General features: G+C 30.5%; 12 protein-coding genes and 1 pseudogene across 28 annotated transcripts; 6 read left to right on the top strand and 7 right to left on the bottom strand.

The window, feature by feature from the left end:
• Positions 1-17,767: 17,767 nt before the first annotated feature.
• Positions 17,768-21,779, bottom strand: LOC114182634 (coiled-coil domain-containing protein 115-like). Of its 15 annotated transcripts, none has more exons than XR_003604151.1 (8): positions 21,520-21,778; positions 19,907-20,251; positions 19,478-19,595; positions 19,177-19,290; positions 18,991-19,010; positions 18,716-18,832; positions 18,494-18,588; positions 17,768-18,207 (listed from the first exon to the last, which is right to left on the bottom strand). XR_003604151.1 is itself a non-coding variant. In XM_028069534.1 (8 exons), the coding sequence occupies exons 2-7, from the start codon at positions 20,093-20,095 to the stop codon at positions 18,497-18,499; spliced, it is 633 nt and encodes a 210-aa protein (XP_027925335.1). In that variant the 5' UTR covers positions 20,096-20,251; positions 21,520-21,778; the 3' UTR covers positions 17,768-18,207; positions 18,473-18,496. The 15 variants fall into 15 exon arrangements, 13 of the variants coding, with proteins under 13 accessions (XP_027925335.1, XP_027925337.1, XP_027925343.1 ...); XM_028069534.1 differs by having other exon boundaries at positions 18,473-18,588; positions 18,716-18,815; XM_028069536.1 differs by having other exon boundaries at positions 18,716-18,815.
• Positions 21,780-42,481: 20,702 nt separating this feature from the next.
• On the top strand, positions 42,482-44,996 carry LOC114180998 (beta-carotene hydroxylase 2, chloroplastic-like). The gene is made up of 7 exons (XM_028067305.1): positions 42,482-42,977; positions 43,208-43,267; positions 43,400-43,471; positions 43,793-43,927; positions 44,118-44,243; positions 44,520-44,576; positions 44,753-44,996. Exons 1-7 carry the CDS (start codon positions 42,591-42,593, stop codon positions 44,834-44,836), a joined length of 921 nt encoding a protein of 306 aa, XP_027923106.1. The 5' UTR covers positions 42,482-42,590; the 3' UTR covers positions 44,837-44,996.
• A 3,114-nt stretch (positions 44,997-48,110) lies between these two features.
• LOC114181138 (probable polygalacturonase) lies at positions 48,111-51,592 on the top strand. The gene is made up of 6 exons (XM_028067495.1): positions 48,111-48,300; positions 49,014-49,346; positions 50,000-50,120; positions 50,198-50,372; positions 50,458-50,528; positions 50,635-51,592. Exons 1-6 carry the CDS (start codon positions 48,199-48,201, stop codon positions 51,333-51,335), a joined length of 1,503 nt encoding a protein of 500 aa, XP_027923296.1. The 5' UTR covers positions 48,111-48,198; the 3' UTR covers positions 51,336-51,592.
• Positions 51,584-52,315, bottom strand: LOC114181139 (probable serine/threonine-protein kinase At1g01540). Of its 2 annotated transcripts, none has more exons than XM_028067497.1 (3): positions 52,202-52,315; positions 51,901-52,107; positions 51,584-51,669 (listed from the first exon to the last, which is right to left on the bottom strand). In XM_028067497.1, exons 1-3 carry the CDS (start codon positions 52,247-52,249, stop codon positions 51,607-51,609), a joined length of 318 nt encoding a protein of 105 aa, XP_027923298.1. In that variant the 5' UTR covers positions 52,250-52,315; the 3' UTR covers positions 51,584-51,606. The 2 variants fall into 2 exon arrangements, with proteins under 2 accessions (XP_027923298.1, XP_027923297.1); XM_028067496.1 differs by having other exon boundaries at positions 51,598-51,693.
• A 737-nt stretch (positions 52,316-53,052) lies between these two features.
• Positions 53,053-54,435, bottom strand: LOC114180854 (probable receptor-like protein kinase At5g18500). The gene is made up of 3 exons (XM_028067146.1): positions 53,897-54,435; positions 53,190-53,294; positions 53,053-53,098 (listed from the first exon to the last, which is right to left on the bottom strand). Exons 1-3 carry the CDS (start codon positions 54,433-54,435, stop codon positions 53,053-53,055), a joined length of 690 nt encoding a protein of 229 aa, XP_027922947.1.
• A 1,742-nt stretch (positions 54,436-56,177) lies between these two features.
• LOC114181657 (glutaminyl-peptide cyclotransferase-like) lies at positions 56,178-64,067 on the bottom strand. Its single transcript, XM_028068168.1, has 11 exons — positions 63,881-64,067; positions 62,290-62,346; positions 60,125-60,160; positions 59,969-60,033; positions 59,800-59,863; positions 59,168-59,285; positions 58,962-59,059; positions 57,777-57,847; positions 57,599-57,629; positions 57,375-57,429; positions 56,178-56,437 (listed from the first exon to the last, which is right to left on the bottom strand). Exons 1-11 carry the CDS (start codon positions 64,058-64,060, stop codon positions 56,304-56,306), a joined length of 909 nt encoding a protein of 302 aa, XP_027923969.1. The 5' UTR covers positions 64,061-64,067; the 3' UTR covers positions 56,178-56,303.
• A 7,549-nt stretch (positions 64,068-71,616) lies between these two features.
• LOC114182599 (VAMP-like protein YKT61) lies at positions 71,617-76,034 on the bottom strand. The gene is made up of 6 exons (XM_028069493.1): positions 75,677-76,034; positions 75,275-75,372; positions 74,982-75,086; positions 74,758-74,823; positions 74,156-74,242; positions 71,617-71,931 (listed from the first exon to the last, which is right to left on the bottom strand). Exons 1-6 carry the CDS (start codon positions 75,867-75,869, stop codon positions 71,881-71,883), a joined length of 600 nt encoding a protein of 199 aa, XP_027925294.1. The 5' UTR covers positions 75,870-76,034; the 3' UTR covers positions 71,617-71,880.
• Positions 76,035-77,920: 1,886 nt separating this feature from the next.
• On the bottom strand, positions 77,921-78,578 carry LOC114182664. Its single transcript, XM_028069574.1, has 2 exons — positions 78,396-78,578; positions 77,921-78,274 (listed from the first exon to the last, which is right to left on the bottom strand). Exons 1-2 carry the CDS (start codon positions 78,476-78,478, stop codon positions 78,187-78,189), a joined length of 171 nt encoding a protein of 56 aa, XP_027925375.1. The 5' UTR covers positions 78,479-78,578; the 3' UTR covers positions 77,921-78,186.
• A 6,435-nt stretch (positions 78,579-85,013) lies between these two features.
• LOC114181299 (two pore calcium channel protein 1B) lies at positions 85,014-114,084 on the top strand. 2 transcript variants are annotated; one of them, XM_028067718.1, is made up of 24 exons: positions 85,014-85,486; positions 86,855-86,998; positions 87,114-87,221; positions 87,891-87,986; positions 94,166-94,296; positions 94,953-95,013; positions 95,206-95,372; positions 95,483-95,588; positions 95,785-95,862; positions 96,523-96,584; positions 97,440-97,512; positions 97,600-97,665; positions 97,750-97,890; positions 101,005-101,062; positions 102,470-102,577; positions 104,833-104,899; positions 106,743-106,911; positions 107,056-107,120; positions 107,395-107,485; positions 109,839-109,925; positions 110,712-110,789; positions 112,024-112,061; positions 112,845-112,953; positions 113,633-114,084. In XM_028067718.1, the coding sequence occupies exons 1-23, from the start codon at positions 85,361-85,363 to the stop codon at positions 112,936-112,938; spliced, it is 2,214 nt and encodes a 737-aa protein (XP_027923519.1). In that variant the 5' UTR covers positions 85,014-85,360; the 3' UTR covers positions 112,939-112,953; positions 113,633-114,084. The 2 variants fall into 2 exon arrangements, with proteins under 2 accessions (XP_027923519.1, XP_027923518.1); XM_028067717.1 differs by having other exon boundaries at positions 85,016-85,486; positions 113,630-114,084.
• Positions 114,085-115,341: 1,257 nt separating this feature from the next.
• LOC114182360 lies at positions 115,342-116,291 on the top strand. The gene has a single exon (XM_028069228.1). The coding sequence runs from the start codon at positions 115,560-115,562 to the stop codon at positions 116,175-116,177; it is 618 nt and encodes a 205-aa protein (XP_027925029.1). The 5' UTR covers positions 115,342-115,559; the 3' UTR covers positions 116,178-116,291.
• Positions 116,292-117,154: 863 nt separating this feature from the next.
• Positions 117,155-117,996, top strand: LOC114182412 (annotated as a pseudogene).
• A 4,115-nt stretch (positions 117,997-122,111) lies between these two features.
• On the top strand, positions 122,112-123,068 carry LOC114182096. The gene has a single exon (XM_028068852.1). It carries the CDS (start codon positions 122,186-122,188, stop codon positions 122,858-122,860), a length of 675 nt encoding a protein of 224 aa, XP_027924653.1. The 5' UTR covers positions 122,112-122,185; the 3' UTR covers positions 122,861-123,068.
• LOC114182095 (mannan endo-1,4-beta-mannosidase 2-like) lies at positions 123,057-127,514 on the bottom strand. The gene is made up of 5 exons (XM_028068851.1): positions 126,555-127,514; positions 125,518-125,715; positions 124,461-124,583; positions 123,933-124,144; positions 123,057-123,722 (listed from the first exon to the last, which is right to left on the bottom strand). Exons 1-5 carry the CDS (start codon positions 126,912-126,914, stop codon positions 123,329-123,331), a joined length of 1,287 nt encoding a protein of 428 aa, XP_027924652.1. The 5' UTR covers positions 126,915-127,514; the 3' UTR covers positions 123,057-123,328.
• Positions 127,515-144,179: the final 16,665 nt, after the last annotated feature.

Here is a 144,179-nt window from a genome sequence, read left to right as displayed (position 1 = left end):
CTATTACATACTAAGAAAAGAAGATACTACTAAAGTTACTACAATACCCATTTTCTTTTATTGACACGTGTCATAAAAATTAGTTTTTTCGTAATTTTAAAACTCTGGTACAAAATGACCCGAGTTCAAATCCTACAAAAGTCAATTTGTTTTTATTTTTTCATTTATTTATAATTTTAACTATAATATTGATTATAAATAATAATATTATTTGTAGTATTTTTATAAGTATTAGTATTTCTAATTATTATTAATATTATTATTATAAATATTATTTATAGTGATAGTAGTTAAATTATAACAAATATTAGTATTATTATAATAATAATAATTGTTATTATTATTATATGTTACTATTATATATTATTATTATTAGTATTATTAACATTATTAGTAGTAAAGTTATTACTCTTATTTGTAATATATAATATTATTACTATTATATATTTTTGTTAGTAATTACATCTCAATTTTTATTAGATTATGATAAATTATTTGTTTGTCTTAAACTTAAAAAAATAGGTATATTGATAAATATATGATTAGTTTAAAATATCACTCCAATATTTCATTGTTGATGTTCATACCCATTCAAATTTGAAGGATTTGTTGACCATTATTGAATTATGTCAATCTTTGACAAAAACAAACAAATTAGAGATATTTCACTTGATTGATTGATTGTCTAATTCATTTTATTTAACTCTTAATGTTTCATTTTCTACAACGAAGATTATCAAAACAAAATTCGAAATAAGATGAAAGATGAATTTCTTGAACACAATATGGTTATTTACATTTAAAAATGAATAACTGGAGATTTTTATTCCGAATAAATTATTGATGAGTTCAAATTTTTTTACTATAAATTATTTTGGCTCCTTCAAAATTATTGGTGAAGAAAAGTCACGGGTTATTATTATCAACTACAGTTAATAATCATTATTACTATCAACTATAAATATTATTATCATTATTATTAATTATAATTATTTCTATTATTATATTACTTATTATATTATTAATATTATTATATTACTATTATTATTATTAAGAACTATAATTATTATAATAGTTATTATTATTATTAATTTTTATTATTATTATTGTTAGATACATATTTTTAGGGATGTCAACGGGGCGGGTAGGGTATGGGTAGTAGTTCCCTCATACCCTATGTGCTATGCGGGTACCCGCCTATTTTTTTCATATTCACGGGCGGGTATCGACGGGTACCTGTATATATTTATAAAATTATTTAAAAAATAAATATTTAATCATAAATTCAAATATAATAAAATAAAATACATCACTGTCATAAATTTTAGGGTTAAATATGTTTTTGGTCCCTTAACTTTCAGTGAATTTTGAAATTAGTCCATTTCAAAACTTTGGACCAATTTAGTCCTTTATCTTTCAAAATATGTGAACTTAGTCATTTTAATCAAATTTTGTTAGGTTTATTTGATGTTTTGTATGCATTTCATAATTATATTTGAGTTGTTTATACTGTTTGGCACATTTTTGCTTTAATGCTAAGTCAAATACTATTATGAAACGCACTTGAAATGTCAAATAAACTTAACAAAATTTGATTAAAAGAACTAAATTCACGTATTTTGAAAGATAAATGACTAAATTGGTCTAAAGTTTCGAAATGGACTAATTCCAAAATTTACTGAAAGTTAAGGGACAAAAAATATACTTAATCCTAAATTTTAAATAAAGTTCAAATAAACTTAAGTTCATACAAGTCCAAATAATAATAAAAATAAATATAAAATGACGTTCAACACAATGAAAATTTTTTAATTAGTGTTTCGATCAATAAGCTCACTTTCTCCGATTGATTCCTGCAAAATAAACAAAATAAACAAATAATAAAAATCAACTACCACGTGCCAAGTATCTTATTTTGATTCCATCATTTGACAACAAACATACCATAAACGTCACTATCTACATAGGGTTTGATGTATATGCCCAATTTCAAAGAAAGGAAAGAGAAGAATGTCAATGGGTGTACCTGGAAGAAGACAATGTACCAACACTTGAAGTTGGAAGAATGAAGACAGAACACAAGATGTACAACTTAAAAAAAATTAGGTCAGAATGTTTTTACTAATATATATATATATAAGGGTATTTTTGTGAATTAAAGTTTACTCGGTACGGGTATCCACGGGTACGGATACTATGATACTCGTACCTGCGGGTATCTATTTTTAATATTTGTTTCCTATCCATTGTGAGTTTTATCCGCGGATACCTATAAGTATGAATTTTTTTGACATTCCTACACATTTTACTTTTACTTACTATGTAGGAATCATGTCTCAATTACTTGTCATTTTTATTTGTTTTGTTGTTCATTTATCTTTCCATTTGAACAATTATTTCAATTTTAAAAAATAGTTACTAAAATTAGTAAAATAATAAAACTGAAAAATAATTGTGTTATTATAAATAATTATTTAAATTTAAAATATAATAATTAAGAGGATAAAATTGATAAAATAAAAAGGACACCAAAGATGTTTATCTCTTTATATATAAGTAGTTGTATTAATATTAATATTATTAGTAGTAGTATTAGTATTACTTTTTTTATCATTACGCGATATTATTATAGTGGTGTTATTATTATTATTATTATAGTTAGACGCATGTTTTACTTTTATTTTTGTTATTCATTTTATCTCTATATCATGGTATTTTCTGAATTGAAAAAAAAAGAGTAGTTACTAAAATTAGTAGAATGATAAAATTGACAAATAATTTTTTATTATGAATAATTATTTAAATTTAATAAATAAAAATTAAAAGGATAAAATTGTAAAAATAAAAAAAAAAGAACATAAAAAATGTGTATCTCTTTATATATTTAGTTAGTGTATTATTATTATTATTATTACTATTATTATTATTATCACTATAGGATATTATTATAATGGTATTATTATTATTATTATTATCACTACGGGATATTATTATTATTATGGTATTATTATTATTATTATCATAGTTAGACACACATTTTAATTTTATTTACTACGAGATCATATTTCAATTAGTTGTCCTTCTTAATTGTTTTGGTGCTGATGTATATATCTTTATATATAATTATAGATTATTAGTATAACATTAGTCTTGGTATTTGCATCGAAATTAATATTTATAACATAAACATTATTATTATTATTATTATCATTTTTTTGTTATTATTAGTATTATTATTATTTTGTTATTATTTTTACTATTCATAGTGATGTTATTAGTATAAGTGTTTTTTTTAATTATAAAAAACGTTATTATACTAAATACTTTTGCTAAATAGATTTTTAATCTTTTAAAAATTTTATAATTTATAATTTATATTAATATTATTATTATTATTTTTAATGATTAAATAAATATAATAAAAATTATATTATTATTCTAAACATATTTGAAATAAATAAAAAAACATGCGTAGCAAAAGTCATATACTATTATAATTATTTTTTAAAATCAATTAACTACACCATATTGTGATATTAATTTTATTTATTATATTTAAAACTGAATTTACAACTTCGTTTCATTGATAATAACATTTACAACAATATAACCTAATTTTCATGATATTTATTATTTAATTTTTATATTATTGTTATTATTATCAATTATAATTCTAATTATTGTTATTATTATTATTATTATTATTATAGTTAAACACACATTTTACATTTATTCACTACGAGATCATATCTTAATTACTTATACTTTTTATTTGTTTTTTTGTTCATTTTATTTTTATTTTGTGTAATTATTTGAATTAAAAAAATAGTTACTGAAATTATTAAAATGATAAAATGGACAAATAATTTTTATTATGAATAATTATTTTAATTTAACAAATAATGATTAAGAGGATAAAATTGTATAAACAAAAGAGGACACAACAAATATATATATATATATATATATATATATATATATATATATATATATATATATATATATATATATATATATCTTTATATATATGTAATTATTGTATTGTTATTATTTTTATCACTAAGAGATATTATTATTATTATTATTATTATTATTATTATTATTATTATTATTGTTGTTGTTGTTGTTGTTGTTGTTGTTGTTGTTATAGTTAGACACACATCTTTAATTATTTTACTACGGGATCGTATTTCAATTACTTATTATTTTTATTTGTTTTGTTTAGGGATGGCAACGGGTCGGGTCGGGCACGGATAGTATGATACCCGTACCCGACCCGCTAAAAAAAAATCCGCCCGTTACCCGCCCGTTTACCCGCCGGGTATCCGCTTAAAAAATACCCGCGGATATTTTTAAAACCCGCGGGTACCCGTGGATACCCGATACCCGCAAATATTTAAAAAAATATGAATTTTATAAATTTTTTAATATAAAATTATAAAAATAAAATATAAATTAAATTAAATTATAATTATAATTATAATTATAATTAAATTTGACATAATAAAATATACTGTTACTTCTAATTTTAATTAAATTTAACTTAATAAAATATAAATTAAATATTAATTTTAATTTTTTGCGGGTAACGGGTACCCGCGGGTACGGATAGTATGATACCCGTACCCGACCCGTTTATAACCGGGTATTAAAATACTCGCTACCCGCGGGTAGTAACTATCCGTCGCGGATTTTATCCGCGGATATCTGCAGGCACGAGTATTTTTGCCATCCCTAGTTTTGTTGTTAATGTATATCTTTATATATAATTATAAATTATTGTAGTTGACATTAGCTTTAGTGTTAGCATTAATATTAATATTTATAACATAAATATTATTATTGCTATTGGTATCATTATTATTTTTATTATTATTATTACTATTCATAATGTTGTTATTATTATAAGTGTGCTTTTTTTAATTATAGAAAATGTTCTTATACTAAATACTTTTGCTAAATAGAGTTTTAATCTTTTAGGTTTTCATAATTTATAATTTATATTAATATTATTATTAGTATTTTTAATGGTTAAATAAATATAATAACAATTATATTATTATTCTAAAAAAATTTAAAATAAAAAAAAACAAAAAGATATTCGCACATATCATAAGCTTTTATAATCATTTCATAAATTCAATTAACTGTATTATATTATGATATCAATTATATTTATTATATATAAAAGTTAAATTATTATTGTATCACTTAGATTTACTATTTCATTACTTTAATAACAACATTTATAACAATATAACTTAATTTTCATAATATTTCATTACATAATATTTTTACAATTTTATTATTTTAATATACAAAATAAAACAAATACGTTCCGTGCGTGCGCACGGGTTAGTATACTAGTTATTATAAAAAAATATATACAAAATTCAAGATTTAACGTTATATAATTCTAAACTTAAATTTTATTTTAATAATGAAATATAATTATAATACATAATAAAATTATATAAATTAATTATTTTTCTAAATATAATATTTGTTTATTTATTTCTTAATACATAATTAAAAATAATCCGTGCATATACGGATTAACGAAGCATAGTTATTCTATGATTGTTATTGTAAAAATACATAAAATTCAAAAATTTTGCTTTTTATATTATATAATTGTAAACTTAAATATTATATTTATAATCAATATAATTATAATATTTTATAAATAAATTATTTTTCAAAAATAATTATTATTTATTATTTTTCTTAAGGCAAAATTAAAAGAAAAAACAAAAAGACCCGTACATATGCACATATCAAAACCTAGTTTATATAAAAATCAGGTTTAGTATCTTTTAGACGAAGAACAAGATGGTTGTTCAAAGTAAATAAACTGAATTGAAAAAAAGAATACATGTAGGGACGATTGAATATAAAAAATACATGTGACATTATCCTATCATATATACCATTGCCTTGACAAACAAATATTTTAAAAATAAAATAAAATTAAAAAATTAAAAAACATGAACTTGCCATATGAACTATGTAAGGCCCATTTAAAATATGTTAACTTTTCTGCCCTAAAGTTAGTGGGCCTAAGGCCGGCCCAACGTATAAGGTCCTAAGGTCTGCCCTAATCCCACTCTCACTTTCACTCTCACAGAAACGCAGCAGCCGTCAATCCTTCCCCTTGCTCTCACGAAAAGCTCTGCTAGGGTTTGCCCTAAAGTCCCCTTCCTTCAAGCTCGAACTCAGTCCTTGTTCACGTAAGTCACTCCTCAGCTCATGCTCCTTCCTTTCATGGTTTGTGTTCTCTGTATCGTTAGGGTTTGGTAATAACCCGCTCCTTTCTTCTGTTCTGCCATTCAGTTCCGCTGCTAACCGCCCTAGGAGCAGTTCTACCTTCGCTGTGCGGGTCGGAGCATTTGCTAGCTTGAATCCCAGGTACGGGAAGTTAGGGTTTCAATATTTTAGGTGTTGTCTTGGCTGTTCTTGAGTGAGTTAATGATTTCATGAATGAATCCTTCGTTTTGGTGTGATTAAATGCTTGTTATGCTTGGTTGATTTGATATGCATGGCTGTTACAGTGAAGAACAGTGACGAGACCTGTAAATCTCGCCCAAGCGAGTCAATCTCGCCTATGCGAGATGAAACAGGGAGCTCGCCCAGGGCTGTTGCACGAAAGGTCGCCCAGGCGACCTGCTTGAACTCTTGAGCGAGGGAACATCTCGCCCAGGCGAGAGGGGTCTCGCTTAAGCGAGATCCCGTGATGTTCCCTGAGCACTCCATCGAACCCTCGCCTAGGCGAAGGGGAGGCTCGCCTGTCTCGCCTGAGCGAGCCTGTCTCGCCTGAGCGAGACCCTTCAGCCTGAGCGAGGGGTTTGGGCGAGACAGCATGGTGTTGGTTGCGTATTTGTTCCCTTGTGCTTGGACTTGTTTGGGTATGGCTGCTATGATAAGATGCATGTACTGATGTATGAATGTATGCCTAATGAGTTGCTATATATGCGTGACATGATTCCTGAATAATGACTGAGGAGTGTGGTGGGGACTTAGCATGTGAAATGAGTATGCGGTTTGAGACTAAAGGAACATGGTATAAATATGAGACTAGGCCCCAAACTCATTGGGGTGGTGGTGGTCAGAGGTATGGATTCGAGGTGTGATTGATATGAGGATTAAACTTCAAGGGTTGATACGGAATTGAAAAATATAATTCAACATTCTCTTATTGCTGATTTGTGAACGTTAGTCCGTGTCAACGTGTAATTCCTTGGGGTCTCTAGGTGAGACCTCCGGGGTTGCGCTTCATTGGTCGGGACGTAATTCCATGGCCCCTGCTAGTGAGTGTTCATGGTGGTGCCCCACCTGTATAACTAGGTAAGGATTCAAGGTAAGGTTGCATCCTGACGCTCCGAGGAGCCAGTTAGTCTCACTTAGAGCGGACCAACTCTTGTGGTGGGAGTAGCAGGAGGCCTAAAACTCTTTAAGGGCTAACCTTGTGGTGGGAGAGATTTTGATTCATCGTAACACTGGTAACACATAACTCAGGATCGAGCAGCTCAGGGTCGAGCAGGGGTATCCACCACAAGTATTCTTAGTTAAATTCTTGCCTTTATCGAGCCTAACCAAGTGATTTTCTGTGTGCCAGTGGATTATGGCACCTCCTCGCCGAGCTTCCCAGTCATCCCAGGGGGACGCACCAGATATCGCCAGAGCCATAGAGGCAATGGTAGCAGCTATGGCGCAGCAGAGTGCTGCGATGATGCAGCAGCATGAGGCATCCATGCAGCGACAGGCGGCGTCGCTTGAGCAGCAGCAGGCAGTGATGCAGCAGATGGAGGCTGCGAGGATAGCTGCCGAGGATGCTCAGCGGCAGTTGGAGGAGAACAGGGCGGCTGCCCCTGTGTTTGGTCCTGAACCACGACCTGCTGCTAGGGAGTGGAGTCTAGAGGATTTCCTGAAGCACCACCCGGCGAAGTTTGACGGGAAGACTAGTCCTGACGCCGCAGACCAATGGCTGAAGGACCTGGAGCGCATCTACGACGCCAAGATGTGCCCGACGGAGAACAGGTTGGCGTTCTCAGTTTATATGCTCACGGGAGAGGCGGAGCATTGGTGGAGCAGCACCAGATCCATCCTGGAGGAGAGGGATGAGCCGGTGACGTGGGAGGCTTTCAGGGAGAGATTCCTCTCCGAGTACTTTCCTGACAGTATCCGGTACGCCAAGGAGGTGGAATTCCTCCAGTTGACCCAGGGAGGGAAGACAGTAGCTGAGTACGCTGAGAGGTTCAAGCATCTCAGCCGCTTCTATACACTGCCACTGGATGAGGAGTGGCGATGCAGGAAGTTCGAGAACGGCCTCAGGGGAGATATTCGCTTGATGGTGGCACCCTTGTCCATCAAGGACTTTGCTGCTCTGGTAGAGAAGGCCAGAGTGATGGAGAAGATGAAGCGCGAGGTGGAAGGCCAGCGCCCACCGCAGTCACAGCCGCCTCAGAGGATCGGTGGACCATCTGGGTCCAGGCCCAGACATGAGGAGAGGAGGAGACCGTATGATAGGCCACACCATCAGCCTCAGGAGTCTAGGAGCTTTTCTCCTCAGCCGAGTCGAGTTCGGTGTTACTCATGCGGAGGACCCCACCCGAGGCATGCGTGTCCACGTAGGGAGGGTTACCGCAGGTGCAACAACTGTGGCAAGGAAGGCCACTTTGGGAGAGATTGCCCCAACCTTTCTAGGGCAGCGACACGCCCTCCAGTTCAGGCACCCCAGCAGCATCAGGGGAGGGACAAAGGCAACAGGCCTCAGGCGACGGGCAGAGTGTACGCCATGTCAGGGGCTGAGGCATCAGGCTCAGGTAACTTGGTTATGGGTAGTTGCATGATAGCTGGTTCTCCTTGTTGTGTGTTGTATGATTCTGGAGCGACACACTCTTTTGTGTCTCTTGCTTGTGTGGAACGGTTGGGTTTGCCGGTGCGCGAGCTACAGTGTGAGCTTGCGGTGTCTACTCCGGCGTCGGGTTTGGTCAGGACGTCGTCCTTGTGTGCTAGGCTTCCAGTGGAGGTAGAGGGGCGCAGGTACAGGGTGAACTTAATCTGCCTACCTCTACAGGAGTTGGAGGTGATCTTAGGGATGGATTGGCTCTCTGCTAATCGCATTCTGATAGATTGTCGGGAGAAGAAGCTGTTGTTTCCCGACTCAGAGGAGCATGAGTTGGTGTCCTCCCAGGGTGTTATGAGGGAGCTACAGGACGGTGCGCAGTGCTACATGATCTTCACACATATGGAGGTGGAGAGAGGAGAAACAACGTCTGTGATACCAGTTGTACAGGATTTTGGGGATGTGTTTCCGAAAGAGGTACCAGGGTTGCCTCCCAGTAGAGAGGTGGAGTTCTCTATCGATCTAGTCCCAGGAACAGGCCCGGTCTCGATGGCCCCATATCGCATGGCTCCGGCAAAGTTAGTAGAGCTAAAGAAACAGATAGAGGATCTGATGGAGAAACAGTTCATCCGACCCAGCACTTCACCTTGGGGAGCACCAGTGTTGTTGGTGAAGAAGAAGGATGGGAGTTCGCGCCTGTGTGTAGATTACAGGCAACTGAACAAGATGACCATCAAGAACAAGTATCCGCTCCCGAGTATTGACGACTTGATGGATCAGTTACATGGGTCATCAGTGTTCTCGAAGATAGATTTGCGATCAGGGTACCACCAGATTTTGGTAAAGGCTGATGATGTACAGAAGACAGCCTTTAGGTCGAGGTATGGCGACTATGAGTATGTGGTTATGCCGTTCGGTGTGACCAACGCTCCGGCAGTGTTCATGGACTACATGAACAGGATCTTTCGACCCTTCCTAGATAAGTTTGTAGTGGTCTTCATAGACGACATCCTTATCTACTCCCGGACTCAGGAGGAGCATGCAGAACATCTGAGGTTGGTGCTTGGTGTTTTGAGAGAGAAGCAGCTGTATGCCAAGTTGTCCAAGTGCGAGTTCTGGATGGAGGAAGTTCAGTTTTTGGGGCATGTGATATCCGCCCAAGGGATTGCAGTGGACCCGGCGAAGGTCGAGGCAGTGGTAAAGTGGGAAAGTCCTAAATCAGCCACAGAGATCAGGAGCTTTGTGGGGTTAGCGGGCTACTATAGGAGATTCATAGAGGGATTCTCCAAGATAGTGGCGCCTCTGACTTTGCTTACCCGGAAAGACCAACCCTTCACTTGGACGGACAAGTGTGAGGAGAGCTTTCAAGAGTTAAAGAGGAGATTGACGAGTGCTCCTATATTGGTAATTCCGGATGTGGCGAAACAGTTTGAAGTCTACTGCGATGCGTTTCATCTTGGACTGAGTTGTGTTTTGATGCAAGAAAAGAGGGCAGTGGCGTATGCTTCGAGGCAGCTTAAGATACATGAGCGTAACTATCCCACTCATGACTTGGAATTGGCGGCTATAGTTTTTGCCTTGAAGATTTGGAGGCACTATCTGTATGGTGCTCAGTTTCGGGTGTTCAGCGACCACAAGAGCTTAAAGTACTTGTTTGATCCGAAGGAGTTGAATATGAGGCAGAGGAGGTGGATGGAATTCCTGAAGGACTATGACTTCGAGCTCCTATACCATCCGGGGAAGGCAAATGTAGTGGCAGATGCTCTGAGCAGGAAGACGGTACATACGGCACACCTCATGATAAAAGAGGTAGAACTACTAGAGAAGTTCATAGACATGAGGATACATGTGGAGCTGGGGTCCGAGTCCATTAGGTGTAGTACCCTTGCTATATCTAGTGACTTCTTGGGCTCAATCAGAGAGAGGCAGTTATTGGATGCCAGTCTGAACAGAGTTAGAGAACAGATTGGGTCAGATGAGGCTAGGGATTTTGTTGTGGGCGATGATGGCATACTGAGGTTTCGAGGCAGAGTATGTATTCCTGATGATGCTGAGGTGAGGAAGTTGATCCTTGAGGAAGGACACAAGAGTCGTCTTAGCTTGCATCCTGGCATGACTAAGATGTACCAGGACCTCAAGGAAACTTTCTAGTGGCAGGGGATGAAGAAGGATGTGGCTCAGTTTGTATCCGCCTGTCTGACGTGTCAGAAGGCGAAGGTGGAGCATCAGAGACCCGGTGGCGTTCTACAGTCGTTGGAGGTACCGGTGTGGAAATGGGACAGCATCTCCATGGACTTCGTGACTCATCTTCCACGAACTTTTAGAGGACATGACACTATCTGGGTGATAGTGGATCGGTTGACCAAGAGTGCTCACTTTTTGGCGATGAACTTGAGGATGTCCATGGCCAAGTTGGCCCAGTTATACATTAGAGAAATAGTGAGACTTCATGGGGTGCCCTCGAGCATAGTTTCCGACAGAGACCCACGGTTCACGTCCCGGTTTTGGCAGACACTGCAGAGTGCTATGGGTAGCAAGCTCACCATGAGTTCAGCTTATCACCCTCAGACCGATGGTCAGTCTGAGAGAACGATCCAGTCGTTAGAGGATTTGTTGAGAACTTGCATATTGGATCATCTGGGGGCTTGGGATGAGGTGTTGCCCTTGATAGAGTTCACCTACAACAACAGCTTTCATGCGAGCATTGGCATGGCACCATACGAGGCTCTTTATGGCAGGAGGTGTAGGACTCCTCTTTGTTGGTATCAGGATGGGGAGGCAGTATTAGTTGGACCGGAGTTGTTAGAGCAGACCACCGAGAAGGTGAGGATGGTGAGAGATAGGATGCTGGCTTCTCAGAGTAGGCAGAAGGCCTATACTGATCGTAGGAGGAGACCTTTGGAGTTTGCGGCGGGAGACCATGTATTCTTGAGGGTGACCCGAACCACGGGCGTGGGAAGGGCTCTCCGCTCAAGGAAGCTTTCGCCTAAATTCCTTGGCCCGTATCAGATCACGAGGAGGATTGGACCAGTGGCTTATGAGATAGCCTTACCCCCGCAGTTGGCGAACCTTCATCCAGTGTTTCATGTGTCACAGCTGAGGAAGTATGTTTTTGACCCGGCTCATGTGTTGGAAGCTGAGGATATACAGATCAGGGAAGATCTCACAATGGAAGTACCACCCATAGCTCTTGAGGATAGCAAGGTTGAAGAACGTCGTGGAAAGACCGTCAGTCTTGTCAAAGTCATCTGGGATCGGAGGACGGGTGACTCGACTTGGGAGTTAGAGGAGGACATGAGAAAATCACATCCACATCTGTTTACCTGGTGAGTCTTTCATTTTCGAGGACGAAAATTTTTGTTGTTGGAGGGAATGTAAGGCCCATTTAAAATATGTTAACTTTTCTGCCCTAAAGTTAGTGGGCCTAAGGCCGGCCCAACGTATAAGGTCCTAAGGTCTGCCCTAATCCCACTCTCACTTTCACTCTCACAGAAACGCAGCAGCCGTCAATCCTTCCCCTTGCTCTCACGAAAAGCTCTGCTAGGGTTTGCCCTAAGGTCCCCTTCCTTCAAGCTCGAACTCAGTCCTTGTTCACGTAAGTCACTCCTCAGCTCATGCTCCTTCCTTTCATGGTTTGTGTTCTTTGTATCGTTAGGGTTTGGTAATAACCCGCTCCTTTCTTATGTTCTGCCATTCAGTTCCGCTGCTAACCGCCCTAGGAGCAGTTCTACCTTCGCTGTGCGGGTCGAAGCATTTGCTAGCTTGAATCCCAGGTACGGGAAGTTAGGGTTTCAGTATTTTAGGTGTTGTCTTGGCTGTTCTTGAGTGAGTTAATGATTTCATGAATGAATCCTTCGTTTTGGTGTGATTAAATGCTTGTTATGCTTGGTTGATTTGATATGCATGGCTGTTACAGTGAAGAACAGTGACGAGACCTGTAAATCTCGCCCAAGCGAGTCAATCTCGCCTAGGCGAGATGAAACAGGGAGCTCGCCCAGGGCTGTTGCACGAAAGGTCGCCCAGGCGACCTGCTTGAACTCTTGAGCGAGGGAACATCTCACCCAGGCGAGAGGGGTCTCGCTTAAGCGAGATCCTGTGATGTTCCCTGAGCACTCCATCGAACCCTCGCCTAGGCGAAGGGGAGGCTCGCCTGAGAGAGCCTGTCTCGCCTGAGCGAGACCCTTCAGCCTGAGCGAGGGGTTTGGGCGAGACAGCATGGTGTTGGTTGCGTATTTGTTCCCTTGTGCTTGGACTTGTTTGGGTATGGCTGCTATGATAAGATGCATGTTCTGATGTATGAATGTATGCCTAATGAGTTGCTATATATGCGTGACATGATTCCTGAATGATGACTGAGGAGTGTGGTGGGGACTTAGCATGTGAAATGAGTATGCGGTTTGAGACTAAAGGAACATGGTATAAATATGAGACTAGGCCCCAGACTCATTGGGGTGGTGGTGGTCAGAGGTATGGATTCGAGGTGTGATTGATATGAGGATTAAACTTCAAGGGTTGATACGGAATTGAAAAATATAATTCAACATTCTCTTATTGCTGATTTGTGAACGTTAGTCCGTGTCAACGTGTAATTCCTTGGGGTCTCTAGGTGAGACCTCCGGGGTCGCGCTTTAGTGGTCGGGACGTAATTCCATGGCCCCTGCTAGTGGGTGTTCATGGTGGTGCCCCACCTGTATAACTAGGTAAGGATTCAAGGTAAGGTTGCATCCTGACGCTCCGAGGAGCCAGTTAGTCTCACTTAGAGCGGACCAACTCTTGTGGTGGGAGTAGCAGGAGGCCTAAAACTCTTTAAGGGCTAACCTTGTGGTGGGAGAGATTTTGATTCATCGTAACACTGGTAACACATAACTCAGGATCGAGCAGCTCAGGGTCGAGCAGGGGTATCCACCACAAGTGCAAGCATCCGCTGAATCCAACCGAGTTATACGTATCCGGATGAGTCGAGTCGAGTCGTAGTGTATTGAATGAAGAGTCATAACATGTTTGGTTGCTATGTGGATGAGATGATGAATATATATATATATATATATATATATATATATATATATATATATATATATATATATATATATATATATATATATATGATTGCATGTTGAATATGTTGATTGGCTCTAGCTTACCCGTTTCGTTACATGTTTGTGTTGTATGTGGCCGTTTTCCTTGCGATGATCATCAACTTGGTTGATGGGAGCAGATGGGCGAGGTTCTCATGGTCAACAAGCGAATGGTGATTCCGCCGCTTAGCCGTCCGGCTGGAGTTTTCCTTGTGTTTTATTTAGGGCTAAGGCCCATGTATCTCTTTTTGTATTTCTACGCTGCACTCTATGTTGTATTCGTATTCAGCCTACTTTTGTTGGCATCGTGGTGTGCCTAGTTTTGTAGGGGTGATGTTGGGAACCCCAGGACTGCGCTATTATGCTATCTTATGTGTGGCGTTTCCTTTAATTACGTTTATAAATTAAATGGAACGTTACAAACTATACACTGTTGAAGGTGTAATATGTGACCTTGTTGAATCCTGCAAAAGAACTATGTTTCCCTCATGTTAGTTATAAGATACAAACCTACAAAATAAATTATATCCATTGGGATTTTTAATACAAATTTCTTCTCACACTAATAATATTTAAAAATATATAAATCATGAGCTAAATTACAAATTTATAAATTAAGATTTACAAATTTATAAATTAAGATTAAATTAATAAATGATTATATAATATTTTGTACGCAATCTTGTACAAAATTATAAAATTACAAAAGTATAACAGAATAATACTATTCAAACACTGTAGAAATATTATTAAATAATACATATCTCTTATACGACACATACAATACAATGTTAAACCTAATAAACACATATTATAATAAACACATATTACATCATTATTACAATAATGATTACAATTTTGTAATTATTACAGTATTGTCATAGTTTTTACACAATAAACACATGTTACATCATTATTATAGTATTATGATTATTACATTATTGGATTCTTATAAATCATGACATAGAGTAAAGAGTTTATAAATTAAGATTAAACGGATAAAATTGTAATAATATAATATTTTGTACAAAAATTATAATTTTGTATGGACTCTTCGAAGATGGTAGAAGATTGAAAATCAGTCTTAACTTTATTTTTTTCATGACTCTATATGAAAAACAAATGTAATATATATATATATATATATATATATATATATATATATATATATATGAATGCACTTAATTTAGATGGGTAAAGGAGGTTTTAATGACAAAGGGATAATATTTAGAATACCAATTTATAATTCAAGATTAAATTAATAAAATTTTGATTATATAATATTTTATATAAAATTATATTTTTGTACAAAATATTTGAATAAAACTATAATTTATAACTAAGTCTTGTAACACCTTAATTATTCATGTGTCTAAGTTATAATTACACGAATAACCTATTTCAATCTAAACTTAATATAGAAAGAAAACAATCACCGACACAAATTTTTTATCATTCAACATGACATGTCAATCTTTAAATATGATTTTTAATTTAAAATTAATTTGTGTACGGGCTCACAGGAATTGATGTCACCCATGGGCATTGTGTGACTGAAAAGTTCCAACCTGTTGTTCAAATTGCCACATTTTCGAACCTATTATACTCCCGCATCTCAATCCCATTACTCTTCAATGAAAACTCCATCTTGCAACTCCAATATTTTTGAAGGTCAAAGTTCTGAAACAAAACTCCATTTTGCATTGGTAATTTTGACCTCTCAACTCCATCTTCAAAAACAATCTCTCGGTCTTGAATTTCCAATTTTGGAACCTCATTAACGAACGATTGTCTAGTCCAGTCAAAGTCTTGCGACTCAGGTTAACGAACAAGTCTCATTCTGCAACCAGAACCTTTGTATCCCTCTTCCCGCTGAACCCGTTGAACCCAAGATGAAGAAGCAAAATCAATAGCATCGTCCTCCATTTCCTTTCAGATTCGTTGTTGACGTGGATGAATTCGGAAATCAGGTTTGGCATTTTCAAACCCTTGCCTTCTCCATTTTACCTAAGGCTCTGTTCCTTTCAACGGATAATAGCAATGCACTGATTTACGAGATGTATAAAATTTTGTATGTTCTCATTAAATGATGCAAGGGAACAAGCATAATGGATTTGCAGATAAATTTAAACCTACTCTACTTTTATACCTTTTTATATCATATATAATTATTAATCATAATATATTATTATTAATTATTATTACTATTATTTATTTTTTTACTATTATATTATTTATTATTATATATAATAATAAATAATATATATAATAATAATAATAATTAATAATATATTTATTTATATATAATAATTAATAATATATGTAGTAACTAATAATATATTTGTATATAATAATATGTATAATAATTTTTATAATTAATTAATAATAATAAAAATATATATAAATATGTATAACAATTAATGATAATTATTATATTGTTAAATTTTAATATTTTTAATTCATCTAATTATCATTTTATTTTATTTTTATCATCAAGGATATTTAGTAATTTTAAAATTTTTATCTATTAAAATTTGTTTTTAATCTATTACATTAGTCAAATCACTCATTAACTTTAATTCATTTCCAAATCCACTCTTTTTACTCTCTAAATCCATTAAAAAAACACATATATTCATTCACTCAAATCAACACAAATGCATTTTCAGACTCTCTTTTAAATCTATCTTACCAAGCGAACACATATTTTATGAGTGCACAAATGATTTTGTTGATTTGAGAGTGATTCTAATTTCACCCTTCAAATTTGTAACACATAGTTCTCAACCAACCAAAAGAGATCATCTTTCCAACCAAATTCATTAGAATCCTAATTTTTTTTCTTTATTGTATGGAATATACACATCAATATTCATGGATCATACCTTTTATTCCATTCCCAGTTCCGTTAATAGGAGCAGGACTTCTACTTTTTCCCACTGCAAAGAAAAATATTCGTCGTATTTGGGTTTTTCCTAGTATCTTATTGTTAACTATAGTTATGATTTTTTCGCTTGCGACATTAAATATATGTTCGTAATTTTTTATTTTTCTTTTATTTATTTTCTTTTATTTTTTGTTTTTCTTTCATTTATTTTATTTTTTATTTTTTTAAATTGTTATGTGTTAAGTCAGTGTTGTGTCATGATTAAGTATCATTGATTTATATTCAATTTCGTTCATATATTTATTATTTTGATTTAATTTAGTTCTAATTTTTTTAAAATGGAACAATTTCTTCCTTATTCTGATTGAATTTAATTTTTATACAAATGTTATACTATTATTTTTTATTAAAATTTATATTTTTATTAAATATTTGTAAAATTATTTTAATAAAAGTATTTTTAACAAGATTAAGTTTATTTAAGTTTATTTTTTACATTAAACTTTATTTAAATTTTATTTAAAAAATTTAAATTTATTTATATTGATAGATTAATATTTTATTATATTACACTTTAATATTACTTTTTTATTTGAATTTATATTTCAAATAATTGTATATAAATTATAAAAGAATTACCAGTATAAAATTTAATCATTTCTAAACAAATGTTAAAGTTGATTTAAAAATAATTCAAAAATATTTAATAAAGACGTAAATTTTAATAAAAATATTAGTATAACTTTTATACAAAAATTGAATTTTATCTCAGTTTGGCAATTAAGAAAATTGTTTCATTTTAAAAGAAAAATAAGATTAAATTGAATATATATAACAAATATATAGACTAAATTGAATATAAGATAATAACACGATATAGACTAAATTGAATATAAGATAATAACAAGTGAGAGAGACTTCTACTACCACCATCACTCTCATATCACAATACCATCACCATGTTACATAATATTGACCTGATACTTGAATATTATAAAGAGTTTAATTCCATTATATAATATCTCAAAGGCAATAGTAAACAACATTTGTAGAAACACGAAGTTTTCAACATAGGTTTCATTAGTGCTTATAATGGAATGCCTGCATTTGTTTGTAAATGACGTATTGAGAATATATGAAATTGTGGACAAGGAAAAAAGTTAAAGTAACAACATGGCCATGGTTGGGACAGTGGACACTCAATTCAATTCCTCTCACTGTGTCTCTGGGATTCCACTCCATCGATGTGGGCTTTCAACTTTCTCCACACAATATATGCCATCACAATCAGGGAAGTCTTCACCATCTTCTGACACATCAATGAATTCAACAAAACCAGTCAGTGCTGCATTTCCAATACTGAAATAATATTTCCACCTGCGATGCATTCCAGCAGCATCCTGTGTAAGAAAGTAATCACAAACTTATATCAAAATGTTGGTGTTATATAACTGCCACATCCGGTTCTAATAGAAAACACTAATTTTGTAATTATCAAAAAATTATCCCTCATATTTGTTTTCATCTTCATAATGATTTATATTACTAAAATAATACAAACAAAAACACTACAGTCTTGATATGCAATTGTAAGAAAAAAAATTCCTCAATTCCAAAAGGAGTAAAAGAGAAAAACAGAGAGCAAACAAGGTTATATAAATGTACTAGAAGGAGCTGGTATGGTACTTTTCACTCTTTGGTATGTTCCACCTTCTGAAGTTGGTGAAAAGAATATAACAAAGACGATTGCATGTTAGCTATTTCTACGAGCGTCTCCAGTGCTGCAAAGAAATTCAATTTACAGAATGTGATATATCCTGGATGGCAAGAAAAACATATATAGAGATGACTAAAATCACGTTTGCAGAGAAAGTGAGGGGAATTCAGATCTTTAGTCCTGTTATTCACCTTTCTCAAATGACAACTGGGAGGCTCGAAGCTTTGGGGAAATTAAAACTCCAAAAACTGATAAGGACTTGGATCGCTCCTTTTGATTCCATAAAAAACACTAACAAGATTTGTACACTGGCTCAATTGACAGTTCAGGAAATTTTGGTAAGAAAATTCTATAATTTACTCACCATATTTCATGATAGTAACCACATCAGAGATCAAATTCATCTCTACTTGTAATGCTTAATATATGTTAATGAGAGGAGGTTTAACATTTGTGAAATACTTACATCAGCATTATCTGCAAGTCCTGATAAATTCTTAGCCATGATCACCTCAACAGTTCGTACAACCAAACATATAACAAAATGAGAAACGCTAACAATAACAACTACTAAAGCATTTAAGCAGCAGAATCAAATAACAGATTGACTAAAAGAACCATTATTTGATGCATAGGGAGAGGGAAAACGTACTGCAAGAGTTCACACTACTACTATCTTGTGGCTGGACATTCTCATCCTGTAACTCATGAGCACTCTTTTCTTCAGAGGATACCCATTTATGCAACATGAAGCATGGTTGTGTACCTGTTGAGACATGCGGGTTCTTATATTACAACAAAGGTTCCATCTAAATTGATAAAAAGAACATGTTACAGAAAAGCTTCATAAAAATGAAAGTGAAAGCATGCTAGCACACTAAGGTGAGAAAATAACACAAGTAGAATCAAGCAGTAGCCACTAGAAACCATTTCCTTCAGCTTAAAATTTTTACCATCATAGTTGGTTATCTTCAATGTTGTAGCAGCTGAATGGAATTTCAGGTCCAATAGAGAACTATTAATGCGAGCAGCACCCATGGAATGTCGAGCACTTGATAAGTCAAACCATCCCTGTTAATATATTAAAAATGGTTACCAAAAAGACAGAACACTTACTACATCTAGGAAAACTTTTAGTTGACAAATTACAGATTCAACTATAGTTACTAGCTGAATCAAAACTTCACAACCTCTCCATTTTATCATAAAATAGTTTAACAAAGTAATCCAACTAGCATTATATACCTGACCTTCTATTAGTAAAATTTTCTCTATCAGAATGACAAGTCAGAAAATTAAATTCAAAGCTATTGGTAAACCAGAAAATCATACATATCAAAAGATGCTACCAATTTCTTGTATTGAATGGGTTTCTCTTTTACCTGTCGAAGTTTGGAGGATAATGTATCAAAGAGAGATAGGTAGTTATGCACTGAATCCATAAATTGCAATACTAGTTTCTCTTCAGCTCCAGGTAGTTGGTATTCATGTTGCAATTGTTGATCTTCTCCATCCGATTTCTGGGTCTGTAGTTCTTCACTACTTTCAGAATATTGATGCTCTTCTTCCATGGAACTTAATCAGGATTCAGAATTTGGTGATTTGGCTTTCTACTTCACAACAAAATTCTTGTGCTAACCCTTCATAAATATCCCTTCCGATCCAATGAATTTGCAATTTTATGTTCTTCTATTATTTGTCCTGTAGAGTTTCTTCTAATCCTTTTTCTGCATCAGCAAACTAAACGGGATTTACATCTGATCAACTAAATTAATAAGAGCTATTCTAAAACAAAGATTTTACAACAAGTAATCTTGAATGTACTACCAAGGTCATACACAAGATCACCCCTAAATCCATGCCATTTGTGGATGAGACTGATGAATAATTGTATATGAGGAGATATTAGTGTGACACAGTGAGAAAAATATTATCAAAAATTAGTTAAGGTGATCTAGACTTGGTGAAAAAAAGGCCACTCTAAACGCTAGTTGAGATAGTTAATTGCATAGTTTCTAATTGAGTAAAAAAGGACAAAAGGACTAGACCAGTGTTATTGATATCGGATAATACCGGAAACCCCAAAAAATCCTTTATGAAGTGGAAAAGAAGAATAAAAAATTAGGAACTCAACTGGTACTCAACAAAAAGAATTTGAAAAAAGATAAACATTTGTAGTGGCAGCAGTAGTAACGGGATGTAGGGGTGGCAGTGGAAGCATCAGGCAGCTATTGGAAGTGGCAAATGGCGATGTAGAGTGACTCGGTAGTGGGACTGAAGAAGGAGAGATGTGGGTAGGATATTAGAATATTAGGTGATATCCTTGATAATTTGGTCATTGAACTCAACTCAATAGAGTTGTATGATCTATGTAACCAAACAAGGCTAGGTTATGAACATTATTCACTCTAGATACTATTAGCCAATTCATTATCAATTCACCATCCCCCAACACCACAACCACCTAACAACCTAAACCAAAAATGAAATAACAAATACTTAACCAAAACATACATAACCTAGCTTGTCCTTTAATGAATGACAAAAATGCAAGAATAAGATTGAATTGTTGGCATAAAAAAAGCACTCATCAAACATGACGCTAACTACCTACCTTTACTGTGATTGATCTGTTGATTTTCAATATACAATAGCACAAAACGCCATTTTTATTTCTCCCACAATCCAATTTGCAACCAACCCAAAACTAACAAATCCAATACCCTATAGAAGACCAGTTCCGCTCAATTGACAAGCAACGCATAAATGAACTCAGTTCAAGTAAAATCTACAAACACCCCATCGACAAAAACCACAAGATCTACCCAAAACACCAAATTCAAACACTCCAATGAAGAATTAAGACACAGATCCAAAATCCCATAAAATTCTCCACACCCATAATTCAACCAAAAGAAAAAAGAAAACCCCACAACCAAAATCACAGGAACAGCAATAAACACACAGCTTTGAATCAGGAAACAGCGAATCATACCTGTAGGAATGGCATAGAGAGCAGAAGAAGGGTTTCACCAACGGTAGACACACTTGAAGAGTGTGATAAAGCCGAATAGACCAAAGTGAAAATATATTAAAATTATACTTTTAACTTTAATAAATTTCCTATTTAAAAAACTTATATTGTTGACCGGTTAAATAACACTTTATAAAGTAACTATTATTTTCATTTCGAGTATCACATTTTCTTTATAATTTTATAGTTAACATTATCATTTTATATTACCTGTATGTTTTATCATCCTAAAAATATCATCAGACACGAACCAATGCTTTGTTTCGTTGCATGATTGAGATATACCAATGTCCTCTTTCATGCGTGTTTTCCATTTAAATCAAACAAGATATAGTCTATGATCTATCAATTTACCTTTTGAGTTTTCACTTATACTTAAATGGTTGTCACAAAACAACACATTTTTCTGCTTTATGGAATTGTTCACTTGATACAGGCACTTGTGGAAGTAGGAGAATTTTGTATGAGAAGATGATACGTTAACGTCTTTATGCTTTTTATCCTGTTATTTTATTTATTTATGTTTATACAATATCTCTTTGGGGATTTTGTTTTGTTCGACTTTGTAAGGAGATGTGTCCATGAGAAAGTTGGTTTATGGGTTTTCTTTGTCTCTCTTTTTCTTTCTCTTGCTCTTTTTTTTTCTTTTTCTCTTCTTTTATTTTTTTATATGGGTTGGGACAATCCTATTGTCTCTCTTTAATTTATTTGTTATTGTTGTTCAAAAAAAATAAAATAATGGTCCTATGAGAAACACTTATGAGTTTCCTTTCTTCAATTCAGGATGTATTTCTTCGTACACTGAGGTAGTCTAAGATGTACCAGGTAAAGATGTCTCCAACATTTGGGTGGGGGTGGTACCTTTAAAGAAACTACAATGCCTAGGTCAGATGTGTGTGTAAGATAATAATAAATGCTAAAATAAATACATAATAATTACCTTATGAGTCATGCTTAATCCTCATCTATGCATTTAGTCACGGTTGAGGTGAGTTATTGTTATGACCAGGATGTTTGGATATAACTTTGTCTTTGATAATCTAGTCATTATGGTCAAAATGTCTTGCCAACATGATGTTGTTCTAGGTTGACAAGATCATCTCAGTCATACATGACACATGAGCCCCCTAAACTCGACATGTTTCGAATATGAGAGTCTTGTTTTGCAAAGAAAAATTGTATTATTTGACTATCTTGGCCCTTACAAGTATAGTAGCCCCAACCTCGAGAAAGGCAACGACGAATATACTTGATTGATAGATCTGATAGATGTCAGAAAGAGTCGTTACTCGAGAATGGCAACAGTCTGGGGTTGCGACCATTGGATGAGGTAAGATCTAATGATTGACGATGAAGTGGAGTCAAGTGAAGGGGTGCCCCTAATGGCTATAAATATGGCCTCATTTCAATATTTGTGGCTATTTGCACTACTAAGAGGTGAAATATTATGGTGGAAAGCTTTGCATTGTTTCGTTTATTCAACTACGTCTTCGTCCAGTACCTCTAGTATGTCATCAAGTAACACCGAGAAGGCACATAGGCATGAGGAAAGGGTGAGGTCTTCGACGAATGTATTAAGTAATAGTGATGATGTTGGTGGGAAGATTTGAGATGATTCCACCATAGAATGGATCGAGAATGATCTCAAAGAGTGGCTTGTGAATGATTTGTCCCTAATAGGGGAGTACAATTTGGTAGATCCTCATGTAAGAGAATATTTTTTCAAGTATCGATAGTACTTTTCTATCCGGACCTTTTGTGTTAGTATATATATGATAAATGAGCATGCTCAGGACGAGATCATCTTGGTCCAATGGTGGAGCCCCTTTGCACGAAGGTGAAGAAGAGAACTCCATGGTGAGTGATGGTTGGCGGAAGCTAGGTGAAAGATGAGGGATGCTCTCGACAATGTGAGTGAAAGATGAGAAATGGATTCTATCTTAGAGAAGATAGAGGAAGGTGGCTAGAGGAAGGTGGCTAGAGGAAGGCTAGAGGAGATGTTTCAATCCTCTAGCTCAATTGACTCTAAAAAGGTAATAGGAGTAGAGTTTTCTCAACACTAGGCATTGATTGCTTAAAAGTTCAAGAGTGATTACAATAGCCTAAAATTTAGGTTTTTATGTCACATCATTCAAACGGTTTGTACCATTAAATATATTTTTACTATTTTAACAATTTCCATTTTCTTTTTATATTTTTGTATAGATTTTATTTAAAATTTTCAATTTTGAGAGATGTATTTTAAGTGAAAACTATAATACTTTTGTTTTTTAATTAAAAAAATACACAAATTCCTTTTTATAAGTATGGTGTAAGAACGATTTGAGACACATTCAAACAATATAGCAGAAAGTGACTGATATTACAATTATTGAAAATAATATAATAATATTAATAATAAGGTTAAATATGTTTTTAGTCTTTAAATTTGGATTTGGAATTAAAATTCTTTCATATCTAAAACTTGGATAAAATTTTATGTTCAAATTTTAAAAATAAATAGATACTTTCATTTTAACCTAACTATTTTAATTTTTTTTTAACATTTCAATTTGCATTTTAGACTAACGTTTAAACTATTTACACAGTATGGTACATTTTATCTCAAATGTTAGTTTGAAATGTAGTTTAACATGTAAACAAAATATTGTTGTTGGATTAAAAGAAATATATTCATTCATTTTTAAAGTTTAAGGACTCAAATATATTAAAATTTTGGAGTAGATAAATTCTAATTTCGCTTTAAAGTTAAAAATTAAAAATATATTTAACTTATCACAATAATAATAATAAATAGTCGCTTTTGTAATTATTTAACATAATATAAACGAGTCTTTGTGGTAGAATTTTCTAACCTTTTCTTAAAGGTTAAAATACCTTTTTTGTCACAATTTTCGTCAAATTTTGTCAAATTAGTCATAATTTTGTTTTTGTGTTCAAATAGGTCCATATTTTCGTTAATTTTGTTCAATTTGATCATTTTTTGCTAACATTGTTTAATTGATTGATGGTAAGGTAATAAACAATAATTGTCACGTGTTATTTCGTGATTTTATTAATTTTTATTTTTTTAAATTTATTTTCAATGTTCACGTGTTAACACAACAGCGTGCCACGTGTCAGAGTCAATGTTTTATATTCGATAGAGTCCCTATATTTGTTATTTTTATTGAATTTAGTCCCAATTTTTGTTTAAAATTGAGTAATTTTGTCCCTATCGAAATTGAGACCAAATTTAATTTTTATATAATAGTTATAATGATGTTTTTTTGTTAAAATTCACAATTTTATTAAATATTTTTGGGTTTAGGTTATAATTAGTTTAAAATTAGAACTAAAATCTTAAGTATGTGAACTAACATCATTGATATAAATCTTAAAATTAGTCTTTATCCTTTAAATTTTCGTTATAATTTTAAACTAATTGTAACCCTAAACAAAAATATTTAATAAAAAATATGAATTTTATTATAAAAATTAAATTTGGTCTCATTTTGGAAAGGGAAAAAATTGCTTCATTTAAAAAAAAATGGGACTAAATTGAACTAAAATAACGAATATAAAATCCAAATTGAATATAAAACATTAACTCTGACACGTGGCACGTTATTGAGTTGACACATGCACATTTAAAAAGGATTAAAAAAATATTTTAAAAAAAAATTACGAAGTGATACGTGACGATAATTGTTCATTACTCTTAATGATTTAAACTGTATTAGCAAAAAAAGATCAAATTGAACAAAATTGAGAAAAGTTGAGACTTATTTAAACACAAATAAAATTAGGACTCACTTAACAAAGGTTAAAATACCTTTTTGGTCCTAATTTTGGTCAAGTTTTTTCAAATAAGTCCTAATTTTGGTTTTGTGTTCAAATAGGTCCAAATTTTCGTCAATTTTGTTCAATTGTGTCTTTTTTGCTAACACCGTTTAAATCATTAACGGCCATGAACAGTGACTGCCACATGTCACTTCGTGGTTTTTTTGAATTTTTTAATATTTTTATTTTAATTTTTTTCATTTTTTTCATTTTTTTGAAATGTACACGTGTCAACCCAGTAGCGTGTGCCACGTGTCACTTCGTGTTTTTTTTGAATTTTTTTGAATTTTTTGATTTTTATTATAATTTTTTCTAAACTTTTTTTAAATGTCCACATGTCAACCCAGTAGCGTGCCATGTGTCAAAGTCAATCTATATTCAATTTGGTCTCTATATTTGTTATTTTTGTTTAATTTAGTCTCAAATTTTGTTAACATTAACCAATTTGGTCCCTCTTCAAATTGAAATCAAATTTAATTTTTATATTAAAATTCACATTTTTTATTAAATATTTTTATATAATATATTAAAATTCACATCATTATAACTTTGATAGGGACTAAATTGGTTAATGTTACCAAAAATTGGGACTAAATTGAACAAAAATAACAAATATAGGGACCAAATTGAATATAGAACATTGACTTTGACACGTGGCACGCTACTGGGTTGACACGTGGACATTTAAAAAAAATAAAAAAATTCAAAAAATTCAAAAAATCACGAAGTGACACGTGACACGCTACTGGGTTGACACGTGTACATTTAAAAATTTTAAAAAATTTTAAAAAAATCTAAAAGAATTTTAAAAAAAATCAAAAATATTCAAAAAAACCACGAATGATTTAAACACTGTTCATGACCGTTAATGATTTAAACAATGTTAACAAAAAAGGACTCAATTGAACAAAATTGACGAAAATTAGGACATATTTGAATACAAAATCAAAATTAGGACTTATTTGAAAAAACTCGACAAAAATCGGTACCAAAAAGGTATTTTAACCTTTAACAAAAGCTTGACAAAAATTAGGATAACAAATATTTAATCCTTTCTTAAATAAATATGTAGGAGTGAAGCTAAGAAACACAGAAGTTTGGAATAGCAAGGCCTTTATTTTGGGCACAAGGCCGAATATTGGGTCCAGAAAGCCCATTGACACCCGAGTCCTAGACATACGTTTAATACAGGTCTCCACATATTTCACAAAAGCCAACAGAAATTATATTTGCACGCTACTTCACAGATTAACATCTAACTAAGAATTTGAATTATCTATTAATTTTATATTATCCTTTTATTTTTATCTTCATAATACACTAATGTTAATATTTTAAAATATATTAAAAACCATTTAAATATATCAAAATTAGTACATTTTTAAAAATACACTAAAAAGATAACATAAAAAATCCAGAAAAGATTCTAGGCTAAAAGAATTCTCACCTGCAGTTAACATGATTATATATAGCAAGGAAAACAAATATTTTCTTCTAAAATAATTATAAAAATCAAATTTGTTTTAATAAACATAAAACTGAATTAAGTAGATTGATTCACAGCAAATTATTCAAAAGTAAACCAAATTCACCCAGTTCTCTTATTTGACACAATAGAGCAAATAATATTATGGATGAAAATAGAAAAAGTAAAGAAAAAAATGGATGAATATTTTAATTGAGAGAAATATGATTGAAATTGAGAAAAAGAAATATTGAAATTTACTTGTACTTTGTTTGGTTTAGAATGAAAAGAAAAGTGAGGAGTGAGATTACACATAATAATTAATAATAATAATTGATGGTCTAACAATAAATTATAGAATAATGTATTGTAAATTAAAAATAATCAATTATAGTTGAAACAAAACTTATGATGTTCACAACTATTAAGCGATAGTTTTGTAGTAAAACTATCATGGAAATATTTCCTTTGACTCTCACAATTTTCTCCTATATGGAAATATTTAATTTTTTTTCAGTGTTCCTCGTCAAACAAATACAAATTAAAATTTTCCTCTCCCTCGTCTCAATTTCACTATTATTTTCACTGTGCGTGTTAGTGTGTTTTTCATATTATTTTAGAGAAAAATATATAAAATACTAACAAAAATTCTACTTTATTTAAAAATGTTATTTTATAAGTTTTTATTTTTTAAATATTTTAGTTAAAATATATCAGAACACAGTCAAAATATGTCAATTAGTATATATTTCTCTTTATAGTGCATATGGTAGTCTTGTTTTCTATTTCTATAAATTTATTGATGAAAACCTAACACATATTCAATGGATTATTTTCAACATTCATTCTTCAATATCAATTACTAATAATTTAAAGAAAATTTACTATAATAAATTAATAATCTTAAGATAATAATGAAAAAAATCACAATAATTAATTTCAGAAATTTTTTCTCACTCATCAACAAATAAGTAAAAAATTTCTCTCACTCATATATAACTCCTTATATATGAACTAATTAACACTAAGCTGATATAACTAATTAGATTCATTACCTGATTAGTCAAACAATAAATAATGTTGTAAGAAAATTTCTAATTACATAATAAAAGAACACAAAAAAATTATACCCTTTCTAATTTGAGTAACCCTAAACATTCTTGTTGATAATTTATTTTACTCTATCCACTCATAATCAATCAATTAATAATTATTCAAAAGGAAAGGGGAATATGAATACGTGTTTCCTTTTTTATTATTATAACACAACTTAATCCTTATTATTGATTCACATCTATGCATAGATAGCAATAATTTGTTTAGCTTTTTCAACTTTTTGACTTTTTCATTCATATATCAACACGTGTTATGTATATATAGGTATAGAAAGTTCAGTGCCAATATCATTTAAAAAAAAATTGCTCAAACAATATGAAGAGGCTCATGACAATGCATGAAGAAAGGCATGGAAGAATAAAATATTTGTTATTGGGTAGTGACAAAAAAAGCTACCACCAACCATGGAAGAATGCTAATTTATCATTAAAAATTGGTACCTGAAATTAACTACCAAAATCTTGCAATTGCAACACCTAGTATAACTGTTGTGGCTGGTATATGTTGTTATCACTGTTCCATATTGACCAACATCCACATTTTATCCATGTACAGTTTTTTGAGAACTAAAGTAATGTATAAGTCACTCTCAACATTTTATATTTTATGTTATTTATTTTTTATTAAAAACTTATGTTAAACGTCATCTTGAACTATGACATTTTGATTAAGTTGAGATTCTACAATTTAATAATCATTGTTATACAATTTTATGATATTTTCTTTGTTATACATTTTTTAATCTAAAATTAATAATTAAATATTTTTAGATGCTAAATTTGGTGCTGTGTTGGTGTTAGGGTCTAACTAAGTTGTTTAAATATAATAAGTGATTTTTAATAAAACTCTGCTTTGTGTTATATTCCTAATGATTAAAAAATTTCCAAATTTTGGTACTGGCCATTTCCCTTCTCTCTCTTTTTTTTTTTTTTTTAAATGTGTAATTGTTTGTCTTGAACTTATGAGTTTATCATCTAATATATAGTTAATAACTTCGGAAAAAGAATTCATCAAATATTGTTAGAGTGTATACTTAACTATTTTTTAACATTTTTTGTATTGCTTCTGGGTATGAATTCAAGACATGTTTTTTATTGATAAAAGGAAGTAGTTAAAGGAACAGTACATATATGTGAAACATTATTCTGAATGTTTTAGCAAAAAAAAATAATATTATAAGTGTCTTTTATTTATTTATTTTTCTTAAACTGAAATTTACGTTTGAAAAATTGTGGTTAAAATATAAGATTATAATGAACATATATATTCTGTATATTTAATTTAGACAAAATATAAAATGAAAAATTAATGTAATATATAATAATTATCTCAGATAATAGTATTTTGTATAAATTGATTAATAATGTAATAATTATATATTTTATAAATATAATAGAGAGAGAAAGGGGAAGAGGGAAGGGAGTGATTAATGTTTTCCCATGATAAATCACCTTAAACATAATTTTTAAGTAATTATTATAAAAAAAATCATATTTTGACTCCCACAATTTGACTCTCATCTTGTATTTTCTAGTGTGATTTATTGTGGAGCATTAATTAATGTACCACTATTTTTTTTTATAGAAAAAGTCAATGTCCAATATTAAGCCATATCAAAAAAGTATAAAATAAGAGTCAAATTATGAGAATCAAAATATCATTGTCAATTATTATAAATTTAAATAGCAAAAGTATGCTTATATATTCACTTATCAATTGAAGTTTTCTAATATGAAATTCATATGATTTTGGTTAGATTTGTATCTTTTAACAAGAGATTTATTTATATATGTAAAATGATTACTTTAGTAACATATTTCGTATATTATGTTTCCCATGCTTAATATAGTTTTTTAGAATTGCATATTTTTCTAGTTTAAGTATCTTATGACTTTTCTTCCTTTATACTTGTTATGAAGTGGATAATACTTTTAAACCAAATATTAGTTGGTATTAGGTTGTATCTGCTGTATGTCTCTGTCAGATTTTTTTTTGTGTGCATCGTTAGTTTACGTTTCCTTGTCCTTTTATTGATGTACGTTGAACATTTCAAGTCTAAACTGTATCTATACCTGTAATTGATAATTATAACATAATTATTTAATTAGTTCATTTTATAAACTATCGTTAATACATCTTTAAAAAATATTCTATCAATAACATCCTATGGTTAATAAAATAATTATTATAACACCTAATTATACGAATAATAAGCGTTGAGATTCTGGTCAGTATTAACATAAAAAAAAATCTGTATGCATATATATCAATATTTATCAAAAGTGTGTATAAAAAGGTATCCAAAAATATTTTAAATTATTTATTATTATTATTATTAGAAGCTGATTGTACGTATAATCTTGAGCTTGGTTTAAAAAATCACGTTAAAAAAAGTTGAAAATATCTGGTATAAGCAATTTCCTGCATGTTTCTCTAAATTTGACAGGTATGAATTAGCAGGGAACACCACTAAAGAAGTTAGGAAAAGTTGGTCTGTTTTTCTATGTTTTCTTCGTTGCATTTGTAACCATTTTTTCTTTTGCTTTGTGGATGTTTGTGTAACAATAGACCAATGAGAATGTTGCTTTTCTTAATTGGAAGAAAGACAAAGGAAGAAACCAGACAGGTACACGCTATATATAGCTTGCACGTTTCTCAGTTCGTAAAGAACCCAACAAACAATAAGGTTAGGTTTGAGTGAAAGAGCCAAAAAAATAAAATACAGTCACTTTAAAACCCTAGGAAAGTAACTTGCAATGACCTTGCATGTGATTCAGTTGACTGGTTTACATTATTTTGTATTTTTTTTTTCTTTTCTTTTCTAACTTTCATGGTGAATGAGACCAACCCTACTCAATTACTAGATCTTACTAGTTTTGAAAATTTCTGTTATACATAGTTTTATATAAAATTATCTTTCATTTAAGCTACATAAACCAAGATAACATAACGAAGATGAAAAGAAAAAATGTACACAAATTTTTATATTGATTCCATTCAACAATTAACTACGACAATTTGAATCCTTGTGTATCAAATCCGAGGAAAAAGATAAAAATAAAAAAGAATTAAAATAAATTTCATCATGAATTTGGAAACTACGGTTTTTAATTCGCTTTATACATATTCATATAATGTTGATAGATGTAAGAAACTCAAATTTCAAAATTTTAAAAAACACATTAATTGAATATGGGTTAACTCAAATACTAGTCGAAGAAAAAAATACTTAACCTATAATAATTGTATCTAAGCACATGCTTTTACTTATAGAAATTTCAAATGGGTAACAAAATCGTATATTAATCTTTAATAACCCTTAATCTAATTCATGAATTAAAAAAATGCGGAAGCGTGTGAGTTTGCCATTAAAAATGATGAGATTAAAAATGCATTCTCAAATCTGAATTAATGAACCTGAGCAATAAAGTTTCTTCAAAATGTGTAAAAGTGTATTCTTCAAGAACTCTTATTTAAAAAAAAAAAAAGAACTATAAAACTTTCGGAAGTATTTGAAAAGAGTGTAGTTTGGAAACAATGTATAGTTGCTTTCATTTTTTAAAGAAGTTTGAAAACATTTTACATTAGTGATGAGATAATCTATTATAGTTAATTCACACAACCCTAAACCTTTTTTTGAAAGCATTTTGAACATTTTTTTTTAGAAGAATTGATCACTTGCGAAATTTGTGATCAATAAATTTTGATTAAGATAATTAATTACTATATTTAAGATATGTAATTGGTCATAAATTTATCACAATCAACTATTATGTTTACCAATTCATTTACTTCTTAAGACGTACAGTAACCTTCTTGAAGAATCTAGTCATTAATAGATAAGATAAACTATTCTAAGATTGTGTTAAGTAAGAAAATCATTTACTCTTTAAGAAGATTCATCATTTAAAAAGTTAAACATTATAATTATATTGAGATTGTTGGAATTTTGTTTGAATGATAAACTTAGATTTACAGCTATATATTTACTAGTTAGTATTAGTAAAATGTGTAAATATGATGCATTAATAAAGCTAAAATTTTATTTCGTGGTTTAGATTGAATGATATTAGTGATAAAAAAAAATGTTCGGAATATGATATTTTGTTTTGCTTTTAATTGTATGTAATACAAATTATACTTTTAAATAAAATATTAATGGTTTAGACAAGTTAAAATTACTGATATGAATTATACCAAATTAAATTTTGCTTTCATAAAATCGATATGGAAATGTTTGATATTGTAAAATATTTTATTTTGATTATTTTTACAATATTTTTTAGAGAATTTTCTATAAATATTGCTCAAGCAACGAGTTGGTCATTCGATTAAAACAATATATGTTAGCCAAAATTGATTTATGTTATAATACTTTCTTGTTCAAAGTATCACTCAAGTGATAAATGAAAGTGACAATTCATCACTCAATCAAGAAAAATGTTGTATTAATTATCTCTCTTATTATATAGATAGAATGTTGCTTAAATGTTTATATGTACTTAAGCAACAATTCATCATTGGAGTGTAGAAGAAGTTGCATTAATTTTTTCTCCCTTGATGAGATAATTGTAAAGTATTTCACTGATAATTAAATGATGAACCCATAATTTGATTGAGTAAAAGTCAATAAAAATTCTCCTTTTACTTAAGAATATTGCTGAAGAGATTTGCTTAACAAAATTATTCAGCTTATTACAAATAGTCTTTGGACATACTTTAAGTGTTAAATTGAATTTAACTAATAAAATTATTCATATACAAAATTTTGGTTTTAATCGTCTTTAAAATATGAAAAACATTCATAATATTATTTTAAATATACCTTTTTTTTCAATACTATTTTTAAATGTTTTGATCTCAAATTTGTTGAAATAATATATTTATTTTGGATTGAAAGCTTTTTCTTTTTAAGGATATGTATGGATGAGAGAGTGAGCCGAAGGAGTGAAAAAGGAAAGAAATGAAAAAAAAGAGAAATTAAATTGTTTGAATTGAAAAAGAAATACGTAGAAAGTGAGAGGAAAGTTTGTGGTAAATTTTCATATATATTTAAAAAATATAAAATTAATGTTTAAAATATTTTTTTAACTTTTAAAATTATTTGAATTATATATATATATATATATATATATATATATATATATATATATATATATAATATTGTATTCTTTTATGCTTTTTTTTTCGTTTTTTGTTTTTTACTCTTCAGTGAAAAAAGTTTATAAAAAAATGATTAAATATGTTTTTTAATTTCTAAACTTGGAGGACAAATTAAAATTTTTTCAAATTTCAAATTTTGATACAAATTATCTTCAAATTATAAAAATAAGCATGTATAGACTTTCTAAACAAATTTCTTGTGAAACATTTTTCACATGTTAAATAATGTTTGAAGTTGGCGTTTGATCTATTTATATTATTTGATACATTTCAACTCAAATATTACTATATAAACACGATTTAATTTAATATGTAAAAAATGTTGACATTGTTGGATTAAAATGAATATATTCATTCATTTATGAAATTTGAAAATCAAAATGTATCAAAGAACATGAATGAATTTCAACTTGATATCCAAATTTATACACTACAAGAAAACTAGCTATTATCTACGAATTATCTATCAAACTTTTTCATAAATAATTTCAATTTATCTACGAAATTTTTTTTAAATAATATTAATAATTGTGGGTAATAAAAAAATAAATTACATACGAAAATTTCATATATAATTTCTTAGGTAGGCATGATAGACTTTTCCGAAATTTTTTCATTCGAAACATTATCTACAATATTATATATAAAATATAAATTTCATAAAAAAAATATAATTTTTTTTTTAAAAAATTTACCTACGAATAAATTACGTACGTAAAAATTATATAATTTTTTATTAAAAATAATTTGTTTATTAAAATTAAAAATATATTTAATCCTAAAAAAATATCTTGGTTTTTATATATTTTTTTTTCATATTTTCTGTGAAAATTATTGTTCCTTATATTTTCATCATTGAAAAACAAATATGATATAAAAAAACACTTTGAATAGTAAAAAGAAAAGGGTATATTTAAAAATCGTCATTAATTTAAACTTTTAAATGTAGAACTATTGATGAAGTTGGTAAAGTGATATATTTTTTCTTAGTAGTTAGTATGATTATTTTAAAATAAGAGGCAAACTAATAAATTAGATTGAAGAAAGAAAAATATTTGAGATCACAAAGGGATAAACCAAGTTATGAATGGTATTGGAAGAGGTATGTGAGCAATGATGGTAAACATTAGTTAGTGCATGCAAACACTTTTTAGTGATTAGGACGTGTTAAAGTGTAAACTATGGACCCATGTCTTCCTCTTTCTTGCAGGTTAAACGGGGGAGTGTGACACGTGGCGAGGATTTATTTATGGGTTAAAGTGTGACCTAATTATTTAGCGAGTGCTTCCCCAAACATTAAAATAAGATGAAAAATGGAAAATGGTGGGAGACATTGGGATTGAAACTACAAGCACTACGAAATGGTGTAGGGTCAAAGTCCTAGGAGAAGGCCAAGTGGCACATGCACACGTACGAATATGGGACACGTGTCAGCTCGTAGGACACTCCGAGTGAATGACTTAATAGTGGACTCAAAACGCGTTCAATCACGCCCATCACAATCAAATGGGTCAACTACGTAAATTTTTTATATTATTATTATTGTTAATTATGAATTTTGGGATTTCATTTTTCTTAGCCTAAACTCGAATATACCTAGTATTCTTCCTCAAACTTGGAACATGGGTTTGGTGCGTTTTCACCGGTGAAGAAAACGAGAAAAGGAAATGAGTGATGGTCGAATCATATAAAACATATTAAAACACTATTTTTAAATTAAAATATTGAAATGTTTGTTTCTATTTAATACGAAACTTTTTATATAATACCTGTTTTGCATTTTCTTCAAGCACTAAGATGCATTTTTTTATTTTATTTTAATTAATTATTTATGACATTTAGCTATTACTTCATTTGAGATGTTATATTACATATTATTTTAGAACATTTAAACGGTGGTTTGTGAGAGAGACATGAGTTCTGCGTTTTTGTCAACATATATGCAAAAATAAAAAGTTTCACACAATGGAGTTTTTTTGAGTCCATTGATCCGTTTTGACCTATAACGCATAACTTGGCATAGACCAATGATAAAATAGGACAGATCATAATTTATTCTAAAATTGCAATAATTCTATTTGATATTTTATTCTAAAATTAGAATAAGTTTTGTATTGTTTAATCGTTTATAAATGCACACATTTTAATTAGTGTTTAACCAAGAATAGATCAATGCGATTGTTTAATAACGTACGAATTAGACGATCCATAATATTTGAAGTACGAACGGTTCTAACACTTGATTGTGATCACTTCTACATTGGTGTGAAAAGAAGCTTGAATAGAAAATTGCACCAGAGATTTCCCCACAAGAAAGTGAATGTGTTCACATATGCATCATAACTGCACTCATTTACAAAATTACACTACAAATTTGACTATATATAAGAATATGATTATGTCCACACCAGTGTCAAAAAGAGACTCACTTAAAAAATTACTTCACAAGAGTAACACGGCATTCACATAAACGTGAAAAACGTGTTCATATAAGTTAAATAATTTTATTGGTCCCATTTTGATTATCAAGTAGGTCTTTTTTTTTTTATTAATTAGGTTCTTTTGAAGAACTTATTACAATTAGATTTTTTTTGTTAGTAATACATTAATATACTTAAGAGTTAACTACGTGTCACGTATCAGTACGTGGTTTTTTTTTTTTTTATAATTTTAAAAAAATTACCATGTGTCAAGCTGACAGTATGTCATGTGGCAGAGACAATATGATGTAGCAGTGATTGTGTTACGTGTTATTATTGAATGTGAAATTTTTTCAATTTAGTCTATATATTTTGTTATTTTTTTCTCAATTTGGTTCCAATTTTTAAAACTAAAGCAATATATAGGAACTATATTACATTGAGACTTTTCACATCCAATAGTAACATGTGATATTACCACTACCACATCACATTATCTTTGTCACGTGTCGCAATGTTAATTTGACATATGACAATTTTTTATTTTTAGAAAAATATATATAAAAGATAAAAATAATAAATAATAAAAATAATATAAAAAAAGTCACATATTGATACGTGATACATAATTAACACAATTAGTTTATTACTGAAGAAAAGAACTTAATTACAATAAAGTTTTCGAGATAAAGACCTAATTGAAAAAAAAAATTATTTACGATTTTCCTACGAAAATAAAGGTAATAATTTAACCTGTAAATAATTAACTAATAAATTCAACCACAGGAGACTAATTATAAAATTATTAAATGATTGTTGTAAGACATTGATTAATAATTGGTATGAAAACATCACATACTTTTACACTCATTCCTTTCCTTTATCTTGTGGTTTTCTTGACTAAGAAACACATACGTGGAAGGATGATGGCATATGCAAAGTTACATGAATTTGTGTGCAGCCACATCTCTTGTTTGAATCCATTCATTCTTCACTCTTTTCCGAACCAAAAGACAAAACTCAAAAGCCAAAACTGTGTTCTTTTGGAAGTTCTGCCACCCTTCTGCACACCCTCTCTTTATTGGGACTGCATTCCAAGTGGAGCTAGGTTCCATGAATCTATAAAATCAACTTTATTATTATTATTTTTTCAAAAAAAAAATTAAACATATAAAACAAATTGTTAGACAATACGTATTCATACGTATACTGATTTCATTGACAAACAATACATGATATTTGTCTACGTCCCTATTGCACAAGTAATAGTGTTTTTCACAAACATTTACTCAACATAATTTTTAATAGAAATACAATTATAAATACTTAAAATTTAATTAATACTTTTTGTTATTATTATTACTTAATTAACCAATTAATTGACGATAATCTTACACTGTTGACACAAAAATTCTAGATTTTGACGTTTGAGTTGGTGGAAACAAAAGGTTTCATTCGGACTACGTTTGTATAATAGCAACGTGTAAAGATAAATCTCTAAAACGCGTTGTGCATGGTGGCGTTTTGAAAGCGCTTATTTTCCTTCCATCATCTTTTAGGTTGGTACTATATTAATTGCTTTTAGTTATCTTACGAAAGCCAAAGTTTAAGTTATTATTTCGAAAACACTAACATATACATACACACATATAAGCCTACTCTATTCTATAATCATTTTAAAATATTCTATTAATATTTCTTATCTATAATCTTTTTTTAATACTCTTTCGGGTATTCAAAAAAATATCATGTGCTATATCCCTATAAAGAAAATTGCTATAAATGTTTTAAAAGAAATTGATCATTCAAAAGACTTTGTATTCTATAAATTTAAATCAATGATTCTTTCTCTTTCTTTCCCTTTCTCTCCCTATATATAAATGTATTAGTATTTTTTTAAAGATGTATTAGTATATAATAATATTATAAAACTTGAATATTGATGATTATAAATAAAAAAATGTATTCAATATTAATTTTTAAAATTTATATGTTTAGTAGTATCTTATTGATTTACTAGTATTTAATAATTATTTAGTAAATAATAATAAATATATAAATTAATAAATTATAGGAATTAAATAATAAAAAATTAATAATTTACCATCCCTCAATCTCGATAGTTTTAGTCCTTTAAATAATTAATTATTGTGGTTCTTAATTTTCAATTAAAATATTTTTTTTATCTAAATTAATTACTCGGTAAAAATATGGTGTTTATTAAGAAAATTAAGACACTTTAATATTTCTTTAAAACTAGTATATTGATTGCTATTTTAATCTATATAAAAAAGTGAACTTTAGAAATTATTGAAAAGATATAATATTTTATTTTCTTCATTCTTATTTATAAGTTGGAAGTAGTGTTGATTATTTTATAAGTGTCATTCGTAACTTTTGATTCTACACAATTTTTTATTTTCTCTTTTAGCAACTCAACTAATTCAAAATATATTTTTAATTTTTAATTAATATTATATATTTAAATTTAATATAAATAATTACTTATTATATTATTTTAAATATTTTTTGTGTAGTTTAAATTAAAAAAGATTTAACATGTAAGTAATGTTTCATTACATGATAATATATAAAAATTACACACAATAAAAATTATAAAAAGGAAATTCAATGCAACGTTTTAAAATGAAAAATTAAAAAATTAAGCTTCGAAAATATCGAAACAATTTAAATTTAATTAATACTCATTCAATCAACTTATTTAAATAAAATATTTTCTTTACATAACAAAATTCATAACTTTTAAAAAATAAATAAAAGTATTAAAAATTAATAAAAATATAATTATTTTACAATTTTTAAAATTATAGTTATATAGTAATATATTTTTATATGTAAAACACTTTTTTAGTTTATAGAATAAGATTTATGTAGTGATATTCATTTATGTCATTTTTACATTTACCGATCAATTTGTCATCCAATTTTACTTAAGATTTATAATTCAAAAAAATTAGTTTATGAGAAACTTATAAGCTATAAGTTAACTTATCCATTAGAAACTAATTTATCAACTCAAACTAATTTTGCCAAAATACCCTAAACATTATTCATTTATGTTTACAATGTTTCCGGTCTAAGGAAAAATTATAAATTAATTTATGTTTTTATATTTCCAAAATAATATTAATTTTCTTTTTATATTTGTTCTTACACTAATCGCTGTCAATTTTTATTTAAAGTAATATATCGATTTGAAGAGTGCTAAATGTAACGTTCTTATTAGAAAATTATATTATGCTAAACATTTTAGTAAACATTTCAAAATAGAGTTCTATATTTGGTCCATTTTTCTTGATCACATGGGTCAGAATTAAAAATAGTCTATAGACCAAAAATCTTTTTTTAAAAAATTCACATGACCAAAATGTCCATAAAAATTTTATGGGTCAGAATAAATTATGAGATTTTTTAAACATAAAAAAAGTATTATTTTTTTAAAATATGTGATTAGACTTATAAATATGAAAATCAAAACTTTAGCTCGAGTTGACTTTCAATCTAGGTTCACATGTGTTGATCTTCATCTGGATCTGTCTGTCTCGACCATTTGTCCAGACCGATCTGTCACGACCTTTAGCATAACTTTGTCCGCCTGGACCTTTGGTTCGGGTCGGCTCATATAGACCTTAAGCCTTTCTTGACCTTCAGCTTGGGACGATCCATCTCGACCTTCAACTTGAACGTTCCATCTCGACTTTTGGCCTGAACGACTCATCTAGACCTTCGATCGGAACGGATCATCTCTACCTTCGACCGGAACAAACCATTTTTACCTTCACCCCATGTCGGCCCATGTTGGTACGCCTCGACCTTCAACACGTGTCGGTCTGTCTCAATCTTCAATCCGAGATGACTCGTTTCAACCTTTGGTCTGAGATGGTCCATCTCAATTTTTGGGCGATCCGACCCATTTTGGCCTAGGTGGGCTATAAATGATTTGGCTCAACCTTTGACCCAAACTAAAGGTATTTTTTTTAAGAGTTAATTAAAATATTATAATGGGACCAAACCCACCTTGGCCCTAACCTTAACCTACTTTTGAGAGGGGTCTTTAAGGACAGAGACTTTTTCTTTTGCTCCTTCATTTGGTGGCCCCTTAAAATGAGGCTTATTCAAGGGTGAGTTAAGACTGACCCACGGGCAATGAGTCAAATTGACAGTTCTGTCTCAAAATGTGCTTATAGTTTTCTATGAGGAAAAAATTGCAAAATATAATTTCTCATTAAGAGGAATCAAACACATATTCTTATATACGATACTTACACAACTATATGTTTCTCAAACCCCTTCACTGCTAAGGACTCCCATATACAACAACATTTGCTCTTATGTACCATATGATCATAGTAGATGAAAACCACATAAACTAGCATATTTTCAAAGAAGATAACCATTTATAAAACTAACATTTCAAACATCCCATTCCAACATTCCAACATATACACTATACCATTCATATACATCACATTCCAACATATACATTATACCATTCATTTTATACATAAATTATTAATAATAATATACACCATTTATGGAAGACGTCTGTACTAAATTAAACTAATAAATTATACATTTGTCATACTGCCTCTTGTTCACACAAAATCACAAAATCAAGAATATATGAAAGAGTAAATTTCGTATAATCTGCTTGAAGCAATTACTTTTCACACTAATTTAGTTTATATAACCATCCATCGTCACCACCTTAAATTTTCTTATATATAAGTATCATGATTAATAAAATCAGAATAATCTTGTCAAAGAATCCTATTAAATACAAATTCTAAAACCACACAACATATTTAATAAATATTAATCTTACAAATACAAATTACATAAGATATTTAATTTCACATATAAGAAGTACTAGATATTGATGATTAATATTAAATACTAATTAATTAATACACAAAATATTAATATTTAACATTATTATTTTCATATGTCATGTTTTTATTCCTTTATTAGCATTTAAGATTTATTAATTAGTATGTATTAATATGTAATAATAACAATATATCATTATAATAAAAAAAGTTTAAATAATGATTAATATTAGTAACAAAAAGGAGGTTTATAAACCAATTTAGAGATCAATTTCTCGATTAGAGATCAATTTAAAAATCAATTATATTGGAAATCAAAACATTGATATTTATTGACCAATTTAGATACTAATTCACAATAGAAACTATTTATCAATTTTGATATACAATTTTATTGTATTTTTATTATTTTTTCCAACTTCTTCAATTGAATATTTTGTATAAAATAAATCTAACTCATCTAAATAATTTTAGATTACTTTCAATATAAAGGACAATTTGGTAATCTTATTTTTCTTTTGATTAAACTTAAATTTTAATCTATCACATCAATCAAATCACTTAGTGGCTCTCAAACTTTTCTTCTAAATTCACTCATTTTCACCTCTAAATATATGTTCACTTTGGAAGATTGATTTGAGAGAGTTAGATGATGAAGTTTATATTGTTCACTTTTAGGGATTATGAATTCAGAGATGAAAGTGAATGAATTTAAAAATAATGTTTGTGAAAATTTGTGAGTAATTTGATGCATGTGATAAATTAAAAAGTAAGTTTAATGAAAAAAAAGACAAGATTACCAATTTGTCCTTGATTTTAATAGTAATTTAAATTTATAATTAGATAAGTTGGATTTATTTTAGAAAAAATATTAAAATGAATAAATTAAAATATCATATTTTAGTAAAAAAATATTTATAAAAAAATTTAATTATTATCATAATTAAATTGACAAATAACTGAGGATATAGATATAATATGGATGATATCTCCTCAAATCATTGCATAGGAGAGATGATGAAAAATAGAATAATCTTTCTCTTACTTCTTTTTTGTCTCTCCCTGAAACTTGCTTTAATTGAACAACTATTAAGATTTTAAAAAGAACACAAACTTCATCTTCTAATCCACTTAAATTCATTGTCTCTTTTTTTCTTACATCAAATTTCTCAAGTAAAAAACTTTAACTATTATATAATTTGATTGGAAATCCAACTTATTAAAAATAATAGTTATTATAGTTTTAAAGAAAATTATCATTACAAACTAATAACCTTACTTTGTATAGTACGGTACGCTGTTCTATAGTTATTTGAACGTGTAAAGATGTTTTTTTTTCTTTTATGAAAATTATTATAAAAGTTAATAAAACTATCGTGGTTATTATTACAGTAATAATTAAATATTTATTATATAAATGTAACATGTTATACTTAAATAGCAGTAATTAAAATTAAGAAAATGAATTATATTCTTATTTTTTTCTAAAGAATCATAAACAACCACATTTAAAAATAAGTAAAAGAAATGAATAGTTAAAAATAGGATTAAATATGTATTTGATCTCGAAGTGAATTTTGGAATTAGTCTCTTTTCAAAATTTTATACTAATTTAGTCCTTCATCATGTGTGGATTTAGTCCTATTTACCAAATTTTGTTAAGTTTATTTTGACATTTTAAACGCATTTTATAATAATATTTGAGTTAACATTGAAACGAAAATGTGTCAAACGGTGTAAACAATTTAAGTACCATCATAAAATGTGCTTGAAACGTCATATAAACTTAATAAAATTGAGTTATTAAATTATCATATTTTGAAATATAAAAGACTAAATTAATCAAAAAAAATTTTAAAAATTAATTCTAAATTTTACTTAAAATTAAGAGATGAAAACATATTTCATGATTATAAATAAAAATATTTATTTAGTGAATTAAGGTTTAAAAAAATGAAAAATTATCCATTGGTTGTGTCAGCACGTTTCACCAATATTTTTCTCTGTTTTCTACAGTGTCCCCACACAACAAAACAACGAAAGAGAAAAAATGTGGACTCTGTGCATCGCCTTTTAAAACCTTCACTTCAAACCTTTCCTCTTCACACACAACACAAATACCTCTCTCAATCTCTCTTTCTCTTTCTCTCACAGACACACACACTCACACACTCCTCAATCCTTCACACTTCAACCATGGCGGTAGGACTCTCCGCCGCCATAACCTTGAAGCCCTTCCTCCGCCACCACCACCCTCACTTTCCCAAAGCAATCCCAGCCACACTCCCTTTCTCTCCCTTGAGAATTTCCCACCACACAACCTTCCTGAACACCCAAAAGTTGTCACCTTTCACCGTCTGTGTCCTCACGCAGGACCCCAAACAAAGCACCCACATGGAAATTGAGGACCAGGAGCAGCCATCACCTTCTCCTCCACAAGTCTTGTCGCCAAAGTTGGCGGCGAAATTGGCCAGAAAAGAGTCTGAGAGGTCCACCTACCTCGTCGCTGCTGTCATGTCCAGCCTCGGGGTCACATCCATGGCAGTGTTTGCTGTTTATTACAGATTCGCGTGGCAAATGGAGGTAAAATTTGACCCCTTTTCTAACTCTTCTTCCCAAGGTTTCAAAAATGGTTGCATGTTCCATGTGATCCCGATGTTGCAAAAAATTACAGACAAACGAGATAAATGTGATTCTGTTGCTGTCTGTTTTGAACTTTTCGTTTCTGTGTCTTTGACATTGGTGTCATGCATGATTGTTGATTTGCATGTGAAGATAATTTGGTTGTGAAATTGGGTTTGGTTTTTGTGTAGGGTGGAGAAGTGCCTTGGTCTGAAATGTTTGGCACATTTGCTCTGTCTGTGGGTGCTGCTGTAAGTAGTCCTCTTCACTGATTATGATTTCAATTTTCAATTCAGTCAGTTTTTTTATGATTTGGGGAATCATTGGGTATGTTTTTTGAGAATTTTGATCAGAGAATTCAACTGGGTATGTCTGATTTTCAGGTGGGTATGGAGTTTTGGGCTAGATGGGCTCATAAAGCTCTCTGGCATGCTTCCTTGTGGCACATGCATGAGGTATGCTTTCAGTTCTTTCATCTTCTTTCCTCTGCATCATGTTTCTTCTTCACTGTTTAACTCAATTTATTCAAGTACTTTGTTTAGTTAATTCTGGTCCTCATATTCAAGTGAGTTTATTTCTCAGTATTTACATTTTGGCAGACCAATTTCCATAAAAAATGAACATTCTGAACACACTTTTTTTACTAATTGTTTGCACCACAAAGTGTCAAATGATTCGGTTTTTTGGTGAATCCTTGTGATGTCTCAGCAACCAATGACCAGAAACTACAAGATCTGTTCAACACAAACTAACAATTTTTTTTACTTCAATTGCAGTCCCACCATCGACCAAGAGAAGGACCCTTCGAACTGAACGATGTATTTGCCATAATCAATGCTGTCCCTGCCATCGCTCTCCTTTCCTACGGTTTCTTTCACAAGGGACTCATCCCTGGTCTTTGCTTCGGTGCGGTGAGTGAATTCTCAAAAATTCAAACCAAATAGATTAATCTTTTTGTTATATCTTAATGAAGAGTTTGGTTGGGGGTGAAATTCCTAATTAACAGTTTCACAGGAAAAGGGTTTTCATTAAACAATGATTACTGCAGAGACTTTGTTGTCAAATGAACACTTTTACTGAGATACCTTCAACTATGAACAGGGTCTTGGAATTACTGTCTTTGGGATGGCCTACATGTTTGTCCACGATGGCTTGGTTCATAAGAGATTCCCTGTGGGCCCCATTGCCAACGTGCCCTATTTCAGAAGAGTGGCTTCTGCTCACCAAGTAATTATCATCATCATTAGGATAACATTATGCACAAAAAATCATTTCTTTTTTATTATTATAATAAGTGTTCTCACTTTCTAATGCATATTTAACGTCACACTAATCAGTATTATACTAATAATAGCATTCTGAATAATACAGTATATTACTCTTATACAATTCATGTTATGGTCAAATTTTACACTGAAAACCCATATTTTCTATTATTTTTATCTGTGTTCAGTTCATTTTCATGTTCTGATACCCGTGATGTTGTTCTTGTCTTTATCTCAGCTTCACCATTCAGAAAAATTTGATGGCGTACCGTATGGGCTGTTTATGGGACCAAAGGTATGCTGCATTTTGTTTCTTCTTCTTGTTCATGTCTGTTTATATATTCATTTGAATTTATATTTCAGGTTTTAGTTTTTGATTCTTCTTGGAATTACTAATATTTGTTGAATACCTCAAACTTTGATCATTATTTTTTCATTAATGTGACTGAAAATGTTAAATATGGCATGCAGGAAGTGGAAGAAGTGGGAGGGCTAGAAGAGCTGGAGAAGGAGATAAGTAGGAGAGCAAGATTATACAAAAACAGTTCATCATAGAAGCTAGTCACAAATCCTTAGCTGTTTCAAAGAATCACCAATGTAAAGCAGAAATGTGAAATAAATTGATGAAATATTTTTTGCTTGCATATATATGAAATCCTTTACTTCAAAGATAAACATGAAATAACAGTAATAAAGAAAAGGTGGTGGTGGCAAACATTTCTGCAAATAGTTTCTTATTTTGAGGTTTATTCTGTGTGTGGTGAAGTTCAAAAGATGATGACTATAAAAGGTGGTGGTGGTGTAAGAAATAATTGGTGCCTAAAATTTTGACTTTGGTTTTGGCCCTGCCCCTATATTTCATTTGGTCACAGTTGCTTAGTCCTTTTCTGTGGGGCATTGAGCTATGCATGCCACTCATTTGGGGTTTAGCACCATTAATTACAGATACCTGAAAGGGTAGGGTAGGGTAAGGATATTACTTGACTCATTGGTACACAATCTGAACGTGGATAACACTCACTGATTAGGATTTTTCTTTTTGCATAAAATGTTAACATCTGAGAAAATTACTTCTGAAGATCTCTCATTTGCTTTGGTTATCTGAGATGTGGTCATAGACAGCGAAGGTTTAGGTATGTTAACATATTCTTAAAAAGAAAAAGCAAATACTAAACTTTGCTATGTCTCAATTCTTTGGTTAATAGAGACTTTAAATTTTTTTGTTTTAAATCTCAAAACTTTGTCATAGATATTACAAGCTTTAATTTTTTTTATAATTAATTGAAGCTTAACTTAAGTGTTTTTAATAAACATTTTTTATGATTTTTTTTTATGTTTGGATTTTTTAAGAAAATGGAAATAATAAATGGCTGGTTCTAAAGTAAATAAATTGTTGAAAAATTTTCTGTAAATTTTAAGAATTAAATGAAATACTATATAATATTTCGTGTTTATTTTTTTCCTTTTCTGTAAAATATTCTTATAAAATTAAAATGAAGATGAAATGAAGGAAGATATGTGTAATAAGAGAAATAAAATTTATGGAGGCAAAATTAAAGTTCAAGGTATAATGCTCGAGAAGTCGCTTAAGCGACGAGTCCCCGTTTTGAGCGAGATGCAGTCTCGCTTAGGCGAGGAGGGCTCGCCTAAGCGAGATCTTGTAGGAAGCCATTGTTTCTACTCCTCGAGTTCTCGCCTAAGCGAGGAGAGTCCGCCTAAGCGAGAGAAACCTCCCGCCTGAGCGAGCACCTTCAGCCTGGGTGAGAGTTGAACGAGGATGCATCCTTGTTCTGTTATCTTCTGTGCTATTGGATGTATGTTACATGTATAGTTGGATTATTGTATTAAAGCATGTCCTGAATGATTAAGCATGAGTGTTGTGGTTCATGGGTGATGAATGATGAGTTTAGTGTGATCCTTGGAATGTGTTTTAAATGAGATGGTTGATATTAAAGTGACATGGTATTGGCATGAGATGAAATTCCACATTTATGGTTTGAGAATAATGGGTTGGTATGGATTCACTGGGAATATGAAAGAGGTGGATTATAAAGAGCTGGTATGTGATATATATATATATATATATATATATATATATATATATATATATATATATATATATGATAAATCTTTCTTGATTGATTGAGTTTGATTGGTCTGTGTCAGTGTGTAATTCCATGAGCCTCTAGGTGAGACCTCATGGTGGTGCTTCAGTGGTCGGGACATAATTCCATGACTCTTGTTAGTGGGAGTTCATGGTGGTGCCCCATCTATATAATTTGGTAAAAATTCAAGGTAAGGTTGCATCCTGACACCCTAAGGAGTCAGTTAGTCTCACATAGAGCAGACTGACTCTTGTGGTGAGAGTAGCAGGAGGCCTGAAACTCATAAAGGGCTAACCTTGTGTGTGGGGGATTGAGACATTGCAATACTTGTAACACATAGCTCGGGGGTGAGCAGATACATCCACCACAGGTACAAGCATCCGCTGAATCCGACTAAATTATACATATCCGGATGAGTCAAGTCGAGTCTTAGTGTATTCATTTGGAAGTCATAACATGCTTGGATGATGTGTATATATTTGACTGTGAAAGTATATCTGATTGCATGATAAAATTTCGTTTGGCTCTAGCTTACCCTTCTGTATGTTTGTTGTGTGTTTCATCTGTGTGGTTCTCTCTTTTGCGATGATCATCAACTTGTTGATGTGAGCAGATGCGAGGAACACCCGGGATCAACAGGGAGGTGACGGTTCCGCTGCTTAGTTATTGGACAGGCTTCTGTTTTTGAACTCTTTATTTTAGGACTATGGTCCATGTACTAGTCTATCTTTTAAATTACCATTAGTTTACTGTTGAATATTGTACCTAGTTTGTTTTTGGCATCGTGGTGTGCCTCGGTTAACTGTAAGGAATTATATTTAAATTCCAAGACTACGCTGCTATATTATTTTACTGTGACGCTTCCTTTAATTATGTTTATTAATTAAATGGGGTGTTACACCTAGCCCGTCATGGTTGTCGGGCTTGCTAGGTACGTATGGGGTTGAGTCTAGAGTGTGAGGTTGAGTGAGAAGAATTTTAATTCCATGTTTTTTTAGGGTATTTAAATTTATTTTAATTTAGCTAATTGAAATATTTCAACAAAATAGATGCATTTTAAATGTTTTTTAATTTCTCTATCAAAACAAAATATTTCATTATAAAAAAAATCTAAATTCTTAAAAAAATAAATTACTTCATTAAAATATTCCATCCAAACACACCATAACGTTTTTTGAAATCAACAAACACAAACCAGTGACACCATGAAACAAAATATCCAAACACATAATATATATTATAGCTAACATGCATTTTTTCGAATGATACACATAAAAATGATGGACACTAAGATTCTTTGTAATGATTTCATCATTGTTATTTCTTTTTTGGACGCAAGAGTATAGTAATGCTTCTTCCTAAAGTTTAGCCTTTTTGAATAATGTAACTTACAAATCATAATTATGCCATATCATATCATGTGCTACGTTCTTAATTATTAGAGTCGTGCAATGTTCCAAGAGCAAGAACTTTCTGAAAGAACTGTCAACAATGGAGCAAAATTTCTACAAGTGATCCTAACTATCATGATAGGTGCATAAGTAACTGTTCAAGATCTTCCCAGAAAGGAAAAAGGGTTTTTAAAAATGGCAAGACATCATGGTACATTCCCATACACGTTAACATCTTTTGCTGTAACTGCCATCACATGTGACCATACTGTGGTTTCCTAACACGTAACTACACTTCTTATATTCTATAATGTGGCATTGAATCTCACCACGATCCTCAGATTCCCCGTTAATCTCTCCTCAGATACATCATCATCACCTACAATCTCTTCTCCACTAATTCTAATCATTTTCTTTAAATATGACCCCTTTGTCTTCTGTGCCAATAAAGATATCAAACAGAAGCAAACCTCACAGTCACACTCAAACTATGAAGCTGTGTCCAGAATTCAGTGACTCCTATGTAATTGTTATTTTCTGTGTGTGCATTGAGCTTTTCTGATATACAAACAATGTTTTGTTCTGAACTTTCGTAGTGTATTTTAGTGTTTTGATCATTTTGGTTCCTGTGTTTGCATGTTCATGGACCCCTCTTCTTCCTTTGCTTTATTCTTTTGTATATAAAGATTACTTTTCAAGGCTTTAAACAGCGGTTAGAGTTCTCTCGTGAACTGATAGTAGTCATGGAAACCTCCAAAACTAAGTTAGTGTGATCTCAATTTATCAGTTCCAAGTGTGACTCTAAGTTCACGTTGGACAAAAATAAGAAAATTGAGCACATATTAGGTAAAAGACTCATAAAATTACTGTCTTAAAGTTTTGGGTCAAAGATGTTATCAATTTCTTATTTATAAGTTGGACTTAGGTTTCACTAGTATTGTCATTCCAGTGATTCTCTCTTGAAAGACTCATAAATGGTATTAGAGTATGGTTAGTCCTAGTGATTGTATCGAAAGTTTTCTTGACACTGGTTTTAGACAAATATAAACTCATTACCTTAAGATTTTATGTTGAAGGTGATGTCAATCCTTTGTATGTGAGTTGGACTCATATTTTACTGGTGTTGTCATTCCGGTGATCCTCCTCTTTCAACGGACCTATCAGAATTTGAAACCTTAAAATAATGAATTAAGGTTTAGTAAACTGGTGTTTGAGTTATCTGGTTTTATTGTGCAGGTTGTTGGGGTGATCTTCACAGTTTTGTTGGTGGGATTACAAGGAGTGAGGATTGTTGAATGCAAAGTAGGCAATGAACTGGATTGCCTTGAGTACCCTGCTATCAGCTGCAGAAAACACAGTGCATTTTTGAGTGATTTTGGTGGTGTTGGAGATGGAAAAACATCTAACACCAAGGCCTTTCAAAATGCAATTAGCAACCTCAGTCATTATGCATCTGATGGTGGAGCTCTACTTGTTGTGCCACCAGGGACATGGCTAACCGGAAGCTTCAATCTCACAAGCCATTTCACCCTTTTTCTCCACAAAGAAGCTACCATCCTTGCATCTCAGGTATTTTATTCATTCTCCCCTCTTCTTTTTCTGAATCAAAAAATTTTCTTCGTCTTTCTTTTTCTTTTTAGTTATCAGAATATTTAACGGTTTCATGTTATAGCATGTGGTCAATCATGTAATTAATGAGATGCGAAACAGGTTACAGAATTGTATTTTTGTATAACTAAAAAATACATAATATGATCTCGTTTCTGCACGCACATGTGCACCCTATTTTATAGTGTAAAAATACACTAATCAAAGATATTATTGGAGATTCCATATCACTAGAGATAAGACAAGTTTACATCATGTAAGTAGATAAAATTTCATCTTACAAGCTGGTTTTGCAGGATTGGATTAAATTTAAAGTCCAATTCCTAAGATAATAAGTCTGTTCTAACGAAATTTATTGTTTGTTGAGTCTATTGTGCTTTTTGGGCCATAGACCATCCATCAATGTCTAGTCTCATATTCAATATGTATATGTCTGGGCCAGAAAAGGTGTCATTTTCTTTCTGATAGCAGTTGTTATTTGTTACCGTTCATTATTGGAATTTGGCCACCTAATATCATTTCACTTACTTTTCACCTTTTCTCCTAACAATGAATTATTGGCGCATTAGTTAAAGCTACATTTGACATCATAATCTATGGTTTTTTATTGACAGGATGAATCAGAGTGGCCAACACTTCCTGTTCTACCATCATATGGCAGAGGAAGAGATGCTCCTGATGGAAGGTTTAGTAGTCTCATTTTTGGAACTAACCTCACCGATGTAGTAATCACTGGTAAACAACTATTACAGTTTGTTAAGGTCATTTGTCATTGAAAATCACTTTTCATGTCACTTTTTTTTGTTGATAAGGTTACAATGGGACAATTGATGGACAAGGATTTTACTGGTGGGACAAGTTCCACAAGGGTGAATTAAAACTCACCAGGCCTTACACTATTGAGATTATGTTCTCTAATCACATCCAGATATCAAATCTTACTTTGATCAATTCTCCATCTTGGTTTGTCCATCCAATTTACAGCAGGTGTGACAATGATTTTCATTTGTATTGATGCTTTAATCTTAATGCACAATATTTTCTGTTGTTCTTATCACCCATGTCTCTACAGTGACATCATAATTCAAGGACTGACCATTCTTGCTCCTGTTGACTCTCCTAACACAGATGGAATAAATCCAGGTGATTATAAACAGAAGATGAACAAATAAAAAGGAAAAAGGTTTAAGAGAATATAAACGATACGATATCATGTTAAGAAGTGAATTTTAAGTTATCGTTTTTGCAGATTCTTGTACCAACACAAGGATTGAAGATTGCTATATTGTCTCTGGTGATGATTGTATAGCAATAAAAAGTGGGTGGGATGAGTATGGAATAAAATTTGGAATGCCAAGCCAACACATAATAATCAGAAGGCTTGAATGTGTATCCCCAGATAGTGCTATGATTGCTTTAGGCAGTGAAATGTCTGGTGGAATCCAAGATGTCAGAGCTGAAGACCTTAAAGCTATCAACACTGAATCAGCAGTTAGAATAAAAACTGCAGTTGGAAGAGGTGCATATGTGAAAGACATATTTGTTAAAGGAATGAACTTGAATACCATGAAGTATGTGTTTTGGATGACAGGTTCTTATGGCTCACACCCTGACCCTGATTTTGATCCCAAAGCACTTCCCAACATTACTGGAATAAACTACAGAGATGTCTTTGCAGATAATGTAACATATTCTGCAAGACTTGACGGAATTGCTAATGATCCTTTCACAGGAATCTGCATTTCTAATGTCACTATCCATAGTGGTGACAAGAAATTGCAATGGAATTGCACTGATGTTGAGGGTGTCACAAGCAATGTGTATCCTAAGCCTTGTGAATTGCTGCCAGAGAAGAAAGAAAAAGTTGAGTGTCCTTATCCAGATGACAAAGTTCCCATCGAAAGTGTTCAGCTGAAGACTTGTTCCTTCAAAAGTTTCTCATTCTTTTAAGAGAATGATATAGTCATTCATATGGGAGTTTTTGAGAAATGAAATCAAATCGATCTTATAGAATAAGTGGTATGTTTTCCTTATTACCCAAATGATATTTTTAGGTTTGGAATATCCTGATATCAATATAGTGGAAAATTCAAGTGTATTGGCTCATACAAACTGAAAAATCCATGTTGTGATAAGAAGAATACTAAATTACATAGGAACAGTACTGTTGTTTTGTTGCCATTTTCTGATGGTAATTGCTGCTGTTACATCTTGGTATCATCTATTTTTTCTGATTCTCTGGAGAGTGAATGCGTTCTAAAGTCTTCATGGAAATTTGTCGTTCCTTCAATAAATGAGGAAGAGGGAACTAAAAATCAGGTCTAAGTTAAATATGGTTTTGGTTACAGAACATATTTAGTCTCTAGAAAAGTTTTACTGATTTTTAATCCTTTCAATTGATCAAATGAAATGATTTCAGTCTCTAATTACAAATGTTTTAGGCATAACTTTGTTAGATTTAAGGACTAAAATGAATGAAAGTAGGAACTAAAAAAGAACAGATAATGGTTATTACCTCAAAGAGAAGAATGTTGGTTTCAAGCATGCAAACAACATCTCTCATCTTGAGTCTAGGATTCATTTCAGGATCTACACATCTAAGAGCAACCAAAGCAACCTGTTTAAGTGCCTTGGAAGAAAGCATTTTAAGCAATTTTGGATCTGTTGCATTCTCAATCTTCCCATTGGAAATCATTGATTTGAACCAGTCCACTATATGAGTCTGCAATTTGAAGTCATGTTAGATTCATTATCTGAAAGAAAAGTTAGCAGAAATGAAAACCAGCAACTGATGAATCCAATATGGGTAGTTGTACCTGTGTTTGACTGTGGTATGAAGGGATTTTTCCTGATACAATCTCCATAATAAGTAATCCAAAATCATAAATGTCATTACCCTCAGTTAAGTTACTACTTGAATGACAATCTGAATCTTCACAACTAGAGCTAGTAAAAATAAAAACGAATTTGAAAGTTTATTGTTAGTTGAACTAAATAAGAATTCTCTCTATATGATCATTCAATGTTGTCACCAATGGTAAATTTAGTAGTTTTTAATAACCATGTAATGTAAGAAAATTATACAGACAAAACAGAGAAATTAACATCATAAAGTATTGTATGATAAGAAATGGCTTTCCATGTGTATTGTATGAAATATTTAACGAAGTTTGTTAGAAGTCTTACATTGACTAGTAATAAGACCAGTTTAGGGCATTAAAGTAGATGTAAATCTCACCTTACAAGTCGATTTTGTAAGATTGAGTTAGACTTAAAAGTCCACTTCTTAATAAAGTTAATTAATTTGATAATTTTGTAAGGGAGGACAACTGACCCCAATGCTTCCACTTCCAGTATAATGTGACTCCTTTTGGAACTGAGAACCTCAACAAGGCCAAAATCAGATATTTTTGGATTCCATTTGTGGTCCAGCAAAATATTGCTAGCTTTTATGCTGCCATGGAGAATCTTTGGTTTAACTTCATCATGAAGGTATGCCAGTCTGCATAAATAATTTGCCTTTAGATACTAAAATAACAATTTTTTTTTATAGATAAAGTTGTAATGAATACAAAGACATCTAATCTCACCCTTTTGACACACCATGGATTATGTTCTTTCTTATATCCCATGTTAGAGGGCTGATTTGTGCAGGAAATTCATGAAGTCAATGATGCAGACTTTCATGTTCTACATATTCAGATACTGTCATCCTGACAGAGGAAAAAACATTTAAATATTCAGAAGGATGGATAGAACTTGATATATTAAACCTTTTAGCTTTAGAAATTGAGTAGTATATACCTGTAAGCACCCTCTGCACAATATCCAAATAATTTGACTAGGTTAGTGTGCTTTGCTAGTCCAATTGCTTCCATTTGGGATGCAAAAAGTTCATCTGATTGGTGACTATGAATCAGGTAAAAGGTTCAAGTCATAATTCACATGTTTGCATCAAACTCAATGGAGACATATTTTTCATCATTAGAGTGTGATTATTCATTCTATTTGATCAAGTGGTGTGAGCAAACAACAAACTCGAACAAAATATGCAGAACAAAATATAGAAGGAAGTTACTTCATACTTTTTTCAAGAAATATGCAGAAGTTTTTCTTGATGGTTCTAATTAGATTAAGCTTATAAAACCCATTTCTGTCTTCACTAAATTCCATAAATTTAGCAAAGCAATAGTGAATGCATTCAGGAAAGCAGGTTACAAACAAGATTTAAGCATCATGTTAAAAATTTATTGTAAGTTGTTACTAAGAAATCCTATTTGACAACCACATAGCTCATTGAAATAGCATCTATGCTTACTAGCAATACCTCAATTTGGACCATGTATCCATATTCGACGTTTATCCGTCTCCGATATTTCACTCATACTTTTCAATAAGTACCTAATCTATCAGCATATCATATTATCATATATGTGTTGTATCCGTGCATCATATATTACTCCGTAAACACGGAAAAATTGTACTAAATAGGAATTTAAACAAGAATATACCTGTTACATACTAGTCTCTTCACTGCAACTTGTCTATTACTTGGTAACAAGCCAAGATAAACAATCCCATTATCTCCACTTCCAACTTCATTATCTTTAGCAAATCCATTAGTAGCATCCTCTATCTCCTTAAGGCTAAAGTTCCACCCCTTACTCTTATCATTGAACGTGGAACATAACTTACCTTTTGATCCCAAACCTTCCAAATACCAATCATTTGAATTTTGACCACGTATCAACAAATCGTGATTGTAATAACCTGATGACAACTTTTCAAAGTTCATACTGTGTTCTGAGACATTCCCTGATGCTGATAGCAACCTCTTGTCAAGAGAGGATGAGCTAAAATCACCACTGTGGTGCTTGCAAGCTATTGATTTAGGTAAAGAAAAAGGTTTGTATGGTTTTTTACGAGGATAATACATGAAGCAAAAGCACAAGATGATGCACGTCACAACAATGAATGCTGATACTGAAACTACCACAAGCAAAGCCCATAATGGTATGCTAGAGAATGGTGTTGATAATGAGACCTTCATTTCTGTGATGATGGCTTCGAAGAGAAAGATTATTGTGTTTGATGTGGAACAATTTAGAATGTTGGAAATTGAAGCTTCGTTATAGGTTTTGAAAATTTTATTTTTTATCAAATGTTTCTGGTACTATAACAAACCAGCCACGAGGATATTTGAATATAGTTTTCTGCTAACGTTTATGATGTCTGTTAGTTTTCTGTGATTTATTTTTAAGTTGCTTGTTTATTATAAATAAAGTATTTTAAATAAAACAAAAAGGGATCTAAATGGTGTGTAATATTGTAAAAATGGTTTTGTTTAAAGTAATAAAAGACTTTAATAAGCATGTTTGTTTAAATAAAGAAAAACAGTTTTAATAAACACATTAACATTTTAATTTTTTTCAAAAAAAATTTCATTTTCACTTTAATGTATTAAACTCACCCAATTCAGTTTAATTAAGATTTTGTTTCTATGTGATTTTGAATTTTATGTTTAGAGTTTAATGATGATATAATGTAAGAAAATTATATTCGCAATCAATTAAAATTATCTATTAGTATGTAGAAAAAACTATTTGTCGGTATAACATTTAAGTTCATAATATTTAAAAGTTCATTTAGAGGTTAGAACAAAGGTAATTAAGATAGTACATGAAAAATAATTGTTTACTCATTTTTTTAATGAGGAAATATCGAAAAATGAGACATGAATTAAATCTATATAAAAGATTCCTATCATCTTTAATTCATAACTTTATGAGTCTTAATACTTAAATTTCTCCTTTTTATCCTTATATGAGATTTAAACACTTCAATTCCAATAAGTTATATACATATCTCTATTTCATTTAATTTGTTTTTCTTTCCTTTTAAAAAAATCCAATTATTTTTCTTTTTCTATTCATGTTTTTCTAAACAAGATTATTCAAACATGTTATCCATTCCATTTAATTTATTAAATCAATTAATAATAGTCAAGGCTAATTGATTTTGTTGTTGTTGTTTATCTAGGTTGCCGAAAAGTTAATATAATTGGGCTTGGCCCAATTTGTTTCATTTAGCTAATTGGCACACCTCAAATCTTTATTAGTAATTTATCCTTCATAAGGTTTCTAATAATTATTCCTCCTACTGATTAATTTGTAAAGTTAAAACTTTTATCTTTCATTTATTGTTGTATTTTTTTTTTTTCGCAATTAAATCATCTTTTACATATTAAAATTATTATTTTATTATAGATTAAGTTAAACTCTTAAAATTATTCAATTTCACTTAAATGATGTAAACTAATTTTTTCAAGTAAAGAATAAACTTAAACCTACAAACTTAATTATTAATATTATTCCATGTACGATGTACAACAAAACAGAGTATTATACGGTGTAAGTACTAAGTTACTTAAGATATAATTATGAGATCTTAAACTTTGCTTATAACTTTAATCATCATATAGATGAAGCTATAAGAATGGTGAGAAATTAAAATAATTATTAAGAAATAAACTTTTGTATTTACAAAAGGAAAAATAATAAAATATCAAATACATTTTTTTCTTACAAATTATTTTAACGATTGTCGTTCCTAAACTAATATATTTTAGGAAAGTCATATAAAGAAAACGAAAATGATATTATAATTCCGGAAAATCTGTTGTTACATGATACACACCCTACACGTGTTATAGTACTAAGTGTATATTTAATTTAGGACAAAACAAAATTTTTAAGAATAAATTCATAACGATAAAACGTATTTAATCAATAATAAATAAAAGATAAACGTACAAATTTATTGAATGTCAAAATATCTTGGTTCTTACATTATTCTAAACCCAATATTAAGATTAAAAAAGGTCCTGAACCAAGTGATTTGACTTAAGCACATATTTTGTTATTGATTTTGAGGTCCTTGTGGTGGAATATAAGGGTCAGGCAAACAAAGTTGCTCAATGGTTCCTTCATCAATTGGTGTCTTTATAGGACTAACCTTTATCTCGTACAGCTTTGGCCACAATTTTCCGGTCACTGCAAGAACAAAAACATATATTAACAAAAATTAGGACAAAATTAAACAAAAATTTCGAATATAAAAATCAAATTGAATATAAAATATTGATTCTGACACGCAATACATTATTAAATTAACACGTGAATTAAAAAAAAAAAAAATAATAATAAAATTACAAAATAACATATGATAGTCACTATTCAGAACCATTAATAATGATTTAAATGGTATTAGTAAAAAAAGATCTAATTGAACAAAATTGACGAAAATTATGATATATTTGAACACAAACAAAATTAGGACTGATTTGACAAAACTTGATAAAAATTGGGATCAAAAATGTATTTTAACCTTAAAGTTATATTAATATAAAGTTCTGTAAAGTATAAGATTGGTTAATTTACCTAAAGAGATTAATTTCTTTTTTTATATTACCAATCTTGATTCGCTTTTAAAAAAAATACATATATGGATTAAGTCGTGTTTTATGTGCAAGACTTTATTTTGAAGTTGTTAATGCTATTGGAGATTTCAATATTAAAAACACTGAAGTCGTATTTAGCATTGACGACTTCAATATAAACTTCAAAATGAAGTTGTACACACCAAACACGACTTAATCCATATTCATAATTTTTTTAAAAGGTAGACCCAAATTGATAATATAAAAAAAAAATTAATTAGTAAATTAACTTACAAGATTATTAATATTTTAAGCATATAACAAAAATTTTGAACTCTTGTTACAAATAAAACTCAAGCAATTTTCACTTTTTTTTCAAAGATAAAAATTTGTAAATCTAGTATAAGTCAAGTTAATAAAATTACATTTTTATTGAAAAGTAAAATATTTGTAATAACTAAAAATATTTGCTTTTAGGTAAGTAACATTATGTTATTATATTATGAAAATTCCAAATCGGTAATTTAATAATTAGGAGATTTAGAACTTACCAAATATACGCTTCTGCTCATCATCCCATGCTATCCCATTCAAAATATCACCCTCCTTAAAAATGAAAGATATGCATATAAGTGCAATACCAACTTTAATGAATATTTTTTATTGCAAAAATGAAATTATAGTAACATTTTGTTTTCATATTTTAATATCATAGCAACATATTGAAAGCGATATATACAATAATCTATTAATATCAAAAGAATAAAGTCCTTACATTGATCTCTCCAGCATCTACAAGTTCCTTCCTGCGTGTGATAGACCAAATGTAACTTTAAGCAATTTGAATAAAGAAATTTTCTGTTTTTTTCTACTTGAATAAATGATTTTGTTCAACTATTTATTCCTAAAATACTCATTTTATATTTAAATGGCACTGAAAAAGAACACAGTACTTTAAATTTTGGAGGAGAATCCATCCAAGAATGCTGCCATCATTGGGAGATATTCTCACGATGCAATCGGTCTACACAAAGAAAATGTCAATTACAAATAAAACTATTTCACAATTAGTTAATTTAAAAAAGAAGAAAGAATTGATGGAAAAAATTTGTTGATAGTCACTAAAATTCACGATAAATCAAAATTATTGACGATTTATTGACAATTAAAAATTCATCAGTTATCCATTAATAAATATTAAGATTTACTTTTTTTTCTTTCCTCTTTTTTCTCTTTTTTCCTCCTCCTTTATCGTCCTCTTTGTCAGTGTATAATGTTATCACCTTTTGTTGTACCTTTTCTCCTCCTCTTTCTTGTTCTTCCACCTTTTCTCCTCCTCCTTTTTCATATTCATCTCTATTATTGTTATTGTTACCGTTGCCATCAACGATTACTATATTCTTGTCTTCTTCCTTCTTCTCTTTTTTCTCACCCATCACCAATTTATTTATGACAAATATTTTGTCAAATTTGACCAAAAAAATAGACACTTACTTTACCAACGGATTTACTGAAATAATTATTGATGAATTAAAAAAATATAATTACAATTTTTTTAAAAAAAAGTTGAATTATTAATGAATTTACTAACAATTATTATAAAGAAATCAATTATCAACAGATTTATCAAAGAATTTTAAAAAAATATAATATCAATGAATTTGAAAAAAAATAAATTACTTTCAAATTTATTGATGTAATTTATCATGGCATTGTCAAAACCTAAATTGAGAACTCAGATGCTTTATTTGCTGATGGAGTAATAAACATTATAAATTAGCGACGAATCCATTACTAATGAATATTTTTGTCGTTAAAAAATATAATTTATCGATGGATTTTACTGACGAATCCATTAACAACAAATATTTTTGTCAATAATTAAAATTCTAAAATTCATTGATAAAATTTATCAATAAACTATATTTTACTAATTTTTTTTCTGTTGATAAAATTTATCAATAAAATCTATTTTATCAGCAATTTTTTCATCACTAAAAGTGCATCGGTAAAGTAACATTTTATTGGAGCATCTCAAGTTTTCAAATTTTGATTTATTTCTTTAGCTGATAAAAAATCACAAACAAAACGAAGTAAAAAATAATCTTAAAATTATAATCAAACAGACAAAGACATACCGGTAAAACATTTGCCCAAACTTCACCATTTATGTATTCCAATTCATTGAGATTGTATACTTGATGACCCTTATAGTAGATAACATGTTTTGATTCAGCTGCAACAAATAAGGCAATGCAAATTCCATGAAACACAAAAAGAAATGAATATGCATACATAAATAGTGAGAGAAAAAGAAAATGGAACTTCATTTGGATAAACAAACCTTTAAATGTTTGAGGATTAAGTTGATACAACGTTGAACTCCCATCACTTCCAAAAATCACTTTTCCATCAGTTGCCAGACCCCAACCATCATTCATATCATGATCAAATCTTCCAATCTATACAAATTTTAAATCAAGGTGTTTGAGATTTGGCTAGCCATGTCAAATTAAAAAATATATATTCTTTAACATATTTAACAAATATTTTATATTCATACCGGGTAAAATAGTCATACAAAAGTAAACTTTTGTATTTGTAAAAAAAATAAGCTAAAAATTGTAAAAGATAATATCAAATGAGTGTAAAAAAATTTTACGTATCAAAAATATTATTATAAAAAAATATAATAAATGTTGCATGTGAAACACTACGGGAATTATATACAGTAGAATGTTAGAAATTCAAATGAGTTGACAGTTTTGTATTCCATAGAAATAAAAAAGTTAACTACAAGATTTACAAACATTAAACCTTAAAATTTTATATTTAATATTTTATATTTAATGTGGTGTCAAATCTTTTATATATACAAACAATTCATACTTTAGAGATAGTCAATTTATCTAATCTATTCCAATGAAAAAAAATGAACATAGAAAACATTTATCGATGAGATTTAAAGCGACAAACTTGGTTTAAATTTTGAGGGCTATATATGAGACCATCTCTCCGCAACCAAGTTACTTGATACAACCTACATAAAGTGCATTGGAGAAGTGTATTAGAATACACCTGTTCTTGAGGATTTTAGAGAGCAACATAATGGAAAACAAAATGCAACATAATTATGTTTTAACACCTGTTGTTGAGGAGAGTTAAACCTTCCCCAAATAAGGATTCATCCATCTTATGAATATTTTCAACCTGCAATGTGCCACAAATTATTACAAAATTTACAACATTCACACTGGATTTAACTGCATAACTTACAAAAATAAATAAATATAATTGGTACCTTCACAGTAAGAAGAGCAACTTTACGAACAGATGACTGAAACAACGAATCATTCAAAGGTTAAATGCAGTTTTAATTACACTTACAGGAAAACAACTATTAATTACAAACAAAAATTAAATAACGGCTGTCTCTTTATCTCAAAAGAAAAAATATTTTTTTAAATAATTACCATTTTAAATTTTAAAACATGACTTTAGACTTATTTAATGCATATAAAATTTGTTTTGTTTTATTAAGTTTATTTAACGGAAAATTAGGGTTTATCATTAAACTCACCAAGATGATGCTTTAAGCTCTGTTCTCGTGAGTGGATGGATAATCAGAGTCGTTAATTTGTGAAGATGAATTGTAAAAAGGTCATATGTTCCTTTGAAAAGATACGTGCAAATTATCCAAAATGGATTTGTCAAACACCATACAAAACTCATCCTTTTAATATGAAAAAGTTTGAAAGAATAAACAAATTTTTTACTACCATAACCTGTTATTAAAATACCAAACATATAATTTAAATATATATATATATATATATATATATATATATATATATATATATATATATATATTAATAACCTATTAACTGATCACTAACCTATAACATATGTTATAAGTTAACCATGAACTATATTATATATATTAATAATCAATTACGTAACCGGTGATTAAACTATAACATATGTTATAAGTTCATAATTAACTTATAACATATATTATAGGTTAGTGATCATTTAATAGGTTATTAATATATATATATATATATATATATATATATATAATATAAAATTAATTTTTAATAAATAAATAACATATATAATAATTATTAATAATAATACTTGTATATAATATAAAAGTATATATTATAATTAATAATTATAATATCTATATATATATAATAAATATATGTATAAGTTATAATTAAATATGATATATATATATATATATATATTATATATATATATATAATAATGAATAATAAAAATAATATATAGTAATTAATAATTATTATTATTGTAAAAATGACAGTGATAATATTCTTTTTATTAATTTGTATTAAATAATAGTTTTTAGATTTTAAATTTTTAATTAATTCTAAAAATAATTTCATATACTTTTATCATGAAGAGTATTTTAATAATATTTAAATTTTATTTATTATAATTTTTTATTTTATCTATCACATCATTTAAATTATTTATTAATTTTCACAAAATTTATCTTTAAATTCACTCATTTTATCTTTTAAATTCACAACGAAAAATACATATATATTCATGTACTCAAATTCACACACAATTATTTTCACTTTCTTTTTTTCAAATTCATGTACGATACACACCGTTAAAACTCGAAGTGAAATTAAATCCTTGGTCAATGAATTTATCCTTTTAAATTCTCATTTGAAATCTTTTATTTTATTATTTTGTTTTTAATTTATGCAGTCGTTTTCATTACAAAAGTCAATAGATAATATCTTAATTTATTAGTTCAAATTTTAACGCGTCACATCATTTTTAACATCTTTTTCTAATTTTTATTTTAATGTAAAATTTTTATAACATACAATGATTAATATTTAATTTGATTAAAGACAAAAAAATGTTTTTAAAATAAAAGATATCTAGTTTTGTTATTATTCCAGACTTACCACATTAATTTTTAAAATTTACGTATTTAATATATTCTAATTTATGATAATAAGTGTGACTCCTAAAAATAAAAATGTCCTAATTAGATTATTGCGGTGAAATAATCAGAATCAGCATTTTTAACCATTGAATTTACTTTATACATTTTAACTTTTGTTTATAACTATTATTGTTGAAACATGAATTGAGTTATGGTTTCTACATACAACAAAAATTTCACATCTTCCATCATAAATCTTTTTTAAAATACTCATACATTATTTCAGAAGGAAAATTCAATCTAAGAGTAAATTGATGTGTACTTTTTGAAATAAAAAAATAAAATGGAGATAAATTGTTAAAAAAAATAATCTACTGGTTTATACTTACAAACATTTTGTTTTATAATTTTTTAACATACTATTTTAAATATTTTAAAATCTTTATTGTAAATATTAAAAAGGATTAAACTAATATAAGTAAGAAGTAAAAATTATTAAATGATGAAAAGACAAGAATGAATTAAAGAATGTTTACCTGTCCATAAAGTCCAGTTGACTCAAATAAGGTGTTATTTCCATAATAAAGAAGGCCCTGAAATCAATAGCAACAATCAAATAATGGTCCAAATCAACATTTTGGCATTTCATAATTAATAATAACATAATTACTCTCTCCACAACATAAGGCCAAATATTCACTCAATTACTTCAAAGGGTGTCAAATAGTTCAACCTATGAGAGATTGTCAAGAAAATATTTTTTTTTTCTCTTTTTTTTACGTCAAGTTATTAAGACTAGTTTTGAAAAGAAATTTGGATAAGATTAAATAAAGTTTTCGCTTTAAAAATGCTACGAACTTAATGGAAATACTCATTAAACATATACACAATAAAAACTTTCTATTTATCAACCCAACTTATTCTGACTTAGGTTCTTTGGTTTAAGAAAAAATAGAAGATAAAAAAAAGTTTGTTTAATTTGAAAAATAAATAAATATATTTGTAAGATTTAAGAAATTTTAAGTATTTTTTTGTTAACTTTTTATTTTATTGAGTAGTTATAATTTTTTTTCAACTAGTCTTGGTTTTTTTTTCATATTTGGGTGATGGAATTATTATGTTGACACATTATGTTACTTATTTGTCTCAATGAAAATAAAATGGGAGTATTTGTGATTAATATATATGAGATGATATTGTTATTAATGTAAAATAATAATTTTGTGTTTGGATGAATGATTTCGATAATTCTAAGAAATTGAAATACATAGTATTTAAATTATTCATAATTGAATTTAATTTTTGACTGACTCGACTCGATCTTGGACTCCGGTCGACTTGGCTCAACCTTTGATCTCAGGTGACTCGGCTTAACCTTCGATTTTGATAGACTTGACTCAACTTTTAATTCGTATCCGACTCGACTCAATTTCTGACCTGGTTCGACTCAATTCAACCTTTAATCGGATCCGACTCAACTCAATTTAAATATCAAATTCGACCTGACCCGACTCGATCTCTAACTCAGCCCGACACATAGTATTTCTTTTGTATTTTTGTTTTATATTAACCACAACAGATCATATTTGTTTAACTTGTAAAACAAATATAATTGTCGTTACATCGCCTGGTTAATAAGAAAAATCGAAAAACGGAATGCGTTTTTCGTCTCATTCAACAGACAAACTTTTTGTAACTGAAACTTTCTATACTAAATAAAGAATAATTTTGTCTTTTTCTGAAGTCTTTACTGTTTTCTCTCTTAGTGTTGTTTTTCTTAAATAAAATAGATTAGTTTTGAAAATTGGTCTAGAGAGGAAATATTAATTGTTTTCCTTTAAAAAGGTCAATGAAAATATTCATGAAAAGCAAAACTTTCTAAGAAATAAAAACATAAAAGTTAATAGAAAAATGAACAACATAATTGTCTAAGTTTTTATATTCATTCCTCACTATAACATACTTTGTTTTAAAGACATAATCTTCATGTGTCTTGAAATCCTGGGTTATATCATGTGAAGATAATTTCAGTGACAATAGTTATTTTTGCTTGTTGTAGTAAAGTAGATTTTGGGTTTTGTGTGTGAAAGATGCAAAGAAGAAAAGAGAGAAGAGAAATTGGATGACCTGGGTGAAGGCTTGTGGATCGTGAGGGAAGACATTGACGATGGTGAAGTTGGCATAGGAAATTGGGTGTTGCAACGCGCAGCATCTGTTCGACGAAATGACTGAAAAGATAAGGAAGAGAGAGAGAAGGAGAGAAGCAGCCATGGAAGGAGTGAAAGAAAGAGTGAAAGAGGAACGCATTTAAGGAGTTACGTGACAGGTGCTAATACTATTATACTGTCTTATACACCTCACAAGGGTAAACTGTCGGCGTTTCTTCTTACACGTGGGTACGCACGTTTTTTTTTTTTCTGTCTATTTATTATATTAATTTATTCGATTAAAAAATATTCATGTTTTATTTTTATATTGTTAATAAAATATTTTATGATTAATTTTATATATTATTATTATTATTAATTTTAATTTAATGTTATTAATATCATATTTTAAATTATATATATATATATATATATATATATATATATATATATATTATAAAAAATATTTAAAAAATTAAAATATAAATTTTAATATTGTATTTAGAAAAATAATTAAAAACTTGATTAAAAGAATTTAATTTTAAATATTATTTTTGAAATATTCAAAATTGGTAGTTACATCATATATGTTTTACTAAATTTTAATTATTTTTTATATTTCAGTATTTTATTTAAGAAACTATTGTGTGTATTATTTGTTTATATGATAATAGTATCTTGATATTTTTGGTATGCTTATATGTTAAATGTTTCAAAGGTGCACTAATGTTTTTCGAAATTCTATTGATATTTTTGGGTAAAATCATGTGAAATTTTTAATAATATGATTATTAGTAATAGGGTATTTTTCATCTATGCATAAATACATATAAATATTAGATATTATACGTATTCGATATGACACGAATTTAATACATATATTTTTGATATAATGATTAGTTCTATTTTAAAAAAGATAGAATACGATACATAAATATGTCCATTTTATATATATTTTTTTAAATATTTGAAATTGTTTTTGTGTGGTTTAGACACTTAATTTTATGATTTTATAATTTTATAATAGTTATAGTATTTTATTTGTTGTTATTAATATTATAAAATTCAATTTATATCTTATTTAAATTTACTTTTTATTTATTGTGATTATTATTTGAAAATTCACTTAAAAAGTCATTTAAAATATATATGGTTGGATGTCATCTTACTAAAAAACAAAATATGGTTGTTTGGTATAAGAATACCGTAGTTTTGAAACTAACTAGCAAGAGAAGTACATGTGTACGGTTAATAACCTTCTATATGTGAATTAGTTTGTGTTTGTTATTGGAATCACTCATCTTATTATTTCACCACCTTGAGATTAAGTGAGAACTATTTCTAAGTTGTGGTATAACTAATTTTTTCTTTTACAGTTATATATATATATAAGGCTCTGACTAGTTATAGAGTTTTGATTTTAATGCAAATGAATTATTCAAGCAGTTACCAAGGGATCATAATGAAATTTGATAATATTAGGCTCTAAGTGTCAAGAATGAATATAAAATTACACTTAAGAGCACTTCGAAGACATGAATAATTACTTCTTGGTGAATAATAATTGAACTAATAATAACCGACATTTATTACACTACATTTATACAGTATATTTGCTGGAAAAGTGATTGAATAAATCAACCAACATGCATTCAAGTCCAAAAAAATGTTTATAATAAGAACTCATAGATAAAAGCATGTTAATCTAAAAAGTAATAAAAGAAAATGAAGTCTAACATTATAAACACTATCAACCCAACTAAAATAATAAAATTGTAATCATGCAAGAATTCTACCATTTTTACAAACATGGTTAGCACATTAACAAATTAATGATCAGACCACACACAAAATTCTGATGAAACAAAAAAAAAGTTGTAAAAGTTTTAGAAGCACAAATTGTATTACCAAGAAATTAAAATTTAAAATTTGAATGAATGCCGTACAAATATGGGTAAAACTAAATATAACATCATACAAGAAAAAAAAGAGAATGAGAAAAAGGAAAAAAACTAAATCATGATTTTACCGATGAATAATCAGTGATAATCAAAATCTTTTAACAATTGCTGACAAATATTTATTGACAGCTTTTAATCATTGATAAGTATTGATGAAATTTGATAATCAATAATTACCGACAAATTTTTCTATCTGTTGATAAATTTATCGATAAACATTTTACTAACTCGATAATTTTAATTTGGAGTATTATAAAACAATATAATATTATGCGATTTATCACTAATTTTATTTTGTGACTTTCTTACATAACTTTAACTATAATGTGAAATGTATGTTAAATTCTCTTTAATTACAAAGAAAGTCATCGAGTATTAACAGTTTCAACACAAACAATTAGAGAAAAAAAAATCAAACTCAATTTCAGTACAATTGTGATGGTAGTGGTCCCATACAGAAGCAGAATTTATTCATTGTTCATCGTTTTTTTTCTTTTCTTTTTCATGCAACTACCTTTCATCTTCGTTTATCTTATTCTTTATGCATGTGTTTTTGTATTATCACACCGCATCTATGTTACGTCTTTTCTACGCAAATATTTCTCACACAATATAATCATGGAAAGAAATTTATATCAAGAAAAAAAAAATCAATATATTTGGTGGTTTGGGGTCTTTGTTCCCCCATTTTTTTTAATGTAATTATTTAACGTCTATGATATTTTAATATTAGATTGGTTATTTTTATTTAAAATTTTAGAATAATATTATTTATTAAGATTAAATATATTTTTAGTCACTAATCTTGTATACAAAATTAAAATTTTACTACAATAAAATTATATTTAATGAAAATTATTTTTGGAAATTATTAAAATTTCCTGCAAATTAACATAAATTAACATAAGAATGGACCTATCAACATACTAAAGTGATAATAATAGCGAGAACTTTAATTAATTTTTTTAGAGGTTCATGACCAACACAATTTGGAAGGTTAAAATTTCACTTTCCCACTTCTATTTTATTTTCAGATTTCCCTTTCCCTTTTTCCTCTTAGCATTTTTGTTTGAACGGTTTCCTTGTCTAGCTCCCTTCTTCATCTCACATTCACATTTCCATTTCTTCTTTTTTTCGTCTCACATTCATATTTCTGAACCTTTTCGTCACAATCATACATTTTCTCCGGAGACCAAAATATATCAAAGTTTTAAATAGAAATAGGTTCCAATTTTGCATCCAAATTTAGAGACTAAAATCATATTTAATCCTATTTTTTATTTATAATTTATTTTCTTATGAAATGCTTTATTTTGTCTTTTTATAATGTTTATTATGAAGATAATGTTGTTTTCTCTTTCATTTCTTTTTTATATTATTTATTGTGTAGATTACTATATTTTTTTAAATTTTTTTAGCTAAACATATTTGAATATAATTAACTTCACCTTTTAATAATATTTTATTTTATAATATATTATTTCTAAGCTATAAGTAATTACTTTAGATGGAATGACTTTATTAGTTTTCATTTTATATTGATCTAAAAATTACATATTTATTACTGTTAGTATTCGTTAGTTATTTAAGATCACAATTGTCCAAGATTTATTTAACAAGAAGGTTTGATGTAATCGTTATGGAGTCAAGATTGTATCATAAACACTCAAAACGGTTATATCATATGTCCTTTTGATCCAATTCACTTCATACACTCAAAGTATCATTTAATTAGTTCTAAATATAGTTAACCTAACTAATTTCGTTTTATACACTCAAAGTAACCATTTAATTAGTTGTTAATATACTTATCCTAATATAAATGACTATATTAATTCTATGCTTCTTATGGTCACACAAGTCATTTTCAGATGTCATGTTATTTAATCAAATATATTGTTGAATTAACCACTTCTATAAATACTAACAATGAAAATCAATATTCACATTCTAAGGGGAACCTTACACATTTAATTACACGGGTAACCAATATTCATAGGTCTTGTGACCAAATTTATTTGCACATGTAAGCTAGCTTTGACACACTACTGACAATAAATGAATTATTCACTTTGTGACAATGAATATAAAAGTATAATATCATTTAATCGAACTTGAATTTAATTATCAGGATAAACTATTTTTATATTAAGATATATACATTTTTAGCGTGAGATTAGATATTAACGAATAATTCGATAGTGGATAAAATAATAAATTCAACAAACAATAAAATTCATTAAAATAATAACACAGTACTCTGATATGATATTCGGAAGTGAATTTTAATCTTATATCAACCTTACGAAACCGACTTGAATTTCGTTAAGATCAACTCTGATACTCACGTGTGACATTAGATGAATACAAAAGTATAATATTATTTAATCAAACTTAAATATAGTTAACTAACTTTTAGAACACACTCATCTCAAGTCGAAACATATCATCTCAGCCTTGGGACGCAAATAGATACTAATGTGTAGTTTGATGGTCGTATTATAGATATTATAGAGGGTAGAGCAATAAATTCAATAAAAAATAAATTTCACTAAAATAAAATTTAATTCATGACTTTAATATCATATTAACAAGTAAATTTTAAATCTAATTTAACCTTACAATGTACGATGAGATCACACTCACTTATATATATTGTGAATTGATCTTGACTTTGGATATGATCGATATAGAACTACCAATAATATCTTAATAAACCACTACTTTCATCAACAAATACAAGGTCAATTACGTGTTTTGTAAAAAAAATAAAAATCTATAACATTAATTGTATGACAGTTATGATTTCTTCTTATAGGCATTCTTTACAAGCTACATGATATGAAATAGATAAATATTGAACGCACTCGTTTCTAGAATATAAAATTACTCTATTTGAATTATAAGATTTAGAAATAACCCTTTTAAATATATGGACGTTGTTAACACATTTTTAGAAACATGTCATGAATTGACATAATTTAAAGTAATGAGCACAATACTTGTAGGCACAAGTGTTGTCCATATTAAGTTTCTTCATCACCCACCAAAGGTGACGTGGTTCCAGTTCCTTCATAAATGTTTCAAGAAGACTACGTTACTTACCAAGGGTTTCAAGTGAAAATTGAAAAGCTATATTATAAAAATACAAGTACTGTTTTAATTTTGAGAAAAACAAAAAACTTTCTTCTTAACTATAAATAAGTTTTAGTTACTTTAAATACATTTATTGATTCTTGTCACCTCAATTTTAGTTAAGAAAAATATTTTAAAAAGAATAAGGAGATTAAAACTATAGTTTAAAATAAAGGTAATATTTAAAAAGAATATAAGGAGATTAATAAAAACGAGCATGAAGTTAATATTCATTTCTCTCTTGAGAAGGGTAAGATCATTTTATATGATAAAGCGATCGAAAAGAAACCATTAAAAAGCAAATCAATATTCAATTTGGCCTCCGAAGGATTGAGATACCAACGGATAAATTTCTCAAATAATATATCTTCTATTTCTAAATTGTTTCCTTAATAAGATTCTCAACAAAATTAAAAATCTTAATAAAATAATTTAAATACGAAATGATATATTTATTAACCTTACTTCTACTATTAGTTGAAATATAGTTAGTAGGTATTAGCCTTATATTTAATTAGCATCATCTTTATTTTTATTTTTAGTTAAACTAAATCTTATTATTAATCAGATAATATTATAGTCTTATATCTCTCTGTTATTATTAACCTTATTTTTACTTTTACTTGGTCTTAATATTTGAGGAATTTAGTTGGTGTGATTTTTTTAATTTGTATTGTCCTCAATTTAGTATCATTTTATTTAAAAGAAATTAATGTGATATTTTTTATTAAATTGATGTTAACAGTGTTTGAAATATGACTATGTGTGGGTGATTCTAGACTTCTTTAATCCTCCAATCCCTTTTTTACTCATCATACTTCCATGACTGTTAAGTACAGAGAAAATGAAGGGTTGTAAAAACTCGGAATCACTAACACATGATTACCTTACAAATTATGTTAACACCAATTTATTGAAAGTGATATATCATATCACTCATTTTAAATAAAATGAGGACTAGAGTGAGAATAAAAAAATTGAGGAATCACAATGAAGAAACCCCTCAAACAACATTGACACCGAAAAACATATTAAAACATATTAAGCCTTAATCTTTATTATAAATTAGTTAGTATATTGTAAGTGATTTCCTATATATATAACATGTAACTAATGCTATAATATATGAGTAAAAAATAATATTTTGTTTACTGTTTCTTTCATAGTCTTTGTATATGACATTCCATAAATTATACATTGTATTGTATGAGAGCATGCACTCTCTTGTTGTCTTCCCCCCAATACTAGAATTACTTCCATTCTTTCATGGCTTTAAATAATTCTTCAACCTTAGACCAGTCACTCAATCCCTACAATAATCTCTATAGATTGAGACAAGCCAGTCATCAATGATATTTCGTTAACTATTCTATCTTTATTTTGAAAAACAATACTTCCTTCACCGTGTTTATAGTGACAATAGTGAAAATTATCTATTTTCCATTCGGTCTTTACTTTTTGAGGTATCTTAATAAAGCTTGATTGACATGTTGATATATCTTACCAACAAGAAACCTGATATTAATTTTGTTCTTCACACCTATGTCAGTTCATTGCTTATTGTATTCTTCGTTACTTTAAAATTGCTCCAACATTAAGAATCTTCTTTCCTTCTACCAGTGAAATTCAGCTCAGTGATTGGGTTGGTTGTATTAATACTAGGAAATTCATAATTGGTTCCCGAGTCTATCTTATTTGTTCTCTTATATCCTAAAAATCTAAAAAGCAAGTCATAATTTCTCAAAGTTTTTCTAAAGTTAAGTATCGTGATCATGCTAGTGTCACTTGTCAAATTCAATGGCTCACATATTCAATTCATGACTTTGGTGTTTCTCCTAATCTTAATGTTCTGTGACAATAAATATACTCTTCACGTTGTTATCACTTAGTTCATGATAAATTGCTTTTTGACTTGATTAAAGTTCCACTTATTAATTCAACAACACATCTTGATCATTTCTTCACAAAAAGTTTTAGCTCCTAGTGTTTTTCATTTCATTTGCTCCTAAATATGCATGAATAATATTTATTCCCTAGCTTTAAAGAATATTAGCTTTATCTCTATTATTAGTTAAAATAAATATTACAACTTATCTAGTATTAATCTTATCTTTATTGTTAGTTAAAATAAATCATATCATAAATCAATTAATATTAATCTTATCTGTAATTTATGTTAACCTTATCCTTATGGTTAATCTTACTATAAATCAATTAATCGATTATACCTTATTTTTTATATAACTTATAATCAATGTGATAGTGTGTATGAATAATAATATTTAAAATAATATTCTTTTCTTTTATATATCTTTTATTTATTTCTCTGTGTCTTAAATATGATATATGATATACCAGAATTTTTACAACATAATTCGAAGACTCATTTATGTAAAAGTGTATTCACCAGCCTACCAATCATCATCTCAATTTCCATCTTTTGACTCATTTATGTAAAGTGTATTCACCAGCCTACCAATCATCATCTCAATTTCCATCTTTTACGAACCAAATGTAAATTCTAATTAATTACATGGAGCATCTTGTCTGAATAGGATGGCACAAATCACCCCAAGGTCAAGAAAAAAATAAAGCGAATGAGGATGTGACAATGTCAATATCCAACAACAAACTAACATGGAATGACTCCACCAGAACAATAATTTATGCATACTATTAATTATCATAGTGAACATCACAACAAGGTAAATGGGTATTTGAATTTGTCACACGGTAAGACAATACATATATCAGGTAAATCACATCATAATTTCACCAACCAAACAATGTAAAGTGATAGACATATGAAGCTATTTTCTCCTATCCAACAATCTCCATGTCTGAACAGGATCCAAGTGAGCTCGCAGCATATTATGGTCAAAGCTTACAATATAGTACAACACTGATTGGTTTTCTTGGCTTGTTTATAGAACATCTGTTTCAAACGCCAATGTCACATTTTGAGTCAGTAAAACGAACTAGAGGAAAAAATAATGCATTCATCATTAACACAGTTATCTTCCAAGGAAAAACCAAACATAGTTCAAATGCTCATACTCCATGCAAATGAAATAACCATATAGCTCACATATTCATATTAGGTCCAAAAAACACCATTTTCACATCAATTAAGACTCTGAAATTAAATTACTCGATATCTTAATATTCAAAAGATAAAGATGGCCACTTTTCTCTCTTTCAGAAACCAATGTGACATCTCAAATCTTTAGGCACCAAAAATGCTGTTTCATTCAATAATTAAATAGCAAATAACTAAAAGAAATGATGGAAATGATTACAAGCATAAATATTGGACCCAGCCTTATAAGTTTACTACTTTATAGAGTATATATACTCTGCAGTAAATGATTGAAACAAATGCGAAAAAGGAAAAAATAATTGAAGAACCTTTTGCATGTCAATTTCGTTCAGTTTCCTAGAGCTAAAAAAAATGAGAAAAAAAAAATATAATCTAAATAGACTGTAAAACTATTCAAAAGAACAAGTGAAGAAATAAAATTTCATCCAGAGATTGTGCTGACTTAGGGTCTGGATGAACTTCTTCACAAGTACTTTCAAGAGAAAAAAATACCAAACGAAAAATGAAATAAGTTTCTTAATTAAATAAAACTAGTTTATTCATAAATTAAGATGTACAAACTCTTCGGTATTAGCTTCCCCAAAAATCTAAACTTTTTTTAACTTTTGCACCAGGCTAATTTTATTTTATGAAGAAGCTTATTATTTTATTTCTCTAATTTTGTTGTCCAACCAGTGCTTATGAAAAATTTATCCTAGCAGAACCTTAGTTACAATAAAAAGATATTGATTATAAAAGTCAATAAAATATACCCTCACCAAGAGATTCTATTCTTCCTTCTAAAATAATACAGTAGCGGAAACACAAGTACCCACAATTTTATTATACTAAAATAACACAATAAAAAAAAACAAAAAATGGATAATTTTGTAAAAGTGGTTTCGAAAGGATTGTGTGGTAAAATAGAAATATTTGTACGGCTACCAATTTATATCTTCACCAAATAATGACTTTTTTTATTTGGTAAATGATAAAATAGCCTAATTAAAAATAACACCAAAAACAATTAAAATAAAAAGTGTCCCCTTTATATAATGGTAAAAACACACCAGGCAGCCGTGGCAACAGTGTTTTAAGACGAAAACGCACATCCTAATAAATATTTGGAACACCATGACCTTGCAAATAATCTTATTTGCAACAAACAGAGCAGGCTGCACATGTCAACCCACTGGCTTGTATAGGCATATCCCGCATAACTCAATAGGTTTTCTTAATTATCCCTAGATGTATAAAATTGTCTGTATGCTGAATATGACTAAATATTTACATTCACTATTTCATAAAATATTAGCACATTTTTTGTTGATTGTTGATAACTGATTGCACAAAAAGGATTTATCAGTTCATGGGCGAGTTCAACTATCAAGTTGTACTGTCATCAATTATCAAGTTGTACACTCATATACTTATAAGTGTACTTTAATTTCTTTTCACAGTATTTATTTTTATTTACTTGCAATAAATAAAAATCCTTAACTTTTAAATTTTTCCTTTGACTGTTTTAAACATCATTTTAGTTGGCAGTACACCCTCCTACAGATTTGGATTTGGGATGAAAAAGTTGTCAATGACCCTGTGGAAGTTTTTTTTTTCTAATTTTTTTTTCACAAGCACATGCCAGCCTGCAGTTATTTGGGATGACGGAAGAAAAGTAGTCCGCAAGGGATATCTAGATTGGCCCACTTTTGGCACATTCTTACCCCTTGGAAAAGCACATTCTAATGTACATAGACTCAAAAAGCCAAAAGCACAGATGTGTATTGTATAAAACAAAGTCCCAAACTGGCATGTTATTTATTACACATAATCCATATTAATGCATTTTGTATGATCATCTAATGGAAAAGCATATATAAAAGTTTTGCAGCAAGAAAAGAGATTAATCACAAAGCTACATAATGCATTCATCGTGCACGCAATACTCAACTCAATGATAACCATAACCATGTAGAGAAGACATAAAATATGTCAGGCAATAATAGATGCCTGACTATATGCAGCATTGCTGTACTAGTCCCAAATGCAAATTAGTGCAACAGGAGTTGTTTAGATGTACCTGGGATGCGGCACTCAGATCAGAACTCTTCTCAACTAAACTGTCCAGCTTCTCCCCTCTAGCCAGCACACTATCAATAGTCTTATGCTGTTCACAAACAGAAAGCAATCATATGGTCAAAGAAATCTACAAGCCAGAAAACTGCAGAATCTAAACAAGCCTATCGTGTAGGAAGAAATTAACAAAGCCCCACAACCCACCTAGAAGGCCCAATTCTCGACTACCCATTTATAGTAACATAACCAAGTAAATGCACATCAATAAGAAACAGCAACAAATCAGGAAGAAATAACTAATAGCAACTAAATTATTGATGAACCACAGACAGACATAATGTAAAATGGAGTCCATCGTATCACAATGCTAGAAAGAGACAAATTAGCGTTACTTCATTGCATTTGAGTTCATTAAAAAGATACTTAACTCACAGTATTGTAATCTAAACCTATATGTATTTGGGAAAAAAATGCCAAATTCTCAAACGAATTTCAAACAAAAAATACAGACACATAGCTATCATGTATAAAATTGAACAACTACATGACAAAATATCTTATGCAACTTTGGAAGACAATAGATGCAGGGAATCAGTGTGTGCTTACAAGGATGATTTTTGTTTCATCTAACTCTCTCTGGATTTTCAACAATTTGTCAGCCTCTGCAGGATCCTGATGATTTGACAGGAACAGATAAAAGGGGGTTTGAGGCATAAGTAATGGTGTATAAACGATACGAAAATGTAACAATTTATTAAACAGAAAAAAAAAAAAAAATGAATAAGTCCTTTAGCTGCAGCTCACAAAATATAGACGAGGAATTTACATGCCTGGAATTTTGTCAGAGCTTCATTCAAATAGGGCCATGGTTGAGTACTGTCTTCCTGTACAGTTCTCCATGACTCACCAAAAACTTTTTGATATTCATCTACCACCTGCATTTTTATAGTTACAGTCAGCTCTTCCTATAGAATCTCCACAAATTAAATAAATAAAACACAAACCCCTTACACAATTATAACATCCTCAAAATAGTTATCATGTCTCATCCTAACAAAGGAAGCAGCAACAATCCGTAAATAAAACATAACACTGAACCCACACGCGATGCTCTGACTCTCACCTGGTTTAGAAGAGAAAAGGCACTTCTAATCGGGTAATGATCATCCATAAATCCCAACGCACAAAGACCATTTCTGTTGTAGGTGTGCACCTTATACTCTGCAATCAAAAAAATAAAAGAAGAACGTTTTCAATCATTCACAATTCGGCAAAATATAAAAATCGACCCCCGCAGAAAACCAAAGAAATCACCGCAGATCAAAGCACACGGTTATACCGCATCGTCAATTTTAAAAACTACGATTTATATATTCTGACGGGGAGCAAGGAGGGCAAAAGATGATCAACCGAATCCGGATCAACAAAACGACCGCGAAATAACCCGAATGAGTAATCGGTGTCGGTAAATAGCAAGGTGGGAAAAGAAAGAAACCCTAAAAAACGGAATCTAAGGGAAAAGAACCTTCGTGTTGTACGGATTGGCGTTGGCCTTGAGGGGTGCGTTTGGCGACGGTACGACCGACAAAGACGATGAACTCCCTGACGCTGTGGCGTTGGAAGTAGCCGAAGTGGGTAACGTCGGAAGCGTTCGCGAGAATCACGGGATCGGAACCTTCACCTGTGCATTTAAGCACCAACAACGCTGTGATCTTCATCGTTTTCTCTCTCTCGCTCTAGAATTTTCTCTCTCTCTCTCTCTCTCTCTCTCTCTCTCTCTCTCTCTCTCTCTTTATCTCTGTGAAAAACTGTAACACTACAAAGAGAACGAAAGACAGCAGATCGGAAACAGAAGAATGGCTCTCTCTATTACACAAAATATTGACGTGTGTAGTTGCATAATTTTACTTATATAATAACAACACCAACAATAATTATATAACTATAATAATTATTATAATTATTATTTGTTTGTTTGTAAAACAATATTTTGTTATAAAAGTCAAAGAAAGCGTTAATTTTCTTGATTCTCGTTTTTAGTGTATCTAAATAACAAAATAAAAGGCAATGAGGAAATAATATAATATTTTCATTGCACTAAAATCGAGAGTGTAAGTAAAAATAATAGCAATAGAAATAAAGAATAAAAAAATCATTTTTAATTCACGTTGAATGTTTGATCAGGTTGGAAGCTTCAAAATGAATCTATTTAATTCAGGGTTTTTTCTGCACCCCATTGTTTGCCTCTTGCAGTTTCAAAATTCCTTTACCCGAATTACGTGAACCGATCACTCTAACCGGATCCGAAAAGGACTTTCGGATTGGTTTCTTGGGAAAAATAAAAAACGCACGCTCATCCCCATCAAAAACCAAATTCTTAAGGGAAAAATAATTTAAAATAGTTTATTAAAAATACTAAGATTAAATTTTAATTGTTTAAGAGAAAAATAATTTAAAAGTAAATAAATTTTAGTTTCGTAATATTAGTTTTTGTTGTAATTTGATCTTATGATATTGGTTTTGTAGTATAATTGAAAACAAAATTTATTATGAATATAGTGGGTTGCAAATAAATTGAATGAAAATTATAAAAGTACATATAAAAATTTCAAAAATATTATCTTATAATTTCTTAAAAATAATTTAAAAAATAAAGTTAAAAAAATACAAAATGAGATGAAATATAAAGTAAAATTATGAAATTTATATTAAATAAAAACATTTAGATACTTGTAGGTATTTCCTATGAAAAACTCACTTTAATCATTTTAATTTTACATTTCAAAATTTCAAATTCAAACCAAGAGTTATTATTAATCATTTTTTATCGTCAAATTTATAGTATAAAATGTACATTTCAAATCATCTTACATATCAAATAATCTTATCTTTTCAATATGACACTAAACATGTTTAATAAAATCTTTTAAATTTTGTAACATTCAAACATTTTATTACTATCACAACATAACAATAATTTTTCTAAATTAATAATTTTTTTTTTTACAAAATCCAAAATAATATTTATTTTATTTAAACCATTACGTTTATTTCTTAATTAAAATTATATTTTTCATTATAATAGTTTTTTTCTTCAAAAAACTAATAATAAAAAATTAAATTTCAAATTATATTACAAAACTAAAATTTATTCATTCTTAAATTATTCTTTATTTTATTTCATCTCTTAAAACAATTAAATTTTAAACATAATATTTTTAGTTAATTATTTTAAATTAGTTTGACATAAATTTAATTTTCAATCTTTTTCTTATTTAAAAAAAAATCATAAAATCTTCCTAGAATTCTCAACATATAGGAAGGAATTTTTGCTACCAAATATTAAAAAATAATTGAAAATTTGATTTTCCAGAAGTTGAATTTTGAACTACTATAGTGAAAAGGTTAATTTAGAAAAATAATGTTCTCATGAGTCTATCAGAAAAACAAATCGACATTTGCATTTGAAAATTTCGTTGGAATTGATAAGATAATATTTTAACACAATTCGAATTATAAAAAAGTTGGATGTGACAACAACAGTGGATTCTTCCTTCTCCACAAATCAAGCATAACAAGAGTATGAGCATAACATTCCACTCTTTACTTTTCTTTTCTTCCACCTTCCTCCTTATAAAACACTTTTTCCTTTTCTTTTCCATCTACTAAAGCAACCATATTCTAACATTGTTTTCTAGAAGCTCAAATACATGCCACCCTCTGGTTAAGTTAGGACACAATGCCTTAGAAAAATAAAGTTTAGGACAAACAAATAAGGTATTTTTATCCCACAAATAAACAATCATCATAGTTTCTTATGACAAACAAAACGATGCAATATCCCAGATTCAGGTGAAACCTTTAACTTTTTTTTTTTTATTTCCAGAAGTTCTATACAATAATAATCTCATAATGTCAAAAAACAATTCTCTCTATTTTCCTAGTAGGATAAAAAAAATAGATAAATTGTTCACTAAAAATGATTAAGGGAAAAGAATGAGTGTCAAGCACGAAGCGCAATTGAAAACCATCATCTCATCTATGCGCAGTTACTAGGGTTTCAATAAAACGCAAGCCATCAAATTTTGGAGCGAACTTCTCCGTTAGAGTGGATTTCCGCGACGAAGCGTTATCACGGATTCTCCTCTCATCATCCTGCAACAAACAAAACACAAAACTCAGAAAATTATCTTTATTCAGAAAATAATTATTTTCATTTCGAGCATTGAAAGTGGTGAAATATTTTCCAAACCTGATGAGAGGAGGAGGAAGAAAGGGAGGCGACGGTGGCCGATGCGGCGGCGGCGAGGAGGCTGCACTTCTTCATTGAGAGTTTTGGCTGTGGACTGTGGAAGGGAGAAGAATGAAGATGAAAATTTAGGGGGAAATGTGAGTGGAAAAGAGAGAAACACAATTTGGAGTTTGTTGGTTTCTCAGGAGGATTTGATGACACACTATATATATCAATGACGCTCAATTATTATTCAAAATGAAAAAAATAGAGTAATAGAGTAATTAATTATATATTATTATATTGTTACTATTATTAAAATAGAGTATACCTTTTTCTAAATTTTTCTTCTTCTCAAAACTTGGTTTGTTTGGTTGTTCTAATGACTTTTTAATATTTTAAAACCTTTACTTAATTGATGTTGTTTAATAAAATAATTGAAGTTTTACACTCGAAGAAAAGTTTGTGTTGTTCTTTAAATAATATTTGTCTTATGCTCGTTATTTACGACTCTTTTTTTAAGAGATATGCATCACGTTAAAGCTTTGATTTTTATGCATAAAGAATTTTGTATTGTTAAATAGTTGAAAAACATTTATTAGGAGTTAGCATGGAATTTTTTTTTCATTTTTTATCGAAGTTTTTTTTTTCTATTATAACATGTGAAAAAGAAATTCCAACCGAAGTGATACAATTAATATCTTTTTCTTATCATAACATGAAGGGGTATTTAATGTTACAGGTTCTACAAAAGTTGCCACTTTGATTTAATGAAATTCCATGATGTGTTACGTTTTTTTTTTTTTAATTTTCTCTTTCTATGCGTCGCATTTTTTTAATTCTCTCCCACCAAGGTATCATATACATACACCCCATCCCCACCGGAGACACCACATACAACAGGAAAATGAAAACCAAATAAATAAAAAAAAGCTTCAACAGTGCAAATATTTTATTATAAATTTATAAGGGTAAAATAGGGATATATTAATTGACGGGGGTGCAGGAAGAAGCTGCCCGAAGAGGGTAATAAAGATTGTGGCCCTTCTGCATACTAAGGGAATTTCTTCTTCCAACTTCATGTTTTCTTCTTACATCCCATTTTTCTTTTTTAAATTTCAATTATATATTTATTGTGGTTATAGTTTTGGAGTGTGAAATTCGTAAATATTTCGAATTATATAATTCATAATGCAAATTTATATTTTATATTGTAGGTCCGAAATGTAAATTTGAAATGAAAATTATATTCTAAGTTGTATAATTTGTAATGCAAAATTATATTTGTATTGTACAATCTGTAATGCAAATACATTTCAGATCTTACAATCTGCAATGCAAATTTGAATAGTCAATCTAAAACACAAATTACATTTTGTACCGTACAATTCGTAATACATACAAATTGTGAAATTCAAAACTTACATTTCACATCTTTCATGGTTGATTTCGGTATTGTTCCTTACACTTCATATTATTGTGACATTTCCATTTGTTTTAGTAAACACTTGTATGTTGTCTCATGTTATACACGTTTGGCAAGTGAACCAATAGTTAACATAGTACTAAAATATCGTCCTCTGGGATTGACTCGTTGAATACTAGATTCCTAATTTACGTAATTTTGAACAAATAAGCATCAATAGAATTACAAGCATAAAATTTTAACAAAAACTTCAATCAATATAAAAATTGTCAGAGGATTGATTTCGTACCTTCTCCTATAGAATTCTACTCTTTTTCGATTGATGCAAGCAATGTAATCATCCACTTGAGTTTACTCAAAGCTATTTTACCCATAATATCTTAGTAGGTAAAATCTATTCATTCAATTCGAACTCCCAATTCCTTAGGTCAGTTTACAAAAATTCAATAGAATCATGAAAAACCATTAATAATCTCTATTGTAAACTAATTAGATATGTCCAATTTCCCAATTATGACATAACCTAACCCGTCTTGTTTATAATCACAAATAATCCCTAATTTTCCAATTATAAAATCGCTCATAGAACAAACGATAAAATCATACACAGAGCACTGAGATGAAGAACATTAACAAAACATCAAATGTAAAGAATAGAACCTATAATCCAAAGTTTTACATCAATCCTCCAACAAAAAGGAAAATTAGTTCTACATAATGAAAAGAAAAACTAAACAAGGTAGACAAAGTGAATGACGAAAAAGAGGAGAAAAAGTTTGTCCGTGAACGCTCTTCCTTTTTTATATTTTCCATGTTCTCCCTCTTTTCTGAGGTGGTTTTCTCTCTCTTTTAACGGTTTCTCCCTCTTTCTCTTTTTTTTTTTATTTTTTTCCCTTTAAATATTTGTTACTCCACATAATCTTTAGATTTCTTGATGAAAAATCCACAAGCCACTTATGGACCACGCTGTTTTGCGCTTGATCTTCTGAAGCAAACTCCATAGGTCGTGGAAAGACCCACCAGAACATGTGAAACACACTGTTTTGTATCTTCCAATTTAAGGCAAAATACACAGGTCGTGGAAAAATCCACCAAGTACCTGTGAACCACGCTTTTTTTTTTTAATCTCGCGTTTTTGAAGCCAAATTCATAAGTCGTGGAAGACTCCACGAGGCACTTATGGAACATGTTGTTTTGTGTCTAACTTACTCCCACTAGACCTGTTTACACAAATAATGCACAAATCCAAATGTATAATCCGAAACCAGATAATGTATGATGAAATTATTCCAATAATGTACAAATGAATAAAAATGACCTAATCTAATGCATGAATACACTTATAAATTAACTGCTCATCACTTGTGGCTAAACTTACTTTCATTTGCGTTTTTTAATGTTTGCAGTTCCGCTATATATATGGTTTTTGTGGGGATGCCAAAGGTTTGGGTAGAAGAAGTTTTACCCTTGCTCCTTCCCCAATCATTGAATCAAGTAAAAACATGGTCAAATTTCTAAGGAGAATTTAGGGAGGTGGAGGTAAAGGTGGAACAAGAAGATGGGAGTGGGGTGGAGGTGAAAGGAGAAGATGGGATGGAGGAAAATATGGAGATGCAGTGGAGGAGGAGGAGGAGAAAGGAAGAAGATGAGAGCAAAATTGACTTCTTACTTTGCTTATGGAGGTGAAGGAAGAAAGTATGTAGGTGCTTGAAGAAATAGTCGAAGTTAAGACATGACTTTGGTTCTCGTTTGAATTTTTTGACACATTAATGTCAAACTCTTGCTGATCCTCCCATCCTTCTTTTTGTTTTATTTTTAATCCTTTCTTTCTCTTGTGTTCTTCCTGGTTATGCAAATATCAACATAGGTGAATAAATATTTAAGAAATATTTAAGAATAGTGTTTAATCAGGCTTCAAAAAGACGTATTGTTAATATTCTTAGTCATATTTTACTATATTAATTTAGAATACGTATTTTTTTATATTAATAGTCATTTCAATGAAGCAAATAATTAATTTGTTAATTGTGATAAATGTTAACGGAAACTATGGAGTATTTTAACAATTCCAGATATTCAACATTAATAAATTAGTATAGTATGCTAAGAATTTGGCTAGAAATGTAAAAACAAATATTGAATTATATGAGAACATTAATAAATGATTTTCATCTTTAAAAATGTAAAATTTAAACTTTGAAATACATAAATGAGGAAGAAGAAAGAATGAAAATCTAATTATCTATGATGATATCAAATTTGTGGTGTGAAAGATATTCCAATGGTTGTCATGCATCATGCATGAGAATCTGTCTCATAAAATAGCGTAAGAAAATTAAAAACTTTCTTTCAGCTATTGAATGATAGGATGCAAAAAGTATTCCCATTGAGACAGTGAACCATATGTTGAATACCATTTTTTTTATGCTCAGTTTGTCCCCATTTTATTGACCATTCAACTTATCATTGATATACAGTTGTTTAAATCGATTGTTTATTTTAATTTTCTGAATCTTACAATGAAAATTTTAATTCATAAAATTATTCTAAATTTTTATTACTAAAATAAGTATTTATTTTAAATTTTAGATCTTGTAATAATTAGTCACATATATATATATATAATATTTTATTAAGAATATTTTTTTAAATATAAAAATAAATAATAATAATTTGTATTATTCTTATGGAAAGAATTGTTAAGATACGAAAAGAAGTCTTGCAAGATTATAACATGTGATATAATAAATCTCACATTTAAACTATAATTTTCATATAATATTGTAGAATTAAATTTTAATCTAACTCAATTTCATAAAATTAATTTATAAAAAAAAAATTTACCCACTTTTATAAAATTGTTTTATCTCTTATATATAACCTTCAAGCATAAACCACTTAATAATACAACAGGACCTCAGTTATTTTTTTTTCATGTTTCATTGTGTTGTTATGTCTGGTTCGGTAAGCAGAGAAAAAAATTGAATTTTCTTTTGCTGTGCTGCATAGTGGATTTATAGGCTGGCCACGTTGGATCTGGTTTTACATTTCTCATTATTAAATGTGGGTGATATAATTTAATTTAATGGTTAGATTTATATTGTTATTTATCAATTCAATATAATCTAATTAATTAATCCAATCTAATCTAATTACTTGAATTAGCTTAATTTAAGTCTTGAATTGAATGCTTTAAAAACTAATTGTTTAAACTGCAAAATAAATATTTATATATTTTTTTAATAATTATAAAATAACACATTATTTAAAACATCCATAGATGATATTTACATGATATGTAAAATATATCATTTTATACTAACATCATTATATAGATAATAGTTTTTATTGGATTTTAGAGTTTAAAATTCATAAGGCGTTAGCTAACCTAATTGTAGTTGGGTGCCCTAAAATAAAATTTACATCTACATTAATATAGAAAATGTAATCTGATCGAGTTATAGAAGGGTTGCATTACTGATTGAATACAACCAGCTTATATAGTAATTATAATTGAGTATTTTATTCTTTTAGTAATTTTTGTTGACAATTTAAACATTTAAATGTGTGTATATATAGATAGAGAATTAATGTGTATAACATTTCAATACAAAATATTATTTTATGAGTTACCAAATAAAACCTTAATTTTAATCGGTAAAGAAACACAAATAATCTCAGAATTACCAATAAATTTGTCTGCAAATTTACAAGTCCGAAGAAGAAAGTCAGGAAAAAAAGAGAGAAAACATAATATATAAAATAAATAAATAAGTATAACTACATCTGGTCATAATTAGCGCGAGGTAGTTATTGTTACTCTGAAATTTTGTTTCTTCTGTAAAGTCTGTCTCTTTAACAGGTCTAATCAGGGCAACGCCAATTTCGGACCATGCAAATTAGTTGCCGACAATAGGATGTTGCTAATTATTTTTTGAGTTAAACATATTTTTGTCCCGTTAACCTTAAGTAAATTTTCAAATTAAATTATTTCAAGATTTTGAATTAATTTAGTCATTCATTTTTTGAAATACATGAATTTAATCTTTTTAATCAAATTTTGAGAAGTTTATTTGACATTTCAAGGATGTTTCATAATAGTATTTAACTTAATATTAAAGCAAAAATATGTCAAATAGTATAAATAACTCAAATACTACTTACGAAACATCAAATAAACTTAACAACATTTGATTAAAAGGACTAAATCTATGTATTTATATTTCGAAAGATGAAAGACTAAATTGATCCAAAGTTTCGAAATAGGCTAATTCCAAAATTCACTTATAATTTAAAGATCAAAAACATATTTAACCCTTATTTTTTTCATAAATATCTATGAAATAAAAAACATAAAACAAATGTATTAAAAATTAAAAATCATTAAATTTCAGAGTTCTATTATTTATTTAACATATTTCATTTATAGCCAGCCAGTGATAAGCTTTTAAACGATAATAATACTGTTTCTTCTCATTGAGTTTGGTCAGATTTCAGAGCTGTTGATACATACTTTATTTATTTATATATATATATACTTTATTTATTTATATATATATATATATGAGCATGGAAGCAGAATGTTCTACTTCAACAATGGAGGATTTCACTTTCAACAACCCTCATGTCATGAGTAGAGTACAGACAAGTTGAGACTGCATCCAAGTCGTGGCACCTATTTTATTTTATTTTTTTAATTTGTCTTCTCACGTCGCCGACTATAAATAAATAAAATAATATCATCTTTAAGTCGTGCTCACAATTAGACTTAATACATATACATATATCTCATCCCAATCTACAACTGTAATACAGGTATAAGCTTAATTTCGTGAAATTAACTTTAATTATAAATAAAAAAAGAAACAATTTTCGTTGAATTTACAAATTATGAGATTCATTACTAGAAATATTGAAACTCGAAAATAAACTTTCCAAGTGTCATCCAATAATACGTTCGAGACAGGTGTCTCCACTCAGCAAGTAACACTCAACAAAGCACCATGGCAGTGACTCCAGACATTATGATAACGAAAGACAGAGACAGTTTCATTTTAAACTTAGTGTGAACTTCAAAATGAATATACGAAATTCAGCTATAGAAATTTATTTCAATTTCTATGATAACAAAAAAAAAAAAGAGCAATAAAAAGATTCAAACATGCTGGTAAATGGCCGAAACAAAAGGACAGAGAGGGTGTGAATGAATTGAAGTTCTTTGACTTTGAATTGTACCTTATCCAGTGCTGATGTGGACACGCGATTTATACATCGAGAATAGCTTGGATCTGAATCAAGGGTGTGATCACACCCCAATCACATCATCATCACTTATTCATATACAGAAACTAGAAGTCTACTCTTCAATTTGGTCGTTATTTCGTTGGGACCATTGTTTCCGTGTGACAAGAGTGTGATCCATAAAGCATTCTTCAACTGCGTATATAATAAAAGATGAAACGGTTGTAATAGTGTTTTCAGCGCGCATCACTCATCCTTTCACTGTTCTCTTTCTCTCTATCTTCGTTGTTCTCTTCTCTTCTCTCCAGAAGATGGAGCAGTCTCTGCTGAGAGGCGAAAGCAGTGGCCTCGGCTCCCGCCGGCGAGGACTGTTCCGGCGTTCCGACGCTATAACCCACGGTTCCAACTACGAGAAAGCCGCTGCGCTCATCGATCTGGTTCGTGTTACTCTTTCTCTTTTTCGTTCATGCGTTGTTCGGAAATCTATTTCAGGGAACTCATAGTGATGTGCGTCTTAGGTTCTATTTTACGTTTACTGCCGACTGTGGTTTTTTATACATTGATTCAGCTTTTAACCGTTGTGCTTTGCAATAGTGAGCGAGTTAGTATCGCGCATTGTGTTTGAGTTAATTATTGAACTTATGTAGGTAGATCTTGTCATCGATGGCTTGTTACGTACTTGTCATCGATGGCTTGTTACGGACACTTAAGAATAGTCAATTGAATCTGTTCTGGCGGCAATGTGAATTTAATTATTATATTTGAAGTTGAATCGCGTCGTCTCTTAAGTTGGTCAGCGTCGTGTTTAAATTTTGAAAGTCTTGAATCGTAGGAGGAATTGTTCTGCATGTTGTGGGAAAGTTGCCACTGATGTTGCGGTTTTGGTAAAGCGAGAATTACAGAATTGTGAAGTGCAGAGAAAAATAGTTGTAGATATAAAAAAGCACGGAGAGGATGATGAAAAAATGCAAAGTAAATAAAATTAAAAAAAAAAGTGTTTGTGTAGTACTTAAGCCTTGAAGTTCTCCCTCCTAATAAAATAGTCTTTTTGGATTGAACTCTTTGTTGTGTTTAAGTTCTATCAGTTGGTCCTTTCATTAAGTGTTGAGTTATGGGAAAGATTATCTATAAGATGGATAGAGGAGCAAGTTAAATATTGAAAAATGAGTGAAACTGTCTTTAAGAGAAAAGGACTACTACCGGGTCAATATCAATTGCGTGAAAGTCATTGTGATAGTTGGTTCTTAAAGGAAGTGACAATGTTAAGAGTTCCACATTGATAGGAGCTACTTGATGTGGTACTTAAAGCTTGAAACTCTTTTACCTGATGGGTTAATCTTTGGATTAGATTCTTCTCTTGTGCTTATATTAAGATTTTAATTGTGTATTTCAGTACAAAACAATCAGGACCACCAATTCTCTTTCTAGGTCTATAACTTCAAGTTTGCTCAGTGTGTCAAGTCAGTAGGTTAAGACTGCTAGGTGTGTCATGTTAATACATTAATACATATGTTTACAAACTACTCTTTGTCTTGATTTTCTGCATGAAATCAGATTTTTTACTATACCAGAACGGTGGTCTTCTGTCAAAGCTAAGGACTAGAGGCCTTACTGCCCACCTGTGTGCCTTGACTCATTTTAGGACCAGTTCTAACCTCAATGACCTTGAATCTACTTCTACGACCACTATTTTTTTCTTTAATATATTTCTACTAACTCCCCCTTTACATTGATATGTATTTATTGATGGAATTTCTTTCGGGTCATTAATTGCTTATTATTCTGGTTGGAAATTCTTTATGCAGGCTGAAGATGGTGTGGGTCTCCCTGAACAAATTCTTGATTCATCAAACTTCCAAAATTATGCAAGATTTTATTTTGTATTCACTAAATTCAATCTCATATGGTCTCTTAGTTATTTTGCTTTGATAGTCCTGAATTTCCTGGAGGTAAGCAGTGGCAAGCTCCCTATGAACTCTAGTTCCAGTTATATGTAATTGAGGCTTTCATGCCAAAGAAAATGATAGAAAGAAGATATTTCATTATGTACTTTACTTGGTACAGAAACCTCTGTGGTGTAAAAAACTTGCCACACAGTCCTGCAACGACAGAGAGTATTTCTATTTGGGTCAATTACCGTATCTAACTGATGCAGAATGTCTTATTTATGAGGTAAGCGTTCAGTACTTCAGATACTGTTATTATTGGGTAAATTATCAGCGAGCCTTTTATTTGTGGTCACTTTGAAATGGTGATTACCTTTGGTAATATTTGTCATTCCCACGTTGAAGTCAAGTTATTTATTCAGCTACACTTCCAAACTAAAGTGAAACAACTAATACTACCTGTCTATGTGATTCTATTATTTCCTGAATTAATATCTCTTAGGAATGTTTTACTGTTAAGCTAGCAATTTAGATTCATAAAGCAAGTCGGCTCCAAACTATCCTTTCACTGTACACCTACATCACTTTGTTGCTTTTACGTTTTTCTTTTGTTATTTATGCATATCTGCTGAGAGTCTCATTTTTTCCTTTGGTAGTGCGTATTTCCATAGGATTTGTATTAGTGACTTACGAAAACTTTTTCACAGCTTTTATCTAATTTGGTTTGATATGTATTTTTCTCTTCCTTTTAAAGTTTCTTATCCTCCAAGAGTACATTCTATCTTTTCTTTCTAATAATTTGTCTTCTCTTATAGAAAAAATGGGAGTGTCTTATACTATAAGATGGTATGGAGATATTAGTTGATTTGTGGAGCGGTTGAAGTGTCCTTGTATTCATTTCTCAACTATCTGTACAGTTTTTTTTTTCTTACACAGCCTTTTCTATGTAATACAGGGAATAACTCTTCTTGTGATAATCATTCATACTTTCTTCCCATTGTCTTACGAAGGATCTCGTATATATTGGAAAAATGCTTTTAATCAATTCAAGGTATGTTGCTTCAAGATCCTACTAAAGAATATAATATGGTAGAAGACAACAAAACTTTATCAGCTCTAATGTTGCTTTAGAGGGCCAACTTTTGAACAAAGGACTCCACCTTTGGTAGGTAGGGTTGCTAACGACCTAACCAGTTCTAGTCATAACCTAACAGGGCGAGTTTTGCACTCTGAAAATTAGACCTAATGTAGTTTTCTGCTGGGATCAGGTCACACTTTGGGTTGACCTGGCACGACCAAATGTTACATATTATGTGGGGATATAATATCTTTTATAAATTAATGATAAATTATAAAACCTACCTTAAATTAATAATTTATGCATAACATGATAGTTTTTTTACTTATGATGTATTTTTGTCTACATATATATTGTCTGCAATCATGTTTTATTATTCCATATTTAATAGATTACAATTAAAGTGTACAATGTAAATATCCATGAATCATAGGGATCTAACTATGTCCAAAATAGTAGGGAGCTGATTATATCCTTGAAGAATAGGGACTTATTATACCCTTGAATCATAGGGATCTTATTACATTAAGTGTTGATATTATATTTCCAAAATTAGTTTTCCAATCTTTTGTGTGTGTGTGTGTGTGTGTGTGTGTGTGTGTGTGTGTGTGTGTGTGACTAAGGAGGAAAACATAGGATAATTGATTCAACCCAATCAAGATGAAACAGAGAAAATGAGATTGTTTCTCAAAAAATTTGATATGCATGTAAGCTAGGAAGAAGCATAAAAAAGAGAAGAGAGAAAGCTATATTGAATGCCAATAATCTGTCTTGCAAAAGATAACGAAAAACTTAATTATATAGGAAAACCCAGAGAATGAAAAATAACTGATAAAACAAAATCAATTAATCTTGTGATGTGTTATCATCCCCCTTAAACTTAAGGTGGGATTTTTGGACACCTTAAGTTTATATCTAAACTTTGTGAAGGAAGTAGCAGAGATAGGCTTGATCAATATGTGTACTACTTGAAAATGCTCAAGAAGATGAATGAGACAAATTTGCTTGTGCTGAACTCGATCATGGACAAATATAGATCAATTTCAAAATGCTTGTTCTGAGAATACATGGTAGATTTGTTGAGAGAAGGACAACGCCTAAGTTGTCAGAATAAATAATTGGAATTGTAGTAGTTAAGCACAACAACTCTTGAAGTAAGGAAGAAATTGATGAAATATTAGACAACGTGGATGCAATACTATGATATTCTGCTTTTGTGTTGCTACGGCAACAACTTGCTTGTGTGATCCCCAAGAAATGATATTGGAGCCAAGATAGATACAAAATCCTGTTGTAGACTTTTGATCATCTAGATCTGAACCCCAATTTGCATCACTAAATGCAACAACAAAAGTTAGAAGAAGAATGAAATGATATACCAGAATGTATGGTACTAGCTAGATAACTAGATGCGTTTCACTGCTTTCCAGTGATGCTCTTTCTGTTGATGCATATACTTGATAGATTTTATTGACATAAAAGCTTAACTTAGGTTGTGTGATTGTGACATATTGAAGAGCTCCAACAATAGACCGATATAAAGTGGGATCTTCAAAAGATGTTGAACAATCTTGTGTAAGATGAAGAGATGTGATCATGGGAGTAGGTGGAAGTTTAGCTTCATGCATGTTTGCTCGTTGCCAAATTTCCTTAATGTATTGAGTTTGAGAAAGATGAAGATGATCAACAGAATCCCGTGTAGCCTCTATTCCTAGAAAATAATGTAATCTGTCAAGATCTTTTAAATTAAACATGTTTTATAAGGAAGTAATTAAAGATGTTATTTCAGTTGTAGAAGAACTCGTGACAATGATATCATCTACATATATTAAGATGAAAATGGTGGATAATTTTTGAAAACAAGTAAATAAAGAGGGATCACTCTTAGTGGAGAAGAATCCCATCTGACTCAGAGTATTGCTTAATTTCTGAAACCAATCATGTGGTGCTTGTTTAAAGCCACATATAGCCTTATTCAATTTACAAACTTGGATAGGGTTGGAAAAGATAAAGCCTGGTGGTTGCTGCATGAAAACAGTTTCCTCGTGTTCACCATGCAAGAAGGCATTGTTAATGTTAATTTGGCTAATAGTCCATTGTAGTTTTCTTGACAAAGGGGCTAAAAGTTTCTTTGTAGTCAAGGCCAAGAGCTTGATGAAAGCCTTTGGCAACCAAATGAGTCTTGTATCTTTGGAGAGTATCATCAACATTATATTTCTTTTTAAGATCCCATTTGCTCCCAACAAGAGCAACTCCTTTTGGAAGATCCATGAGAGTCGAAGAACCATTTCCAATGAGAGCATTGTACTTAGTTTGCATAGCATTGAACCAGTCAGGATTAGATAAAGCTTGTTTAGTTGTGCTTGGTTGGTTCAATTGAAGTAGAAATATTAATAATCTCAAATTTAGAAAAAAGAATATTTTATTTCTCATACAAAATAATTAGGTCATTGGACCTATATGAACACAAGCCTGTGTGGCTATTATGGAAATATCAATCAGCTAATTCTAAGGAGACACATCCCAATAATTATGGGATTTATTCTAGAAACACAATCCTAGCATTAATAACAAATAATCAGCAGTAATGCAGAATAAAATTTAACCTTTCCTAAAATGCATTAATCAACAATTCTGACAAATAACTTTGGGTTTGTGAATACCTTCTTTTACCTTGTAATCATAGGATGTGTGTTAGGAACCGAGGAAGGCACAACCGCATTGTGGGACATGGAAACAAAGGAAGAACTATTGTGGTTGGTAGATGTTGAAATGTCATTAGTAGGTGCAACAATGTGAGACATATTGGGTAAAGCAACATCACGTGAATGCTGAAAAAAAGGATGTGAAGCATTGTGTGTTGACTGAGATAAAGAAGAAAAATTTGGTGGCATTTGGAGAGCATATGCTGTAACAGGGGAAATAGGTTTAATAACAAAAATGGGTATGTTGCTTTTTGCATTAGAAAAGTTGAGTTTGTCTTTTGTTATAAAAGGTTTATGTGATAAAGTAAAAGGGAAAACAATTTCATTGAATAAGACATAGCATGAACTATACACCTTTCTTGAAGGGGAAAGGCAAACATATCCTTTGGTTTGAGAATTGTCTCCCAAAAACAAACACATCATAGATCGGAAATCAAACTTTTTTTTTTTATTGTAAGGCCGAATTAATGGGTAATAGGCACAATCGAATAATTTAAGAAAAAGTGTAATATGGAGATTTGTGAAAAAGTTTAGTAAGGGGATATATTTTTTAAAACAAATGTAGGGAGCATATTAATAATGTGAACAACACTAATGAAAGCTTCACCCCAAATTTTTTTGGGAAAGAAGTTCTTGCAATAATAGACAAGCCAGTATCAACAACATTCCTATGTTTTCTTTCGGTAGAACCATTTTGTTGATATGTGTGTGGGCAAATGAGCCTATGTCTAATATCGTGTTTATTGAAATATGTGAAATTCTTTAGCATTATCGGTTTGAATGACCTTTAATTTGTAATTTGTTTGATTTTCAACAAAAGTTTTTGAGATTTTGAGTGAAGAAGATATATCCAAGTAAATTTAGAATAAGCATTTAAGAAAGTTATGTAATACTTTGCAGCAATTATACTAGACATGGGAGCATGATAAGAGTTCATCTCGTTGATTTTTCATAGAACAAGGTGTTATTAGTGGATTAAGAAAACTCCAAGATCATCCCCATTGGACATTAAGATAATTAGGTTATCTAGATGTGCAGGTTCACTTCATAGGAGTTCATAAGAAAGAAGAGAGTATGATTTCAAGCTATTAAATGGAAGCAAAGTAATGTACAAAGAACAACATAAGAAAGTAAACATAAGCTGGAAAATGAAGCAAGAAGATGAAAAGAAGAGCAATGGAAGAAAAAGAGGAGTGGAGCACACCACTTGGGGGATGGGCCAACCCAAGATGAGTGGTGGTGCCACTACTTGATGAGATAGGGGAGCTCAAGAACACTCAAAGGAGCACTCTCTCAACTCTCACAAATGGTTGAAACGTAATGACTTTTCTAATTCAATGTTCAACTCTTTTACAAGTGTTGAAGAGACTCTCTTAAATAGGTAAAGAGAGGGACCTCTTAGCAAATACAAAAAGGTAGGGACCCCCTAGCAATTATACAAAGAATCTTTCATGAAACTAGGGCAGCCAAATAAATGAAAGTAGGTGGCCCAGTGGGGGAAAAGTCAACCAATCATCACCATGTGTACCATTCACATCATGTATGGACCAATCAAGATCCTCTATTCTCCACTCCAAGGGTGTCTTCTTAGTAAGATTAGGGGTGTGATGAGTACACTCCCTTAAGCTAGGAGTCTCCTAGACCCTATAGAAGGTGACAACCTCATAAGAGGAGATGCCACTAGCAAATCTACAAGAAAACAAACAAGGTTAGAACACTAAACACAAGGTAAAATGCTAAGCAAATTTAAAGAGATGGGTGAGGAAGAGGTCTCCCTTTTAGTTATGCTCCTAGTGATTCTCTTACGAAGAGTCTCTTCATCCACATGAGGAGTCATGAACTTATCAGAGGAGGACCCCATTTGTCTATCTAAACTAATTCCGAAGGACTACCATAAATCGAAGTAAAAAGTTTGAAAAATGAAGATGATGCATTTTAGTTCTAGCACAAACATCACATAGAAAAAATAGTATTTTTCTTGCCAATTTGAATATTACTATTATTTAAAGCTCTTTGGACAGTTTGATATGAGGCATGCCCAAGACGAGAATGCCTTAAAGGAAGAGCTGAATGAAGAGAACTATTATTAATGTTGAAGACAGTAGAATGATGTAAGGGATGAAAAACATATAATCCATCTTTAAGGGTGCCTTTAAGAACGGTTAAGAAGTAGACTTTACGCCTAACTCAATCCCATAAAATCAGCTTGTAAGGTGAGGTTTGCACACACACACACACACACACACACACACACACATATATATATATATATATATATATATATATATATATTCTAAATTGGCCTTATCTCTAATCGATGTGGGACTTCCAACACACCCTTTCACGCTGAGTTATATACATCTCAAGTGTGGGACTTGACATTAATGGATGGTCCGATAGCGGGTGGAACAATATGTCCAACAAACAAGAAATCTCACTAGAATAGGTTTTAACATCGACTCCGATACCATGTTAAGAAGTGAACTTTAAGCCTAACTCAACCCCATAAAACCAGCTTGTAAGGTGAGGTTTGCTTCTTAACAAGAACGATCTCCTTTGTGTCACGATTTTTAACATAACAAAAATTAGAATGTAACTCAAAATATACATTGTTGTCTTTAGCAAATTGTGAAACACTGATTAGATTTTTGGATATTCTTGGGAGTATGCAAATGATTTGTGAAGAACAACTGTGTTCTTGTGTGTTGGGCTGTAAAAAACAGTAGAGCCAATATGTGAAATAGTCATACCTAGGCCGTTACCTAGCTTGATAGAGTCATTCCCAATGTAAGAATGCTTGGTTGTGAAATTGTTAGAGTCGTGTAATATGATGAGTGGCCCCACTATCATGGTACCACAAGGGTTTTCTAGGTTTGTGTGTGTGTGTGTTTGTTTGTTTACACATGCACATTTTAAAACATAATTTTTAAATTTGTACAATTTGTATCTTGGGTCAGCCCTATCCTGACCAGATCACCAGTTGTTTTGGGCCAATATTAAACCAGTGCAAACCCAGCCAATGACACTGTAGTTGGTTGTCTGGACTCCAAAACTTCAAATTATTTCTCAAGATGATGTTTTCTTTCTCAATTTAAAGAACGGGATGGTTATTGGTCTTTAATTTGCCATATGCATTCTAGTGGAGTCAAGGAATCCTGATCCTCTACTGAAGATTGGTTTGCAAGACAAACTAGTTGAATCAAACATAAAAAAGAGATTTTAGTTGAGAGTTTTTCTATCATTAAGGTTCCTAGGTGGAAGTTTCAGACAACTTTAAAACCTTGAGTACAGTTGAAATATGTATTGGGGGTCGGTTATCAGAAGGTAGATGATATGGGGTAAGAAGGCCTTTGAAAAGGTTGATATCCCTCTCCCTAATTCTTCATAAAATCTAATCCAAAGCCTGGTTCTATAGTTTACTGATAAATTTTTTGTTGGCATTTCCAGGTTTTCTGTCTATTAGTTCTTGTTGCTGATACGCTGCTCTACGTCTTTTACTTGTCTCCACTGGCTTTTGATTTTCTACCTTTCAGAATTGCACCTTATGTCAGAGTTGTTCTTTTTGTTCTGAACATTAGGTATTGCCTGACCTATCTCAACTTGTTTGTTTTCCTTTAGAGTAAATATTCTGTCGCAGATTATAACTTTGGACTCGTGTTTGATATTTTTAATATTCGGTGATTTACTATTTCAAATTCCGTAACTATGGTTATTATTATTTGAGCAAGACTAGAAGGGAAGATAATTGAAGTGACAGAGAAGAACTGAGTAGAATTTAGCATATCTCTCATGTCCTCTGTCAACCTTTTTTTTCCTAATATCAATTGGATTCCTGTGCCTGAAAAAAATTATTTTCTTAAATGGAGGGGCATTTTTTACATGAACAACACAAAAACGTCAGCTGTTTCGTGGAGTCTTATTCAGGAGCTGATATCTCTGTTTCATGGAGACCAAGAACAGTTTGATCGTTACCACTTTTATTTAAACTACACTTTTAGGTCAAATTGTTTTTGTCTTGTGCTCTGTAAAAGCTTTAGTCTTTAAGGGGCTTTTTTATTTCATGTGAGGTGGCAAGTTAAGCTTTAGGTTATTGAATAATTTATGACTTGAGGTTACTTGCCATCGTTCACATGCCTTACAATGTGAGTTCTTGTTTGTTCATTATTCAGCAAAAAGCAAAAGCCTTTATAACCAATTTTTGACAGTCAAATTCTGCATTTGAATTTGATGTTAGGGAGCTACGAGAAACCATCACTATCTTGTTTGGGATGCTTGACACATACTTAAATGTTTTGGTTAGTTCACTTTCATATTTCTCATTGCCTTTTTCTTTGCCGTTCCTGTTTGCAATTCTAACAACAGTGTGCATGTCATTTTACCTTCAAAATCTATTGAGTTTCACATGAATGCTACGTTTGGATTATTTCAATTTGTCATAATCAACACTCTTACTCGAGAGTGCCTTGTCATATTTGTGTGCATTGCAGGCATTGGGACTTCTGTTTCTTGTTTTTGCTAGTTGGGTGGCATATGTGTTTTTTGAGGATACAATACAGGGGAAAACAGTATTCACTTCATATGGTGCTACGTTGTATCAAATGTTTCTTTTATTTACCACATCCAATAATCCAGATGTTTGGGTTCCTGCATACAAGTAAGAGTTTTGAATTTTATAGTTTTAATTTGCCTGGCTAGATGACTTTTGTCCTTTCAATTTGAGAAATCGTCAATCAGCACTCATAATTTTTATTTTTGGTTTTTAAGGTCTTCTCGTTGGTACTGCCTCTTTTTTGTACTGTTTGTGCTGGTGGGGGTTTACTTTGTTACAAACCTTATCCTTGCCGTTGTCTATGATAGTTTCAAGAGTGAGGTAAACGTGTTCATACAATTACTCTCTTTCTCTAGATTTAATGATAAAGTTACTTGAAAGGATTGGAGTTCTGTTGATCCTGTTCCTTTTAGCTGCCCAAACTGGAATATATTATAAGAATTTTGATGTTAATCATGTACTCTAGGATGGATGTTCATACAAATAATAACAGTGCTCAAATATTCTTTTGCTGCAGCTTGTGAAACAAGTTTTTGAAAAGGATCTTCTGAGAAGAACTATGCTGGAGAAAGCTTTTAATCTCTTAGATACACTTGTAAGTGTAATTTTCATGTCTTTGTTTAATTTTTCACACTTGTATCTTGATTCAACTACCTTGGATAAAATGGTAATTTCTCTACCATTAAATTGATTAAGTATGCCTACATGCTCACACTAAACAGTAGTGTTAAATTGGACTATCTCATCCAACTACTATAGTCTTAGAAATAACATTGTTTTTGATGGAGATCCTACATCAAATAGATAAATAACCAAATCATTGTATATATATGGAGACATTTTTACCATACAAGTTGGTTTTGTGAGGTTGAGTTTTGACCTAAAACTCACTTCTTAATATGGTATTAGAGTATGTTCTTGCAAGGTTTGTTGGTCCTATTATACCATTTGTTAAATTATAACATATTGTTGTTAGTTGGATATTAAATTCAGTATTGAAAATTGTTCGTAAGATATTAAATTACTAGAAATTGTTAGAAGATTCTAGATATCTCTTGTAATTATTACTTTAGGGTTTGAGTTATCTATATATAGAAGTGGATGTACTATTTTGAATCAATTCAATTAAAATCTTCTCTTTTATTATGAAATTATCTTTATGTTGATTCTTATTCTTTTATATAGGTTTCTGTTGTGACTTTGCTACATATATTTATTGATTATAACCGTGTTTGAGATGGTGTTGTGGTTGCAGAATATTGGAGCTCTCAACAAAAATCAATGCATCAGGCTCTTTGAGGAGCTGAACAAGTACAGGTAGGTATTATTTTATTCCGCAATGTTTGTTATGCATAAGGTTCTTTGAGGCTCTCAGTGGAAGAGAGAAATAATTTTATAAAATAATGGGACCCACTGCACCATTTCTCATCTATTTCTCCTCATAACTCTCCTCATCTCTTCATCATTTCTCTTCAATGAAACACCTTTAATCTCCACTTTATTTCCCATCTACTTACACTTTATCCACTTTTTTCATCCAACCAATTTCTTTCATCTTTATTAGACAGAGCATTAATGAAATCTTACATTGGCCAAGGCTGGATAAACTAAGCTAATTGAATTATGTTTAGTAACATGTACGTGGCAAAGATTCATATATCTAACATTTTAAGGTTTTGGGTTGGATGCAGTTAACTTGTCTAGCTCGACTCATTGATAGAGAATCTTCCCTATGTTTTACCCAACTATTACCTAATATTGATATTTATTTCCCTTTCTCCATTCTTCTCTCTCTTGGATGAAACACATGCACACAACACTTCATATCAATCAAAGAAAAATGTTGGAAGACAGAATTTGTTATTAAGGATTAAGAAAAATGAGCACAACCTAATAAATGATGTGTTACTTGCTATGCTTGAATTTGAAGCTTCACAATATTGCTCATGAAATTTAAGGAGTTACTAAGTAGGCCACTTGTTTGGCTTTCTGTACATTTGTTCATATTATTGTTGCTCATGGATTTTCACTACGGCTTCTATTTTGTTTTCTCGGTAAAATGGCACTACATTATTTTGACACAAGAAGTACTCGTTAAATTCTAAACTTGTAGTTTTCCATAGTCTTCCTTTCGCTTTATGAAGGTTAAAGCATAAATTTTGTTTTCGTTAGGACTTTGCCAAAAATCTCCAGTGAAGAATTTGAGCTGATATTTGATGAGCTGGACGATAGTCACGATATAAAGGTAAAATTTGTTCTTTTGCATTTGGTTATCTTCTATGCACACTTGTGTAGATGAATGTTTTGATGTAAATGCGTTTTCTACGTTCAGATCAACAAGGATGAATTTGCTGATATTTGCAATGCAATTGCTTTAAAATTTCAGAAGGAAGATGTTGTAAGTTCTAAGACTCCAAACTTGAAACATCTTGAAGTTTAAGTGTACTTGTAACACCTATACTACTTTGCAATTTGGTTGCAGATGTCTTACTTTGAGTATTTAGCATTCTACCACTGGCCCAGCTCAAAGAGATTAAAAGAATTTGTAAAGACTCCAATGTTTGGATACATAGTGTCCTTCATTCTAGTAGTAAATCTGGTTGCAGTTATTATCGAGACAACGGTATGGCATGTTTTTCAATGAAAATATTTATTAACAAATTTCCGTGCTAAGTAATTTATTAATTCATGCTAACCACAGCCTATAGTTTCATTTGATGTGATGTGACTATATGCTATACTTGCATTTTTCAATAATGTTGTTTGTAGGTGCTATTTTTATTAAAAATCATGTAAGAATGAGGTTTAATGAATTCGTTATGTACTCATGCTCTAAATATAGCCACTGTTCAAGTTTGTTACGAGTAATATGATCAATGGCTCCTGAATCAAACACCCAAGGACCAAGAGAAGAAGATCGAGTCAGACCAACAAAAGATGTACCTGTGTTAGCGGTAGATGCAGTGGAACTAGATGACTCATGATCCTTATACCATTTGAGAAATTTGTTGAACATAGCAGGTGTATCAGGTGAAACAGAAGGAGGATCCCCAGTAGAGGAAGGTGGGGAAAGGTTGGTCTGAACAGCTGCAGCAGAGCGAGGAGGACGTCCATGCAATGCATAACACCTGTCAATCTTGTGACCTGGCTTGCCACAATGTTCACACTCATGTAATGCATAACACTTGTCAATTTTGTGACCGAGCTTTCCACAATGTTCACACTTAGGACGCCCTTTTCTCTGTTTGCGAGGGCGAGTCCGGTCATCGCGGTGAGATACCAATGTAGAAGAATCATCAACAAAAGCAGGTGTATCAGTGTTAGGTTGTTCTGGTACACGCAAAAGAGTAGAGTAGGTTGAAGTTAAGGTGGGGACAACTGGGGAACCCAAAATTTGATCACGAATATGTGAATATTTATCAGCAAGCCCATGTAATGCTCCATCATTGAAGAACTTTGAGTGTTGTTCGATCTCCGTGGCAGGGTCGGGGGAAGGAGGCAATAATTCATTGAATTCATGAAATAGAGCATGATTTTTGCCCATATAATCAGTCATAGAGTCTTGATGTTTAGAGGAAATAAGCGTTGCAAATTTAGAACAAACACCATAGAGACGTTGAGTATCATTGGTGTATAATAACTTAGCATGCTCTCAGATTTGAGCACATGTTTCGTAGGAACGAAAAAGTTGCTTTAACGAAGGATCAAGAGTACCCTTGAGAACCACACATAATTGAGCATCAATGGTTTCCCAACGGTCGTTCTCAGCCGGAGTGAGAGTAGGTGCTTTTGGGGCAAGATGATCAAGATACCTCTGACTCTTAAGACATAATCGGACGTCTGATGACCATGTTGCATAATTATGGCCAATTAACTTGTCAATGGATAAGTGTACATTAACTAACATAGTTAGTGTAGATGGACGGGTCAGACATACCAGAAGAGTTTTCAGAATGGGAAGAGGAAGCGAAAGACGCCATGGAGGAGGCACGACTTCAAGGTTGCCGGTCAGAATTGGCACTCCGGCAACGGAGGTCCGGCGGCGGTGGTCCGGCGGGGTCCGGTGAAGGTACGGCGAAGGCCCACCGGAGGTCCGGCGAAGGTCCAGCGGCGGCGGTCCGGCGGAGGTTTGGCAGAGGCGGCGGCTTCAGTGGCGACGGCAGAGGCAGAGGCAACGGTGACGAAAAGAAAAAAATACCTTAAGCTCTAGATACCATGTTGAAAATAAAGAAAATAGGGATTGAAGATTAGTCTCCCTTGTGTATAAACCACCCATAGGGTAATCTATTTATATTAGAGAGAGGTACAAATAAAAAGAGTAACTGAAAATAAAAAGATTAAATAGAAGATATTGTTTGATATTGTGGTTATCAATATCTAACAATATCTTAATAATATCAAACAATATCTAACAACATTAGAGCATAATCCTAACTAATTAAGAAAATAAATAATTAATATTAGGTATTATGAAAATTAAATCATAAGCAACAGTTTAAGATATTCTAAGTTACTCTATTAGAAATAATGAAGATGTTATTAGATATTTTCCTCTATTAAGAATTTGAGCTTCTGCAAATATAAGAAGACAGTCACGAACTTTTCATACGAAAAATGTCTGAACGTTATGTTCTTTTATAAATGATCCAATACCATCATATTAAATGCATGATTTAAATGTTAATGTCACATTGGAAGGACCAACCTATATTGCTAAAAAAAAGTACCGTTACACTGTTCTTTCTAGCACAGAAAGGAGAGGTCACTTGTTATTTTTAAAAAGTTAGTCTCAACCCTTTTGGTAAAAGAAAAATGTAAAGTGAGTAGATCCTATCCATTCTATATTATTAGATAATCTTCTCACGATAATAGCAGCATCCAGGAAACGAGATCTTGAATGAGAAGTTCAAGCCGTTTAGTGGTGGTAGTTAATATGGACTATGCAACCTAAATAATTGATTGTTTCAATAAACTTAGCTAATGTTGTATGGGTATGTTTATCAAAGATAATTAACAAAAGTGCACCTTGTTCTTGGTGATTTTGAAGCATGATATTATATTGTATTTCAGAGTTTTCTTTGGTGATATGTATTTGAACATGTGCTATGTCTGTAAGGGCCTCGACTTGTTACTCCTAGCTTATATATTGACAGAATCCCTTGATTTACACCACAAATTGACTTGTAATATAAAGATTACATTCCACTTATATATTATAATCTGACTTATTCCTAGTTGATGTGAAATTTCTAACACACCTTCTCCCAAGAGGCATACTCCCAAAGAACTTGACTAGGATAGGATTTGATATCATCTTAGTAAGTAGGTTTGTGTATAACTCAACCTCACAAAACTAGTTTGTAAGATGAAAATTGCACGATACTTATATATTGTAATCTGACCTTATTCATAGGAGACGTAAGATCTCCAAAAAGTTTTAATTACAGAATTTGAAGATTTAATTACATTCCATAATTAGGAGGGTTAATAGACTGCTAATATATTTTATATTTATTGTACAACACCATTGATCTTGAAGAATTATAGGGATGGATTGTGTCCATCATACATTAAGATCTTCCCTTATTAAGGTTTTTGTATTAGATTTAAGAGCAATTGCTCTTCTACGAATATTATCAAAATAAATTTTCTGACATGTATGTTCTCACTGATTCAAATTTTTGAAGGTGTATATGTATCTACATGTTGATAATTTTGTATTAATTCACAATCGCAGCTTGATATAGAAAACAATTCTGGTCAAAAGCTGTGGCAAATAGTTGAGTTCGTTTTTGGTAAGGACATCTAAACTGTGTATTTACTTGTCATTTCTTTGCCCTTGCAGTGAAGTTCTCTTTTGTACCGTACAAGATGCTGCTGATTCTTTAAAGCAAAATATATTTTTAGATATCTTGAATTGAGTAGTTAAGCTCCCCTGACTAAGTTCCTCTGATTCATTATTTTCATATGCAGGGGTGGTTTAAGTAAGATTTATATATTATGGCCAGGAGATGTTTCAGAGCCAGGATATTCAGTATAGTTTATATTAATTTTTCAATATTGCAGTGTTAAAAACAGACTAGAGAAAATAAAGAATTCCAAATTTCGTTGATTGATAGAAATTGTGATTTCTGATATAGAATGGTTGATTTTGAAATTATTTATTTCGAAAAAAATACGAGATCATGTGAGAAAAAAAAGTTAGGATTAGTAGTAAAGGTGGTTGAAAGAGATATGGGTCTCTGAGGTGCTGATGGAAAAGGGATAGTCGGTATTTTGAAATAATTGTTAAAAGAAAAGCAGTGTGAAGGGTCGAGAAACATCCTTCTACGGCAGAATGACCATTCCAAGGTCAAATTACCTAGAAAACTTCATAAAACAAATCTCTCTAACTAAATTAAAATAATTTCTTAAATTAACCTTTTAAATCACAATAATATTTAAAGTATAATCTAAAGAGATTAACCAACAAAAATATTGGATATGAAAGTAAACCACAAGTAAATAATCTCTTTGTCTCTATTTTGTGTATCAAGAAAAGGTATAAGTTTTTAATAGTTGTTTTCTATGACATTAAATACTAAGAATTCTTTTTTCTTTGGGTTCTAACTAAACTAAAATTTGTTTATTCAGACAGTGTATTTTTAAGAAAAAAGAATTAGCGTAAGTGGTTTGTCTCTATTTTGTTTATCAGGTTATAACTTTTTAATAGTTGTTTTCAATGACAATAAATACTAAGAATTCTTGTTTCTTTGGGTTCTAAGTAAACTAAAAACTTTTTATTTAGGCAGCATATTTTTAAGAAAAAAGGACTTGCTAAACTACGTGAACCTCACTTATTTTATTTTGTGAGATACTTTCTATGAGAATGCATCTCACGGGGATTAGCTTCCGCTGAGATTTTATTTTCTTCTATTTTTTTCAGTTTTACATGACATGCTTTTGTGCTTGCATGAACAAATAATTGTAGGACAGAATTTTAGGCTATAGCTTGATTTTATAAATTTATCCATGCTATCTTAGTGCACGAGAAATAAAATCAGTTATGAGAATGTGGCATCCCTTTTATTATTGTTGATTCGTAAAATACTGTTGAGAACTTTGGGGATTCTTTATTTTGCTTTGGTGCATTTTATTTTATTGTAATGCACAAAATGTTATGCTTTTACTCTCTCAGATGATCATTCCTTGCTTTCTTTCAGGGTGGATATATGTAGTAGAAATGCTTTTAAAGATTTATGCATACGGATTTGAGAACTATTGGCGGGATGGTCAAAATCGCTTTGATTTTATTATCACGGTGATAATTGGTAACTCATTATGGTGCTTGATACTTTTTTCTCTTTAAACATGTGGTTGATGGCATAGAATTTGTTCCTTTGCTTTTTCCATGAGAAGGAGATATTCAGCAGTTTAGTTTGGTTCTATTGGAATACAAAACCAAATTCAATCCAATTCAATCAAATTAAAAGTACTTTGGATTAGTTTGAGGGTCTGTTTGAACAAATCTATCCATAAGCTCCTGAAAGAAAACTTGAAATTAGCTTCTCCATAAATTAAAATTAACTTATGCACGAGCTAATTTGTAGAAGCTCTCTTATATAGCTTCTCCAATATTTTTTTATTTTTAACTTATGCATAAACTAATTTTAGCTTAGTGAGTAGTCCGATCCATATTTTTCTCTCCTAGAAGGGCTTATAGAGAAACTTGATCAAACCAACAGTAAGATGATTTGGTTTAATTTTATTAATTTATTTCATTATCTAATATTATTTCAAATACTACATTAATATATCAACACTTTCTTAACACCATTTTACATGTATTTTTTCCCTTTTCCTTGAGTATAATTATTTTGCATGTTTTTTTTTTCTCAGAGAACTGTCTATTTTACTGACTAGTTTGTTTTCTATACCACTTAAATATATGAAAGTAGTTGAGTGTAAGGACTTGGGTTTTCTTATTGTAAGTAACGGTGATGTTTTAGAACCTAAACAACTGAAAGGTTTCTAGCATACTTAGCATTATTGTAATTATAGTGATTCATATGGTTGCTTTCAATAACTATAAGGGATTTTAATTGGTTTGTGTGCTAGTGAAAAAGGAAACGTATGATAACATAGTTCAGTTTCTCTGCTCAGTTTACATCAATGTATTTTAAAGACACATAGATGGAAGTACAAAAAAACCTAGCAGAAAATCCAAATTCATTATAACATGGAAAATTATATTTTGATTCTCATCCTTTACTTCCTGACATGACTTAGTATGGACCACTGATTCTTTCAAAGAAAAATTAGTGGTACATTAATCAGTGACCCACACTAAACCATGTCAAGGAGTAAAAGATGAAAGTCAAAAAATGGGAGTCATAGTATCATTGTCCTTATAACATTAAAAGAATGCGATTTTATTGGGTTTGGTTTTAAAAATAGTGTTTAAAATGTGACCCAAACCTAATAAAAGCAAGCAGGTTTTTAGATTTAGATTTCTATTACTTTACAGTTTGATTGGCTTTTAGTATTCCTCGATTGGGTTTAGCATTCTGGAATGTTCTGAGTTGGATTTGAAAACCTGTACCATGAAATAGTTTCAGAAAAACTGTTTCTAATATTGTTCATAGAGGAGCAATTTCTCTTAAATAGAATACAAAGACATTGAACTGAAAATCATAATTTATGATGGAATTAACCTATCCCGACAATTCAAGATCAATGATCCTATACATTAAATATGAAATATACTGTCAGTCTATTAATCCTACTAATTATGCTCTTAAATATGGAATGCAATTAAATCTCCTAATTATGTAATTAAAACTACAGGAAAATATTAACTGCAGTATAAATCATGGGATTCTGACAAATAGTGGTAGTCTCGGGTGTACGGAAATAGAAGAAAATGTAAACAGTAGGATTTAGTCGGGCTAAATTAAATATAGTAGCTTGAGTATTATATGTGACAGAAAAGTAATGTACAAGCTTAAGGGAAAGTTTTATTGCTCAATTAGAAGACCTCTGAATTTCTTTTTGGTGAATTTTAAGACCTCTGATACCGTATGATATTGAGTGTTGGGCAATAAAAAGTAAACAGGCGCATAAACAAATGAAAATCTTTGTTGAGTCAGCAGACAAAATAAACAAAAGTAAAATATTAGGAATGAATGCAAAAGAGTCAGTTGGGGTAGCACCTAGAGTAGAATAAATTTGTAGAACTTGCCTTAGATGGTTTGAGTATGTGGAGAGAACACCCATTGGAAGCCCTAGATAAGAGAGAGGAAAGAGAAATAGGGCAAAACCACATAGAAGGAATTTAAGGTCAATAGTTTCTTTATAGACATGATTCACTATAGAATATTATGATGTCACTTGATCTATGTAGCTGACCTCATCTAATGAGAAAAAGGTTTGATTTGTTGTTGCGTAATCTTAGGTGCCTAGAATCTGCTATTCTTGTTCATAATATGTTGATTCATTTTAGGCCCTGGATTTGTTTTATTTTATGGAAACTCTAGTTTTTAAGGCCATGCTATGCTGTTCTGACTGATAATTCTAAATTTTGCAGTCATTGGAGAAACTGTAACTTTTGCTGTACCTGATGATGATCTTCCTTTTATCGCAAATGGAGAATGGTATGAACTTTTACTATGAATTTTCAAATGTTTTAGATTTCTCTTTTTGGTTCATAATTCCAAACTACTGCATGAAACATTATGCTTAATGTTGCACTTTTTTAGATTTATTTTTCACTTAGCACTCCTTCAGCCATAGTAGTGGTGCATTTTCTTCTCAGCTATGATATTCAATTATTATTAATGACTTATGGACAAATGTTGGAGAGATATTATACATAGACCTTTGCGTTTACTAAGTTGATGCTTTGAAACCATACAAAACATATAAAGCTGAATTTTGTGCATTATCTAATATCCACTGGCCAAATAGTGTGAACTTTAAATGGTATGGCATTGTGTTTAAACATTTAATCTTGGAGGAACTATCTTTTTGAAAAATTTCTATCTGTTGATTTTTATCATGGTTGTATTTTGAGCTGTTATGATTTTATGGTTTTCCATTTAATCATACTTATTTTATTTGCGACCATATTTTCTTATTTGGAGATATAATTAGGATATATAGACTTATTCCAACAGATTGGCCGTATTATGGGAAACTAATTATAAGGCTTAGTTGGTTTGAAAGGTATTGAACTTGATCCCTTAAACAAGGTTTTAGATTTGAGTCTTGTAGATGCGAAAATCGTGATTGGGAAGGGAAATACCATTGTAGGTGGTTAGTGGGCTTGTCTGACCGTATTCATTACCAAAGCCATTGAATATTCTATAATAGGAACGTGATTATTGAAAAAGTTACAACAGACTATTATAAAATAAGATTTTAGATTTTTCCTTTCAACTTGGTATAGAGATCTTCCAATTTGGGGGTCTCTTTTGCTTTTACTGCGTCAGTCTTCATTTCTTAGTAATTCTTGGTGCCCAGCCTTTCCAGTAAGCATGTCCGGGATTCATTTTCCAGGTCTTATTTCGTCTGTTGACTTACCTTCATTGTGCACCCGTACTCCATTGAAGCCATCCCACCTGAATCAAGCCACCAGCCACTGCAGAAACCTCTGGCAACAATCTATAAGAAACTTAACACTGGATGACTACATGCCAGAGAGTGCAATCGATTAATGAAAAAGTGGCACTTAGAATGCTTTTTTCCTAACAGGAACCAACATTTGCAATAATAATGCCCTAGAATTGAAAAGTACTTTCCCAATATATCCTATTCCTAATACTGGGATCTAGAGATATTTTTTTTTTCGAACTTCACATTCAAAATCTCCAGTGTGGAGTCTTGTTAAGATTCCATATCTGCTGTGCATTTATTTAGACAAAGTAGCCCTTATATAAGTTGAGCGGTCATTCCTCCTTGATCAAACTTTTGGGTTTGAGTTAAGCATAATCTATTCTCAATTCTAATTATGTTTGTGTTTATGTTACCTTCATTATCATAGTCACAGAAACTCTATCCCTAAAACTTAAACCCGGTCATTATTAATGATTTTCCCTTCGGAAAGATGCAGTACTTCTAGGTTCTATCTAGTTACCCAACTTTACTTTCGATTTCTCACTGGATTATTATTATTATTTTTGCTTATCTAAAAGAACGAAAGGTTATCTATGGTTTATGTGAAGGTAATAGATGCCAATGTTAATGTACGTATTATGGTGTTCTAGATCTAATTTCATTTTATTCAAAAAAGATGTCGCATTCTTGGTTAAAATTAGAGTTAAAGAAAAATGAAGTTTGATACGACAGTTTGGCAGGACCCATTTTCATTACTAGCATGCCTGAAAAATAGTATATTCATTTCCGAGATGGGAAGTTGTGCCAATAATATTTGTGCATTGGTTTTGTAGCATTTATTTGGAGTTGCTATTACCCATTGCTTTGCTCGTTCCCTTGCAGGATTCGTTACCTTCTTCTTGCAAGAATGTTGAGATTAATAAGACTCCTAATGCATGTCAAGAGATACCGAGCCTTTGTGGCAACTTTCTTGACTCTAATACCAAGTTTGATGCCATACCTAGGGATCATATTTTGTGTCTTATGCATTTATTGTTCGCTTGGTGTACAGGTGAGTGAAATGCTAGTAGTGATTGATAATTTTCTACATAGATTTACATGTTAAATTGAGGATTTATTTCGCCTTTCTGTACTAATGATCTATATCTTTCTTTTTTCTAATAAAATTACTCGTGTTCCATCTTCGTTTCTGCAGCTTTTTGGTGGAATTGTTAATGCTGGAAACCCCGAATTGGAATCGACAGCTCTTGCTGAAAATGAGTATCCTTTTATCATCTATAAAATTGTCTCCTTTAGTAACAATTATATCATTCTTCACACCCACACAAATTTCAAGCTTGTGTAATTTCATTATGCTCACTAAACATGACATTTTTTCTTGGGGGGGGAGAAGGTGTGAATTTGGTCAACATCAAGGGATGAATTTAATACTGGTATTTATGTTGCTTCTTAAATGGAATAATCGCTTGCTATAAACAAATAGAATAATTGCTAAGGTAAATGTTCTTGGAGTGTCATTCTTGACAGAAAATAGCTATTTGGTTTTCAATTTCAATGATTACCCTAATGGAATAGTGACACTTTTCAATTTTCTTGTCACGGCAACCTGGGATGAAGTGATGACGGTATGTATGCTGTTACTTATGCTTTTTGACTTACACTGTGATCTGTTGGTTCTTGACTATGCAATTAGACTAATAGTTATTGCAGGCAAGCCAGCATTGGTATGTGACATATATTTCTTTGTTTTATAACGATTTATCGTTATTAAATTTCTGGTCCCAGTAGTACTTTACTAAAAATACAAGAACAAAGTCTTTACAACTAGGTGAGTTTGGTTACATGGATCAAATGATGTCATTTGGTTCGGTTAAAGACCGAAGTCTTAAAATTTTGTAATATATAAAAGTCACTGAACCAATCCTATAGCCAGCATTGCCTTTATAATGATGGAAATTGGAAATCAATATAGTATTATCACTCGGAAATATTAATATGAAAGAAAGAAGATTTTTATTCAATTGATTAATTTGAAATAGTACATCAGCCTTTATATAAACTTCTAACCCTATAAAAGTAATTACGGAGAAATCTCTAGAATGTTCTAACAGCTTCTAGTAGTAAACTTAATATCCTACTAACAATATTATCCAATGTAAGCTAGCTATATGAGGGAAACTTGATATGCTAACTGAAGTACTTGTGAAGCATGATGCCTACTGGTATGTTTTGATTGTGTTCCCGGTCAACTTACACTCTGCCTATTTTATCAACCTGTTACATTTGGTTGTATACTAGGTCAAGTTTAGAATAGTCCATATGAATTCATCATACAAGTTGTCTTCAATCTATCATTTAATTTGAGTGGAATCCATGACCAATTAGTGGTTTCGGTAAAATGTATTTGATTTGTAGTGAAAGTTAATAATGAATGGACATTATAATTTGATGTTTATTGCATTGATTTTTGTGCATAATGACAAAGTAGAAGGATTGTTCAGTGTCCTAGTGTGTTTTGGAGGAAGTTTCAAGTGACCTAACTCTCCTGTTGGAAATAAGGCATATTGAGTTTTAGACAATGATTCTAAGATTTGGTCTCGAATGACAAAATTAATCTGTATAAATATAAATATATATATATATATATATATATATATATATATATATATTCCTTTTTACGTCATATCTTATACCACTCTGTACCTTTAGAGAGTATTAGGGGTGACTCTGACAAATCAATTCATTCATTACCATTAAAAAAATGGATTGAATCCAACCAATCTATTCAACTTTGTGAATAGTTAATGATTGATTTATTAATTCAAAATTGTAATGGATGATTTGATCAATACTTAATGGATCAAACGAACTCAATCTATTTTTTGTATATTTAAATCATTCTTAATTTATTTGTAAAATGTCCAAGAAATATATTTTAAAACATTGTTTCAATTATTTTACAAAATACATTTAAAAAAAACATGATTAATTTCAAATGCATTAATTGTTAATTTCATTTTTGCCCTTACATTATTGTGAGGTTGTAATATCAATGAGATATCAACTCATTAATCATTAAAGTGGATGCGTTTATTTTTCATCAACGTAATTTGTCATTCTTATTGATTGATAAATACTTAATTGAATTATCATTAAATATGACCATCCCTTGAGCCATTTATTCTACGTGCATTTTTGAAATAAAATTTAAATTTAAGAAATTATTAATGAAACCAACCAGTTTAACTACTTTTTTCTAGTGATGATGAATTAGGTATTTGTTTCTTATATATAGAACCAAAGATAGTATATTTGTGGATCGATTGGTTATCATCCTTGAAAAAATTCTAAATGTATAGATTTATATCAAATAAATGGATAGATTCAATTTTTCAATTGAATTTTTAATATTTCAAAATGGATACATGGATTATTTCAATCCATATTGTTATAACCAGGATTAAAACTTATCTTATTTATCCATTTTCCATCCCTGGGGAGTATAATCGGGTATCGGAGTAAATGCTGTCAGTTCCCTCCTGTTGGGTGTATTTTTTGGAGTTGTGGTGTTTTACAAATTTATGGATTCATTTATCTTTCATGCTAACATGCGAATGAAAAGGGCTGTCTAGGAATTCCAGACTAGTCCTTTTGTTAGAGGGTAAGTCTCTTTTTAGACTTCAGTCAACGCCCATATCCCATCTTTGTTGAAGAAACCTAATGATCAAGTAAAGATAATTGAATAATATTATAATTACCAAGCATTTTGTGCATAATTTGTTTCAATGCTTGGTTGTTTGTAGAACGCTTATTGTAATGAACAATAATCCAAAATAAGCACAGATTACTTGCTGCATGAGTTGTCATATCTGTTAGTTTTGTTAATCAATTATTGTGTGATATCTTCATCTTTGGGTATTGTGAAATTATGACTTCCATATTCTCTTAACGGATAGGTTCTTTGGTTTTCTATTTCAGAGTTACAAGGAACTAACTGGGACTTCGTGGACTTATTTGTACTTCATTAGCTTCTACTTAGTTACTGTTTTGCTGCTTCTGAACTTGGTATGGTTTACTCTGTCCGTATCTGATACATTGTCAGTTTAATGGACTACGAATTATATCTCAGGAATGAGAACATTGAGAAGTTACAATGTTTCTCATATGGACATGCACCATTGAAATTCTTTACAATAGTTTATTTAACGGAAAGCAGTAACATGAATTTTTGTTGAGATCACAGATCAACTATAAATTTGACCAATGAGATAGTCTTTAGAATTGAGTTAGGCTGAGGATGACATATCATAGATCTTATGTTCGGCCATCTCATCATTCCAAAAATCAATCATGACTTTCTTGGAATTGATCTAGGTTAGGTCTTAACTCTTATGTGGTTATACTTCAATACTTCAATATGTGTAATGTATCCATATCTGTATTCGATATATATGAGACGATACTCTAGGATTCTTCATTTATACGTTTTTATGAAGAATCCAAAGTTATGAAGCTCAAATATTTTTATAGTAACGAAGATTTATAACTTTTTATTTTGGCAATATCTAAGAATTGTGATTTTAATTTGGATCTCACAATTGAAATTATATACCTATCATGTTTTAAGATTTTATAGATTTTTAAATATGTATTTGTCACATCTTATTTTTAAAATAAGTATATATGATATGTGTATCATATCCATGCATCATAGAGTCTAATAAGTCAAACTAAAAAATGTTAATATTTTTATGGTTAACCAAAGGGAATACCATTGCCTAAATTGTATCATATTAACACATTGTTTATGCTTAATAAGTTGGAAATGATTTTGTCTTCCCTGCATTTCAGGTTATTGCTTTTGTCTTGGAGGCATTCTTTGCTGAAATGGATCTTGAGTCATCAGAAAGTTCTGAAGAAACGGACAAGGTTTGTATTTAACGGTGAACTCTTTCCCATAAGGATTTATAAATGGCTAAGTCTTTCAAGCAGTTGTGTTTAAGTATTAACTAATAAATGATAAGTATTTCAGTTAAACAATAAAATTATAAACAGCTGCACCAAATTTTGTAGAGTGATTCATATCAAATCCAATGATTGGAAACAAATAATGCAACTTTTGCAATTCTGTTATTTTAAATCAGTGGTTGGCTACTACTTATTAGTTACTGCTCCTGGAAAATAGCAAGCAAACTTATTTGGCATTGTTATTTCTGATCACAAATAATTCCGATGCTAATGAGTAATGGTACTCTCGATCACAGACTCCTCTGCCACATGAAAACAAACTGAGTCTCACTGCAACTTTTTTTAGTAGCCGTAATTATCTGCACGCCCTACTGTATGCAACAATCACTATCCTAATATTATCAATGCATTGAGTAGGAGATGTTTTACTAATTTTAGTGCGTAATGGGTATCATTGAAACTTGATATGAACCTAAAACATTTTTTGAGTGATAAATAATAAAAAATACATAGACCACTCATTTTATCGAAGCACCCCAAGAATACTCACTTAAGTGTTTATATTTATTATTTTTTCAGTTTTTTTGTTTCTTAGCTTTTTCAGTTACTTAAAAAATAATAAAATTGAAGAGTTAGATGGATGTTGAAACTATGTTCGGTATTTATCTATCTTTTTCCAGTTTTTATTTACCCTCACTTTGGAAGCTTCTTATTACTTGATTCTGAAGTAAACGTCCCCATTCCAAACTTTCACAGCTCCGTAGATAATTTTGTAATGTCTCTTACTGAATGTGAAAGTAGCTTTTCGATTTCTACATGATTTTGTTCTCTTTCTGATGGGAGCCCAGATCCAGAGTTTAGGAAGGATCCACCGATTTATTGATATAATTATTACTTTGAGTATGACAGGAAATAACACATTCTGTATTCTCTTAGAAACTAAATGATGGTAGTTATTGGTAGAAAATAACTGATGGTTGTTATTCACTATGATTACATCTTAATAATAAAAGTATTTTGTTATTTGCCGTTTGTGGGTGAGCGCACTAATTGTGGGAGAATTTTGTCTTTAAAGACAGCAAGTATACTGCTGTATTATTGTATGTGATTTCTTTGTTTAGTATTATATTTTATCGAATTATTAATTGGTGTTTCATCGGTTATTGATTGTACTATCTTTTGCTTCTATACACAGGATGTTGAAGGAGATAAATATCGAAAACGGTCTATTGGGTATGTATAGCTTTCAATATTTTTTGTGGATTCAAGGCACAAAATAAGCTGCTCTTTTATATTAATAAGAATTTTAGGAGAACCACACCACAAAAGCTAGTTATTGTAGTTGGAGAATCCAAGGTCTTATAAAGCCCCACACTGGAATCCCATATTTCCATGGAATTCTAACTCCCATACGTTGTAATTGGGTCCTAACTTCCCATCACACTGCATATCCCTGAAGCCCAGGCAGGCTAGCGGTGCACTTGGCCTTTGACTAGTCCTGAGTGAACCCTGCTATGCGGATGTCACCATCTGTGCCATTTGTTTTTAGCTATGAGACTTGATGGAAGATTTTGATACCAATTGATAAAAACCTTGGGATAACTACAACACAAAAGCTACCTGTTGTAGTTTGAAAACTCAGGGCCTTATACCCCACTAGAATTCCATACTTCCAATGTGGGAATCCTAGACCTTGAAATTAGATCTTTACGTTTATTGAACAAAGACCAACTCATCTTAAACGCTTTTAGTTGTAAGATGAAGGTACTGGAATAGTTTCACATCCATAACATGCTTCCTGAAACAAAATCCCTTTGGTTTGAAGTGTATATGATGCACAGCTTCATCATACCTTATGCTTAAATTTAGTTATTTTGAGGAATGAAACGATAATGGTTGAATTCTTACCACTTAATCATGATCTAATACCTTGTGAAAGACTAATTGAATTTAGAAGCAGATGTTATTTGAAGGCATATTGATGGTGATCTTATACTCTTAACATTATTGCTGCAGCACTAAAACACGAAGCCAGAGGGTTGATGCTCTTCTTCATCATATGTTGAGTGCCGAGTTGTGTCAAAATCAGCCTTCCAATACAGCAACTTGATAGAATCTTTCACTGGTAAAACAATTAAGCTTTGAGATTTCAGTATTTCATTTGCTAGGAATATAGTTCATTATTAGCCTCTGGTAGATTATCCTCCAATTGAGTGTACATATTTTTTTTTCTTTATGGAGGATTCCTCAGTCTCAGATTATGTTTTCAGGTTCTTCTATGCAATTTTATATTGTATTTTGTCTCCTGCAATTTTAAAATGTTTTCCTAGCTGAACTGCTGAAGTATATACTGCAACATGCAGGGAGTTTGCAAAACGTATGATTTTAGGTGAATCAAGAAAGCTGCCATGTGTGCTGTTTGTGAGTGTGATAATGTTTACTGATTTTGATGTTGACGGTGTCCTTCACGGTTGGGGGTAAAACGATAGAGTAAAAAATAAAGGAAAGAATAAAGATTGAAAAAACATCTGTGTTTAAGACTGCAAGACGCACAACACGCCTTGGTTAATGATGAAATATAGTAACTAGTCCTTCATGCACATCGACCATGGTCACGGAAAATGTTGTCATAACATCAAAATCACCAGACTCTACTCTCAACTTATACGTCCATATAGTTGCTCATTTTATGCGGAGAATCCTATGATTTTGTTGAGACTCCCAATATCAATTCAAATTATGTGAATCTGTAATCTTTATTTTTTTACTTTTGGTACTAATTGTCATATTTATTGATACAGAAGAATATACGAAGAAGCGCGCCTCATGCTCATCTTTCATGTGTTATATCAAGTGTTGCTGTACTGTACGATTGCACCAGAAGATGGAAAGAATTGCAAACGTGCAGTAATTTGTAGAGAAGGTAGAACTTGATTTTCCCTGTTTGGTGGATAAGGTACTCGATCAATTTGTTAATGAGCATGTGCTGAAGTGAGAATAGGACTAAATCGTAATGTGGCCAGATGCTATGTTCCAACTGGCTAGATATCTGTCTTATGTGGCAACCTTTTATTTTTTAATTTAGTCTACCTGCTTTTGATTTTTGTATTTGTAATATGAATACAGTCTAGTAGGATCGCAAACTTGTATTTAACGGATCATGAAAATACTACAGCGTGTGCTTGGATTGGTTTGACCTTTTTAGAGTGAGAAAGTAAAAGTGCTTGTTAATTAAATGTTCGTTGAAATTTTGAAATACTTTATGCAGACATATCTTTTACCTTTTTCATCACTTTACGTGTTTGTGCACTTGAAAAAGTTAATTCGTGTGTTCTCAACAGAAAAAACAGCGTAGAATTTGAGACTTAGAATGGTTGTTTGGGAATTAGAACTCCTTCACCCTTAATATAGTAAGATCTCATCGTTTAAGACGAACTGATAACTTCTAATGTTTTAACCAGTATTTTAAATTGTAAATTGTTCTAAATTATAGCGTATTTTTAGATTTTAGATACAGAAATATGTTTTGGATTGTATAACCCATAAATATATTTTAAATTGTATAATTCAAAATATTATTTTAAATTATGTAATATGGAATACATATTCCGTTTTAAAAACATATTTTAGATTAAGCACTTTGGAAATACATTATGAAATTGGACAACTTAGAATACATTTTAGATTATGTAATATGAAGATTAATTTTAAATAATATAATCTAAAAATATATTTTAAATTGTAAATTTAAATTACAGATTACATAATTCATAAATGTATTCTCAATTATATACTTTAAAAATTTAAAATACATTATTGTATGATTCATAGTATATATTCAAATGTTAAAATATATTTTAAATTGCACAATACATTTGAAAACATGAAGAAATCATATGGTGAAGAAGAAATAGCCTCAAAATTAAGGCTATTTTGTTTTGCACCTCCCACCCCCGTGGGGTGTGTAAAAGACAAGTTCGGCTTCCTTGCTTCCTCTCTTTATCTTTGCCGCCCACCTTCTTGTTGGCCGCTACATCCGCCTTCTTGTCATCACCAGCCCCTTATCTTATGTGTTGTGCCATGGACTCATAACAGAAACATTTGGATTTTACTTTAGCAACGTGCTATGAATTCTATAATTTGGAAACTTTTTTTTTTATTTGCAAAATCTGATTTTTGATTATGCCAGTTGGAAGTGCCTTTCAGATTTTATAATCTAAAAATTTATTTATACAAAAGATGACTTCCAAATTATTCCAGCCGAAAGTCATTTTTTCGTAAAAAAAAATTAAATTATGTAATTTGAAATATAAGTCCAAATTACTGTTTTCAATTGTGTAATCCCATATAATTTAAGTTCTAACTTATACAATCCAAAAAGAATTTTAAACCGAGGATAATTTAATATTTACGAGGGTACAAAAGACAAGTATGAAATCGCAAAAAGAAATTACCCAAACTAATGGACATGCAAATACAAGGCCCACGAAGAAAAAGCCTTGTTCGGAAACCTATAACGAAAAAGGTAGCCAAACTTGCACCCCGCCAAATTGTCCCGCGAAGGAATGTTCCCGCCATCACAACCTTCTCTTTTTCATTCCCTATTTAACAAACACACCCTTCCGCACTTCTCGCCATCACTATACTCTCCTCTTCGTTATTTCAATTTTGTTTTTTCAAGTTCTGTTAGGTTAACTGAATTCCCAATCTCTCAACTCATTTTCTCACAAGATGGTATCCCTTGGCCCTAGCAAGTTCTACGGCACCAGTCTCCCCCGCCCTCGCATTTACACCGACGTCAAGTTCAACGACCACCGTGTGGACCCACCCGCTCCCGTCAGCGATCCGTTAATGTCTTGGGCCGAAGAAGCCCACTGGTCCATGGGTGGCCTCAGCTTCAAGCGTCTCCGCCTCCAGGGAAAAATCGAAGGCAACGTCCAAAGACTCCGCTCCCAGCGCGACAGGGCCCAATCACAAAGCCCAATACCTCCCCACTCTGGATCGAAGAGAGACGCTTCTCCTGCGCCACCACCGGCTCCGTTTGTGAGGAAACGTCGAAGGTGCGTGGATCTGATCGAGGAGGAAGTTTGTGAAGGTCGGAAGAGTCGGTTAGTGAGGAAGCTTGGTGACGATTTTGATAGGGTGGCGTCTTTGGAGATCGAGGCTTCTAATACGGTGCCGTTTAAAACCCCTAGGCGGAGATTGGTTAAGGGTGGCGAAACTGTGAAGAAGACGGTGGCTGAAGCGGCGGAGAAATCAAATCCCAAAACACAGAAGAGTAGCGGTGAAGGCGCGAAGAGTCCTAGGGTTAGAACTTCACCAAGATTCGCTAAGCGTGTGCCTAATTAATTAGCATGTTTTTAATTTGTTATTTTTGTGAGGATCAAGATGCAAATTCATGTAAATCCATCTAATTTCAGCTTCTGAGAAAATGTAAATATGATTTCAAGACTCTGTTATAAATTATTTGGAATTTTGTAATCTTTTTAAAAGAAAAGAATTATATAAATCTTTTAAAATGTTTGTTAAAGTTTTTGTATTGACACGCGAATGGTATTTAACAGTTTTGGATATTTGTGAAACTATGATTTGTATTTAATTCATAATTCACAATTACATTATCATATTATTTTAAAATTTTATCCTAATAATTATAAAGTTCAATAATCAATTATTTTATAGTTTATATATAGTTGTAAAATCGAAATGTGAATATAACCTTTTAATCATTTATAACTTACATAAATCAAGGGAAATAATGTAATACATTTATTAATGCTTTGATTATGATACAGTGACTTTATAATCCTATTATTTATGTTGGCATCTGTTTTCTTTCCTTACTTATTTTTTATGTTTTCTTTCCTTACTTATTTTTTAAAAGGGTTAAATACGTTTTTGTTTTTTTAGGAAAATTTGAAATTAGTTTATTTTTAAAATTTTTTATTAATTTAATTTTTTATTTTTAAAAATGTGTAAATTTAATTTTTTTAACATTAATTTAACATTTTAAACGTATTTTATGATAGTATTTAAATTGTTTACGACATATTTTCGTTTCAATGTTAATTTAAATATTATCATAAAATATATTTAAAATATCAAATAAACTTAACAAAATTTAATGAGAAAAATAAAATTCACATACTTTTAAAAATAAATGACAAAATTAGTATAAAATAATATTTAACCCTTTCAAAAATGTTTTGCGATAAACTTTTTATTATTATAATAATAATAATACTAATAATAATAATATTATAGTAAGAACAAAGGAGAGAAAGTGATTAGCCAAGAAAAAAACACCATGGGTTTCTAAATGGGTGGGTAGTCAGAGCTTTGCGTCTCCATTCCTCACCTACCACGCACGCGATAGCAAAGTTTGAAAATAATAATGAAATTGCGTTAGAAATATGGAGAGAGTTGAGAAGGGCGTTGACTTGGAATTGCAGAGAAAGGAGAATGAGTTTGACGGCATCAGAGATAGTGAAGAAGCTGAATCTGCAACCAAACCCAGAAGGTGGGTTCTACGCGGAAACATTCCGAGACAGTTCCGTTCATCTTTCCACCTCTGAGCTTCCCCCGGAATACAAAGTGGATCGCCTGTCTCCACCTCCATCTACTATCTCCTTCCCTCCGGAACCCTTTCTCGCCTCCATCGCATTCCCTGCGCCGAAACCTGGCATCATTACATCGGCGACCCTCTCACCGTTGTGGAACTGAACGACAAAGATGGGAGTGTGAAGTTCACTTGTCTTGGATCGGATCTTTGTGAGAATCAGATGCCGCAGTACACAGTCCCTCCCAACGTCTGGTTTGGCTCTTTTCCCACTAACGATTACACCTTCTCCACCGATGGGGTCTTCAAAAGCGTTACTTCTCCTCCCAGAGACGGTGAGAGGAACTACTCTCTTGTAGGATGCACTTGTGCACCTGCGTTTCAGTACCAGGACTTCCAGCTCGCTAAACCTTCTTACCTCATTCCTCGCCTTCCCCACCTGGAGCCTCTCATCACTGCTCTTACGTTCCCTGAGTGACTCCCTCGCCGCACCATTCTCACTTTCTTCATACCCTAGTTGGGAGTAGTCCAATCTTTTGAGCGATACTAATGCTTTGTGATAATGATGCTAAGATTGTTATAAGTATATCTGATAGTGAGCTTATTTGTGTAGTGATGATTTATGTTCTAATACAACTATTTTTATAGAAATAGGACTCGACATGAGTATGATGTATGAAATGTGTTTACGAGTAATATCTAAGAGGATTTGAATTCATGAATTTAGTTGTTTAGAAATAACATGATTGAATTGCTTTTCAATTTTTTAACTACTCTGGTTCTCGTGCAAAGGGTGAGAGTTCTACTATTTTTCTCGAGTGGAAGATTTCTTTGATAGCGAAAATGGACCATACACTTGGCCATCCTCTTTGCTAGATTTATGCCTCAAGCGAGAGGGGCTTTTAGCTTAAACGAAAATAACACTATTTATGTCATTCAAGTGATTCAAGTGAGAATTTGGATTTTTACGTTTTAAAATATATTAAAAAGATATTTAAAATACCAACACAGTGTCAGAGGACAACACCAACAAAATTAATAGAGAATTTGGACTCTTCAAGTAAGCATATTTTCCTCAAACTAAAATAGTTTTACTCAAGCTAAAAGAAAGAAATAATAATAATATTTTTTTAAATTGATTCTCGTCTCTTAACTCGTTTAATATATATATATATATATATATATATATATATATATTAAATGTTAAAATGGTTATATCATTCATTATTTGATATATATTTGATTAAAATATTGTAGTTGAACACTATATTAATGTAATGGAAAATAAATTATGAGTTTAGATTAATGTAAGATACACATGTAGGATATGGTGTGATGATTTAAGTTCATATGAGAATGTAATGAGTGAGTTATTGTATGGATGTGAATAATGTAGTGACTCATAGGGAGGGAACACTACATTGAAGTGATGTTAGGTGGTGTATTGAGATGGACTCTAGATATACTATCTAGACTCTACTAGTATCAAACTCATGCAAACAAAGATATAAATTTGTGATTGCCAAATGAGGTTATTATTTGTAGTTTAAATATGGAAAGGACCAGACCTCATAAATAAGGAACTTACTCAATGTCATACTCGAGGTGGATTAGTGTCCTAGTGTGAAGTCATTAGCCATAACTCTTAAGAGGCATAAGTGAATTATGATAGGTGCAGAGTCTCTAAGTTTGCTCCATACACTAGCTTTCCGGAAGTAGAGTCAAATGTCTATGTTTCGTTTGAGCCATGAGGGTTGAGTCGTCAGTGTTATGTTGTGATGATTGAATCATGAGAGTTAGAGTCTCTAAGTTTGCTTTATAAACTAGCTTTCCAAAAGTAGAGTCAAATGTTTATGTTTCATTTGAGCCATGAGAGTTGAGTAGTCAATGCTATGTTGTGATGATTGAACCATGGGAGTCGTGTTATGATAGACATCTCATTGACTGTTGATTTAAAATTGATAATGATTTTGGTTTGTGAAGTGGTTGTTTAGTTTTGAACCAAATTTATGATAAAGATGGAGAAAGAATGAAAAAGGATGAGAGATCAAACTTGTATGATTGAATTGTTAGTTTCTAAGTTTATGGTTATATTGTTTTATTTAGTATTGTTAAATTTTCATTAGTTTACCCTTGTGTTTCTATTATGTTGTAGTTTTACACATGTTGTGATCATATATTATTTGTGAGCAATGATAATGCATCTGAGAGAGATGAATAAGGGTGAGACTATTGAAGGTTTGAATAATGTGTAGTCGTAGCTTTGGTATATAAATTTTGTATTGTATAGATCCTCCTAGTCATTACAAGAAAATGTTTTATTAACAACTAAGTTTAGTTACCAAAAGTTGTTAGTCACAATAGTGACCAATTTAGATATCAATTTGTAAAATAAAAAATATCGGTCACTAAAATAGTCATTATTATAATAAAAAATTATAATTGGTTCCTAATTTGGTCACCAATTAATTAGAGATTAATTTAGAAATTAATTCCTTTGGTAGTAAAAACCTTGGTAGCTAATGTTTAGTGACCAATTTTCTTTGGTAACTAAACTTTAGAAACCAATTTAAATATCAATTATAATTATTTATTCATAATAATGACTATTTTAGTAACCAATAATGTTTTGGTTAATATAGTAACTAACAATTTTTGGTCACTAAAATTGGTGGCTAATGAAACATTTTTTGTAGTGAGTTTTGATTCATAATACTTTAATTAGTAGGATGATCTAACTTAAATGGGGTGTTACATTATAGTATCACAACAATTCAATTCTTAGGATAACCCGAGGGTTGTGAGTTTCTTGTACTTCTTAAGTTTATATAGTTGTTTAAGTTTAGTTGTTGTTTAAGTTTATATAGTTTTTTTAATTTGGCTCGTGAAAACTAATACTATTAGAGAGAAAGAATCTTGGTAGAGTGACGAGGGTGCACACCCATCGATAAATCTAAGATGATTTTATATCTTAATTGTGAATTATTTTGCTTGTGAGTGGTTTGAAGGTAACCATATGATTTATGTTATGCCTTTTGAGCTAGTTATATGGTGTGGCATGTTACTTGTTATATGAATTCACTTGTATTGATTTAAAGATAATTAGAGATTTTAGTTGGTTTGTAACCTAATTCTTGATGTTCTCAATAGATGGCACGTAGGCCACCCACTTCCCCTCCCCATGGACATGTGCCAAATCTAGCTCGAGCCATAAAAATGATGTCCACAACTCTTGAGCAACAAGGTGCCATTATGGGACAACAATAATTGATTGTCTTGCAAGAGTTGGAGGCTGCAAGGTCAGTAATAAAGGCACCTCAACATCAACAATCACCTCATTCCTTAAGTATAGAGGACTTTATGAGACATAGTCCCCCTAAGTTTAATGGGAAGGAAAATCCATATACGGGTAATCCCTAAACCTATGAAGTCATACATTGCTCACACAATAATTTCTTAAAAGAAAAAAATTCTCAAATTAATATTAATCAAATCATGATACGTTGAAGTTGTCATTAGCAGCTACGACTTCATCAAATTAACAAAAGTTGTGTTCAATTTATATGACTTCTTTTAAGTGAAATCATATAACCTAACACGACTTTTCGAGATCGGTAATATTTTCTAAAAGTTGTTCATTTGGGTAAATACGAATACATCATTTCGATAAAAAGACTCGTTATTGCATCGTTAGGTTACATATATTGAACTAAGATTAAACTCCTATTTTTTTACTAATGTGTTGTTATTGTAATTGCAACAACTGAAGTATAATTTCAGTAGAATTTAAAAACACGTTTTGTTTTCCTACCAAAGAACAATGGATATCCCGCTTAATTTTAGAGATTCTATGTTCATTTTCTTTGGATTAATTTTTATGGTTCAATGTTTTTCCATCGTGTGTTTAATTGGGATTGAAAAATATAAAAAGATTGTATAAGAAATTATATTATGAGATCCTTTGGATAACATACTTACCGCGGATACTATTATTTAAGTCTAAGAGTTTTAGTAAGAACAAATAAGAGAAAAAATATTTTTATTTTTGTTTTGAAAAAATGACTTATTTATAGTGGTATGTCAATTAATCTTAGTTTGAATGCTAATATAAATATTTAAGCGATAGTTTTACTTTTAGCTTAAATTTTATATTTCATTTGAGCATCACAAGTTGTTCAAGTTTTGTCATGAAACCATTTCTTTCATGTACAACTTCAACATAAATAAAAAAATTAAGATTAAACAAAATTATATAAGGCTAAAATGAATTTGGTCTTAATGTGTTCCTTTAAAATGACTTTAATTCAATTAGACTAAAGTCTTTATATCCTTATGATTTGTGCTTATGTAAAATTTTTAATTCAATAATTAGACTAAAGTCTTATATCCTGGACACAACTCTTATAATTCAATTAGACCAAAGTCTTACCTCCTTGATACAAATTTTATAATGGAATTATGTTAGCCTGACATGACTTAACTGTTTTTTTTTTTTTTAAATTTGTATCATTTCGATAATAGTAATATTGAACTGCACCATTGTGATATATAACTTTTTTAAAATTTATACCGTTTCGATATTTTAGTTATTCAAAATATTATTCTTCGTACAAAGCCCAAGCCCATCTAGCAAAAAGGCCCAAAAATTTCGACGTTGGGAGCGCGAACTAGTCCCGCCAAAGGTTGTGTTCCCGCCATGAACACCTCCTCTCTGGCGTTCCCTATTTAACCAACCTAACCCCTTTTCTCTTCTTCGCGCCACCACCACCGTCTTCATCTTCCTCTATCTCCGACCACAATGGTTGTTTCTCTCGGTCCCGGCAAGTTCTACGGCACCAGCCTCCCCCGTCCCCGCATCTACACCGACGTCAAGTTCAACGACCACCGCGTCGATCCCCCAATCCCCGTCACCGACCCACTCATGTCTTGGGCCGAAGAGGCCCACTGGTCCATGGGCGGCCTTAGCTTCAAGCGCCTCCGCCTCCAGGGCAAAATCGAAGGCAACGTCCAAAGACTCCGCTCCCAGCGCGAGAAGGCCCAGTCCCTAAGCCCAACCCCGGCCCATTCCGTCCCCGCCCCATCGGAAAGATCTTCCTCGCCTACCCCTCCACCGGCTCCGGTGGTGACTAAACGCCGAAGGTACATGGATCTCATCGTAGACGAAGAGGAAGACGAAGAAGAAGAAGAGCCAGAAGTGGTTGAGCCTCCCCGAACCCGTGTTCGGAAGAGCCGCTTAGTCAAGAAGCTCGGCGATGACTTCGATAGGGTTGCTGAGGAGAACGATGAACCCGAAACGATGCCGTTGAAGACTCTGACTCGGGCTCGGAAATTGGTCAAGATTGCTGAAAAGAAAACAGTGGTTGAAACGGCGCAGAAATCAAAATCTAATGGAAAGAAGAGCTCCACCAGTGAAGCCGAGAAGAGCCCTAGGGTTAGAACTTCACCAAGATTGGCTAAGCGTCTATCATATTAGATACATCTTGTAATTAGAAGAAGAACATTGCTTTTTTATTTTTTTTTTCTTTTTCGCATTATATTTTGTTCATGAAGCTGTCTCTTTTGCGTGCAAAAAAAAAGTGGGTTTTTTCCAGATTCCAAGGTTTAGGATTTGTTCAACAAAATGAAAGTAAATGCCATTGTTTTCATTAATCTCCGCATGCAATCCACGGATATTTTGATAATTTAATTTGATTCAGTTACATACAAAGCTTTTTTTTTTCCCTTGATATCTACATGGGTCTTCTTGTAGATTTTGCTTTTTTGGTATGACACAATTTGAATTATACTTTGTTCAAGCTATAACATGTATTCAACTAATCACTCCTCTCCAGTATTTGGTATGAAAAGCTGAAGCCAGAATAATATTGTACAAGATCTCACCCACAACAATCTGTACCGATTTCTATTCCATAATTTTGAACATTGTTTTCCACTGTTTTTGTTAACAATGTTCTTTGAAACTTACATCCAGTTGAGTCCATCCCTTTGCATTAGCCAATCTGCAAGACTGTTCAACAAATACAGAAGGAGTAGAAGAACTTTCCCATGGCACCATCCCATATTCATCAGAAAATTCCTTCATTCCACTCACCAGGAATTGCCAAACCAAAGACCCTGCCCCAGATCTGTTTCTCTTGGCAGATTTATAAATTATGTCTAGAACAGCTCTGTGCATTTTTTCCCTGTCTGACACGGAAAAGTTCTGATTTTGTTCTGATAATCCAAATTCAGAGAATAAAACGGGCTTCTTCAAAACCTTGTCACCATCTTCAATGTGGGAAAGCATCCACTTGGAAACAAATTTTAGTTGGTCTTCAAATACTTGCTCATGAAACCTGTGAAAAAAATGAATGAATAAAGGCAATGTTCGTCAAAACATGATATTACCACAGAACTTGCTGTAACAGTTGAACACCCAGACATAACAATCTTATTACATAACCTTGAGACATTCCTTCTGCAGGTTGTGATCTGTGATAGTTTCTTTTTCTAACAAGACTAGGCAAACTCAAAACTAAAGAACATAGTTTTCAGGGAATGCTTACCAATGATCAGGGTAGATATGAACTGAGGCAAAATCAATATTTGATATTTTGGAGTTCCGAATAAAATCAGACCCAAGTCTGGATGCCCAAAGCTCAGGATTGACAGTTGAACTTTTTGGATCATTTGGACCATAAAAGCCTTCCAGACCCACAGTCAACAGATGTTTCTTGTCTATCAATTTGACAAAACTTGACATTTCGTCTATCCATCCCTGCAATTCTACCACAATTAAGTGTATACTTAAATATCGAAATATACCCTTTTCTATAAATTCTACCACAATTATAGTTGCTGCTATGTGACAAGAGGTTACTGCGAAAAATCCAGCAGACAATCTAAATTGCAGGCAAGTTAAGGCCTTCTTATGATAGATCGATAATTGGTCTAACCCACCACAGAGTAAAAAAGGCTAGAAATTGGATACAGAATCTTTATCAAACTCAGAAACCGTGTTAAAAAAATTGATACTGCTAGCATACTTTTTCCATTACTATTGAAAGGGGATAAAGCACAGGTAAAGAACTTACTTGTAGAGTGTCACCAGAAGGATCAGACATGCAACGAGGTTCATTAATCAATTCCCAACCAAAAATGGTGGGGTCATTTCTATATTCAATGCCGGTGATACTATTCTTCCTTGTCAAGACAGTCTGCAAAAAATTAAAAGGAAACAATTAATTGATCTAAGACAGATTCTCAAGTGTTGCAGACATGCAAAAAATCATGGCTTCTACAGAAAAATAAATGTTAGATGTACAATTTAGAAGGTAAAGGAAGAGATCATTTTGATCCAGGGAAACAGGAGATACAAGCTTCATATGAAGTCATGAATCATGGCTATAGATGAAGCATCTGAAATAAGGTTATTTATTTGTTACATATATTAAAAAAATAAAACTTATGAATTTACAATTTTGTTCCTTGCTTCCTAAAAAGACTGCACCAGTGTATTGGTGGGCAATGGATCTCCTACAATTCGAAAAAGAACTGCACAATCTCACAATTCATTCTACATTTCTCTTACTTTATATATTATAATCATCAGATATTAAAATAAAGAAACGGCTGAGAACTCATGCAGTTTTTTTCAGAACTGAGGAGAATCTTAATCCAATTCTACCAAGGAGAACCTTTATAGGATGGAAAAATCAGTCAGTTAATTAGTAAACTGGTAGAAAAGCATTGCCACAAACCAATTATTCCAAAGCCTAATCTATGCTATGAAGACACGTGCATGTTTCATTAGTTTATGTTATATTATATCTCTAAACCCCTCGTGCAAGCTCTGTTTCTCTCTGTCGATTTGCTACCGTGTCATAAACCAATTAGTCAAAAGCTTAAACTATTAGATGAGAACATATTTTATTACTTTAAAGTTTACATTTATGTTTCTAACAAGTTATTCTAACAACTTCTAAGTAAAATACTATTTTTCTTTGTTAATCAAACTACTGACTCAGAGAAATTCTATAAATGTTAATTTAACAAGAGTGGCAATAGTCACTCTCCTTTTTTATTCTAAAATGCAGGGGAAATGAAATGAAAAGAAAAGAAAAGAAAGATAGACATATAGACATGCCATACCTTGATGTAGTTCTTGAAATAAGTTCTGATAGAAGGATCAAAGAAGAAAGAATCGTTTGAGGAGCTTAAGCCTACCCCTTCTTGCCATGCCCATTTCACATACTGACTCTTCCCACCATATGCTTGCAAATTATTCACTAAGCTAAGAAGGACCCTAATTCCACGTTGCCTTGCTTCTGCTATCACATAATCCAAGGCCTGTCACCAATCACCCATCAATCCTCACCATCATTTTCATTCACAAATAAAACTACTACTAGTCACATAAACATAAGGAATTACCAACACAAAGCATTTTTATCTCATCAGGCATAAACAAAGGGCACATTCAACCATCATAACCTTTTAAGAGACTCTTTTTGATGTATGAAGTTTTGCAATTTGTAAAATAAGCATGCATTGCTTCTTTCAGAAACCTTTTAACAGTGTCATGTCCCAATGAACTATTTTTTGTCAAAAGTCAGAAACACCCTTTTTGGGACAATTGCAGAATTGATTGGTTGATTAGGGATGGCAAAAGGGTAAAACAAAATTAGACGTATTTCACATTGAGTCATCTTCGCAATGAACATAATTTCAGCAGCATCAATGAAAAAAAAAACATTTCATTTGATTATGCTTTATACTAGCCACAGAAACACCACGCACCAGGAAAAAGAAATGGTATCCCCATTAACATAACGATAATATTCAGCTCTAAAGACAAAACTATGTCATGATTCGTTTCATATTTTACAGTTTGAACCAAAGCGAATCCCAGTTTTGCAAACACCGACATAGACAATCATAAACATTCAACACAATTTTCAGTAAGAAGGAACAGAAACAGAGAACGGCGCAAAGAAAAAGAGAAAACAAAAGCCCGAAATACGCAATTTCCCACAACAAAAACTCCACACTCGTACACGAAAAACCAAACAAAAATTGTGTCGGTATCCGAGGTGAAGGTAAGAAAAAGGCACATTCAAACACAATTATCAAAATTGTCTTAGCAACAAGTTACATAATTAAAAAACAAGGAGAACATAAACAATTACCTGAAAAGCTTGTTCATCAAAATGACCAGGGGAAGTTTGAAGGGCATTGTAGTCTCCATCGTTGAACGCCCAAGTACGACACACAGTGAGACCCATCTTAGCACCGGTTTTCATCATTTCTCGAACCTTGGATCTCGAATAAACATCCACCGACTGAACCATTAACCAGTAAGAGTTCCACCCGTTTACGTAAAACGCTTTTCCGTCCAACACAAACTGCGTCCCGTTTCTCTCCACAAAGCTCAATTCTGGTCCTTCCTCCAAAAAGCTGAACCTTATGCCCCCAAAAGACATGTAAACAAAAACCACAAACGACGCAAAACCCAGAATGGGATAAAACAGGCTATTTCCAAACACCATTATCTGGTGGCGAAATTCAACCGATTGGGGAGGTTCCCGGGGTACCCTCTTGGCCCTTTGATCAAAGGGTCACCAATTCAGTGACACTTGATGAGGATTGCTGAACCTCACACCCCACTAGTTAGTTTGGTTGTTCTTCACACCCCAAATGGTTAAAATGTCTAGATCTCTCTGTATGAACTGACAACAGTGTGAATGGCTTGAAAGGTATTAACTTTAATGAGTTGCAAAAACAAAATTGAACCCAATGGGAATGCGCAAGGAAAATTTAGTGGGTTTTTAATTTGCCGTAATTTGGGGATTTATATAGGGTGAGCTGCGCATGAAATGATGAAATGTTATGGTTATGGTTGTGCTCCCAGTTCAACCCCATAGAAGGCAAGGAACTTGAAAGATAATCATCACATGTTTATCTTCGTTTGAAATATAGTCCAAGTTAAAAGCGATGATTGGGGTTGAAAATAAAGTAGAGTGTGAAGAACGGTGAAATGTTTTGCACCGAGTGAAGGAACCTAAGGACACTAGGTTATGGACCCAATCTTGATTCGGTATCAGTTACATCCAAATTAAGGAGAAGCTCCATGTTAATGTCACGTAATGCTCAAGCATTTACCATCTTAATCAATGCACTCCATAGAATGAATGAACTTAGCAGGCTAAAATACGAAAACAAAATAAAAATTCTCTCAACTCTCTCTTTCTTCCCTTCTTCCCCTGTTGTGTTTATTATAAGTTTATTTTAGTTCCAATTAAGTTTCAAGTTGATATAAATATGATTATTTTAAGTTGAGTTTTAATTAATTTTTTTTAATTTAATTTTCTTGTTTAATTTTATTTTTTAATTATGCTATATGATTGTTATTTTATTTCAACGTCTAATCATATATATATATATATATATATATATATATTTAAAATTTTGTAATTAATATAAAATAGTAATATTATTATTGAGTAAATTTTATTATTTTTATTAAAATTGTATTGAAGAATCAAGTGTCTTTACAATGTATTTCCTCTTTATTTTTTAGCTCTAATAATTTTTATATTTTTCTTGGTATTATTCTTAAGAAAACATTTTTGATTTCTTATATAAAAAAAAAGTTGTTTTGATCTCTTCGGTTTATTCACACGATTGAAGTGTTAAGTTGAGCATTAAGTTATCATATTAATAGTTCAGCAGAATGGATATGGATTCTTTTAAAATTATTTTATTTAAAAATCAACAAAATAATCAATACATGTTTAAAATTTAAACCTAAAAATTATCACATGTATAGAATTTTTTTTTTGTTTTCTGAGATATTTTATTAATGGAAGGGAACAACTAGGTTTGTATTATATTGATTTTTTAAATAGAATATATATATATATATATATATATATATATATATATATATATATATATAAAACAAGTGCACAATAAGTTATGATAGATGCATAGTCTTCGAATTATGATAGATGTAAAGTTTCTGAATTTATTTAATTCACAAGTTTTCCGAGAATAAAGTTAGATGTTTATATTATGAGTGAATCATGAGATTGAACTAAGAAAACTCTTAGATTGACATTTGATTCTCGATGTAAATTATTGATTTGAGCTAATGATGATAATGTTACATGTAACATGTTTTAATTTCATTAGCTTACCTATATGTTATATTATTCATTTCTAACTTTTCTTCAAAACTTTATTAGTTTTAATCGATTTCCTACTCCTTCTTACAACTAAACCTCTCTGATGTGGGTTCTTCTTCACAGGACTAACAAACACTAGTTTTTCAATCTTAATTGAGGTGTTTTTATGTCTTAGTATCAATACAAAGAACTAACTTAACACAAAGATTATTAATTATGCCTTAATTTCACCTATACTATCGATGAACTCAATTGTTTTCTATGTGAATTTTCATAAGAACCAGGTGTTAGAAATAGTTTAATATAATTTAAAAAATAAATAATTTAAATTAAAAAACTTAATGTTACTCATGTTTTTATAGACTTTTAATTTATGGGTTAATATTTTTTATGACTAACAACTATATTCTTATTACTATTTACTTATTTGTCTCCCTTTTCTACTTATAAATATCACCTAGGTGCATGGAGAAAGACACAATAACAGAAACAATAAACACTAGAGTTCTCTAAAAAATGTTCTTCTTTTCTATATTATCTTTAAGACAGTGGTGTTCATGAGGTTCGGAGATCCTTTGCTGCACTCGATCAATCTAACGGGTTGTTGTATCTTGGGAGAGAAACGCATATGATTTGAAACACATATGAGTGTGTATTTGTTTAGCCTTGTGCAGTAGGGGTGTTTTCTCTCTAAGGATAGCGCTATGCGTGCCTCAACCCAGGATATTTCTACTCCTTACCTTTTATCTTTTATTTATTATTGTTATTATAATTGTTGATCTCTGATTAAAATTCCTTATTTTATATATTGTCTTAGTATTATTATTGATTTAATAATTATTATTATATTATTTCATATTTATATTATTATTAGTATTATTTGAGTAATCATTTTATAACATTCTTAGAGAGAAAAACTAAGTTCTTGTTATTTCTATTTTTGATTACTCATTTGTATTTGTTTCTAAAATTAAAAACAATATAGAGCTGAAGACTGAAAACACATTTTATGAACTAATGTGTTTCTTATGGTTATAATTAAATCAGTTTCAACTAAGCCTAAAAATTGATGTGTACAATTATTTCTATTTCTATTGGTAACAATAATTGAAATTATGGATAAATGATATTCCTGCTCTTTGAATTTTTTTGTGTGATGTCTATAGCTAATGTTTTTGTTGTTATATTAATTCATGCTTCAATATTTTTCTATTCTTACCATTGATAAAGATGTTATATATCATGTTATATATTGAGAAATTTTGGTTAGAGACCATTCAAATTATAAAATTTTGAGGTGCAAAATTAATTAATTAAAGAAGTGATGATACATGTCTTTATAAATGAGTTTTTTGTGTGAAACTCATGGTATTATTCATTAAGTAACATCTTCATATAGTGTATGGTGTTAATATAATGGTGCAGCGAAAGAAAGAAAGAAATGCTTTGATATGGTAAATGTTATTCTACAAGTTCTAGCTTGTGTAACATTATATTAATGAAATTTTATATCTTGCTTACCATATTTTGAACACAAAAGATTGAGATAAAACTTTTTATGAGATGAAAGAAAAAAGAACCACATTAAAAATATTTCAAAGTGTGGGGGTGTGTTGTAAAGGTTAATATACCTCTTAATGAGAGAAAAAAATCTTTGGTTATTTATTCTGATAAATTTCTTGAGATTATTGAATGATATATATTAATGAGAATTGGATATTGATTCTGGTGGCACAATATCAACTGCTGGTTATGGTTATGTTTTAACCTTGGATGAAGGTGTCCTATCATGGAATATGTTAAAAAGTTGTTGTCATGATCTACTATGCAAACATAAATTATTCATATTTCCAATGCATCCTGACAATTAAATTGTTATATTTGAAGTTTCTAGTAAAAATGTCAATGAATAATTGACATATAATGATGAGAGACAAATGTATTAGAAACTTAATTACTCATGGTTATCTCTCTTGACTTTGTCAGGTCAAAAAGAAATATTGCAGATTTGTTTATCAAAAGGTTGATGCATCAACAACAAGTATTTGAGTCGTCGAGGGGAATGAGATTATAGCCCATAAATTAGTTGCAACAATGGACACCCATCTCCACATGAATGGCGATCCCATGGAATGGAGTTCAATGGGTAACAACGAAATTGTTGTTGACTAAAATACACCAAATCATTTGATTAAATTTTATGTCTCATTCCTATGGCGAGGTGTACTACAAATTATGGCAATAATAAGGTTGAGGTATGTGCATTATTATGCTTATTTTATAAAATACCTCTTAATAAACCCAATGACAATTATTGTAGGGGTGTGAGTCACAAACCACCCTTTGAGAGTTTACCTAGTGAGTGTGATGGTGGGGCCGCCATTGTGAGACATGGGCAAGTCTCTAAGTGATACTCATGAAACAAGATACATGCACAAAGTCGTAACGTGCACCCACTGGTTAGAATCTATAATGAACACCGATATTGTATGTGTTATTTACTAAAACCCGATCACATGGGATGTAGCTCAAGGCGATTAAGTCTCTACATTTTCTCGAGTGGAAGTTTATAAGCACTAGGTGTAAGGGTCAGACCCGGAAGGTTCCTTACGCTGAACTACAATATTTTGTTTTAAAAGATAATATATTTTTTGTTTTATTTTATTTTTTAAATTATGTAGGGTATTGTTAGAAATAGTTTAATATAATTTAAAAAATAAATAATTTAAATTAAAAAACTTACTGTTACTCATGTTTTTATAGACCTTTAATTTATGGGTTAATATTTTTTATGGCTAACAGCTATATTCTTAATACTATTTACTTCTTTGTCTCCCTTTTCTACCTATAAATACCACCTAGGTGCATGGGGAAAGACACAATAACAGAAACAATAAACACTAGAGTTCTCTAAAAATTGTTTTTCTTTTCTATATTATCTTTAAGACAATGGTATTCATGAGGTTCGAAGATCCTTCGCTGCACTCGATCGATCTAACGGGTTGTTGTATCTTGGGAGAGAAACGCATATGATTTGAAACACATATGAGTGTGTATTTGTTTAGCCATGTGTAGTATGTGCGTTTTCTCTTTAAGGATAGCGCTATGCGTGCCTCAACCTAGGATATTTCTACTCCTTACCTTTTATCTTTTATTTATTATTGTTATTATAATTGTTGATCTCTGATTAAAATTCATTGTTTTATATATTGTCTTAGTATTATTATTGATTTAATAATTATTATTATATTATTTCATATTTATATTATTATTAGTATTATTTGAGTAATCATTTTCTAACACCAAGCATAACAAGTCAGTATTTTTGTTTATTTTGAAATGAAATGGAATAAAAATCGATGAAGTGAATAAAGAAAGTGATTGAACTAAAAGGGTAGATATGTTGATCCATGAAAATGCAAAACAATAAGAATACTAAAGCAAAGTAACTTGTAGAAAATAAATAACGAAGAAAAGTAAATAAACTTATAACAAAAATTGTAATAATCAAAAGCCTTTTTTTTTTTCTGTTGGCGACATTTCAAAATGTATGAATTGTTCACAATTTACCATCTTGTAAAATAAATAAATAAAAAACTTATTTATATTTTATAACCCTTCCCCCATAGTTACAAGATTTGAGTTTGAATTTGAATATAAATATTACAAGTAACTATACTAAAACTGTTTTTTTTAATGGTTTTGACGTTCATATGGCCTAAGCAGTTAGCCACCACTTAGTCCCTAAAGCGGCTAGTGCTTTGCTCTTTGATTTTGTCAACATATTTCCTTGATTCTACATTTCTTGTCAAGTGACTTCTGACATAGGACAAATATATGACTTCTAAAGAGTTACATGCCCATTTTATGATATCCATCTCATAAAAAAGTACTTGATAAAATTGTTGTTCTTAATTTACCTCGTAATCCTCTTTGATTTACAACCAGAGGCTTTTAACGCACGAGACAACTCTCATATAACCTTAGAAGACACTTTTATCCTTCATTGATACCATCTTGTGAGGTTTTATGTACTATGAGCTTTTGTTCCTCAACATTTGCAAAGTTGGACTTTTGATCGATCGACCAACATAAAATTTGACTCTCGATTATCCGTGTGTAATTTACCTTATTAGCTTTCAGTATCATAGTGATTCTCGATCTCTCAAACTAACTCCCCGATTCTCACAACAATATAATAGTTATATAATATTTTTGTAAAAAAATATAAAATAGAATTTATTTTATGATAGTTTTAAACCATAAAATGCTCTCAAACTAATTCCTCAATGCTCACAACAATATAATAGTTATATAATATTTTTGTAAAAGAATGAAAATTCGAATTTATTTTATGATAGTTTTAAACCATACTATCGTTTGTTAATACTCTATTTATACTTATACTTTTAAGTAGATGAATTAGTAGAGTGATATGGTACCATACAAGGGACGATAAATTATTCATGGACAATGTGTGTAATTCTAGATGAAAAATTAGTCTTGTAACCTAATGACATGGTAGAAAAAAAATTCACTCTACATTAAATTCACCTTTGTTTACTTTTGTTAAAAGTTTAAATTGCTCTAGTATTTCTTCTCATGTATCTTAGATGTAGATTCTTTTTAAGTCTTATTTTATAGATTGAAAATATTTCAAAGGTAATTAATTATTGCAATAGAAACACTCAATTTACTAATTTGAAACAACTAAAGTTGAGCTTTTGGGACGCTGATGAGATCATGATATCAAATTCATAGTTATCTTTTTAAAAGTACATGATTGATATGACGAATTTTCTCCAATTTTCCTTTTTGGAATGACTCTCAAATATTCAATTTGAACACTGTTTAGCTTATTGCTTAAAAGGAAAAAGGCAAGTATGAAGTAAAGTGTGCACAAAAAGCTTTCATAGTTATGAATAATTGGTTGAAAGTTTTGGAGTATATGCTAATACTGAAATGTTTTTTGAACCACTTATTTAAATATTTGACACTATGATTGTGTACCTAATCCCAAAAATACTTGTTAAAGTTTTGAATAATAATAATAATAATAATAATTAATTATTATTATTATTATTATTATTATTATCATATAAAGTATATTTCATAAAAAAATAAAATATGTATATGTAATTTGTTGAAAACAAAGAAGTAAAATTATAATCATCCGAATGTATATTGTTATTTTTAAAAACGAATAGGATAAATTAAAAATTATAAGTCCTAACTTATGAGTCATATTTTACTCCTAACAATTATTAAATAAAAACTGGTAAACTAATATTTTTTGAAATGAGAAAAACTTTCAAATTTCAAATCAAAGTCTTGGTAGCTTAATATTCTTATTAAATAAGCTCCTTGACTAGCTTCTGAAATACCCAACTTTCATATCATATATGAAACTTTTGTAAATTAGAAGGAACAACTTTGCCTTTAAATCTTCGTGAATATGTTTTCTTTGATGAAATAAACAAGAAAATTTGTATGTGTCATATATATATATATATATATATATATATATATATATATATATATATATATATATGTAGATTATAGAAAGCAGTGAAAAAAACATGAAATAAAAATTGATGACATCACAATAAGCGTTAGAAATAAATATTATATAAAAAGATAATTAGAAGCATATTTTAACTTGAAAATAAATCGAGTTTTATAGATTAAAAGAAATTAGTACATACAAATTCAATTAAGGGAAAAACCCAATTGACAGTAATTAATAGTTCTAAACATGGTTTAGTATCATTAACTTATAGATTATTGATAGTAACTTACATATTTGGATTAATGTCTTCAAGTTAGCATGTACCAAACCAACTCATAATGATATAATAATTAATTATCAAAATAAGTTAGTAACTAGCATGATGAATCTGGTGATCTATCACTAAAAATAATAATAATAATATAATTTTATATTATATAAATGAATGCAAACTGAATTTAAAAATAACTATAAAATGTTCTTAGAATAAACAAGATGTTAATATAAGATAAATAATTAATATGATTTCAATCCCACAGAAAACTCTTATTACATATTTGTATTTAATAAATTTTAAATTTAATTTAATTTTATAAATTTAATTTATAACGTAAAATTTGTATTTATTTATACATTGTAAATTAATTTCATTTATAATTGGTGTGAAACTACTCACACACATATCATTTTCATGCTATAACACACTGCAAACTAATCATATGATTTTATGCTAATCAAGTGTTAAAGACCAAATTGAGTACATAATCAAAATTCACACAAGTAAAAATTTATTAAAATATTGTGAACACATGAAAATTTTATACATATATTATTCATTTATTACATTAGAAATATATATATATATATATATATATATATATATATATCATTTAACTTGAAAGTTAAAAGCTTTGGAAATAAGTGAAATATAAATTGCTCTAAGCCTAACTCATAAATTTCATAAAATATTGAATGTGGGGTTCCACTTATGCATCACATTACATTTTCTAAGCTACATTCAATTCATTAATGTCTTTTCTTTCAACAACACGAATACACATACAAATAATTTTGTATTCATCAAAACAATAATCATTCAAATTTTTCTCTTACACATTTTCTTATCCTAGATTAATCATGGTTGTATACAGAACCAACCTTATATATATACACACACTTTTTTTATTAACATAGTAAAATTAAATAATTTTAAAATAAATTTGATTAATTCAACTAAATTTCAGTCAAAAGTGGAAAGTTTGATGAGATGTCATTCAACATCAAATCACATGTTAAACGTTGGGGTCATTATACTTTGGGTGTATGTAATAACTAAAATTATAATAAAGACTAAATAAAAATAATCTTAATAATAGATTAAACAATCTAATAATAATCTAACTTTTCACTACAATTCTTTTATATTTCATATTTTACTCAGTTTAGGAAGCAAATATATTAGTTAAAAACGTAATTTCGGTTGATCGTTTGTTGGTTAAATTTATTTTAATGCTTGTTTTCAAATAGATATATTTCTGAAATTTGGTTTATTATTATCTTCATTAGTGGCTTTTTGAAATTCTAGGATTAATTTTTAAATCCTTCCTTAATTAACTAACTCAAGACCTAATAAAATTTGTTAATTAGATCTATCTACGTGAAAATTTGGTAATTAGATTACTTGTCATGTTTGTTATTTTCCTTTCAATCTTTTATTTATTTTTTCTTCTCTTTAAATGAGTTGGAATTTTATAGTTTTCCTTTGAAAATGGAATGTTGGTCTTATAACTCGAAAATTTAGGAGTAGAATGCGGAGTGTTGCCTAACTCGTTGTATATTTTGTCTCGTTGACTTATGGTGAAATTCACTTCTATTTATTCCTTCAAATATTATATCTCTTGGCCAATTGATTAATTATTTATAAAATAACTTTAATTTAATAATATAAAATTATATAATTTAAGCGATCAAATTAATTTAATAAATTTTAAATTTTTTAATATATACGAGTTTAGATAGTGTAAGATCTCAATTGTGTTGGGTATGTCTTTTTTCACAGAATAATCAAAGGAAAAAAAATATATGAAATGTGCTACGTTGGAGTGCACAAGAAAAATGTTCAATTTGAAAGTCCATGTTATTATCAATGTTTTTTATTTTATTTTCACACGAATTCTCCAAGTTTCCCATTAAAGGATTTTATTTTCCTGAAGTGTGTCATTTAATCAGGAGAAAAAATAATTTAGGGTTTGGTATCTTTCAAACTAGGCATTGACCAACTTAGGGACATAAGGGAAGAAAAAATTAAAGAGAAAAATAGGAAACGAACTTTGGTTTGCTTATTATTTCAACAATTTCCCCATCTAGTGCATAGAAACAGAAGAGATAATATTTTTCTTACAAAGTTTTAAAAAATAAACAGTGGTTTGAAAATAATAATAATAATTTTATAATAAAAAATATCAGAGAGAAAATTCACATTTTCTAAGTTAAATACATATATTTTAATTTGGATGTATTTTTATACAATCTAATTTTATATTTGGTTTCATTCATATTTCTTAATCATGTTATTGATTTGATTTTTGAAGATTGACGCACTAGCCACATTCCAGTGTCAAACTTTGTTTAGTTCATTGGTTTCCATTTTAATGGTGAAAGCTTAAAATTCACAAAAGTGAGAATCGGGTGATAAACTAAGAAGACATTGTTGAATTTGAGACAATGAAAAAGACATAAGGCTTGTAAAATGAATTAAATTGATGATGAATAGATTAACCTCAGCATTAAAGATTGTTTAGCAAGTAACCACGATTTAACCTAATCTACTTCTCACTTACTCTAATCTAAACCAATGCTAAAAATAGAGATGAAGAACACACTTTCCCGCATTCTGCAAACCCCCCGCATACCCGAATCAAACACCAAACTCACCCACTTGAGTTAACTCTTACTCCTTTTGTCCTTTTGTTTTATGAAAAATCTTATAAAACTGATTTTTAAAGTGAGATTTGGATCATCGAAATGTTATATTAGTATAAGTTTTTAGATGGTTCAAATATTATTATTTTAAAAAATAAATTTAAAGTTTAACTCAATTCTATAAATTTATAAGATACGTTCTTGTCAAATATATAAATATCCAGGAGAATACAATATATTCAGGTCAAGGAGTATTTAGATTACACGTGTCCACTAATCTTTTATCTTCTGTATTGTCCACTGTCGAAGTGTCCTCTCCTGGTTCGTGGGGTGATCTGGGTGGGGAGTCTGCAAAGTCACTCTGACGCTCAAGTCAGATATATGATATAAAACAGTGATAACAAGAGTAATGAACAATGTTTTTTACCTCGTGAGCAATGCCTTATATACTACCTGAATGGGTCTGACTTCATGGGCCTAGGGTTTGTGATGTCCACTAGCTTTAGAACCTTCCTAACTAATGTTTATTATTCTAAATCCTTTTCTTATCTATTAATTTTACCAACGAGGATATGTATTTCCAACCACCTGTCATTGTACTTACATGGAGAAGTGTTATTCCTTTTATGGTCGTAGATACTTCGGTCTTGGCATATGATGTGTGGTGTCGAGGTTTCCTCTCTCCTTTTTATTTAGACGTTAGGTTCCTTTTGATTCTTGTTCACACCATGTTTCTTGAGCCGAAGCATCTTCAACTTTTTGATTTGAGATATATTCCATGGTCTAGGGTTCAAGGTGTCTCCTCCTATCCACCACGTATAAGAAAAATTTATATCCATTTATATACAATAAATTTGATTTATCTATAATAAGTATGAAATTTCCTATATATATATATCTCTTTTGAATATAGGCTCTTATTTACACTATTCTAATGAACTTTTTATGTTAATGAATCTATATATTAGTTACTCAATTTGTCTCAATACCAAATTATCACTGGATTAAAGTAATTAGTTGTGTAATATGAATTGGTTATCTTATCTGAATAATGTTAAACATAATGCATAACAATAACATACTCTCTTTTTTATTATACTTTGAAAATTGTTTAAACATGAAATGCATTTTTAATGGATACAAGTATATGCAAATGTTTCCATGTGTAACTTATTTCCAACAAAAAAAAGACAGACATGTGATGATATTTACCTGAATCTAAAATTAAAGGAGAAAAGTACAAGTGAGCAAAAAAAAATCAGATTTTAAAATTTATGTAATGAATTTGACTTTTGTCAAACAAACTAGAAAAAGAAAAAAGGGAAACCATCAAACTCAACAGTAACTCTTTGAAAGATAAAAAAGAATAGTGTAGATTCACATTGAGAAAGGAAAATACACATGTAGTTATAATTAGTAATATAGAGTTATTCTATTAACATTTTATTTCTTAACATTAACATGGAGAGTTATAAATGAATAAATAAAAGAAACAAGGAGAACAAATAAACATTATCATCGAGTATTATCTATTTTGGAGGGTAAAACTTCATGATTTTATTTTTTAAAAGACGTTTCAGATATTGAAAAGAAAAAAAAGTATTTAAACCTTCTTTGATTTAAAAAAAGTAAAATTACATTAAAAAAATTAAAAAATTAAAAAATTATTAAATTTCATGAGCATGCATGGTCCCACGCGCTTGGAGAAAGAGTGAGTTGCACTGTATATTTTGTTTTGGGCATACGGAATAAAGCGCACGTCGTTTATTCCTTTGGCGTTTTGTTTGTCCACTCTTTTTCACTCCATTCTGGCTTTCTTCTTTTTTGCTAAACGACACTCAAAGTAATGACATCAAAATCTCTGTGCTCTATACACTAAAACAAAGGGTAAAATACTCCAAATGTACTACGAGTAACCTTTTTAATATATATATATATATATATATATATATGCTTTGATTTATTTAATTATGAAATTAGGGATGTGTTTGACATTTGTGGGGTAGAGGAGAAGTTTATTAGGAAGAACGGGGTAATTAAGTTCAGGGAAGGGTGAGATTAGTAACTTGGGATGGGTATATTGAAATCAGAAATGGGCTTAGTTTTGAGCTTTAGTAAAAATGAAAGGAGAACAAGGGTTTAGTTTAGTGTGTGAAGGGGTGCAAATAGAAAATCTGATTTTACTCTCTCCTTCCTTTACCAAAAATACCATCACTCTCTTAATTCCCCACTCTTTCTTCTTTATGCTTTTCTCCTAGGAGCTTCTTGAGAAAACCTTTTCTCCTTCCTATAACAATTTCATGGTCTACAAGCTACTAAAAGAACATAACACCGTTTTGAGATTGAAGCTTTGGGTAATCTCTTTCACAATTTTTTTCACTCAAAATATATCATGCATGAATTAGGGTTTGAGATGGTAGAGATATTTGAATTATATTGTAATCTTGGAATGGTTAATGCTAATGTCTTTTGTTAGATGAAGTAAGTGTTGATGTAAATGTGGATCTTTACATCTAATGTCTTAGCACCATAAAATTTATACAATAATTACAAAATTGTCATCACACACTTTTTATGTCATGTTTTTTAGCATCCAATGTAAAAATAATTATTTAATTTCTTACTTTTTCGCCTGTGATATTTCTTATTTTAGAAAATGTTTATGCATCTAAAATCTTCAAAATTGTCATACTCATTTTTTCTCACTTAACTTAAATGAAGAAGGGTCTTCAAGATTAAAAGAGAGGTTCATTATCGCAACTTTGGGAGAGAAAATAGAAGAGAGAAACTTCAGTAAAATTACAATTCCAGCTTTGATTTTAGTTGGATTGAGCTAAAACTTTAACAAATTCGCAACATACAATTCTTCATTTTGACCAGTGAAATAGCTAATTGAAGGCTTGTGGTGAGAGAAATCAGTTTCACACTATTGCTTTATTTTAGGTTTTTCTTGTCAAATTTGGAAGTGTTAATACTTTGATATACTGGCTAGTTGTAGATAGGGATGACAACGGGTTGAGTCGGGCACGGATAGTGCCTACCCGCAACTCGACCCGCAAAACAAAAAAATCTGTCTGCTACCCGTCCGTTTACCCGTCGGGTATCCGCTTAAAAAATATTCGCGAATATTTTTAAAACCTGCGGGTACCCGTGGATACCCGATACCCACAAATATTTAAAAAATATATATTTTATAAATTTTTAATATAAAATTATAAAAATAAAATATAAATAAAATTAAATTTTAATTATAATACCGCGGGTAGTAACTATCCACCGTGGATTTTATCCACGGGCGCGGATATTTTTGTCATCCCTAGTTGTAGACATTATTTGTGTTTATTTATATGACTCTTTTGTATCCATATTTGATCTTAATAGAACTTGATTGACTGACTTGCACGACCCTACAGTTTTACTTCTCACATTGAGAGAGTTTTTCGACATTAAGTTAATTTTTGTGATTATTGATGTTTTTTTTATTCCTCATAGATCCTTGCATGTTTGAGAGAACTATTTCGATTGCATATTTTGGTATGTTAATTATTGTGTTGTTGTTTCTCCTATCAGACTAATATTAAAGCTCCTTGGTTTGAGACTATATTTACTAGCTTGAATGATGGAAACAAATACAAAAAAGGATGTTGGTTGCTTTAAATAGCACAAATTATCATATATGGAAGAACAATATAAATACTAGTTGTGTGTAAAGAAATTGCATTTTACAGTCTTTATTATTCAAAAGTCAGATTCTATATCTGATGAAAAATGGGATTTTGAGCACTAACAAGTATGTGATTTTTGTTTAACAATATTTTTAATCACACAACCAATGAGACACATGCTCGAACTTTGTGGGAGAAGATCAAGTTCTTGTATGCTTATAAGTCATGTTATAATGAATTTTATCTGTTGAATTGCTTAATGAATTTGAGGTACATGGAGAGTTCTTCCATTTCATATCACTTGAATGAGTTTCTAGGGCTCTTACATCAACTATCACGAATGAGTATCACTTTGATAATTAAGTTTTAGGACTATGACTACATAATACTTTACTTGAGTTTTGAGAGATATTTTGGATTTTAATTACAAACCCAACCCTTAGTGGCATTGTTTCTTTCCGATGACAAATGGTTCTTCATACCAATTTGAGATGCTTGTCACAAAAAAATACATGTTTTAGAGAAAAAAAAGTGGTAGAGAGAAGAGTAAGAGTAAGTCTAAGTCAAGATACAAGATTGTAAAGTGTCATTGTTGTAATAAAGTTGGAATATCCAAAGAAATTGTACTCAGTGAAAAAAGGAGAACATAAGCATGGAGGACAAACAAAAAGAAAAGGATCATGGTAAGTTATTACTTTAATGTACCGAATGTATCTAAGAACTTAATAACCCTGCGACTTAATTTGATTCTTTTATCCATATTAGATCTTTGTAGATTTTGATTGATCGACTTCTGTATGTGAATTTTTATTTTTCTTTTTGACAATATTTTTCCATATTAAAAATATTAGCGTTCTCTCTTATTATTTGACTTTTTCTGTACGTGAATTATTATTTTTCTTTCTGACAATGTTTTATTAAAAGTATTGGTGTTCTCTCTCATTATTTTACTATTTTTTATTGAGAGAATTATTCTTGCAACATACTTTAATACTTTTAGGTATTATATTGTTGTTTCTCCTATCAAAATACAGATTCATTTGATATTTTAACGACACACTAATTGCGTTACAATAATAATAATTCAACTTAATTAAGTATTAAACGCCACTTTTTGTATGTATGGTTAAGTATCACCTAGCACCTCAAGCTACCATGACACATTCTTCAAAAGACTTTGACAAAGAATAATCTTTAGCCTAAAAACTTCACATCCGTTAGTTCTTTATGTGAGACTCTTATTTTGCATATAAATTAAAATATAAGTTATTTAATTGAGTGTAATATAATTAATTTACGAAAATGTGAGTTTGCTAAATTTCAATATTTTAATAGAAAATAATTACTTAATGATAACATTATATGCTAATAGTCATAACACCTCATAATTATTGTTAACATCTTTAAAAATAAACTTCTTTTAAAAACATTGTGCAAATAAAAATAAAATATTAGGATGAAAATAAATAAAGTTTAAAAACTTGTTAATGGTTAATAATTAGATAGAGGAATGATATGTTTATTTTTATTTTGCCATGTTGACTAATTTTACATTAATATTCTTAGTAACTTGAAATGTCGGTGGAAAATGTAGATGAAAGAGAGAACTGTGATCATTGGTGTCTCAATATTATTGGTGATGGTTGTAGTTGTGGCCATTATAGTTGATGCTAACATTAAATAGAATGATTTGGATGATGATAAGAACAATCTGTCCAAATCTAAAGGCAAAAAGTATAAATTATGTTTTAAAATATTTTATATCGAATAATCTATACATTTATTTTAGGTTATATAATTTAAAATTATATTTTAGATCATACAATTCAAAATATATTTTAAAATTTAAAAATATATTTAAAAGTTCACAATTTAGAGATTTATTTTGAATTTTGTAATTCTAATATACTTCTGAATCTAAAAATTTGAAATAATTTTAAATCTGAAACGTATTTTGAATTGTATAATCAAATTCTAATATGTTTTCATACTCTCGAATCCAAAAATCTGTAGCATAAATAGTTTCGTAATAAGGATTAGAAATAACAGGAATACGACAAAAACTTATCAAATTGCCTTCAACATCACCATTAAAAGAATTGTTGATAAACTAAAAAGCAAACTAACCTTTTGCATGAAATTTGTTTAAGTATGCAAAATGTTTTCTGATGAATATTTTTCTTATTTTTTAAAGATAAATAAATTATTATGTTATTCAGAAGACCCATTTTTACAGATTTTTTTAAGGAGAAAAAATTGTGATAAATTGAGAGGCTATAATAAGTCTAAATGTTTATGTAATTTATTTATCTTTTACTGAAACTAATTCCCTTAAAGGAAAAGGCAACAAACACTTTTTTAGTGGTTAGTTTACTCTTTACTTGTGTTCGGTGTTTATTTTTATTAAATAGTTTAATCATCTATAAAACTATATAAAAAAAAATTCTCTCTTTTCTGTCCACAATTCAAAATTTCAATTTTATCCTTTAAAATATAATTATTTATTAAATTTTTAAAATTAACCATTATTTTTACAATTTTTTTTATCAAATCGTCTATCTCTACTTCTTCTCTTTTTCCCTATTTATCAACCATTATTCTCTCATCTTTTCTAATATATTCAATTTTGTTTTTAATAAATATAATTTTATTTTATATATTAATTTAATAACATTGTAATATCATCACATACTAATATAATATCATACATATGTAAAAATACTCACATGAATGCATTGAATTTAGTTTACTTTGATGCTCAATTTTTATTTTTTTTAATAATTTTAATAGTTCAATAACTAAATAAAAAAATAAATAAATTATAAGGTGAGAAGCAATACACAAATCAAACATCTCAAAACTCCTAAAATATAACCTACAAAAATTTTTTTAACATGAATAAGTACCATAGAAGTTTGATTGTAAAATTATAAAGTTACTAAATAAATTTAAGATAGTTACTTTTAAACTCCGTCATTTGATGTCAAAATCCTTCTCACAAGCTATAAAGAAACAAGTGGGTTTTTTCTTTTCCCTTTTGGAGTAAATTTTTGAAAAATTATGAAAATGAAATTTAAAATGTTACAAAATATAGATATTTGCAATTCTCGTGTTTGAGAAACAATTCAATATTCGTTTGTCAATAAATTTTGAAAGAACAACAAAACATAAAATGCTTACCAAAAAGAAAAAAAGATACATATGTTTAACAATGAACCGGACTTTGAATGACTGTAAAACCTTTAAGCATAAAACAGCTGTCTTTTGAAAATAATGTCAAAGTGAGGAAAAATATTTGAATTCTATGAATATTAGAACAACCAAAATAAGGTGAAAAACACAATCAAGAGAAAAACTTATCAATCTGCTAAATTCAATCTTTACTTGAGGAACCAATAGTCTTGTGATGATGACACCTCAACCTCTGAAGACATCATTCATTCTTTTGTTTTGGTTGTGTTCTTTCTATCCTTTTGCAATACAAAATAACATCTCAAATTGCCTTTTCTATAACACTTTCCAGCTACATAC

Source organism: Vigna unguiculata, chromosome 4 (genome assembly GCF_004118075.2).
Source record: "Vigna unguiculata cultivar IT97K-499-35 chromosome 4, ASM411807v1, whole genome shotgun sequence".
NCBI classification, from domain to species: domain Eukaryota; kingdom Viridiplantae; phylum Streptophyta; class Magnoliopsida; order Fabales; family Fabaceae; genus Vigna; species Vigna unguiculata.
Note: the sequence above shows the minus strand (reverse complement) of the source record. Positions and strands in the feature narration are given on the sequence as shown.

Coding starts and splice junctions, on each gene's coding strand:
- LOC114182634 (XM_028069534.1), bottom strand. CDS start 20,095: ATGGAAGAAGAGCATCAATATTCTGAAAGTAGTGAAGAACTACAGACC. Junction 19,596..19,906: donor TATCCTCCAAACTTCGACAG/GTAAAAGAGAAA, acceptor ATATATTAACAG/GGATGGTTTGACTTATCAAG. Junction 18,816..18,990: donor GACTTGCAGATAATGCTGAT/GTAAGTATTTCA, acceptor AAATCTTGTTAG/TGTTTTTTATGGAATCAAAA.
- LOC114180998 (XM_028067305.1), top strand. CDS start 42,591: ATGGCGGTAGGACTCTCCGCCGCCATAACCTTGAAGCCCTTCCTCCGC. Junction 43,928..44,117: donor CTGGTCTTTGCTTCGGTGCG/GTGAGTGAATTC, acceptor AACTATGAACAG/GGTCTTGGAATTACTGTCTT. Junction 44,244..44,519: donor GAGTGGCTTCTGCTCACCAA/GTAATTATCATC, acceptor TCTTTATCTCAG/CTTCACCATTCAGAAAAATT.
- LOC114181138 (XM_028067495.1), top strand. CDS start 48,199: ATGACCCCTTTGTCTTCTGTGCCAATAAAGATATCAAACAGAAGCAAA. Junction 48,301..49,013: donor CAGAATTCAGTGACTCCTAT/GTAATTGTTATT, acceptor TTTATTGTGCAG/GTTGTTGGGGTGATCTTCAC. Junction 50,121..50,197: donor CACCGATGTAGTAATCACTG/GTAAACAACTAT, acceptor TTTGTTGATAAG/GTTACAATGGGACAATTGAT.
- LOC114181139 (XM_028067496.1), bottom strand. CDS start 52,249: ATGGAGATTGTATCAGGAAAAATCCCTTCATACCACAGTCAAACACAG. Junction 52,108..52,201: donor CATACCACAGTCAAACACAG/GTACAACTACCC, acceptor TTCAAATTGCAG/ACTCATATAGTGGACTGGTT. Junction 51,694..51,900: donor CCAACATTCTTCTCTTTGAG/GTAATAACCATT, acceptor CCTGATTTTTAG/TTCCCTCTTCCTCATTTATT.
- LOC114180854 (XM_028067146.1), bottom strand. CDS start 54,435: ATGAAGGTCTCATTATCAACACCATTCTCTAGCATACCATTATGGGCT. Junction 53,295..53,896: donor AAGAGACTAGTATGTAACAG/GTATATTCTTGT, acceptor CCTGATTCATAG/TCACCAATCAGATGAACTTT. Junction 53,099..53,189: donor TGTGCAGAGGGTGCTTACAG/GTATATACTACT, acceptor TTCCTCTGTCAG/GATGACAGTATCTGAATATG.
- LOC114181657 (XM_028068168.1), bottom strand. CDS start 64,060: ATGCGTTCCTCTTTCACTCTTTCTTTCACTCCTTCCATGGCTGCTTCT. Junction 59,864..59,968: donor TTAACTCTCCTCAACAACAG/GTGTTAAAACAT, acceptor CACTTTATGTAG/GTTGTATCAAGTAACTTGGT. Junction 57,848..58,961: donor TTTGGGCAAATGTTTTACCG/GTATGTCTTTGT, acceptor TTCTTTGTGTAG/ACCGATTGCATCGTGAGAAT.
- LOC114182599 (XM_028069493.1), bottom strand. CDS start 75,869: ATGAAGATCACAGCGTTGTTGGTGCTTAAATGCACAGGTGAAGGTTCC. Junction 75,373..75,676: donor CCAATCCGTACAACACGAAG/GTTCTTTTCCCT, acceptor TTTTGATTGCAG/AGTATAAGGTGCACACCTAC. Junction 71,932..74,155: donor ATCTGAGTGCCGCATCCCAG/GTACATCTAAAC, acceptor CGTTTGAAACAG/ATGTTCTATAAACAAGCCAA.
- LOC114182664 (XM_028069574.1), bottom strand. CDS start 78,478: ATGAAGAAGTGCAGCCTCCTCGCCGCCGCCGCATCGGCCACCGTCGCC. Junction 78,275..78,395: donor TCCTCTCATCAGGTTTGGAA/AATATTTCACCA, acceptor TGATAACGCTTC/GTCGCGGAAATCCACTCTAA.
- LOC114181299 (XM_028067718.1), top strand. CDS start 85,361: ATGGAGCAGTCTCTGCTGAGAGGCGAAAGCAGTGGCCTCGGCTCCCGC. Junction 101,063..102,469: donor AATAGTTGAGTTCGTTTTTG/GTAAGGACATCT, acceptor GCTTTCTTTCAG/GGTGGATATATGTAGTAGAA. Junction 102,578..104,832: donor TATTATCACGGTGATAATTG/GTAACTCATTAT, acceptor TAAATTTTGCAG/TCATTGGAGAAACTGTAACT.
- LOC114182360 (XM_028069228.1), top strand. CDS start 115,560: ATGGTATCCCTTGGCCCTAGCAAGTTCTACGGCACCAGTCTCCCCCGC.
- LOC114182096 (XM_028068852.1), top strand. CDS start 122,186: ATGGTTGTTTCTCTCGGTCCCGGCAAGTTCTACGGCACCAGCCTCCCC.
- LOC114182095 (XM_028068851.1), bottom strand. CDS start 126,914: ATGGTGTTTGGAAATAGCCTGTTTTATCCCATTCTGGGTTTTGCGTCG. Junction 124,584..125,517: donor ATTTCAAGAACTACATCAAG/GTATGGCATGTC, acceptor AATTTTTTGCAG/ACTGTCTTGACAAGGAAGAA. Junction 123,723..123,932: donor CATATCTACCCTGATCATTG/GTAAGCATTCCC, acceptor TTTTTTTCACAG/GTTTCATGAGCAAGTATTTG.